Source organism: Nomascus leucogenys, chromosome 10 (assembly GCF_006542625.1).
Source record: "Nomascus leucogenys isolate Asia chromosome 10, Asia_NLE_v1, whole genome shotgun sequence".
Lineage (NCBI taxonomy): Eukaryota > Metazoa > Chordata > Mammalia > Primates > Hylobatidae > Nomascus > Nomascus leucogenys.
In genome coordinates this window covers 58,600,429-58,744,607 of record NC_044390.1, presented here as the reverse complement: position 1 = coordinate 58,744,607, position 144,179 = coordinate 58,600,429, and the positions used below count along the sequence as shown (strand labels likewise).

Below are 144,179 nucleotides of genomic sequence, written 5' to 3'. Positions count from 1 at the left end.
ATCCCAGGTAGGCTGAGGCAGGAGAATCGCTTGAACCCGGGAGGCAGAGGTTACAGTGAGCTGAGATTGCACCACTGCACTCCAGCCTGGGCGACAGAGTGAGGGACGAAGAGCTCGAGGAGATCAAGAAGGAGACCGGCTTTTCCCACAGTCAAATCACTCGCCTCTACAGCCGGTTCACCAGCCTGGACAAAGGAGAGAATGGGACTCTCAGCTGGGAAGATTTCCAGAGGATTCCAGAACTTGCCATCAACCCACTGGGGGACCGGATCAATGCCTTCTTTCCAGAGGGAGAGGACCAGGTAAACTTCCGGGGATTCATGCGAACTTTGGCTCATTTCCGCCCCATTGAGGATAATGAAAAGAGCAAAGATGTGAATGGACCTGAACCACTCAACAGCCGAAGCAACAAACTGCACTTTGCTTTTCGACTATATGATTTGGATACAGATGAAAAGATCTCCCGTGATGAGCTGTTACAGGTGCTACGCATGATGGTCGGAGTAAATATCTCAGATGAGCAGCTGGGCAGCATCACAGACAGGACCATTCAGGAGGCTGATCAGGATGGGGACAGTGCCATATCTTTCACAGAATTTGTTAAGGTTTTGGAGAAGGTGGATGTAGAACAGAAAATGAGCATCCGATTTCTTCACTAAAGGAAACCAAACTGTTCCTTGCGGTCTAGTATTTAAGAACTGGAACTTGAAAGTCCTCCTTCCACCAACTCCACCTCCACCCCCTCATTCCCCTTCTCCCAAAGTACTACTGCTGTTGCATGACAACCCCAAATATGTTCTGTCAACACAAACCTGCCTTTGGTGTATAAACAGGGCATTACAGAATGGCACACCCTATGTATTTCTATTCAGTATCCATTCACTAGTTCTTCATTTATAAATATCATCTTCCCCATTCTGCTGCTGAATGCCACACATCCATCCAGAGAAAGTGAGAGAGGCAATCATGCCAGGAAAAAGCCAGCAAAGCTCTTTCACCAGATGTAGACTGTAGCCCTGCTGCCTTCCCTCCAGCGAGTCTGCCAGCATGCTTCTTCATCCTTTTTATATGTTCTTTGCTTCCTACTTCCCTGTCATCCAACATACTGTTCACTTACTCTGGCAGTCTTTCTGCTTTTCATTAAGCCTCAAAATCTCTTCTGTTCTACTTGGCACCACAAGCTATGCCCTATATATGTATTTCTGACTTGGCAGGATAGTTCAGGGGTCTGGCAGTTTTTATTTACCTTCATTATTAAATGGGCCTCTGGGATGTTGCCTCTCCAGGAGCTTTTTGGTAACCAACACTTCTCTCAGAAGTATGAGACCATCCTCTGCACTCTGCTCTGTCATCAAAGGCTGCTGAGTGGAGATACCCTTTTTGAAAGGTGGCCTTGGTGAGAGGTATAGAGTCAAGTCTTCTAGGTTGCTTGCCCACATCACTCTACCTCTGGCCTCTGATTCTCAACTTTGTACCTATGTGGCTCCTCTTGTTAGAGCAATGTTGACTGTTCAAAAAACAGCAGTATGCTTACAGGTTTGCTTAGTTTGGGGACACCGTTACCACCAGAATGGCTGCTCTGACAATATGCCTAGGGACTTTCTCATGGCTTTTTTTAACAAGGAGGCTTGGCACCCTATAAAGCCTCGTGCATTCACACCTTTGCAGCATGGTTTATGCCTCAGTGTTATGTGCACTGGAATGTTTTCCACTTCACATTTCCAAGTAGAAAGATTAGTGTTACAGAAGTGCCTAATATCCCAGTCCAAATTTTTTTTTTTTTTTAAGACAGAGTCTTGCTCTGTCACCCAGGCTGGAGTCCAATGGTGCAATCGCTCACTGCAACCTCAGCCTCCTGGGTTTAAGCGATTCTCCTGCCTCAGCCTCCCAAGTAGCTGGGATTACAGGTGCGCACCACCATGCCCGGCTAATTTTTTGTATTTTTAGTGGAGACAGGGTTTCACCACGTTGGCCAGGCTGGTCTCGAACTCCTGACCTCGTGATCCGCCCACCTCAGCCTCCCAAAGTGCTGGGATTACAGGTATGAGCCACCACGCCTGGCCCCAGTCCAAAATATTTAAAGATTGTTTGTTTCCTTAGTGTCTTGAAGTTTTGCACAAAATTCCTTTTTTTGAGACAGAGTCTCACTCTGTCGCCCAGGCTGGAGTGCAGTGGTGTGATCTTGGCTCACTGCAACCTCTGCCTCCTGGGTTCAAGCAATTCTCCCACCTCAGCATCCCAAGTAGCTGGGATTACAGACATGTGCCACCATAACCGGGTAATTTTTGCATTTTTAGTAGACAGGGAGTTCCACCATGTTGGCCAGGTTAGTCTTGAACTCCTGACCTCAGGTGATCCTCTTGTCTCGGCCTCCCAAAGTGCTGGGATTACAGGCACAAGCCACCGTGCTCAGCCACAAAATTCTTTATGAATTTTACACTTGGCAAATGTTCATGATGGAAGCCATAGTCTGCTCCTAATACACGTCCAAAGCATTGACTGTTGTATCATTAGCTGCCTGGTTATATTAGCTCCCTGGCTCCTCGTTTAGACCACTGCTAATCCCTTAAAAACAAGAGGTCTGGCACTAGGAGCACAACCTAAGGTGGCATTACAGGTCTTTGAGCGAGCCACAGCAACTTTTCTGCCAAGTCAGCTTAGTTTAGACTTCAGTGAATCAGGCTATTGCTATCCTAATGTATGTCTCTGTGAGTGTATTTATCCACACATCTGCCTTTGGCTGACTTTCTGACTCATTGCTTGCTTGCTTGCTTTGGAAAACTATTAAAGATGTGTGTAGGTAATTCTTTAGGAAGGGGATTGCTAAAAAATACCACCACAAAGTGGTAGAAAGGGGTAGAGAACAGGGGAGTAGCCAGGCCGGATGGCTCAAATATAAATGAATGAGGAATTCTTTTTTTTTTTTTGAGATGGAGTCTCGCTCCTGTCGCCCAGGCTGGAGTGCAGTGGCGCAATCTCAGCTTACTGCAGGCTCTACCTCCCGGGTTCACGCTGTTCTTCTGCCTCAGCCTCCCGAGTAGCTGGGACTACAGGCACCCACCACCATGCCTGGCTAATTTTTTGTATTTTTAGTAGAGACGAGGTTTCACTGTGTTAGCCAGGATGGTCTTGAACTCCTGACCTCCCAAAGTGCTAGGATTACAGGCGTGAGCCACCGTGCCCGGCCATGAATGAGGAATTCTTTCTGAAGTATCAGTCAGACTTTATGATTAAGTGATGTAATACAGGAATTATGTAAAAGGGAAGAATGTCTGATACTGATCTATTAGAGAGATACTTTAGAGGCTTATTGATTGGCATAGAGTTCGTAAGGTTATAGCTTTTCCCCCCTTTTGGCTGTATAGCAAAGTGTTTTAATCCATGGTTGTGCCTTATTGTTCCATTAAAATTGTATCTTCGATCCATCAATAAATACTTGTGGTTGAAACAAAAAAAACACTATTCAACTTATGAACCTTTATGTGAAGCAAACTTGCAAAAATATCTCACATTAATTTTTGTATGAAAGTAAGAAGTAGGAATTCATAGTGTAGATTCATGTTAAGAATGAGGCACTGGTAAAGAGAAAGAGAATAGAGTTATACGTTTTCATTTCTTTCCTATTGCAAATTCTCTGGAGCATTATACATGTCTTAATTTTAATCAGATTTTCCTAAATTACTTATATTTATAGCACTTCTAGACAGCAGGGGTTGGGATGAAGAAACTTCAATCCACCAAAGTTTGTATATGTACATTCGTGGAGGTGACATTTAAGTCATTTCATTAGGAAACTCTTTTTTTTTTTTTTTTTTGAGACAGAGTCTTGCTCTGTCACCCAGGCTAGAGTGCAGTGGCACTATCTCGGCTCACCACAACCTCCACCTCCCGGGTTCAAGCAATTCTCCTGCCTCAGCCTCCCGAGTAACCTCCCGAGTACAGGCACCCACTACTCCGCCCGGCTAATTTTTGTATTTTTAGTAGAGATGGGGTTTCATCATGTTGGCCAGGCTGGCCTCAAACTCCTGACTTCGTGATCTACCCACCTCGGCCTCCCAAAGTGTTGAGATTATAGGCGTTAGCCACTGTGCCTGGCCCATTAGGAAACTCTTAAAGTTGTCTGCAGATAGATACTGCACACGGAATTAGTCCTACTCCTTGGAAAGTTATATGATTTTAATTCAATAGTGTATATTACTGTGAATACAGTATATGTTTCATCTCTAGGCAGGAAATAGAATCCATTAACAGTGTTAATAGTTTTGGAGTTTTGTGTTTTTGTTTCTGTTTTTTTTTTTTTTCAGACAGGGTCTCACTCTGTCACTCAGGCTAGAGTGCAGTGGTGCAATCTTGGCTCACTGCAGCATCAACTTCCCAGGCTCAAGCAATCCTCCCATGTCAGCCTCCTGAGTAGCTGGGACTACAGGAACACACTACCAAGCCTGGGTAATTTTTTGTATTTTTTGTAGAGATGCGGTTTCGCCATGTTGCCCAGGCTGGTCTCGAACTCTTGGGCTCAAGCGATCCATCCACCTCAGCCTCCCAAAGTGCTGGGATGACAGGCATGAGCCACCACATCTGGCCATTTTCATCCATGGTTTAATAGTGTTAATAGTTTTCCAGTTGTTTTGTCTTTAGTTTCCCAGGCAATGAATGCTATCACGGTCAAACACCATATTTGCTTCTTCTATCCCTTTCAACATATTGATCATTGCTTTTTTTTTTGATATTAAGTAATAGAGGCTATTGTAATAAGTGATTGGAGTGAAACAGACATATTTGCTTTTGCTAGGTTCTGTTCCTCCTTTCACTGGGAAGCCCCTCACCCCGTCCCTCATCATGCTCTGCTCCAAAACACACCTTAACCAGAATCCAACAATGTTCATGTTCAAAATGAAAGACAAAACAAATATTTTCCTAGCTTAAAAATATGAACATTGAGAGAATTTTTCCTGGCACACCAGCCCTACAAGACCACAGTTGCCAGGTGCAGTGGCTCACGTCTGTAATCTCAGCACTTTGGGAGGCCAAGGCTGGCGGATCACCAGAGGTCAGGAGTTTGAGAGCAGCCTGGCAAACATGGCAAAAAAAAAAAAATACAAAAATTAGCTGGGTGTGGTGGCACACACCTGTAGTCCCAGATACTTGGGGGACTGAGACAGGACAATCATTTGAACCCGGGAGGTGGAGGTTGCAGTGGGTCAAGATCAAGCCACTGCACTCCAGCCCGGGACAATAGAGGAAGACTCCATCTCAAAAAAAAAAAAAAAATTACTGAGTCTGTCAAAATCCACAGGAAAAAGCAGAGAGCACCATGCAAGACTATATAAGTGGAAAAGACAAACAATATGTGTTTCTTCACCTTTCTCCTTGTTATGGATTTACAAGGCAATTGTGTAAAACAGTAAGTAGTAATGGATTGTTAGGCCTACAACATAGACAAATATAACATACATGTATTATAGTTATAAGTACCACCATAGAAACGGAACTAAATGACTACTGATGGAAAAGTAATAATTATAAGAATATATTGTTGAATGTGGAACACTGAGTTGTTACATATGCAACAAAGTACCCCAGAAAGGCAAAAATAGAGCTATAGAGGATAAATATGTGTGTACATCACTGAAATTTAACCACGTATTACTGGAGAACTGAGCCTGATTTTGATAACTAACATTTGCATGACAAACACTAGAGTAATCACTACAAAATCTTAGAACAAATGTAATGAAAAATAAATCATCCTACTTTGGAAAGATATACTGGGTGAAGGCAGAATTTACTGTGCTTCCTTAATTAAAAATTGACTTGGGCCAGGCGCAGCGGCTCACGCCTGTAATCCCAACACTTTGGGAGGCCAAGGTGGGCGGATCATCTCAGGTCAGGAGTTTGAGACCAGCTTAGTCAACATGGTGAAACCCTGTCTCTACTAAAAAAATACAAAAATTAGCTGGGCATGGTGGCACACGCCTGTAATCCCAGCTACTCAGGAGGCTGAGGCAGGAGAAATGCTTGAACCCAGGAGGCAGAGGTTGCAGTGAGTCGAGATCACGCCACTGCACTCCAGCCTGGGCAACGAGAGTTAAACTCCATTTCAAAAACAAACAAACAAAAAATTGACTCTACATTCATTCCTTCTAAACTCTAACACAGGTAAAACCTCTAACACAGGTACATTCATTCCATAACATACGGGGAGAAGATTTCCCTCATTCATCTAACGTGGAAATTTCCATGTTATATCATATATTTCCACTTCAACCTTGACTCTACTACTAAAATCAGGAAATTCTTGTGCATGTCATGATCTCTTTCTATCCATTTCTTCAACCTCTAACACAGGTACAGAATTACAGGTTAATCATCTCTTTTTCTGCATTGCATTTTCTCAATTTTCCATTATTAGGGAGATCTTTTCCACTTTATTATTTTTAGTTTGTGCTACTTAACTTTCTCATATTTTGGAAGATTTAGTCAGGAACAAAACTTTTTAGTGGCTCAATTATGTGTTGGTTTTGTTTTTGTTTGTTTGTTTGTTTGTTTTTGAAACAGGGTCTCACTCTCTCACCCAGGCTGGAGTGCAGTGAAACAATCTCAGCTCACTGCAGCCTCCGCCTCCTGGGCTCAAACGATTCTCATGCCTTAGCCTCCTGAGCAGCTAGGACCACAGGCATGCGCCACCACACCCCACTTTTTCTTTTTTTTTGTTTGAGACAGAGTCTCACTCTGTCGCCCAGGCTGGAGTGCAGTGGCACGATCTCAGCTCACTGCAAGCTCTGCCTCCCGGGTTCACGCCATTCTCCTGCCTCAGCCTCCTGAGTAGCTGGGACTACAGGCGCCCACCACCATGCCCGGCTAACTTTTTGTATTTGTTTTAGTAGAGACGGGGTTTCACCGTGTTGGCCAGGATGGTCTCGATCTCCTGACCTCGTGATCTGCCCACCTCGGCCTCCCAAAGTGCTGGGATTACAGGCGTGAGACACCACACCTGGCCTTTTTTTTTTTTTTTTTTTTTTTGAGACAGAGTTTCACTCTGTCACCCAGAGTGGAGTGCAGTGGTGCGATCTCAGCTCACCGCAAGCTCTGCCTCCCGGGTTCAAGGGATTCTCCTGCCTCAGCCTCCTGAGTAGCTGGGATTACAGGCACCCGCCACCACACCTGGCTAATTTTTGGATTTTTAGTAGAGACAGGGTTTCGCCATGTTGGCCAGGCTGGTCTCGAACTCCTGACCTCGTGATCTGCCTGCCTCAGCCTCCCAAAGTGCTGGGATTACAGGTGTAAGCCACTGTGCCCAGCCTTTTTTTTTTTTTTTTTTTTTTTTTTTGGTAGAGACAGGTTTTCACCATGTTGCCCAGGCTGGTGTTGAATTCATGAACTCAAGCGATCCACCTGGCTTGGCCTCCCAAAGTGTTGGGATTACAGGTGTGGGCCACCACGCCTGGCCTCAATTATGTTTATGAATGCTGTGAAGTGGAAATTAATATTACCCCTTCAAATAAACAGGAAGGTGTTAGTGTACCACATGGGTCCAAAGTGAGTAAGGTTCAGATTGGGAACAAAGCTGTGTGGCAGTAGCTGACCTAAGCCTGGGATCAAATCTAAAGGTTGCCTGAGAGAAACAGGGACTGCGTAGGAACAGGTCTTCCATGAACACAGGAAAATGAACAAACTTAGTGCTGCAGACAAGGAGGAATGTGACCCAGCGCTGCTTGGTAAGTTCATGGTCCAAGGGAGTCTTTGCACTTCTGTGGCTTTTTTTGAGATGGAGTCTCGCTCCTGTTGCCCAGGCTGGAGTGCAGTGGCAGGATCTCGGCTCACTGCAAGCTCCACCTCCTGGGTTCACACCATTCTCCTGCCTCAGCCTCCCGAGTAGCTGGGATTACAGGCGCCGACCACCACACCCGGCTAATTTTTTGTATTCTTTTAGTAGAGACAGGTTTCACCGTGTTAGCCAGGATGGTCTCGATCTCCTGACCTCGTGATCCGCCCGCCTTGGCCTCCCAAAGTGCTGGAATTACAGGCGTGAGCCACCGTGCCCAGCCCACTTCTGTGGCTTTCCCCCATTTTCTCATGGTGCCAAAATTCACATAAGATAGAATTTACCTTAGCTGGGCACGGTGGCTCACACCTGTAATCCCAGCACTTTGGGAGGCCAAGGCAGGAGGATCACTGGGGTTCGAGACCAACCTGACCAACGTGGAGAAACCCTGTCTCTACTAAAAATACAAAATTAGCCGGGCGTGGTGGCACATGCTTGTAATCCCAGCTACTTGGGAGGCTGAGGAAGGAGAAATCACTTGAACCTGGGAGGCAGAGATTGCGGTGAGTCAAGATAGTGCCATTGCACTCCAGCCTGGGCAACAAGAGTGAAACTCCATCTCAAAAAAAAAAAAAAATCTACGGGAAGGAGTTTCAGGCCAGCAAGGTCTGGCTTAGCTAGCTACACGATGCATTAGAGCTTCAAGAACTTGAAGAACATGGGGGAACTGGCCGTGGCTGATGCAAAGGAAATATCAGCATTCCTAGAAAAGCTCATGAAACTCATAAAAAAAAAGGGGGGCTAACTTCCAGAGCAAATCCTCCACTGTAATGAATCAGGCATGTTCTGGAAGAGGATGCCCAATGGTACCTTCATCATAAGAGTATAAAGAAAGCCTTGGGGTTCATGGCTTGGAAAGATTGCCTTACTGTGGTGCTATGTGGCAATGCAGCAGGTCATAAGATCAAACAAAGCCTTCTCTACTAAGTAAACAATCCCTGGGTCTTTGAAAACAAAAGCGAAACTTGCCTGCCCGTGTCCTGACAAAAACACATGAAGACTTGGTTCTACCACTGCTTCATTCCTGATGTGAATGAATACCTTGAAAAGAAGGGGCTGCCACTCAAGGCCCTCCTCCTAATTGACAACACTCCTGGCATCTCTCATCTCTCTGTTATGCTGACAAAAATGGGGAGGTGATGTTCCTGCCCCCTAAAACTACATCACTGCTACAACTAAGTTAAAGCATCATCAAGTGCCTCAAGGCATCTTACACCCACTGGACTTTTGGAAGGATATACGCTGTCTTGATAATAACCCTCACCATATCACACAGGATTTATGGAAGCTTCCCAACTGCAGACACGATTGTGTTTATTGCGGAGGCTGTAGATGCCCTACAGCTCAAGACAGCCAAAGTGTGTTGGAAGCCATTATGGAGTGAGAAAGTCAATGATTTCAGGCACTTCTCCACTATTGATATGATAGTCAGAAATATCTTAAATGTTGTAAGGGAAGTTGGTGGGGAAGGCTATCTCTGACATGAGTGAAGACAATGTTGAGGAACACACAGAAGAGCAAAGAAGAAACCCTTACTAACAAGGAACTAGAAGATATGCTGAAATCCTCTATTGATGATGATGATGATGATGATGATGATGATGATGATGATGATGATGATGATATAGATTTACAAGAGGCAGTGCCGCCAGGCACGGTGGCTCACTCCTGTAATTCTAACACTTTGGGAGGCCAAAGCGGGTGGATCATCTGAGGTCAGTAGTTCGAGACCAGCCTGGCCAACGTGGCAAAACCCTGTCCCTACTAAAAATACAAAAATTAGCTGGGCGTGGTGGTGCATGCCTGTAATTCCAGCTACTTGGGTGGCTGAGGCAGGAGAATCACTTAAACCCGGGAGGTGGAGGCTGCAGTGAGCTGAGATTGCACCACTGCTCTTCAGCCTCGCCGACAGAAAAAAAAAAAAAAAAAAAAAGAAGCAGCAGTGCTATAGATTTTGATACTTGAAAAATCTGAAGGCTGGGTGTGGTGGCTCATGCCTGTAATCCTAGTAATTTGGGAGGCCAAGGGAAGCAGATCTCTTGATTCCAGGAGTTCAAGACCTGCCTGGGAAACATGGTGAAACCTTGTCTCCACAAAAAACACAAAAAGTAGCCAGGCATGGTGATGTGTGCCTGTAATCCCAGCTACTTGGGAGGCTGAGGTGGGAAGATCACTTGAGCTCAGGAAGTTGAGGCTGCAGTGAGCCATGCACTCGAGGTGACACAGTGAGACCTTGTCTCAAAAAAAAAAAAAAAAAAAGAAAAAGAAAAAGAAAAATTGGAAGCAGTTTTAGGGCACCTACAGCTTCTGCAAGGTCCAAGTGTTAAAGATTATCATCCTCAATTAAGATTCTTCCATGGAACAAAGCCTCCATGTCACCCCAGAGATTACATGCTCACAAACATTGCAAAGTTTTAAAAAAAAAAAAATTAGCTTCCCACAATGTTTCTAATTAAATATCTGCAAATATGAAGACAGACCCTTCAATGCTTAAAGATCTTCAGTCCTCAAGCTGAACAGATTCTGACATTAGTATTATTTAGACTGCTCCAAAAAGTCAGTATCTGCAGTCAGAATCTGGTTCTTCCAATATAGTTGATCATGTTGACATCCTGTCAAGTTAGCCTGAGGTCTCACTGCTTATCTATGGTGTCACACATCTAGCTGACTCAACACATCACAACATTAGGCACCATATTGCAAAAATCATCATTATACTTTTGTTGGGTGAATGTTAACACACTTTCAGGTCATTAAACAAAAGCAATCTATGAGTGTTGAAAGAAAGGATTTATAATGCTCTAGGTGACATGTATTATGTGGGTGGGTCTGTACTGAGTATGTGTAGGGTCTTTCTCATATCATGATTCACTAAACAATATAATAAAACAACTATTTACATAGCTTCTATGATGCATGATGTATTTTAACTAATCTACAGATGATTTAGAGTATACAGGAGGATGTGGGTAGGTTACATGCAAATATCTTTTGTTTTTTTTTTTTTTTTTTTGAGACAGGGTCTCATTCTGTTGCCCATGCTAGAGTGCAGTGATGTGATTTTGACTCACCGCAACCTCAACCTCCCAGGCTCAAGCAATCCTCCCACCTCAGCTTCCCTAGTAGCTGGGACTACAGGTACATGTCACCACACCCGGCTAATTTGTGTATCTTCTGTAGAGACAGACTTTTGCCACATTACCTAGGCTGGCTTCTAACTCCTGGGCTCAAGTGATCCACCTGTCTTGGGCTCCTAAGGTGCTAGGATTACAGACGTGAGCAACTGTGTCTAACCCAAATATGTCTTTTCTTTCTTTCTTTCTTTCTTTTTTTTTTTTGGGTGTGTGACAGAGGTTTTGTTCTTGTTGCCCAGGCTGGAGTGCAGTGGCGCGATCTCTGCTCACCGTAACCTCTGCCTCCCAGATTTAAGTGATTATCCTGCCTCAGCCTCCTGAGTAGCTGGGATTACAGGCATGTGCCATCACGCTGGGGTAATTTTGTACCAAATATGTCATTTTTAAAAAAGGACTTGGCATGTGTCTATTTATGTATGCCCAGGGGGTGGTGGAACCAATCTCCTGCACATATTAGGGGATAACTGTATTTGAAAGAAACTGAGGCTGATTAAGGCTTTACTACGTGTTTACATTCATAGGGTTTATCTCCAATGATAATTATTTCTATCTGAAATAACATTAAAGAATATTTCCCTACACGTCACACATTTATAGAGTATAGTCCTTTTATGTCTATGCAAGGACCTGAGAGAACTCAATGCTTTTCTACATTTCTTACATTCATATTACTTCTCTCCAGAGTGAATCCTTTCATGTACTTTTTTATTTATTTTTTTTTTAGACAGGGTCTGGCTCTGTCACCCAGGCTGGAGTGCAGTGCATCTTGGCTCACTGCAACCCCCACCCCTTGGGCTCAAGAGATCTTCCCACCTCAGCCTCCCAAGTAGCTGGGACTACAGGGGCATACCACCACACCTGCTAATTTTTCTATTTTTTGTAGAGACATGGTTTCACCATTTTGCCCAGGCACGCCTCAAATTCCTGAGGTCAAGCAATCTGCCCACCCTAAGTGCTGGGATTACAGGCGTGAGCCACTGTGCCCAGCCTCATGTACTTTTAAGTTACCAAAATGACTGAAGGCTTCCCTACATATTTTACACTCACAGAGTTTTTCTGCTCTGTGAGTTGTTTTATGTTGACAATGGTATTAAAAAAATATTGATCGCTTTCCCGCATTCCTTACATTCTATAGCATCTCTCCAGTGTGAGTTATTTCATGATTTTGAAAGGAATAAAAATTATGAAAGGCTTTCCCACATTTACATTTATAGGGTTTCTGTCCCATGTAAGTTTATTCATGATATCAAAGGGAACTGGAAATATAGAAGGCTTTATAATTGTTTACAACCATATTGTTTCTCTCCAGTGAGTCTTTTCATGTCTTTGACATACACTGGGATAAACGAAGGCTTTCCCACATACCTTGCATTTATTCGGCCCATCTCCCGTATGCATTACCATATGTCTTCGAAAGCTTGAGCTATGAGATAACGCTTTCCCACACTGCTTGCATTCATAGGGTTTCTCTCCACTGTGAGACTTTTCGTGTCTTTGACATACACTAGGATAAACAAAAGCTTTCCCACATATCTTGCATTTATGAGGTCCACCTCCAGTGTGCATTATCATGTGTCTTCGAAAGCTTGAGCTACGAGACAATGCTTTCCCACACTGCTTGCATTCATAGGGTTTCTCTCCAGTGTGAATTCGTTCATGACATCGAACTAAACTGGGACGATCAAAGCCTTTCCCACATATCTTACATTTATGAGGTCGATCTCCAGTGTGCCTTTTCATGTGTATCTGAAAGCTTCCAAGATGATGAAATGTTTTCCCGCATTGCTTACACTCATAGGGTTTCTCTGCACTGTGAGTGGTTTCATGTCTTCGAAGGGAACTGGAAACACTGAAGGCTTTCCCACACTGTTTACATGTATAGGGTTTCTCTCCAGTATGAGTTCTTTCATGTCTTATATAGGAACTGGAATCAGGCAAGGCTTTAGAACACTGCTTACATTCATACGGTTTCTCCCCAGTGTGCATTCTCTCATGTCTTAGATAGGAACTGTAAAAAGAAAAGGCTTTAGAACAGTGCTTACATTCATATGGTTTCTCTCCAGTGTGAGTTCTTTCATGCATATGTAATAAACTGGGCCAAAAAAAAGCTTTCCCACACAACTTACATTTATAAGGTCTATTTCCACCTTGCACTACCATGTGTCTTCGAAGGTTTCTACGAGAACTGAAGGTTTTTCCACATTCCTTACACTCATAGCGTTTCTTTCCAGTGTGAGGCCTTCCATGCGACTGCAAGGAGTGATGGTAACTGAAGGCTTTCCCACGTTGTTTATGTGTATGTGGCTTCTCTCCATATTCCTGATACTCACATGGTTTGTGTCCAGAATCAACTCTGATATGGCTATTAAGGGATAAATGACCCATTATGACTTCTTCACACTCGGCGCTTTGACATGGATCTTCTCCAGGACAAATGCTGTTGTTCACAATACTATCTCGAATGAGGCTAAATGTTTCTCCATATTGACTACTGTCTTTACTTTCACTGAATCTCTCTACCATATGACATCTATAAAAAGTGAGAAGTATGTTACTAGTTGTTTCTAAATGATTTCTTATGGGTATTAATAAGTATCGGATGTACTTTCTTTTTTTTTTTTCCTGAGATAGAGTCTTGCTCTGTCACCCAGGCTAGAGTGCAGCGGCACAGTCTTGGCTCACTGCAATCTCTCCCTCCGGGGTTCAAGCGATTGTCCTGCCTCAGCCTCCCAAGTAGCCGGGATTAGAGGCACACACCACCATGCCCAGCTAATTTTGTACTTTTAGTAGAGACAGGGTTTTGCCATGTTGGCCAGGCTGTTCTCGAACCCCTGACCTCATGATCCACCCCCTTTGGCCTCCCAAAGTGCTGGGATTACAGATGTGAGTCACTGCACCTAGCCAGATATACCTTTTTAACATTACCATGCAAAGTGTAGGCTTCATGCCCTGTTTGAACATGAATTAACTGAATGCTATGCAAGACAACCCAACACCAGCTGGGTTTTGGGGGTTTTTTTCTTTTATTTTTAATTAATTAATTTTTTGAAACAGGATCTTGATCTGTCACCCAGGCCGGACTGCAGTAGCAGGATGATGGTTCATGCAACCTTGACCTCCTGAACTCAAGTGATCTACCTACTTCAGCCTCATGAGTAGCTGTAACTATAGGTGTGCACCAACACACTTGGTTAATTTTGTTTTTTTTTTTTTTTGAGACGGAGTCTTGCTCTGTTGCCAGGCTGGAGTGCAGTAGTGTGATCTTGGCTCACTGCAACCTTCGCCTCCTGGGTTCATGCAATTCTCCTGCCTTGGCCTCCCAAGCAGTTGGGGTTACAGGTGCACACCCCCATGCCCAGCTAACTTTTGTACTTTTGTAGAGACAGGGTTTCACTCTGTTGGCCAGGCTGTTCTCAAACTCCTGACCTCAAGTAATCCCCCCGCCTTGGCCTCCCAAAGTGCTGGGATTACAGGTGTGGGCCACCACGTCCAGCCTCATATGTAAATTCTTAGAATATGTTTTAGGAGGAAATTTTTTAAGAATAAATAAATTTAGGCTGGTGCAGTGACTCACACCTGTAATCCCAGCATTTGGGAAGGCCAAGGCAGGCAGATTGCTTGAGCCCAGGAATTCAAGACCAGCCTGGGAAACATGTCAAAACCCTGTCTCTACAAAAAATACAAAAATTAACCAGGTGTGGTGGCATGCACGTGTAGTTCTGGCTACTCAGGAGGCTCTGGTGGGAGGGTCGCATGAACCCGGGAGGTCGAGGCTGCAGTAAGCCAAGATCATGCCACTGCACTCTAGCCTGGGCAACAGAGCAAGGCCCTGACTAAAAAAAAAAAATGATAATTTAAAATATGAAAAAATAAATGTAAGCTGGGCTTGTTCATGTTCTTTGTTTTTAAAATTTCCTTTTATTCTGAGAATCACTTCAGAAACATAACTTTCTCCTGTGAGTGCAAATTACCTTAGACTTCTCCTAGGATTTTTGTATTGATCTTCAGTATTCTGGTCTTCCCATATCATTCCTAAAAGGTAGACCCAGAAAATCACTATAAATTATTAGAAAATTATATAAAACAGTAAGATTTTATGTATACTGCAATCATACATGATTCATTCATCAAACTACAGTTAATTCTGTACAGTTGGGGGGTGGAGGCAGAGTCTCACTCTGTTGCCCAGGCTGGAGTGCAGTGGCATGATCTCGGCTCACAGCAACCTCCACTTCCCGGGTTCAAGCAATTCTCCTGCCTCAGCCTCCTGAGTAGCTGGGACTACAGATGCGTGCCACCACAACCAGCTAATTTTTGTATTTTTATTGGAGATGGGGTTTCACCATGTTGGCCAGGCTGGTCTCAAACTCCTGACCTCAAGTGATCTGCCCACCTTGGCCTCCCAAAATGTTGGGATTACAGGCATGAGCCACCATACCCAGCCTTACAGTTGATTCTTGAACAACATGTTTGAACTGCACAGCTCCACCTATATATGAATTTTCTTCAGTCTCTGCTACCCCTAAGATGCCAAGATCAATCCCTCCTCTTAGCCTTCTCAATGTAAAGACGAGGATAAAGACCCTTTAATCATCCACCTCCACTTAATGAATAGTAAATATAGTTTCTCTTCTTTATGATTTTCTTATCAATATTTTCTTTCTCTAGCTCACTTTATTGTGAGAATATAGTATGTAATACATGACTTACAATATATGGATTAATATGGATTAATCAACTTTTTATTATTTTTATTTTATTATTTTATTTTTTTGAGATGGATTCTCGCTCTGTCACCCAGGCTGGACTGCAGTGGCATGATCTCAGCTCACTGCGACCTCTGCCTCCTGGGCTCAAGTGATTCTGCTGCCTCAGCCTCCTGAGTAGCTGGGATTGCAGGCATGTGCCACCACGCCTGGCTAATTTTTGTATTTTTAGTAGAGACAGGCTTTCACCACGTTGGTCAGGCTGGTCTCGAACTCCTGACCTCATGATCCCGCCCACCTTGGCCTCCCAATGTGCTGGGATTACAGGTGTGAGCCACCGTACCCAGCCAATCAACTGTTTATGTTACCAGTAAGGCTGCTGGTCAATGGCTGCTTAAGCTATTGACAAAAAGTTAGATGAGGATGTACAACTTCTTTCAGGGCTGTCACCTCTGAATTCTGTGTTGTTCAAGAGTCCATCATATGCCCTTTCCATATTTCAAATCATTGAACAGCACTGATGACCATGAAACAAATGTCTGTAATTGATTAAGTGAAGACATGATATCATCCTTACTTATACAGTCCAGGTTCCTGATGGTTTCTTGCATCACATATCTATACAAATTCTTCTGTGATGGACCCAGCAAAGCCCATTCCTCCTGGGTGAAGTTCACAGCTACATCCTCAAAGTCCACTGCATCCTGAAACATCCCACATAGATAGAGGAGAAAGGTTGAATGACAGTACTGAAAAAGCTATACTCAATTCATAAACTTTATATGATGCTGTGCTTTCCAAGCATTTATTCAATGACATAGTAAACTCTCTCATATTCTCTCTACACTTACTTTCTCTCACACAGCCATTTTGATGGTAGAATTCAACATGTTTGGTAAAGTTACGGTTGAATAGGAACAGGTCTCTTCTTGGTGAGTTAAATGAATCTTATTGCCTGCATCACCCTAATGTCTACCTCTGCAGTGGGTTGTAGTTCTTGTCAAAGTCCTACTGACAAAGTCCTACTACCTATTGTGCAGAAGAGAGCTACCATTAGCAGCCCTGAGACTACATGTCCTTACAGATTCTTATTCTGAAAGTTGGACCTTTTATGGTGTCTAGGAACTGGATTTAGGGAGTGCCCCACCAACATAACTAATAACAGAGCTTGATTGTATCTAAACTGTTTGTGCAAAAAGTATATTATTTTTCTTAGCTCCTATGTTCTGAGAGTTTAGAATCTTACAAATTCAGCAGAGGGAGTGTATGTGATCAGCCACTGCTGAGTTTGAATGGTTGTCCCCTCCAAAACACATGCTGAAAGTAAATCTGCAAAGTGGGAGTAATAAAAGGTGGGGATTGAAAAGGTGATTGAGTCTTGAAGGTTCAGACCTCATGAATAGATTAATGTATTCATAGATCAATGGCTTAATGAATACGTAAGTTATCTCAGGAAGGGGACTGGTGTCCTTATAAGATGGAAGAGACCCGAGTTAGGCACTCCGGCCCTTGCCATGTAATGCTTTTTGCCATCTAAGAGTCCCCACCAGCAAGAAGGTTCTCATCAGATGCCCAGCCTTAACCTTGGACTTCCCAGCCTCCAGAACAGTAAAAAACAAATATTGTTCCTTATAAATTATCCAGGTTCAGATTATTCTTAAGCAACAAAAAGCAGACCAAGCCAGCCACCAAAAAACACTATAGGCACTGGGTCTTTAATGAGAGAGCCTGGTAGATAAAAATTTCACATGTTTTTTTGCAACTCATTAGTTGGAGGATTCGGCACATCCTCTGGGATTACGCTAACAGAAAATCTGGAAGCTGGTAACTGGTTTCCTCTAGATCAAATGTAGTTAAGCATGACAAATAAATAATAAAAGATATTTCACCATCCCAATGGAAAATTTTTGAACATCTTATTGGGTAATGTCAAAGGAGAAGGAAAGAAGGGCAACGAGATAATGTATTATTAGAAAAGAACTCAATGTTATCTCTTATGAATATTTATAAAATTCCCTAAATAACTAAAATAGACCTAAATAACCAAAAATTACACTGCCAGCTGGGCACCATGGCTCATGCCTGTAATCTCAGTACTTTGAGAGGCCAGGGCAGATGGACCATTTGAGCCCAGGAGTTTGAGACCAGCCTGGGCAAAATGGCGAAACCCTCTCTCTGCAAAAAATACAAAAAAATTAGCTGGGCGTGGTGGTGTGCCTGTAGTCCCAGCTAATGGGGAGGCTGAGGTGGGAGGATCACCTGAGCCCAGGACGTGAAGACTGTAGTGAACCATTATTGAGCCACTGCATTCCAGCATGGGCGATATAGTGAGACTCTGTCTCAAAAAAATAAATAAAATTACATTATCAAATCTAATAGAAGTCACAAATGTCTAAAATTGCTAAAAAACCTTCTCACTGGATGGGCGTGGTGGCTCACACCTGTAATCCCAGCATTTTGGGTGGCCAAGGTGGGCAGATCACCTGAACTCGGGAGTTCAAGACCAGCCTGACCAACATGGAGAAACCCCATCTTTACTAAAAATACAAAATTATCCAGGCGTGATGGCACATGCCTGTAATCCCAGCTACTCGGGAGGCTGAGGCAGGAGAATTGCTTGAACCCAGGAGGCAGAGGTTGCGGTGAGCCAAGATTGCGCTATCGCACTCCAGCTTGGTTGACAAGAGTGAAACTCCATCTCAAAAAAAAAATCAAAAAACCCTCTCACCAACAAAATGACAGCTTTGCAAAAACAGATAAAGGATATTGAAATTATAATATTCAGCACCCCATACCATTAATAAAGAGATAAACAAATAGATAAATAAAAGTGAAAAAATGGTAGAAAACCCTTGTGGAACTTTTATTTGTCGTTGGCCCAATCACACCCCACCTCTGTGCCAGTCTTGAAGACAGCAGCCTGAGATCCCAGTGTGGAACTCTGGTCACTAATTCGAGAGAAAGCAGATCAGATGTTATTCACAAATTATTGCCTTTGTATTTTCCAATCATTCTGGGGATGATCGGAAGGTGTGAAACAAGGCTCTCTTTTCTATTTCATCTACAATGGAATCCAGTTAGGGTCAAACATAAGAAATGCTGAAAAATGGTGCAAAATACACAAATAGCCTGCAACTACTTGGGACAACAGATTGTAGTTAAGACATACATTAAGGCCAGGCGCGGTGGCTCATGCCTGTAATCCCAGCACTTTGGGAGGCCAAGGTGGGCAGATCATGAGGTCAGGAGTTTGAGACCAGTCTGGCCAACATAGTGAAACCCCGTCTCTACTAAAAATATAAAAATTAGCCACACTTGGTGACACATGCCTGTAACCGAGTAGCTGAGGCAGGAGAATCGCTTGAACCTGGGAGGCAGAGGTTGTGGTGAGTCGAGATTGTGCCACTGCACTCCAGCCTGGGCAACAGAGCAAGACTCCGTCTCAAAAAAAAAAAAAAAAGACATATATTAGCCCACCTAAGTCTAAAAGGAAAAAACTGGAGAGAAAATTTCCTTCAGGAATTAGGGTATTCAAAAGCACCCATTATATTGGGGAACTGAGAGAGCCCCATGCACTCACAGGAAAGAACATATTTTCATAGAAGATGTGAGGAGACCCTTATTTTCAGCTCTGGCATGCGTCTAGGTTTAGTAAAACAGAAAGTAAATGCTACAGCAGAGTTTTAAACAGCCTTGCTAAGTGTTCAAGGAATTGTTCCACAAGAGCCATCCACAAAGACTGGAAGAGGTCAGGTTTTTGTATGTTTCATCTTCCTTTTTACTTTTAGCTTGTAGCATTCAGGAAATCTCTATCAGAATACAAATGAACACAAGCTAAAGAACAGAGACTTCAGTGTGTACATCAGATAGGGAATAGAGTCTCTGCAAACACACTTTGAAAATGTTTCTAAACAAATGAATAGTTACAGCCTTCATCAAACAAGAACAGCAAACAATGAAGGGGACAGAATCTGATTTCCAGATGCAAATGTCTACTTTTCAATGCACACAAAATTAGGAAAAATAGAGAGAAACATGAAAATATGGGTCATCAATGGAAAAACCTGAACTGAGATAAACCATCTCTAAGAAACCTCAAACACTGGACTTCTTGAATGAATACAAACTTTAAAGCAACTGTCTTAAATATGTTCAATGAGATGAGGCAATAATGAAGAAAAAACTAAAAGAAAACCAGAAAATAAATTTTAAAAAATCAATAAAAATTAGAAATTGAGCATATAGAACTAATGCAGCTGCAAAGTACAACAACCAAAAGGAAGACTTCACTATAGATGTTCCACAGATGTGAACAACCAAAGAAAAAATCAGACGCCAGGTGCAGCAGCTCACGCCTGTAATCCCAGCACTTTGGGAGGCCGAAGGAAGCAGATCACTTGAGGTTGGGAGTTCGAGACCAGCCTGGCCAACATGGTGAAATCTCGTCTCTACTAAACATACACAAATTAGCCAGGTGTGGTGGTGCATGCCTGTAATCCCAGCTACTCAGGAGGCTGAGGCAGGAGAATCGCTTGAACCTGGGAGGTGGAGGTTGCAGTGAGCCAAGATTGTGCCACTGCACTCCAGAGTGGGCGACTGAGTGAGACTCTGTCTCAAAAAAAAAAAAAAAAATCAGCTAAAATCAAGATAAAACAATTGAATCTACCCATTCAGAGAAGCAGGAAAGGTCAGGGGATGAAATGGAAAAAATGTGTGACTGGTATACCTGCCTTGCCAGTAACGTTAAAAGAAGTTTATTAGAGAAAAGAGAAATGATACAGGTTAGAAATTCACATCACATTAAATGAAGACATAAAAAATGATTTACTTTTCTTATACTTCATCTAATAGATACAGGTTTGCTCAAAATAATAGTATCAACAATGTATTGGGTGTTATAGGTCACAATTGTGCAAATGAATGACAGTGATGATTTATGGAATGAAAGGAAGAAGTTTCAAACAGTTTATTATACCAGCACTACCCCTGAAGCCAGTATAGTGTTTATTGAAACTGAAGGTCCATTAGTTGTGAATGGTATAATATGTACCCTATGGAATTCACTAAAAAAATTAAGAACCAAGTAGACATACTACACTAATAGGATAAGAAAATCATATTCTGCTCAACTAAAATGAAAGACGGAAATAGAGAGGTAGTTGAGCCGGGTGCGGTGGCTCACGCCTGTAATCCCAGTTCTTTGGGAGGCTGAGGCAGGAGGATCACAAGGTCAGGGGTTCAAGACCAGCCTGGCCAACATGGTGAAACCTCGTCTTTACTAAAAATATAAAAATTAGCTAGGCATGGTGGCAGGCATCTGTAGTCCCAGCTACTCAGGAGGCTGAGGCAGGAGAATCACTTGAACCCAGGAGACGGAGATTGCAGTAAGCCAAGATCGTGCCACTGTATTCCAGCCTGGGCGACAGAGTGAGACTCCATCTCAAAAAAAAAAAAAAAAGAAAGAAAGAAAGAAAAAGAAAAAAAGAAAGAAAGAAAAAGAAAAAAAGAGGTAGTTGAAAAAACAGACAAGAGCAACAAACAGAAAACAGTAATATACATATACATATTAATTCAATTATGTCAATTACTACATTAAATGTGTATTATCTATATTTACCAGCAAAAAAGACAAGGAGTGGCAGAGTAGAATAAAAATACAAAGCCTAGCAATGTGTACATAAAAACCATTTTAAACAGAAAGACAGAGATATATTAAGTAGAGAAATACATGCCATTCTAGCCCTAATCAAAAGAAATATGAGACAGCTCTATTACATTCAGACAAATCGGGTTTTAGATTAAGGAAAATTATAAGGCATAGATAGTGATTTCAGAATGATAAGGAAAGTCAATCCTACAAGAAGACATAATAATCCTTAATATTTATGCCCATAAAATAGAGGATCAAAATACATAAAGCAAAAAATTACAAAAACCACAAAGCAAAATACACACATCTACAATTATAGTTGGAGGGAAACAACTCATCTCTATCAATAATTCACAGATCAGTTTGTCAGAAAATCACTAATGATATAGCTGAAATCAATAGCACTATTAATCAGCTGGATTTCATTGACACGTGTTTATAGAATCCTTCATACGTGTTTACAGAATCCTTCATTCAACACCAGCAGGGTATATATTCTTCTCAAGCCCACATGAAATATTCACCAAGATGCACAAAACTCTGAGCCATAACACACACTAGAACAAATGTTTTAAAAGAAATTCTAGGCCAGGCATGGTGGCTCACACCTGTAATCCCACCACTTTGGGAGGCCAAAGTGGAAGGATTGCTTGAGGCCAGACTGAGCAACATAGTGAGACCTTGTCTCTATAAGAGTTTAAACATTAGCCAGGAGTGGTGGCATGCACCCAGATAATCTGAAGCCTGAGGCAAGAAGATTGCTTGAGCCTAGGAGTTGGAGGCTGCATTGAGCTATGATCATGGCACTCCACACTCCAGCCTGTGTGACAGACCACCACCCTGTCTCTTAAAACAGAGAAAAGAGCTGGGTGCGGTGGCTCATGCCTGTAATCCCAGCACTTTGGGAGGCCAAGGAGGGCAGATGACCTGAGGTCGGGAGTTCGAGACCAGCCAGACAAACATGGAGAAACCCCGTGTCTACTAAAAATACAAATAGCCAGGCATGGTGGCACATGCCTGTAATCCCAGCTACTCAGGTGGCTGAGGCAGGAGAATCACTTGAACCCAGGAGGCAGAGGTTGCGGTGAGCCGAGATTGTGCCACTGCACTCCAGCCTGGGCAACAAGAGTGAAACTCCGTCTCAAAATAAATAAATAAATAATAAATAAATAAATAAATAAATTATATAAAATATGTAATCAGATTATAAACCAATAACTTAAATATAGTTGAAAAGTCTCAAAAAAGTGGAGATTTAAGCCACAAACTTCTCAACTACACAGATGTCAAAGAAACTTGTCACATGAAATGCAAATATTGTGGTGTTGATGAAAAAGGATGTATTTTAGCAAAATCTCTGGAATGCAGAAAAGGCAGTGCTTTGAGGGAAACTTAAAGAATTGAATGCATTCTCCAGAAAGTAAAATTCTAAAATCAGTGCTCTAACTTTCCATCTTAGGAAACTAGAGAAAGAATAGCAAGATTAATGTAAATCAAGCAGAGGATAATAACAATGGGAAGAGATATTAATGAAATAGCAATCAAGACATCAATAGAAAACATCAACAGGCTGGGCGTGTTGGCTCACGCCTGTAATCCCAGCACTTTGGAAGGCCAAGGCGGGTGGATCACGAGATCAGGAGTTGGAGACCAGCTTGGCCAACATGGTGAAACCCCTTCTCTACTAAAAATACAAAAACTAGCTGAGTGTGCTGGCACGTGCCTGTAATCCCAGCTACTTGGGAGCCTGAGGCAGGAGAATCACTTGAACCTGGGAAGTGCAGGTTGCAGTGAGCCGAGATCACGCCACTGCACTCCAGCCTGGGTGACAGAGCAAGACTCCATCTCAAAAAAAAAAAAAAAGAAAAGAAAACATCAACAAACCAACAGATGATTCTCTGCAAAGATCTGTAAAACTGATTAAGCCCACAGCATAGTTAACACAGAAAAAAGAGAGGCCATCACTACTAACCCTATGGACATTAAGAGTGCCATGAAAGAATATTAGGAACAACTGAATGCCCATATATTTGATAAATTACATGGGATGGACCAATTTCATAAAAGACACAGTCTACCAAAACTCATAGAAGTAACACCAAGTTATATGAATAGGCCTTATATCTATTGAATAAATTGAATCAATAAATGATAAATATCCCAAGAAAAAGGAACAGACAAGGATGATTTCACTGGTGATTTATGGCAAATACTTATGGAAGAAATGATACCAATTCTCTACAATATCTTCCAGAAAACAGAAGTAGGTAGGTAGGTAATACTTTCTTACTTTTCTTTTCTTTTCTTTTTTTTTTTTTTTTGAGATGGAGTTTTGCTCTTGTTGCCCAGGCTGGAGTGCAATGGCACGATCTTGGCTCACTGCAACCTCTGCCTCCCAGGTTCAAGCAATTCTCCTGCCTCAGCCTCCCGATTAGCTGGGATTACAGGCGCCTGTCACTATGCCCAGCTAATTTTTGTATTCTTGGTAGAGAAAGGCTTCCCCATGTTGGCCAGGCTGGTCTTGAACTCCTGACCTCAGGCGATCCACACACCTCAGCCTCCCAAAGTGCTAGGATAACAGGCGTGAGCCACTGCACCTGGTGCAGAGGTAATACTTTCTAATTGATGTTATAGGCCAACATTGCCCTAGTACCAAAAATAGACAGACATTGCAAACATATCTCCACCATTGAGGACATAAGGGGAAGACTGCCATCTTTAAATCTGGAAGCAGGCCCTTACCAGAGATCTGACCGACTTGAATTTGGATTCCCAGCCTCTACTGAGAAATGAACAAATGTTGTTTAAGGCATGTAGTTTATGGCAATCTGGTATAGCAATCCTACATAATTAAGACAGGGAAGCTCTTTCTCTACCACACATCAAGGCTTTGAAGTCTACAGTAATCAGGAGAGTATGGTGTTAGCAAAGTGATGGGTAAAAAGTCCAATGGAAAACAGTAAATTCTGGAACAAGAGCATCTATTTAAGGTATGAGAAACTATGGCACAGCAAGTATTGCCAGGCAGTGATACAAATGACAGCCACTTCAACCCAAAGAACAGGGACAAATTGTTATCTCCAGGAGAATAATCAATCTTCTGCCTAACACCTCCATATACAATAATCAACTAATTACAGACCTACCTGTTTTCATGAATTTTTATTTACTCTATTACCTCAGCTTCCATTTTGAATGTGGTTCTACCTCTCTCATACCAGAAAAAGTATTTTAAGAGCCTTGAGACAATATTCATTTTTCTGTAGTCATCATGGAAGAAAGTTTTTTCCAATTTATTTTCCCTAATGGCATTTTCTCTGCTAAGCCCTGAAATTCTATTGAGATAATCCAATTAAAAACAAAACAACAGCAACAACAAAAAAACAGACCTGGAAAACTTACTACACAGGCTCTGTGTAGTACGACAGAAAAGAAAAGTAAACAAGAATTTTTTAAAGGCATATAGGACTAGATATATATAATTTGTTTTCTGAAATCCAACTCTTTCTTGTCCCTTTAGAAACATCTTATCTTCTCTATCAATCTCTAATGATAGAATGCATTTTATGGCTAAGAAAAAACTGAACAGAAATGAGTGAACAAATCTTTTCAAGGTTGACAACCCCAGGGAGGGGCAGTGCTGACTGGAACACAGACAAGTCTCATTCAAGGGTCAGGTCAGGTCCTCCTGTCACCTGGGACATCCCCCACCCCCATGCTGCTCACTGAAGTGCTCAGTGACCACTCCCCACCCCCAACCACCAGATACCGCACTGTGTACTTTCAGGCTCTTGCACCACCTCACTGGGGTAAGTTATCTTTGACCTTTCAGATAGTTTTTCTTGCTTCACTAGTCTAACAGAATTCAAAGGATGGGAATCACTTCTATTTTACCCCCTTAATACCAGCACCTGAGTGGCTGACCAGCCATGTCTCCAAGAAATGAAAACTGGGCTTGGGGTGAGAAAACTGAGTATCCCAGGGCTTAACTTTTTACGAGAGGATACCAGGGGAATCCTCCCACCACAGGGTATCCAGCTCTTCCCCTGGGAGGCCCCAGCCCTGCCTCTCAGGCTGTCCTCTGGGAGGAGTGGCCCAGGGGCTGATATTCACTACCCTCCAAGACAAGGCTGCTGTATCCACTTGGTGCCAGTCCCAGGCAGTTATCAAAGCCAGCATCAGGAAAAGATAGTGTGGGCTCAGGATTCATCAGCCGGTGGTTTCCAAAGGGGAACCTCAACCCAAACACTTTCAAATAAGGTGCCTATGCCCAGGGAAGATAAAAGGAGAAGAGGTGCAGACATTTTTCTTGTTGGTTTTTGCAGCAGAGAGGTTAAACCACCTGACAGGTGGTTATTCTCTGCATCCTCACATATTAAATATTCACAAACAAAAATCATATCTTCCAAAAAAATAATCATATATTGCTACCTGGGGAAAAAAATGACAGTTAAAATACTGCATTTGTTTGAAATACAGCCTGGGGGACAAAGAGTTCATTATGTTGCTGCGAACTGAGGACAGTGTGGAGTCTTAATTAGGGAAAAGGCTAAGGGGAACAGGGGAAAAAGCTGTTAAATTAAAGTCTTAATTAGGGAAAGGCTAAAGGGAACAGGGGAAAGCAGAAAGATAAAGCAAAAAAGCAATAAATCTGCCTATCTTCATGTACAGAGAATTTAAACAAAAGAGAATGCAGGTAAGTTACGGGTCTAACTTTGCTTTTTTTCTTTTTTTCTTTTCTTTTTTGAGACAGAGTCTCGCTCTGTCGCCCAGACTGGAGTGCAGTGGCGCGATCTCAGTTCACTGCAACCTCCGCCTCATGGGTTCAAGCGATTCTCCTGCCTCAGCCTCTTGAGTAGCTGAGATTACAGGCATGTGACACTACGTCTGGCTAATTTTTGTATTTTTAGTAGAGAAGGGGTTTCGCCATCTTGGCCAGGCTGGTCTGGAACTCCTGTACGTGTCTAACTTTCTTTATGGCCCAAGACATGGCCTTCTTGCCCAGATAATGCACTTAATTCACAGACTTCCTGCTCACCATCAAACGCCTCAATTTATCAATTTATCAAACACCGGGGCTGACAGAGGAATGCAAGTTAAGCTCCTTGCTGCCTTGGCACTATCAATCAGCCCAAGTTCCATTCTATAAAATCGCCCGCAAGCCTCTGCTTCTCTCCTGCAGGCTTCCCATGGCCTCCCTTGCGACGGATTTTCCTACTTTTGCTAATAACTTTACCTACAACTGTCTTAGTAAAAATTCTTTTACCCCGGTGTTACCGGCCCAGATAGCAGTCGTTCCCCTGTGACAGAGAGGAAGTCAGCTTTATGAAATGCAGGGCAAAATCTGGAAATCTAGGGATTTACTGCCAGCCCCAGGAGTTAGGGTGAGGGGACAAGATAAGGCATTAGACACCTGCCTTCCCAAACCTTTGAAGACTCAGAGGGACACCGGTCCCCTTTGGGAAGAAAACAGAGACTGAGGATCCCACAGATCACAGCTCCCCCCGCACACGAACCCCGCACACGAGTGGGGATTCCCCCCATGACCCTTCCGTGACCCTCCCTCAATCCTGGGGAGACGCGGGGCTGCGGGCGCGGAGCTGCCCAGAGAGGGCTCCGAGGCCGGGACTGCAGTCGCTGCGCAGGGACCGGACAGGACGCCCGGGGTCCCGGCTGCCAGCCCAGCCTCACTCTGCGGCTGAGGGGACCGAGGGCCGAGCTGCGCCAGGGGGACTCGGGTCCCAGACCCCGGAGCTGACGGCGGGGGAGGCCCACGTTCGTCGCGGCCGGTTCTGGACAGTTCCAACCAGCCCTTTCCCACTTTTGGGACGCCTGACCCTGCACACGCACCATTTCCCAGCTTCCGGGATGTTCCAGGGTCCTCCCTCTGCCTCCCGCTGCCAGTGCAGGTCCCACTGTGACAGAGGCTGCCACAGACGTTCCAGGGCGTCTCTCAGCGACTAAGGCTACACAGACGTTCCAAGGCGTCTCTCAGCGACTGAGGCTAGAGCTGAGCGCAGGGGCATGAAGACGCAGCGGGCTCTTTGAACCTCGCACCCTACTCCCAGCCGCGCGCCTGATTGACAGTTCCCACGACCCCGCCCCATAGCTCTGATTGGATAGGGCTCCAGGTCCCGCCCCCTGGGCACTGAGTGACAGAAGAAGCGATCACGCAGTGCTGCGTAGAGCGGGATGAACGAGTTCCAGGCACAGCCCTTGACAGGGCAGGCTTCCTCCCTGGGCTGTCCTGATCCCTCCCAGGGAACATCTGCATTTATGCAGAATTACCTGCCCGTACTCAGCAGGCCCTTACTGCCTTTTCCTCCTGGAGGAGTCACAAGTGTTTTGCAGGGAATCCCAGACCCACAGTCCAGTGGAGCCATTTCCCTGGCCTCAGAGCAGAGGGGAGCCCAAGGCCACATAGGCCACACTGCAGCAGGAGTGTGGCATCAGGATTTGAGGATGAGACTCTTGGCGGCAAGGTCAAGCCTTCCTCTCTCACCTTGCCTCTCAATCTACTCATTTTCAGCCAAGGAAATAAAAACAAGTTAAGAACGGTATTAAAATATCAAATGTGTGGAAGAACTGAAATCAAACGGCAGCAACAAATGAATGCATGAATCAAAACAGAAAAAAAAAAAAAGCAAAAACTTAAACTAGTGCAGATAAGCAGCCTGCTGCCCTCATACTTCACAAGCAAACGTCCCATTCAGGAGGCTAAACATATGCCCAGACTTGGCAGCCAGACTCTTAACTGTTGAAATGGAACCCCAGAGTGAACCAAAACCTGGTGATGAGACTGGGACACTGAAGGATTTGACTCTGGGAGCTCAACATACTTCCCTGTGCCCTCTGCAGAGTGTGGAAATGCCCCCACCGTCAAGACGTGCATTTTCACCAACAGGAAAGTTTCATGTCAAGTTAGTTTAAGGGCCCAGGGCGGTGGCTCACGCCTGTAATCCCAGCACTTTGGGAGGCCGAGGCGGGTGAATCACCTGAGGTCACCAGTTGGAGACCAGCCTGGCCAACATGGTGAAACCCCATCTCTACTAAAAATACAAAAATTAGCTGGGCTTGGTGGCGGGCACCTGTAATCCCAGTTACTCAGGAGGCTGAGGCAGGAGAATCACTTGAACCTGGGAAGCAGAGGTTGCAGTGAGCCGAGATCGCGCCACAGCATTCCAGCCTGGGTGACAGAGTGAGACCTGGTCTCAAAAAAAAAAAAAGTTACTTTAAGGTACTGACCTACATAAACTGTCAAATTCATAAACCCTTTACCCAGATTTTCCTAACACATAAATGGTAAATTCTGATTCTATGTGCAGCTTCGTGCTACATGCAGGTGAGCGCAGGCTGCTGAGGAAGCACCAAAGGGGGCTCCATTTCCCTCCCTTTGCAGCCTTCAGAATGGGCTCGGTGTAGTCACTGGTTCAAACTCTGCTGCCCACTCCAGGTGGCTGGGGCTCAGAAAACAATATCCCAAAAAGAAGACCTTGGAAGAAGCCTCAGAAGCAAACGTTTTTTCTCCACAGAGGGCAGAGGAAAAACTTAGTCCCATTCTTGGGACTCTTCTATCCAAGGCTTACTCTTACTCTATCCAAGTCTTACTCTTCTATCCAAGGCTAGCCTTAGAAACTAGAATCTCTCTTCTCCAAAGTGGGTCATAGAATCCAGAACCCTTTTCCTCTAAATCCAGGCATAAAATCAAAACATATTACTCTAACTTTCCATTGTCCTTTCTGTGTAAAAACTGGCCATAAGCAAATTAACTGTCCAACTTTGTTTGATTGCAGGTCAGGGGTGGCCCTGGGGCTTCCCTGGGCCACATTGGAAGAAGATGAATCATCTTGGGCCACATATAAAATACACTAACAATAGCTGATGAGCTTAAAAAAATACAGGAAAAACAAAAATTCCTAATGTTTTAAGAAAGATCAGGAATTTGTGTTGGGCTGCATCCAAAGCCTTCCTGGGCCATGGGTTGGACAAGCTTGCTGTAGGTCATAAGACCCTCCATTTCACAGTGGGTCCTGCTCATACCCAGAAGGAAGGAATGCATGCTCAGAAAGGCCAAGAACAATCTAGACACAGGCCTTGTTGGGTTTCCCCACTCAGTCTGTTAGCATTGGATTATACTCTTTCAATCTAATCACATTTCTACACAGCTGTCCATACATGAAGCCTAAGCATAAAAATGAACAATTTCCTTTGTATCTCTGGGTCTTCATTCTGAAGCTTCCCGGATATACGCGTTAAATAAAATTTGTATGCTTTTCCTCCAATTAATCTGCATTCTCTCCAATTAATTCAGCAAAACATCAGAGGGCAAAAGGGAACGTTCCCCATGGTCTCTGTAAGAGTCTTCACTTGCTTCTCACCAGCACTGATGAGTTAACTGAGACAAAGACCCTCAATTCCTCTGTTTGAATAAAAAATTGGCAGAGTCTTGGGTTTCTTCCTGTGTTTATATATAAACTAGAGGCAAATATATATATAAGATATTTAATAGGGATTTGGAAACTGGTAAATGGACTGGGCATGTTGCCTTGGGCCTGCAATCCCAGCACTTTGGGAGGCAGGGGCAGGAGGATTGCTTGAGCCCAGGAATTGGAGACCAGTCTGGGCAACACGGGGAGATCCTGTTTCCTCAAAAACAAAACAAGGCTGGGTGCGGTGGCTCACACCTGCAATCCCAACACTTTGGGAGGCCGAGGCGGGCAGATCACAACATCAGGAGTTCAAGACCAGCCTGACCAACACGGTGAAACCCTGTCTCTACTAAAAATACTAAAAATTAGCTGGGCATGGTGGTGCGTGCCTGTAATCCCAGCTACTCAGGAGGCTGAGGCAGGAGAATTGCTTGAACCTGGGAGGTGGAGGTTGCGGTGAGCCAAGATTGCACCATTGCACTCCAGCTTGGGCAACAGAGTGAGGCTCCGTCTCAAAAACAAACAAATAAACAAAACCAAATGGTAAATAATTATTCCTTTGAGAAACAAACATGCTAACAAACATTATTTTTACCTTAGCAAACTGTTGTGTAAAACAACTAATTAAATGTGAGCTCTCCTCTCTCCTTGGCTTCAGTCACTGAAACCCCCTCTCAACCCCAGCCCACACCATTGACCCACACAGTCATATCTGTATCTAAATCCTAAGCATTGTATAAATACTTTTTCCTTTCAAACAAACTGGCCCAGGTTGAATTCACCTGTGGTTCTCATGCCCACAGTTTCATTTATTCATTTGAAACAGTCTTCCCAGATAGTAATGTCTTGGGTGAGGACACATCCATTTTATTTGCTTCTGTTCTTCTTAACCTGTGTCACTATCTGCTCAGTGAGGGCACAGACAGAATATTCTAAGTGACTATTAGAATACTGCTGTAAATACTGGAGGTCTCAGCACAACCCTGAGAAATCCGCACCAGAGAAAGGATGTGTGAATATTAATGCCACCCCTTACCACAACAGTTAGCTTATTTTTCTTTTTCTTTTTTTTTTTTTTTTTTTTTTTTTTTTTTGAGACAGGCTCTCGTTCTATCACCTACACTGGAATGCAGTAGCGCCATCATGGCTCACTGCAGCCTCACCCTCCTGGGCTCAAGCAATCCTCCTACCTCAGCCTCTCAAGAGGCTGGGACTGCAGGCATGTCCCACCACGCCTGGCTAATTTTTGTATTTTTTTGTAAAGATAGAGTTTCACCATGTTGGCCAGGCTGGTCTAAACTCTTAGACTCAGATGACCCACCCACCTTGACCTCCCAGACTACAGGTGTGAGCCACGCTGTCTGGCCATTTTATTTTCCTTTCTGGAAAAAGGCCTTTAAAAATGGTTTTCCGGTTTTCCGGGGTACTTTCATATACAGCAATACAGATTATATAAGTAAACATAACACCATTCAATTTGGTTTCATTTATGTTTTAACTTTTCAACAGTTAAGAAATCAAAACATTCTGTCAACCTTAATTGGATCTCCCTGAATCTAAAAAGTGCAAGGAAAAAAATTCTACAAATAAAAACATGTAAGAGTCACTGAGGTGGTATGAAGAACCCTGAGAAGGTGACATTTAATGTGAGACATGAAATAATATATTAGTGTAAAAACTTAGGGCAAAGCCAGGTGCAGTGGTTCATGCCTGTTGGCTCTGCCCTTTGAGAGGCCAAGGCTAGAAGTTCAAGACCAGCCTGGGGAACAGAGTAAAACCACCATGTCTACCAATAAATAAATAAATAAATAAAAATGAGCTGAGCATGGTGGCATAGACCTGTATTCCTAGCTATTCAGGAGGCTGAGGCAGGAGGATCACTTGAGTCTAGGAGGTCAAGACTGGAGTGAGCTATGATCACACCACTGCACTCCAGCTTCAGCAACAGAGTGAGACACTGTCTGAAAAAGAAAGAAAGGAAAGAAAACAAACCAAAAAAACCCCTCAGGGCAGAGGATTCAGGGTAGATGGCAGGGTACCAAGCATAAAGGAGCTGTCTCCCCACCTAGACAACAGTTTTACTGGCAGAATCTGTCTGATGGAGCTATTTTATTTATTTTTATTTTTTGAGACAGAGTCTTGCTCTGACGCCCAGGCTGGAGAGCAGTGGCATGATCTCAGCTCACTGCAACCTCCACCTCCTGGGCTCAAGTGATTCTTGTGCCTCAGCCTCCTGAGTAGCTGGGATTACAGGTGTGTGCCACCATATCCAGTTAATTTTTTGCATTTTTAGTAGAGATGGGGTTTCGTTATGTTGGCCAGGCTGGTCTTGGACTCCTGAACTCAAGCGATCCACCTGCCTCGGAAGGAGCTGGGATTGCAGGTGTGAGGCACCATGCCCGGCTTGATGGAGCTATATTAAAACACTACAGTCAGCTGAGTGCAGTGGCTCATGCCTGTAATCCCAGCACTTTGGGAGGCCGAGGTGGGAGGATCACCTGAGGTCAGGAGTTTGAGACCAGCCTGACCAACATGGAGAAACCCTGTCTCTATAAAAATACAAAATTAGCCAGGTGTGGTGGCACATGCCTGTAATCCCAGCTACTCGGGAGGCTGAGTCAGGAGAATCGCTTGAACCTGGGAGGTGGAGGTTGCGGTGAGCCGAGATCACGCCATTGCACTCCAGCCTGGGCAACAAGAGTGAGACTCCATCTCAAACAAAACAACACAACACACTACAGTCTATTGAAGCCTTGAAAATTCCAGACAATGATTTGAATGGTAAACTGTGGTTAATTGTGGCCATTTCAACATTCAGCATAGGACCAGCTGGCCTTCTCCCCACTACCTCTGTTGCAGGCAGCCATGCACATGTATTTTCCTCCAATGTGGCACTGGGGTCTCTCAGGAGTGTGGCTATGAACTCTAGTGCTGCCATGATGGGGCTCCAGGACATCTCATTGTGATGTTTACAGTGTGCTTTCCATGGGACACTTCATTCTGGTGAAGGGCCTAATGTTTAAATGTCAATCAGTGACCAGGTGTCCCTCACAGGAAACTTGGTTATACTGGCCGACGTCCTTGTGGCTCTTGCCTGACCTGCATCCAGTTAATTTTTCTTTTTTGAGATGGAGTCTCGCTCTGTCACCCTGGCTGGAGTGCAATGGCGTGATCTCAGCTCACTGCAACCTCTGTCTCCTGGGTTCAAGCGATTCTCCTGCCTCAGCCTCCCAAGTAGCTGGGATTACAGGCACCCGCCACTACGCCCGTCTAATTTTTGTATTTTTAGTAGAGGCAGGGTTTTACCATGTTAGTCAGGCTGGTCTGAAACTCCTGACCTCAGGTGATCCACCCACCTCGGCCTCCCAAATTGCTGGGATTACAGGCATGAGCCACCGTGCCTGGCCAGCATCTAGTTAATTTCTATCAAAATAGCCACTCTATACAGAGCCTTGACCTGGAAATAAGTTGGAATTAGGTGTAGCAGTCAGGTGAGACATGTAGGAGGGCATTAAGCAGGCCAATATATGCACTGTGGGAGTTTCAGAAGGAGGAGAGAGAGAAGGTGAAGGGAGAATATTTTGAGAAATAATGGAAGAACACATTCTAAATTAAGTGAAAGCCATGGATGTAGACAGCCAAGAAGCTCAACGAACTCTAAGTAGGATGAATGCAAAGAGAAACGTGTAAATGCACATTATACTAAAGCTGTCAAAAGCCAAGGACACAAAGAGAATCTTGAAAGCAGCAAAAAAGAAGTGATTCATCACATATAAATGATCCTCCATAAGATCAGTAGATTTCTCATGAGAAATGTTGGAGACCAGAAAATAGTGGGCAGATGTTAATCAAAGTGCTAAAAGAAAAAAAAAAAAAATAGGCCGGGCGCGGTGGCTCACGCCTGTAATCCCAGCACTTTGGAAGGCCGAGGCGGGCAGGTCATGAGGTCAGGAGATCGAGACCGTCCTGGCTAACACGGTGAAACTCCGTCTCTACTAAAAAAATACAAAAAATTAGCCGGGCGCGGTGGCGGGCGCCTGTAGTCCCAGCTACTCGGGAGGCTGAGGCAGGAAAATGGCGTGAACCTGGGAGGCGGAGCTTGCAGTGAGCCGAGATAGCGCCACTGCACTCCAGCCTGAGCAAAAGAGTGAGATTCTGTCTCAAAAAAAAAAAAAAAAAAAATGTGGCCCGGTGCGGTGGCTCACATCTGTAATCCCAGCACTTTGGGAGGCCGACACGGGCAGATACCTTGAGGTAAGGAGTTTCAGGTCAGCCAGGCCAATATGGCAAAACCCGTCTCTACAGAAAATACAAAAATTAGCCAGGAATGGTGGCATATGCCTGTAATCCTAGCTATCCAGGAAGCTGAGGCAGAAGGATCGCTTGAACCCATGAGGCGGAGGTTGCAGTGAGCCGAGATCATGCCACTGCATTCCAGCCTGGGCAACAGAGTGAGACTCTGTCTCGAAAAGAAAAAAAGAAGAAGAAAAGATAAGAAAATGTAACCAGGCATATAGTCACAGTTACTCAGGAGACTGAAGTAGGATCACTTCGGCTTAGGAGTTCAAGATCAGCCTGGGCAATATAGTGAGACCCTATGTCAAACATAAAAACAAAAACAGTCAGCTGGACATGGTGGCTCATGCCTGTAATCCCAGCACTTTGGGAGGACAAGGCAGGCGGATCTTTTGAGGTCAGGAGTTCAAGACCATCCTGGCCAACGTGGTGAAACCCTGTCTCTACTGAAAAAAATACAAAATTAGCCAGGCATGGTGGGCAAGCCTGTAGTCCCAGCTACTCGGGAGGCTGAGACAAGAGAATCACTGGAACCTGAGAGGAGGAGGTTGCAGTGAGCCAAGATTGCACCACTGCACTCCAGTCTGGGCGACAGAGTAAGACTCCATCTCAAAAAAAAAAAAAAAGTCAACTAAGAATCCAATATCTGTCAATACTGTTTTTCAAAAGTTAGAAAATAATTAAGACATGCCCACATGAAAAAACTGAGGTAGTTTTAAAAATTATTATTAGATGTGCTCTGTGAGAAATGCAGAGTATTTTGCAGTTTGAAATAAAAGAACACTGGGCAAAAAAAAAAAAAAAAGAACACTGGACGGTATCTGGAAGGTGTAGGTGGAAATAAAGATCTTAGTAAAAAGAAATACATGGACAATTATAAAAGCTAGTATTTTTATTTATTTATTTAGGATAAGGTCTCACTTCCATGGCCCAAGATGCAGTGCAGTGGCACAATTTTGGCTCACCATAGCCTCGACCTCCTGGGTTCAGGTGATTCTCCCACTTCAGCCTCCTGAGTAGCTGGGATTACAGGTGCATGCCACCAGGCCTAGCTAATTTTTTGTATTTTCAGTAGATCTGCAGTTTTGCCATGTTGCCCAGGCTGGTCTTAAACTCCTGACCTCAAATGATCTGCCTGCCTCAGCCTCCCAAAGTGCTTGGATTACAGGCATGAGACACTATGCCCAGCCTTAAGGGCTTTCTTATCATTGATTACTTTATATGAAAATGAATTAAGCTCACCAATAAAAAGGCAGAGATAGGCAGAATGGGTGAAAAATATGATCCAACTGTATTCTGCCTACTAGAAACTCATTTTAGATCTCAAGACACAAATAGGTTGAAAGGGAGGGCATGCAGAAAAATATTCCATGCAAATGTAATCCAAATAGAACAGGGGTGGCTATACCACTATCACACAAAATAGAATTTAAGCCAAAAACTGTTAAAGGAGACAAAGAAGAACACTATTTATAAAAGAGTCAATACATATAGAATATACAACAATTATTAACATACTTGCACTAAACAACAGAGGCCCAAAATAAATGAAGTAAACATTAACAGAAATGAAGAAGAAATGGAGAGTTCCATAGTAAGAGTTTGAGACTTCACACTACATTTTCAAGAATGGATAGAACAATCAGATAGAAGATCAATAAATAAATGAAATAACTTCAACAACACAATAAACAAAACAGAGAGACATAATGACATATACAAGCATACTCCACCCAATGACAGTAGAATACACATTCTGGTCAAGTGCACATGGAATGCTCTCTAAGACAGATCATAATTAGGACATAAAACACGAAAGCTCTTCAAACAATTCTAAAAACTGAGATAATAAGATGTATCTTTTTCTTTCTGAGACAAGGTCTTGCTCTGTCACCTAAGATGGAGTACAGTGGCATGACCACAGTTCACTGCAGCCTTGATTTCCCAGGCTTAAATAATCCTCCCACCTCAGCCTCCTAAGTATTTGGGACCACAGGCTGGTGTGCATGCCATCACACCTGGCTAATTTTTTCAAATTTTGTAGAGATGAGGTCTCACTATGTTGCCCAGGCTGTTCTTGACCTCCTGGGCTCAAGCAGTCCTCCTACTGTGGCATCCCAAAGTGTTGGGATTACTGGCATGAGCCACCATATCTGGTCTCAAGTGTATATTTTTCAAATACAGTGAAATAAAACTACAGATTATTGGAAAAAAATACACAAATAACTGTAAATTAATTCACTCTTCAACAACCAATGGGTCAAATGAGAAATTGCAATAGAAAATACCTTAAGACCATGAGACTCTGTCTCAAAAGAAAAAAAAAACAAAGGTTGGGGGTGGTATCTCAAACCTGTAATCCCAAAAGTTTGAGAGGCCAAGATGGGAGGACTGCTTGAGACCAGGAGTTTGAGACCAGCCTGGGCAACATAGTATGACTCTATCTCTACAAAAAAAAAAATTAAAAATTAGCCAGACATGCACATGCACCTATAGCCCCAATTACTTGGGAGGCTGTGGCAAGAGGGTCACTTGAGCCCAGGAGTTGGAGGCTGCAGTGAGCCCTGATTAGGCCACTGCACTTCAGCCTGAATGACAGAGTGAGATCATGTCTCAAAAATTAAAAAAAAAAAAAAAGAAAAGAAAAAGAGAAAATACCTTGAGACCACTGAAAACAAAAATCTAACACATCAGAACTTACGAGATGCAGCAATGGCAGTGCTAAGAGAAAATTTTATAGCTTTAAATGCATTCATTGCCTGGGCATGGTGGCTTACACCTGTAATCCCAGCACTTTGGGAGGCTGAGGCGGGTGGATCACGAGGTCAGGAGTTCAAGACCAGCCTGGCCAACATGGTGAAACCCTGTCTCTACTAAAAATACAAAAACTTATCCAGGTGTGGTGGCAGGCACCTGTAATCCCAGCTACTTGAGAGGCTGAGGCAGGAGAATTGCTTGAACCGAGGAGGCAGAGGTTGCAGTGGGCTGAGATCGCGTCACTGCCCTCCAGCCTGGGTGACAGAGCGAGACTCCATCTCAAAAGGAAAAAAAAAAAGCATTCACTGAAAATGAAGAAAGAACTCCAATAAGTATTCTAATTCTTCAGTTTAAGGAACTAGGAAAGGAAGAGCAAACTTCTTTAAAAAGGTAGTAGACAACTGGGTGTGGTGGTACATTCCTATAGTCCCAGCTGCTCAGGAGGCTGAGGGAGGAGCATTGCTCGAACCCAGGAATTCTAGGCTATAGTGCACCATAATCATGCCTGTGAATAGCCACTACTCTCTAGCCCAAGCAACATAGCAGGACCCTGTCTTTAATATTTTTTAAAAGGCACTACAAAGAAGTAAATAATAAAGATTAGAGCAGAAATAAATCAAATAGAGAATATAAAAACAACAGACAATATTACTGACACCAAAAGTTGGTTTGTGGAAACAAAATGGAAGAAGAAACAAGTTCTAATTCATTTTGTGAGGCCAGCCTCACTTTGAGATGAAAGCCAAGACATTACAAGAACAGAAAAAGACTACAGAATATCTTTTATGAATATTGAAGCATAAATTCTTTTTTTTTTTTGAGATGCAGTCTTGCTCTGTCACCCAGGCTGGAGTACAGTGGCGCAATCTCGGCTCACTGCAAGCTCCGCCTCCCGGGTTCATGCCATTCTCCTGCCTCAGCCTCCCGAGTATCTAGGACTACAGGCACCCACCACCAAGCCTGGCTAATTTTTTGTATTTTTAGTAGAGATGGGGTTTCACCGTGTTAGCCAGGATGGTCTCAATCTCCTGATCTCATGATCTGCCCACCTCGGCCTCCCAAAGTGCTAGAATGACAGGTGTGAGCCACCGCACCCGGCCTATTGAAGCATAAATTCTTAACAAAATACTGGCAAATGAACTTCAGCAGCATATTTAAAGGATTACAAATATGGAATCTGTTGGCCAGCAACAATGGCTCATGCCTGTAATCCCAGCACTTTCAGAGGCTGAGGTGGGCGGAGTGCTTGAGCCCAGGAATTTGAGACCAGCCTGGGCAACATGGCAAAACCCTGTCTCTACAAAAAATACAAAAATTAGTTGGGTGTGCCAGCATGTGCCTGTGGTCCCAGCTACCCGGGAGGCTGAGGCGGGAGTATCACCTGAGCCCGCACCACTCCATTCCAGCCTGGGCAACAGAGTGAGACATTGTCTCAAAAAAAAAAAAAAAAAAAAAAAGTGAGATTTATTCCCAGAATGCAAAAGTGGCTCAATATACAGCAATCAATGTAATGTACCACATTATGAAGAAAAGGCAAAAAAAAAAATTTATCATCTCAAATGATACAGAAAAATAATTTGACAAAATTAAATACCTTATGTTCCTTTTAAAAAATACATTTGATAAACCAGGAATGGAAAGAAACTTCCTTAATAGGAAAAAAGTCATATATGAAAAACCGATAGGTAACATGGTCAATTTGAAAGACTGAAAGCCTTCCTTCTAATATCAAGAAGACAGGATGCCCACTTTCAACAGCTCTATCCAATATACTAATGGAAGTTATAGCTAGAAAAATAAGGTAAGAAAAAGAAATAAAAAGAATCCAAATTGGAGAGAAAGAAGTAAAATTATCTGTGTTTACAGATTACATGATTCTATATGGAGAAAACACTGAAGAGTCCAGAAGGGAAAAATAAAATTTTAGAGCTTATAAAACAAATGCAGCAATGTTGCAGAATATAAAATCAATACACAAAAATCAGCTGCCTTTCTGTAGACTAACAATGAATAAACAATCCAAAAAGAAAATTAAGAAAATAAGGCTGGGCGCAGTGGCTCACACCTGTAATCCCAGCACTTTGGGAGGCCGAGGCGGGCAGATCACGAGGTCAGGAGATCAAGACCATCTTGGCTAACACGGTGAAACCCCATCTCTACTAAAAATACAAAAAATTAGCCAGGCGAGGTGGCGGGCACCTGTAGTTCCAGCTACTCGGGAGGCTGAGGCAGGAGAATGGCGTGAACCCGGGGGGTGGAGCCTGCAGTGAGCTGAGATCACGCCACTGCACTCCAGCCTGGGCGACAGCAAGACTCCGTCTCAAAAAAAAAAAAGAAAATTAAGAAAATAATTTTAGTTAAAAAAGCATCAAAAAAAGTAAAACACTTAAAAATAAATGAAACTAAGAAGTCAGTGATGTATACATTGAAAACTACAAAACATTCCTGAAGCAAATTAAGGAAGATAAATAAATAGAAAGATATCCCATGTTCATGGATTCCAAGACTTAACTATGGTTAAGATTAAAATACTACCAAAATCAATCTACAAAGTCAATGTGATCCCTATCAAAATCCTAACAGCCTCTTATACAGAAATAGAAAAGCCTATTCTAAAATTCATTTCAAATCTCTAGGGATCTCTAATAGCAAAATAATCTTGAAAAAAAAAATGTTGAGTAATTCACACTGCCTTATTTCAAAACTTACTACAAAGCTACAGTGATCAAAACAGTATGGTACCGGCATAAGGACAAACAAATAGGCCAACGGAATAGAATACACAGCCTAGAAATAAATGCTCATATATATGGTGAAACGATTTTTGACAACAGTGCCAAGATCATTCTTTGGTAGAAGGACAATCTTTCAAAAAATGGTGTTGGGAAAACTGGATATCTACATGCAAATAATAAAAGTGAACCATCACATTACATCATGCATAAACACTAACTTATATTTAATCAAAGACCTACACTTAAAAGCTTAAACTATAAAATACTTAGAAGAGGCTGGGTGCAGTGGTTCATGGCTGTAATCCTAGCACTCTGGGAGGCCGAGCAGATCACTTGAGGTCAGGAGTTGGAGACCAGCCTGGCCAACATGGTGAAACCTTGTCTCTACTAAAAATACAAAATTTAGACAGGCATGGTGGTGGGTGCCTGTAATCCCAGCTGCTTGGCTACTTGGGAGGCTGAGGCACGAGAATCGCTTGAACCTGGGAAGTGGCAGTTGCAGTGAGCCAAGATTATGCCCGTGCACTCCAGCCTGGGTGACAGAGGGAAATTACTTAGCAGAAAACATAAGGGGAAATTTCGTTAAATTTGGCAATGATTTATTGGATATGACATCTAAGGCACAGGCAACCAATAAAAGATAAACTGGACTACATTGAAATTAAAAACTTTTGCGCACCAAAGGACAATCTCAAGATGAAAAGAAAACCTACAGAAAGGGAGAACACATCTGCATATCACATATCAAATAAGGGCTTAATATCTACAGTGCATAAAGAATTCCTACAACTCTCTTCCAAGCACTTGGGAGCTGAAAAAAAAAGAAATTTTCTAAATATTATAAATTTAAAATTTTAAATAAGAATTTCGATAACTCAACAACAAAACACAAATGACTCAATTTTAATATGAGCAAAGGATTTTAAAACAAACTGGTTCAAAAAATATACAAACAACCAACAAAAACAAAAACCAATGCTCATTATTATTGGTCATTAGGGAAATGCATATCAAAACCACAATGAAAAACCGGTACAGAACCATTAATTGGCTATTATGAAAAAAATACGACATAACCAGTATATGTGACAATGTGGAAAACAGAAACCCTTATGCATTGCTGGAGAGAATGTAAAACATTGTAGCCACTTTGTAAAGCAATATACCTGTTCCTGAAAAAGGTTTACATCAATTATTCTGTGAACCAGCAATTCCACTCCTAGGGATATATCCAAAAGAACTGAAAGCAGGGACTCACACAGACATGTACATACCATATCCACAGTGGCCTTATTGTTAGCAGCCAAATTATTACTGTGGAAACAACCCACATTTATCAACATAAAAATGGATAAACAAGGTATGCTTTAACCATACAGTGGAAATTTATTCAGACACAAAGCCAATGAGTTCCTGACACATGCTACCACATGGATAAACCTTGAAAATGTTCTGCTAAGTGAAATAAGCCAGACATGGAAGGACACACGCATACTTCCACATATATCTCTCTCTATGAATAGTCAAATTCACAGACACAGAAAGTAGAATGGAGATTATCAGTACTTTGGGGTAGGATGGGATAGGTAATTACATATATGGAACACTAAGTAGATATAGCAAGTAGCACAGTAACATGTATAAAATGATCCCTTCCTGTGTGTATTCTAGTTTGTACCAGCACTGTAAAAGAGAATTCCAGATGGGCAGTTCCAGTGGTTAATGTTGGTAGTTCAAAGGGTAACACTGCCCTCTAGGCAACATCGTGGAGGTCTATTTGAGATGTATTTCACTACAAGTTATTCCCATGAATACTCCAACGAAACAGCTCTTAATCAAGGCCCCCAGTGACCAAATACTTGCCAAAATCTACAGTCAACCCTTTTTCCTTGCCTTATTCAAATTCTCAGTGACCTGTGACACAGCTGACCACTGTCCCCATATTGAAATACCTTCTTCTGGAGGCTTCCAGGAGAGGACACCCGTGTTTTCCTCCTACTACTTCATTGGGTGTTGGAAACCATTACGGAGTGAGGAAGTCAATGATTTCAGGAGCTTCTCCACTATTGATGCAGTATCAGGAATATCTCAAATGCTGCAAGGGAGCCTTGGTGGGGAAGACAATCTATGACATGCTTGAAGACTTTATTGAGGAACACATTGACAGGACAAGAGCACCGCCACCTTTATAACACCCCGCCATCCTAAGCTTTAAATTTCTATTTGGCGGCTGGGCGCGGTGGCTCACGCTTGTAATCCCAGCACTTTGGGAGGCCGAGGCGGGCGGATCACGAGGTCAGGAGATCGAGACCACAGTGAAACCCCGTCTCTACTAAAAATACAAAAAATTAGCCGGGCGTGGTGGCGGGCGCCTGTAGTCCCAGCTACTCGGAGAGGCTGAGGCAGGAGAATGGCGTGAACCCGGGAGGCGGAGCTTGCAGTGAGCCGAGATTGCGCCACTGCACTCCAGCCTGGGCGACAGAGCGAGACTCCGTCTCAAAAAAAAAAAAAAAAAAAAAAAATTTCTATTTGGCCACCTGGCCAAAACTGAAAATGTCAGCCCCGCCCATAACTTCAACAGAGCATAACGACCCTAACTGTAACAGAACAGCCAGGACTTCCCCAACCCCTCCCTAATAGAATTTTGTTTCAAAGCACACTTCTCCACTGGGCTCTTTAAAAAAGCCTCAGGCTGTAAGAAAAGTTTGCACCTGGCCCTGCCGCTGGAAGCCCTTCTCAGGTTTACTCTCAATAAACCTGTCTCAACTGTTGAGCCACCTTCTCATCTCTCCTTTCCTTAATCTTTCTATCCCAACACATATAAGAGAGCATAAATACTTACTAACAAGGAACTCGAAGATATACTGAAATTCTCTACAGATAATGATGATGCAGAAGACTTAGAAGAGGTAATATCAAAGATGTGACACTTGAAAAATTTGCAGCAGTTTTTGGGGCATCTACAGCCTTTGCAAGGTGAAAGTATTAAAGATTACAATCCTCGCAGGGCGCTGTGGCTCATGCCTATAATCTCAGCACTTTGGGAGGCCGAGGTGGGTGGATCACCTGAGGTCAGGAGTTCGAGACCAACCTGACCAACATGGTGAAACCCTGTCTCTACTAAAAATAAAAATTAGCCAGGCATGGTGGTGGGTGCCTGTAATCCCAGCTACTCTGGAGGCTGAGGCAGGAGAATCGCTTGAACCTGGGAGGTGGAGGTTGCAGTAAGTCGAGATCGCGCCACTGCATTCCAGACTGGGCGGTAAGAACGAAACTCAGTCTCAAATAATAAATAAATAAATAAATAAATAAATAAATAAATAAATAAATAAATATAAAAATAAAATAAAGATTGCCATCCTCAAGTAAGATCCTTCAATGGAACAAAACCTGTGTGTCACCCGAGGGATAACATGCCAACAAACACTGCAAGGATATTTAAAGAAAAAGAACCAGCTTCCTACAACAATGTTTCTAACTAAATATCTGCAAATATGAAGACAAGATCCTTCAGTGTGTACACATCTTCAGTCCTCATGCTGAACAGATCCTGACATTAGTATTATTTAGCCTCTTCCAAACTCAGCATCTGCAATCAGAACCTGGTTCATCCAACACAGATGATCATCCTGACATCCTGTCAAGATTCATGTGAGCCTGACGTCTCACTGCTTATCTACAGTGCCACCCATCTAGTCACCTCAGTGAATCATATTAGGCACCATACTGTAATCATCATCATCCTTGGGTTATCAAGCAAGAAGGACCAGGATTTTCGTTAAGTGTTAACACACGATTCCAGGTCATTAAATAAAAGCAATCTACGATTGTTGGAAAAAAAAGAAACTGTAGATTACAGGCTCATGCCCGTAATCCCAGCACTTTGGGAGACCGAGGCAGGCAAATCATCTAAGGTCAGGAGTTCAAGACCAGCCTGACCAATATGATGAAACCCCGTCTCTACTAAAAATACAAAAAAAAAAAAAATTAGCTGGGTGTGGTGGCATGCACCTGTAATCCCAGCTACTCGGGAGGCTGAGACAGGAGAATTGCTTGAACCCGGGAGGCAGAGGATGCAGTGAGCTGAGATTGTGCCATTGCCCTCCAGCCTGGGCAACAAGAGTGAAACTCTGTCTTAAGAAAAAAAAAAAAAGGAAAAAGAAACTGTAACATTCTAGGTGACATGTACTATGTAAGCAGGCCTGTGATGGTTGGGTCTGTTCTCAACATTATAGGATTATTTTCATATCATGATTCTCTAAAAAAAATACAATAAAATGACTATTTACATAGCTTTTACAACACATGAGGTATTTTAGTAACCTACTTTTTAGTTTTACTTTTACAAAAGCTTTGGGTTGGTGAAAAATTAAGTAATCTAGACATGATTTACGGGATGCAGGAGGATGTGGATAGGTTACATGCAAATGTCATTTTATAAAAGGGACACAGCATCTGTGGATGTAGGTATGCTTAGGGGGTCTGGAACCAATCCCCTGCATATGGTTAGGGGATAACCATATTCAAAAGAAACATCTTAAGGCTTTACCATGTGTTTGCATTCATGAGGCTTATCTCCTATGTGATTTCTTTCACGTTTTTGAAATGAAATAAAATTAATGAATGCTTTCCCACATTTATAGAGTATCTCTCCAGTGAGTCCTTTTATGTCTACGCAAGGAACTGAGAGAACTCAGTGCCTTCCCACATTCCTTACATTCATGCATCTTCTCTCCAGTGTGAATCCTTTCATGTCCTCGAAGGAAACGAGAACGAGTGAAGGCTTTACCACACTGTTGACATTCATAAGATTTCTTTCCAGTGTGAATTCTTTCATGTCGTAGAAGGCAAGTGAGCCAAGAGAATGCTTTCCTGCATTCCTTACATTCATACGGCTTCTCTCCAGTGTGAATCCTTTCATGGACTTTTAAGTTACCAAAATGACTGAAGGCTTTCTTACATGTTTTACACTCGTAAGGTTTTTCAGCTGTGTGAGTCCTTTTATGTTGAGAAAGGTATGTGAAACAACTGAATGCTTTCCCACATTCCTTACACTCATATGGCTTCTCTCCGGTGTGAGTTGTTTCGTGATTTTGAAAGGAATAGAAATCAATAAAGGCTTTCCCACATTTACATTTATAGGGTTTCTCTCCAGTATGAGTTGTTTCATGTCTTCGAAGGGAACTAGAAATACGGAAGGCTTTACCACATTCTTTACATTCATAGGGTTTCTCACCAGTATGAGTCCTTTCATGTCTTTGAAATACACTGGGATAAATGAAGGCTTTCCCACATACTTTGCATTTATGAGGTCCATCTCCAGTGTGCATTATCATATGACTTCGAAAGCTTGAGCGATGAGATAACGCCTTCCCACACTGCTTGCATTCATAGGGTTTCTCTCCAGTGTGAGTTCTTTCATGACTTTGCAGTGAACTAGGACAATCGAAGCCTTTCCCACATATCTTACATTTATGAGGTCCATCTCCAGTGTGCACTATCATGTGTCTTTGAAAGCTTCCCAGATGATGAAATGCTTTCCCACATTGCTTACATTCATAGGGCTTCTCTCCAGTGTGAGTTCTTTCATGTATTCGAAGGGAACTGGAAACACTGAAGGCTCTTCCACATTGTTTACATTTATAGGGTTTTTCTCCAGTGTGAGTTCTTTCATGTCTTACATAGGAACTATAATCAGGGAAGGCTTTAGAACACTGCTTGCATTCATATGGTTTCTCCCCAGTGTGTGTTCTTTCATGTCTTAGATAGGAACTGTAAATAGGGAAGGCTTTAGAACACTGCTTACATTCATACGGTTTCTCTCCAGTGTGAGTTCTTTCATGCATACGAAATAAACTAGGCCAAAAAAAGGATTTCCCACACAACTTACATATATAAGGTCCACCTCCACGTTGTACTATTATGTGTCTTCGAAGGTTTCCCGAAGAACTGAAGGTTTTCCCACATTCCTTACAATCATAGCGTTTCTTTCCAGTGTGAGGTCCTTCCTGTGTTTGAAAGGAGTGGTGATAATTGAAGGCTGTCCCACATTGTTTATGTGTATGTGGCTTCTCTCCATATTCCTGATGCTCATCTGGTTTGTGTCCAGCATCAAATGTGATATAGCAATTAAGGAATGAACAACCCATGATGACTTCTCCATGCATACTACTTTTACATGGATCTACTCCAGGAGTTTTTTCATTCACAGTATTATCTGGAATCTGGCTACTTTCACTGAATCTCTCTATGATATGACATCTGTAAAACATGAGAAGTATATTAATAAAGGTTTATTTATAAATGACTTTATATTTATTAGTAGGTACTGGATTTACATTTTTACATCATCATGCAACGTGTAGGCTTCATGCACTGCTCAAACGTGAAAGGACTGAATGTTGTACAAGATAACTTGACCCCAGCTGTTTTCTTGACAATGATAAACACATGGAATTCTTTTTTTTGAGACAGAGTCTCGCTCTGTTGCCAGGCTGGAGTGCAGTGGCATGATCTCAGCTCACTGCAACCTCTGCCTCCCAGGTTCAAGTGTTTCTCCTGCCTCAGCCTCCCGAGTAACTGGGACTACAGGCATGTGCCACCACGCCCAGCTAATTTTTGTGTTTTTAGTAGAAATGGGGTTTCACCATGTTGGCCAGGATGGTCTTGATCTCTTGACCTTGTGATCGCTCACCTTGGCCTTCCAAAGTGCTGGGATTACAGTCATGAGCCATCGCGCCTGGCTGAATTCTTAATATTGTTTCTAAGGGAACTATTTTTGCAAACACTGAATAGTTATGTCACATTTAAGTATATGTTTCTGGAGAAAATTTTATAGGAATAAATAAGTTTATACTGGGCTTGTTCATTTTCTTTGCCTAGTTGTATAATTTCCTGTCATCCTAAGAACTACTCCACAGATATGCCTTTCTCTTGTAAGTGCAAATTACCTTAGGTTCCTCCTGGGATTTTTGTGCTGATCTTCAATGTTTGTGTCTTCCCATTTCATTCCTAAAAGGTGGACACAGAAAAAACACTGTAGATTATTATAAAATTCTAAAATCTACAAGATTTTATGTACAATGGAATCATGCATGATTCATTCACTGAATTATAGTTGACTCTTGAACAACATAGGTTTGTACCTCACAAGTCCACTTATTTTATTTTTTTTAAGATGGAGTCTCACTCTGTCACCCAGGCTGGAGTGCAATGGTGCAATCTTGGCTCACTACAACCTCCGCCTCCCAGGTTCAAGCCATTCTCCTGCCTCAGCCTCCCAAGTAGCTGGGACTACAGGTGTGCACCACCACACCCAGCTAATTTCTGAATTTTTAGTAGAGATGGGGTGTCAGGCAGGTTTCGAACTCCAGACCTCAGGTGATCTGCCCGCCTCGGCCTCCCAAAGTGCTGGGATTACAGGCGTGAGCCACCCACCTGGCTCACAAGTCCACTTATATATGAATTTTCTTCAGTCTCTGCTACCCCTGGGACACCAAGACCAATTCCTCCTCTTACTCAGCCTACTCAATGAGAAGACAATGAGGATGAAAACCTTTATGATGATCCATTTCAACTTAATGCACAGTAAATAAAGTTTACCTCCTTTAAGATTTTCTTAACATTTATTTTCTCTAGCTTACATTATTGTGAGAATATAGTATGCAATATATATGACAGACAATATATGTGTTAATCAATTGTTTTTGTGACCAATAAGGCTGCCAGTCAACTGAAGGTTAAGTTGTAGTGAACAAAAAGTTGTATGAATATGTACAAGTGGTTGGGGACCCGGCAACCCTTAACCCTGTGTTGTTGAAGGGTCAACTATATCCCCTTTCCGTATTTCAAATCATTCCACAGCATTGATGACCAAGAAAAAAATGTCTCTAATTGACTAAGTGAAGACATAATGTCATTTTTACCTATACAGTCCAGGTTCCTAATGGTTTCCCACATCACATCTCTGTACAGACTCTTCTGTGATGGACCCAGCAAAGCCCACTCTTCCCGGGTGAAGTTCACGGCCACATCCTCAAAGGCTACTGAATCCTGAAACATCCCATATGTACAAAGGGGGAAAGTTGAGACTGATAGTACCAAAAATTTACACCCACTTTATAAACTCTGCATGATACTATTGTTTCTAAGCAATGATTCAATGACATGGTAAATCCACCCTTATTCTCTGTCTACACTCACTTTCTCCAGCACAGCAATTCTGATGCTAGAATTGAATGCTGTTGTACAAATAATAGTCAAATAGGAACAAGTCTCTTTTTGATTACTTAAGTGAGTGAATTTTATTGCCGGGATCATTCCTAATGTCTACTTTATAGTGGGTCTGTAATTCCTGTCGTGACAAAGTCCTACTACTTACTGTGCAAGAATAGGAGTCCTGAGATTGTATATATTTACAAACGCTGGTTAACAAAATTGGATCCTTCGTGTACTCTAGGCGCTGGGTTTATAGAGGGTCTCCACCAACATAACTAATAACAGGCGCTGAGTGTGCATAAACTGTTTATGGAGAAAGTATAGTATTTGCTTAACTCTTATCTTCTCTTGGGGAGCTTGGAATTTTGTTACATGCTCAGCAGTGGCAGCATAGCTGATCAGCCAATGCTAGGTTTGAATGTTTGTCCCCACCAAAATGCATGCTGAAACTTAATCCCCAATGCGACAGTAATGAAAGGTGGGGCTTGAAGAGGTTATTGGGTCTGGAGGATTTGGATCTCAAGAAAATCAAGATTAATCCATTCTTGCATTAATGGCTTAAAGAATAAATGGGTAGTGACGGAGTTGGACTTATGTCCCTATGAGAAGAGAGAGAGACCTGAGCTAGACACTCAGCTCCCTCATCACGTGATGCCCTGTGTCACATAGGGACTCAACAGAGTCTCCACCAGCAAGGAGGTTCTCACCAGATGTCCAGCCTTGACCTTGGACTTCCCAGCCTCCAGAACTACAAAATACATATATTGTTTCATTTAAATCATCTAGCTTCAGGTGTTCTGTTATAAGCAACAAAAAACACACTAAGGTAGACACAAGGAAACACTCTGGGCACTGAGTCTCTAATGAATGACATCCATAAATAACTGTTCAAAATGTTTATTGCAACATGTTACTTGGGGATGCAGCCCATCCTATGTGATTACGCTAAGACAGAACATTTAGAAGCTGGCAATAGGTTTCCTCTAGATCAAATGTAGCAAAGCAAGACAAAAGACTAATAAAATATACTTCACCATCCCAATGCAAGAATTTTAAACTTTTTATTAGGTAATGTCAAAGGAGAACAATGGGGACAGATTACACATGTTCTTAGAAAGAACTCAACATTACCTCTCATGAATATCGATAATATTCCCTAAATAGCTAAATCAGACCTTTAGTAGTCAACAAAAAAAGACATCCCCAAAACTAATAGAAGTCACAAATGTATAAAAATGCTAAAAACTTTCTCACCAACAAAGTGACAGCTTTACAAGAACAGATAAAGAATTTTTTTTTTTTTTTTGGGGAGACAGAGTCTTGCTCTGTTGCCCAGGCTGGAGTGCAGTGGCATGATCTCAGCTCACTGCAGTCTCTGTCTCCCAGGCTCAAGCAATTCTCCTGCCTCAGCCTCCTGAGTAGCTGGGATTACAGGGGTGTGCCAGCACACCCAGCTAAAACATTTATGATGATTCATTTCAACTTAATGCACAGTAAATATAGTTTCTCTTCTTTATGATTTTATTAACATTTATTTTGTCTACCTTACTTTACTGTGAGAATATAGTATGCAATACATGTGACAGACAATATATGTATTAACCAATTGTTTTTGTGACCTATAAGGCTGCCAGTCAACTGAAGGTTAGTTGTGGTGAACAAAAAGTTATATGAATATGTACAGACCTCAAGATTAAATGAGAAAAAAAATTGTATGAAAGACAAAATTAGTCTTTTAAACAGTAACAAGGTCTTTTTCAGATTTAATGAGATGAGAATTTTCTTAAGTAAGAAAATAACGGCTGAGCACAGTGGCTCACACCTATATTTCCAGCATTTTGAGAGGCCAAGGCAAGTGGATCTCTTGAGCCCAGCAGTTCAAGACCAGCCTGGGCAACATGGTGAAACGTGATCACTACAAAAAATACAAAAATTAGTCCAGGTGTGGGGGTGCATGCCTGTAGTCCCAGCTACCTGGGAGGCTGAGGTGGGAGGATCACCTGAACCCAGGGAAGTAGAGGCTGCAGAGAGTCTGGATGACATCACTGTACTCTAGCCTGGGCAACAGAATGAAACCCTGTCTCCCCTCAACCTCCCAAAACGAAAAGAAAGTTGGTCCCAAATGAGGAGTCTTCCAAATTCAACTCTATTAAAATTAGGCATAGTGGCTCACACCTTAAATTCCAGCATTTTGAGAGGCTGAGGTGGGAGGATCCCTTGAGCCCAGGAGTTTGGGGCTGCAGTGAGCTGTGATGGCGCCACTGCACTCTAGCCTGGGGTCACGGAGCAAGATTCTATCTCAAAAAAAAAGAAAAAGTCCATCAAACTGTAGAATGAAATAAAAAGATAAACTGCCATCTGGAAAGAAATACTAGCAATCCCTCCATGTGAAAACTGGTTAGTATGTACAGTATGCTTAAAAGCAAAAAGAAAGGCCAGGCAAGTGGCTCACGCCTGTAATTCTAGCACTTTGAGAGGCTGAGGAGGGCAGATCACTTGAGGTTGGGAGTTCAAAAACAGCCTGAGCAACATGGCAAAACCCTGTCTCTACTAAAAATACAAAATTAGCTGGGCATGGTGGCGGGTGCCTGTAATCCCAGCTACTCAGGAGGCTGAGGCAGGAGAATCGCTTGAGCCCAGGAGGCAGAGGTTGTAGTGAGCTGAGATCGCTCCATTGCACTCCAGCCTGGGCAACAAGAGTGAAACTCCGTCTCAAAAAAAAAAAAAAAAAAGAAAGAGAAACAAGGCAATAATATCCAAATAAATTAAACATGAAAAAAGACTGAAAATTATTTCACAGACGATGAAAGACCACAAAGAAAAAAATGCTCAATACCAATGCTAATCAGCAAAAACCAATGGAGATACATAAAACATAAATCTTTACAAGGCATAAACACCCACACATACATGGTCTGAGAGTTGATCTACACCTGCTATTAGGATTTCCTCATAAATTTAAACTATCCATAATCTACAAAACAACAATTTTTTTCCCAATGAATAGTATCCCAATGAGTTAAAAATTCACGAAGTGTTAGCACTTAGGGACAAAAAAAAGAATATTTTCAACAACATCATAAGGTTAACCTGAAAGAACTCAAGTCCCACGAACAGTGAAATGTGTGAGGACTTGGTGACCCACAGCCTCAGACAACAGCATATGTCAAACAGATTGAAGCAAATAAACAAATCAAAAATCTTTTCATCGTATTTTCTCCCCTCTCCTTTCATCTCTTCATGTCTTTGGAGTCAATTAAATATTTTTCATTATTCCAATTTGTTTATTTTCTTTGCATTTTAGTTCTATTTTTTTGCATTACATTTTAACAAGCTGCTCCCGGGAAGTGGTTCTCATACTTTATTTGCATTACAAGCATCTGGAGGACTTAACACAGATTATTGGATCCTACCCCCAGAATTTCTTTTTTGTCTTTTTTTTTTTTGACAGAGTCTCGCTCTGTCACCCAGGCTGGAGTGCAATGGTGCGATCTCGGCTCACTGCAACCTCCACCTCCCGGATTCAAGCAATTCTCCTGCCTCAGCCTCCCACGTAGCTGGGATTACAGGTGCCCATCACCATGCCCAGCTAATTTTGTGTATTTTTAGTAAAGATGGGGTTTCGCCATGTTGGCCAGGCTGGTCTCGAACTCCTGACTTCAGGTGATCTACCCGGCTTGGCCTCCCAAAGTGCTGGCATTACAGGTGTGAGCCACCACACCTGGCCCTACCCCCAGAATTTCTAATTCAGTAGGACTAGAGTACAATCCTGAAATGTGCATTCTGTTTTAAATTTTGATGTTGTTTGTACATATTCACGGGGTACAGATGTAATGTTGCCACAATGATATAGTGCATTGTGGTGAATGAAGTCAGAGCCTTCAGTGCATCCATCACTGCAGCAAGGCACATGTACCCACGAAGCAACCGCCTATCATCCACCATCCTCCACCCTCCTAGAGTCTCCACTGACCATCATTCCACAATCTGCTTCCATGTGTACACATTATTTACACGTGGGAGGTATATGTGCCCACTTTTTTTTTGTTTTTGTTTTTGTTTTTGAGAAGGAGTTTCGCTCTGTCGCCCAGGCTGGAGTGCAGTGGTGCAATCTAGGCTCACTGCATCTTCTGCCTCCTGGGTTTAAGCAATTCTCTGCTTCAGCCTACCAAGTAGCTGGAATTACAGGCACCCACCACCATGCCCGGCTAAATATTTTTCTATTTTTAGTAGAGATGGGGTTTCACCATCTTGGTCAGGTTGGTCTTGAACTCCTGACCTCATGATCCACCCGCCTCGGCCTCTCAAAGTGCTGGGATTACAGGTGTGAGCCACCCACCCAGCCTATTCGCCCACTTTTAAGTGAATACATGTGGTATTTGTCTTTCTGTGTCTGAATTGTTTTGCTTGAGATAACTGCCTCCCAATCCATCCTTGTTGTCACAAAGGACGTGATTTCATTCTTTTTCATGGCTGAATAGTATCCTAATGAGTATACACACCACATTTTATTTATCCAATCCTCCACTTAGGTCGATTCCGTATCTTTGCTTTGTAAATAGTGCTGCAATATGCAGACGAGTGCAGGTATCTTTTTGATGTACTGATTTTTTTTCCTTTGGATAGATACCCAGTAGCAGGATTGCCTTTTCAGCATAATACTGAGGGTATATTAATGGTAATATTAACTAACTGAAAAGAGGCAAAACTATGCTTCTAGATAAACACACACTGAATTTATAATGAAAAACAAAATACAAACTCTAGGTCAGTTATGCTTCTGACCTGTAGTGTCTTACCTCACACAATTTCTGACAACAAACGTATGGCATTTGCTGAACACCAATTCTCCAACAAAAACTGGTATCCACTCAACATTAGTACAGACCCCACAAGTTGAGGGTTGAGTATCACAACCCATCAGCTGCCAGGCAGATGCCAGTGGCAAGCCCCAGAGACCATCCTTTTAATCAAATGTGTATAAAACCAATGACTCCCTCCTCAGGGTCAATAATGTGCAAAGCCAACCCACAGAACTCAGCAAGTCACTCTGCTTAAGGTTATCAGTTTCTTACAAAGGATATCTCAAGAATAGCCAAAAAGAGAGAGGCACAGCAAAGGAAGGGGAGGGATTGGCAAACCTTCCCCTCTGGGCTGACATTATCCACCCAGCACATCCAAATACATTTTTTATTATATCACAGACCCAGATAAATTCTCAGATTCATAAACCCTTTTTCCATCAGGCAGAATCAAATGGTGTCTTTCTCTAAATCAGCTGTGACAGACTTTTTAATTTGTACTCTGATTATACCAACTGAGTGAATGCAAAACCAGGCTGCTGATAATGTTGAATTTTACCCAAGCCCTGTAATTCTAGTAAATAAGTAAGATGACAGAAAATCACCTCAACTCCCCAAGCCCAGTTCTTTGTGTTCTGGACAAGCAGCCGTAAAACAAAATAAAATAAAAGCACCCTTTGCTTACATAGATTATGCCCCTCCCCCGTTTTCTAAACTATAACTCGGCCAGATAAAGAACCTCCAAATTCCCATTTTTTATCTCATGATTAGCTGAGCAGTTTTGTCTTCACTGATCATACTGAACAAAATACATCTAAAGAAAACTTTAAGTTTCTCTCCTTGATCCAGGACCGTGAACTTTCACCCATCCTCAGCCTGAGTCAGCACAAAACCCCTCTTTCATAACCCATCTTAAGAACAGACTTAGGTCAGAGTAAAACACCCTCTGATCTAGAATCTGATTCTCAGCCGGGCATGGTGGCTCACGCCTGTAATCCCAGCACTTTGGGAGGCCGAGGCAGGCGGATCATGAGGTCAGGAGATCAAGACCATCCTGGCTAACATGGTGAAACCTCATCTCTACAAAAATACAAAAACTTAGCCGGGCGTAGTGGCACACACCTGTAGTCTCAGCTACTCGGGAGGCTGAGGCAGGAGAATCACTTAAACCCAGGAGGCAGAGGTTGCAGTGAGCTGACATCACGCCACCGCACTCCAGCATGGGGGCAACAGAGCTCTCGAGACTTCATCTCAAAAAAAAAAAAAAAAAAAAAAAAAAAAGAATCTGATTCTCACCCTCTATCCTTGCCCTCCCCTTCGCATCTTCCTTCTAATCTTGGTTGCTCTACCCTTAGCAAGAAAAAAACTTTTCTGCCCAACCTTAGAGATGCCTCAGATTTTTTTTTTTTTTTTTTTTTTTTTTTTTTGAGACCGCGTTTCACTCTTGTAAGCCACCGCGCCCGGCTGGGATGGGATGCCTCAGATCTTATACTTGATGCTTTCCCCTTTTGCAGTACTCCTTTAGAATGAAGTCACTTAGCTAAATCCAGATTTATTTTACTTGAGAATGTCTAGCAACAGCCCCACAACAGTAACAAATACAATCTCAAACAGGGAATCACCCCAACAGCCTCTGCTTTCTAATGCTCTGCAGCTTCTCTAAATATAAAAGGCTTCTCCCATGGCTGGAGTGATCAGGAGGCTCCCAGGAAGAACCAGTTGAAGGGGGCCTTCAATAACCTCCCTTTGCAGGCTCAAGATTGGCCTCAACTGGGAGTCACCAGCCTCAGGCCTCTCCACCCCACTCACTTCCCTCCCATGCCTTACATGGATAGTTACTTGGTTTAGTTAGTATTTATTTATTAGTTAGTTTAGTTAGTATTTATTTATTTAGAGACGGAAGTCTCACTCTGTCACCCAGACTGGAGTGCAGTGGTGCGATCTCGGCTCACTGCAACCCACACTTTCCAGGTTCAAGTGATTCTCCTGCCTCAGCCTCCCAAGTAGCTGGGACTACAGGTGTGGGCCACCATGCCCATGGTGGTAGTGGGCACCTGTAATCTCAGTTAATCAGGAGACTGAGGCATGAGAATCACTTAAACCTGAGAGGTGATGCTTGCAGTAAGCCAAGATTGTGCCATTGCACTCCAGTCTAGGCAACAGAGAGAGGTTCCATCTCAAAAAATAAATAAATAAAAAATAAAGGTAGGCTGGGAGCGGTGGTTCAAGCCTGTAATCCCAGCACTTTGGGAGGCCGAGGTGGGAGGATCATTTGAGGTTGGGAGTTCAAGACCAGCCTGATCAACATGGAGAAACCCCATCTCTACTAAAAATACAAAATTACCCGGGCATGGTGGTGCATGCCTATAATCCCACCTACTCGGGAGGCTGAGGCAGGAGAATCATTTGAAACTGGGAGGCAGAGGTTGCAGTGAGCCGAGATTGCGCCATTGCACTCCAGCCTGGGCAACAAGAGTGAAACTCTGTCTCAAAAAAATAAAAAATAAAGCTAAATAGGAAAAGCACAAGTATCTATCCATTTCAGACAACAAATACCATTTAATTACTACTTTCATAATAATAAAGCATTTAGTAAATTAATAATATTTGAGTTCTTTAGCTGTTGGAAAGTCCTGTGCCACAGAATTTAGCATTAATCTGTCAAGTATACATAACAGGAATAGAACAGTTATCCCCTGTCCTAAATTCCCCACCCTAAAAAGGAAAGAAACTAAAGTTTTGGTAAATCTTTATAATTCAATCAAAAAACTACCACATTTTCTGTTATTATGTGTTCACTTTTTCTGCAGCCATAAAGAAAGTACAACCAAACATTTTTCTTTAGTCATACTGTCACTGCTAAGCCCTGAAATTCCATTTGAACAATCAGAGAAACTTACCTGACAGGCTCTGGGGGAAAAAAAAGTAAATGAAGGGATTTTTTTTGTTTTTTTTTTTTTTTTTACAAAAATTGGAGGCGGAGGCGGCAGATCACTTGAGGTCAGGAGTTCAAGACCAGTGTGGCCAACATAGTGAAACCCCGTCTCTACTAAAAATACAAAAAAAAAAAAATTAGCCAGGCGTGGTGGTGCAGGCCTGTAATCCCAGCTACTCAGGAGGCTGAGGTGGGAGGATCGTTTGAACCCAGAAGGCAGAGGTTGCAGTGAGCCGAGATCGCGACACTGCATTCCAGCCTGGGCGACAATGCGAGGCTCCATCTCAAAAAAAAAAGGAATAGATAGCTACATATATGACCTGTTTTCTGAAATCTAACTATTTCTGGCCTCTGGAAATACTTTCTCTATCAATCTCCCATGATAGGATGCATCTTATAGTTAATAAAACGTTGAAGCTGAAAAGAGTGAATACTTCTTTTCAATGTGACAGCCTCAGGGATGGGCAGTGCTGACTGGAACACAAACAAGTCTAACTCAGGTGTCAGGTCATCCTATCTCCTGGGACATTAGTCCCCCCATCTGCTCAGTAAAGTGCTCAGTGACCACCCCCAACCGCCCCAGGAGATACTGCACTGTGTGCTCTTCAGGCTCATGCACACCTGACCTGAATGGGAGGTTCTTGCACAACTGGAATGAGTGGGTTCTCCAGTGCTTACATATTGTTTTCTCTCTTCACTAGTCTGAGAGTCAGGAAGGAAGAAATCATTTCTGTCTTCTCCCCCAAATAGGATCATTCAATTGGCTGACCAGCCTTGTGTCCCCAAGGAATGGAAACTGGGGTTGGGGAGGAAAAAGGTGACTGTCCCAAGGGTTAGCTTTTTACAGAAATGATATACCAGAAGATTCCTCCCATCCTACCCAGGGCATCCAGCTGTTCTCTGCGAGGCCCCACCCCAACACCTCAGGCTGCTCACTGGGAGAAATGACTCGGGCTGATATTCACTAGACCCTCCCAGAGACAGAGAAGCTGTGTGTATCTTGGGTCAACCCCAGGCAGTTCTGAAACAGAACCAGGAAAAGACAGAGAGTGGGCTGAGAACACATCACCCCGTAAAGTTTCCAAAGGGGACTCTCAATGTTGAGAAGGTATCCGTATCCAGGGGAAAGAAAAGAAGGAGAGGCACAAAGGTTTTTTGTTTGTTTGTTTGTATTTTACAGTGGAATGTCAGGTTATTCTCTGCTTCCTCACATGTGAAATGTTCAGGAACACAAATCTTTTAAGAAGCCGGCTGGGCGCGGTGGTCACACCTGTATTCCCAGCACTTTGGGAGGCCGAGTCGGGCGGATCACCCGAGGTCAAGAGTTCGAGACAAGCCTGGCCAACATGGTGAAACTTCGTCTCTACTAAAAATACAAAAAATTAGCCGGGTGTGGTGGTGGGTGCCTGTAATTCCAGCTACTCGGGAGAGTGAGACAGGAGAATCTCTTGAACCCGGGAGGCGGAGGTTGTGGTGAGCTGACATCGCACCATTGCACTCCAGCCTGGGCAACAAGAGCAAAACTCCATCTCAAAAAAAAAAAAAAAAAAAAAAAAGAAAGAAAGAAAAAAAGAAGCCATCCATTGCTCTCTGAAAACAAAATGAAAATTAAAATACTGGGACTGAAATTTAGCACCGGTGGGGCGGTGGAGGGAGGAGTTCATGATGTTGCTGTGAATTGAGGAGGGAAAGTTAGCCTGCGTAAGGCTCTGGAAACCAAGGGAGTTACTACAACCCCTAGGAGGAGTTAGAATGAGGGAATAGGGTAGTGGATTTGAGACCCTGCTACCCTCATCTCTGAAAAACTCGAAGAGGAATCAGTCACCCTGGGAAGAAGGGACTGGGGACCCCGCAGACCACAGCTCCTCCCGTGCACAAACCCCACGCAAGAATCTGGATTCTGATTGCAGTTAGATATTAACCAGGTACCCTGAGCCCCACTGCCTCTCGGGGGCCGCCTCCCTGAGAGTCAGGTCACAGAAGACGCTGGCCGCCGGCTTCCCCATTGTGCCTAGGGATAAGATCTCGGAGAGCTGCTCCAGTTGCCCAAGTTCTTTCTCAGATCTTGAATTTCAACGGAAAGGCTGGCGCCAAGCAGGCTGAAAACCCTACGAGGGAACCCACTCAGCAGGAGAATGTGGTTTCTTCACCTCCCGTCCCAGGATTCGCCCGTCACTTCCCCGCCAACCAGCGACCCCACACCTCAGCCGCCCCTGTCCAGACCCCTAAACACTCTCATCCCCAAACCTCTCATGGAGGCGGAACTGGGGTCTTCTCCCCCCTCCCCCTATTAAACTGTTTCTGCTGCAGGCCTTGGAGTCTCGGTGCAGTGACTCGGGCCGCGAACCTGTGCCGGTTACAGCCGCACAATCTGGGGAGACGCGGAGCTGCGGGCGTGGAGCTGCCCCAGAGAGGGCGCCGGAGCCGGGGCCGCAGTTGCTGCGCAGAAACGGGACAGGACGCCCGGGGTCCCGGCTGCTGGCCTAGCCCCCACCTCCCACCCTGCGGCTGAGGGGACTGAGGGCTGGCTGGACCAGGGGAACTTAGGTCCGCAGACCCCGCAGTCGCCGCAGGGACGCCCGGGTTCCGCCACAGCCGGTTCTGGCCGGTTCCAACCAGTCCTTCGCCCTGCCTCAGGACGCCAGGCCCCGCACACTCACCATTTCCCGGCTTCCGCGGTGTCCCGGGTTCTCCCCAAGGTTCCCTGCTGCCAGCATAGGACTCAGTGTGACAGTGCCTCCCACTGACCTCCCAGGGCTTCTCTCAGCTACAGAGCCAGGAGCGGGAGCTCAGAGGGGTGTAGAAAGCTCCACCCTCCTCCCGGCAGCGCGCCTGATTGGCAGTTCCAGAGATCTCGCCCCCAACACTGATTGGGTAGAGCTCCAAGTTCCGCCCCCCCAGGGAACTGATTGACAAAAGAAGGATCTTACACAGCAGAGTGGAGCGAGATGAAGCGGTTCCAGACACAGCCCTTGATAGGGTGGGCTTCCTCCCTTCGCTGTGACCTGACCCCTCCCAGGGGACATTTGCATTTAAGCGGAATTTCCTGCCTGTACTCAATGGGCTCTTCCTGCTCCTTCTTCCTGGACGGGGACCCACAAGTGTGTGCTGGGAATTCGAGACTCACTGCCCAGTGGAGCCATCCCCTGGCCTCAGAGCGGCAGGGGAGCCCCAGGCCACACAAACCACACTGAAGCAGGAGGGAAGGCCTGGTGTCCTCCAGGGATCAGGAATTTAGGATGAGGCTGCTGGCTCCATGGTCAAGCCTTTCTCCCACCTTATCTCTCAATCTACTCATTCTCAGACCAGAAAATAAAAACACATCAACAATGAAATAAAATTGTTAAATGCATGGAAAATCTGGAATTATATGGCAGTAATCTTCTATAAAGGAATCAAAAGAAGGGAAAAGAAAAAACCTCAATTAGTTCAGAGAAATTTCAGCCACAGTTCAGCAGGAAACCCCCTTTCAGGAGGTTAAACATACTTTCAAACTTAGAAGGCAGATTCTGACTCCTGAAATTGAGTCCCAGAGTGTGTAACCAGCAGCTTAAAAGCTGAGTCTCAAACCACGTTTTAAACCTTTTTTCTTCTTCTTTCCCTTTTCCTCTTTCCCCTCCTGATCTCAAGATAATAACTTCGAGATAAACTGCATAGATGTTACCTCTCATCTTAAAATACAGCCTCAGAATGTGCTGTGAACCTCCACTCCCTTTCCTTTCCCATACTACGCTGCTATGCCTTATGCACATTTATTTTTATTTTATTTTTTTGGAGACGGAGTCTCGCTCTGTCACCCAGGACAGACTGTAGTGGCACAATCTCGGCTCACTGCAACCTCCGCCTCCCAAGTTGAAGCAATTCTCCTGCCTCAGCCTCCCGAGTAGCACGCTGGACTACAGGTGCATGCTGCCATGCCCAGGTAATTTTTTTGTATTTTAGTAGAGACAGGGTTTCACCATGTTGCCCAGGCTGGTCGTGAACTCCTGAGCTCAGGCAATCCACCTGCCTTGGCCTCCCAAAGTGTTAGGATTACAGGCGTGAGCCACCACGCCTGGCCTATGCACATTTATTGACCTAAATATGTATTAAGCACACACCATGCCCTCTTATTTGGTCATATATTTCCTTAGAAGCTTCAGGGGTTGGATCTTGATAGGTACCAGGCACCTCTGGAATTCTCTCTCCAACAAAAGATTACTTCAAAGACGGAAACCACACCCAGCTGAAGAGTGACTACTATCGGGGGAACCAGCCCCCAATACTTCAACGTAGGTTCTATTTTCCCAAAGTGTCAGCCCATCTGAGAAATAAAGAGAAAGAGTACAAAGAGAAGAATTTTACAGCTGGGCCTCCGGGGGTGACATCACATATCAGCAGGTTCCATGATGCCCACCTGGGCCGCAAAACCAGCAAGTTTTTATTAGGGATTCTAAAAGGGGAGGGGGTGTACGAACAGGGAGTAAGTCACAAAGATCACATGCCTCAAAGGGCAATAAAAGATCACAAGGCAAAGGCAAAATTAGAATTACTGATGAGGGTCTGTGTCCTGCTGTGCATGCATTGTCTTGATAAACATCTTAACAGGAAACAGGGTTCGAGAGCAGACAACCAGTCTGACTAGAATTTACCAGGCTGGAACTTCCCAATCCTAGTAAGCCTGAGGGCACTGCAGGAGACCAGGGTGTATTTCAGTCCTTATCTCAACTGCATTAAGACAGATACTCCCAGAGTGGCTGTCTATAGACCTACCCCCAGGAATGCATTCCTTCCCCAGGGTCTCAATTATTATTATTATTTTTTTTTTTTTTTGAGACAGCGTCTCACGCTGTGTCCCCCAGGCTAGAGTGCAGTGGCACGATCTCGGCTCACTGCAACCTCTGCCTCCTGGGTTCACGCTATTCTCCTGCCTCAGCCTCCCAAGTAGCCGGGACTATAGGCACGTGCCACCACATCCGGCTAATTTTTTGTATTTTTAGTAGAGACGGGGCTTCACCGTGTTAGCCAGGATGGTCTTGATCTCCTGACATTGTGATCCACCTGCCTCGGCCTCCCAAAGTGCTGGGATTACAGGCGTGAGCCACCGCGCCCGGCAGGGTCTCAATTAATATTCCTTGCTGGGAAAAGAATTCAGCGATATCTCTCCTACTCACACGTCCATCTACAGGCTCTCTGAAGAAGAAAAATATGGCTTTATTCTGCCTGACCCCACAGGCAGTCAGACCTTATGGTTATCTTTCCTTGTTCCCAGAAAATAGCTGTTATTCTGTTCTTTTTCAGGGTGCACTGATTTCATATCATTCAAATACACATGTTTTACAAAAAATTTGTACAGTTAATGCAATCATCACGGGATCCTGAGGTGACATACATCCTTAGCTTACGAAGATGACAGGATTAAGAGATTAAAGTAAGACAGGCATAAGAAATTATAAAAGTATTAATTTTGGGAACTGATAAATGTCCATGAAATCTTCACATTTTATGTTCTTCTGCCGTGGCTTCAGCCGGTCCCTCCGTTCAGGGTCCCTTACTTCCCACAACAGACTACAAGATTGACTGCGACTAATTTATAACTTGGCAGGATCCATGATGGAGTAGTCCCTTCACCAAATGGGACAATAATTCAAGAGGGGCAACCAGAGCAAGTCATGCCACCTGGTACCTCCAGCCCCGCTTGCCTCTTCTGCATTCCAAAACCTTTCTTTAAAAATCCCTGGGTTCTCTCCACAAGTTGAACAGTGGAATTGCTTTCTGCTCTTCCTCTGCTAGGACAGATAATAAAGAAATCTCATTGCCTCTTATCACAACTCGTTATTATTTTGACTTCTTTCCACAAGCGGCGAGCAGCCAGACCCTTTTGCCGGTTACAAGTGGGATCAGCACCTGGTGATGGGGCAGGGGCACTGAAGGATTTAGGGATGAGGGAGCTCAACTTGCCCTCCTGTGTCCTCTGCACAGTGTTTCTGCTCTCTCCTTCAAGACTTTAAATATTAATGAATGAAATGCTCCAATCAAAAGCCAAGGCATTAGAATTTGAAAATATAAAGATTTCCCATATTTGTATGAAATACAAGTGTCACTGATAAACTGAGTTATTTCTCTAGTTTGTATGAGTCACAAAGAAAGAATACCTAATGGAACAAAAAAAAGGCAAGCAGGATTTATTTTCTGGCCAGAGAAGGAGAAGGGGTCAGAGTCAGCTCTTGCTCCGAAGACACTTCCTCCTCCTAGAGCTGTGGGAAGCTGGGGAATTTTAAGCAGCTAGATATGGGATGGGGACATCTGCAATATGGGCAGAAAGGAACTTCAGATGTGTAGGCACAAATCATAAACATGTCTCTTTATACCACACATGTTCAAAAGGCCAGCCGGGTGCAGTGGCTCACGCCTGTAATCCTAGGACTTTGGGAGGCCGAGGCAGGTGGATCACCTGAGGTTGGGAGTTTGAAACCAGCCTGACCAACATGGAGAAACCCCATCTCTACTAAAAATATGAAATTAGCCAGGCGTGGTGGCGCATGCCTATAATCTCAGCTACTCGGGAGGCTGAGGCAAGAGAATCACTTGAACCCGGGAGGCAGGGGTTGCAGTGAGCACTCCAGCCTGGGCAACAAGAGCGAAACTCCATCTCAAAACCAAACAACGGGCCAGGCACGGTGGCTTACACCTGTAGTCCCAGCGCGTTGGGAGGCTGAGGTGGGCAGATCATGAGGTCAGGAGATCGAGACCATTCTAGGTAACATAGTGAAACCCCGTCTCTACTAAAAAAATAAAATAAAATACAAATTAGCTGGGCGTGGTGGCACATGCCTGTAATCCCAGCTACTCGGGAGGCTGAGGCAGAAGAATCGCTTGAACCCAGGAGGCAGAGGTTGCAGTGAGCTGAGATCGTGTCACTGCACTCCAGCCTAGCGACAAAGCTAGACTCCATCTAAAAAAAAAAAAAAAAAAACGCAGTGAGAAAGCTGCCGTGACTTTCTTCTATGGGTGGGGATTTTCATCTTACAATAAGGTATCAATGATCTAAACCAGCAGTTCCTAACCTTTTTGGCACAGGGACTAGTTTCTTAGAAGATAATTTTTCCATGTACTGGAGTGGGGATGGTTTTGGGGTGATTCAAGTACATTACATTTATTGTGCACTTAAATATTATTACATTGTAATATATAATGACGTAATTGTACAGCTTGCCATAATATAGAATCAGTGGGAGCCCTGAGCTTGTTTTCCTGCAACTAGGTGGTCCCATCTGGGGGTGATGGGAGACAGTGACAGATCTTCCAGAATCTCACAAGGTGCATGCAACCTGGATCCCTCGTGTGCGCAGCTCACAATAGGGTTCGTGCTCCTATGAGAATCTAATGTTGCCTCTGATCTGACAGAAGGCAGAGCTCAGGTAGTAATGTGAAGAGGCTGTAAATACAGGTAAAGTTTTGCTCACTTGCCCGCTGCTCACCTTCTGCTATGTGGCCTAGCTCCTAACAGGCCACAGTCTGGTAACGATCCACGGCCCAGGGATTGGGGATCCCTGATCTAAAGGCAACAAGGGGTCACTGGTTCTGGTTTACTCTGGTTTTGAGCAGAGTTAATATCTTATTTATCTTATTATTAAGATTATCTTATTATAATAATTATCTTATTCTGATAATTGGCAAAGGGTCCTGAAGCTCCCAGGCTATCTAGAGTCCTAGTAAGCTAGCATACTTAAAGATAAACAGACTAGGAAAAAAAAATGTTATCCACTTTTTCAGAAAATAATTAGCGGCTGGGCATGGTGGCTCACGCCTGTAATCCCAGCACCTTGGGAGGCCGAGGCGGGTGAATCACAAGGTCAGGAGTTCGAGATCAGCCTGGCCAACACGGTGAGACCCCGTCTCTACTAAAAATACAAAAATTATCTGGGTGTGCTGGTGGGCGCCTGTAATCCCAGCTACTCGGGAGGCTGAGGCAGGAGAATCACTTGAACCCGGAAGGCGGAGGTTGCAGTGAGCTAAGACCGCACCATTGCACTCCAGCCTGGGCAACAGAGTGAGACTCCGTCTCAAAAAAAAAAAAAAAAAGAAGGAAAGAAAAGAAAAAGAAAATAATTAGCCATTTCAGCTGTTTTGCTTTCTCAGCTATTTTTCCAGGACTGGCCCAGTAACAAAAGTACCAGATATAAAAGCATCATGAACTGGAAGCTGGAACCCACGGCTAAAAAGAAAGAAGCCAAACATCAAGTGTAATTCAATGAAACAAAATCTTGAATCAACTTTGAAAATTGTAGTGTTTCCTGACAAGACAAATGGGCAAGTTTGAAAAACAAGAAAAAAAATGATGTCTGATTATAACTAATGAATAAATGATATTCATGCCTTTAAAAATTACACACACATGCACACACACACTCACAATCTATTATCACAAGACTCTGTTCTCTCTCTGAAGGATCAACTATCTTTCTGTAAGATGCTTCATCAACCTTTCACATTAACTGCCTTTGGAGTAATATTATATACTTACTTTTTCCTAGACAGTTGTGAAAACAGGGTGCAGTGGGTCAAAGGTGGTGTCAGGGGTTTATGTACAGATTTTGCATATTTTTACAAATTGCGGCAATTAACTAGTTCATTACTGTGTTGATTTAAATTCTTACAAAAGCTTCCAGACAAAAATAAACACTCATATAACCATGAGGAAAAAATTCAGAATAGAATAGAGTCCAGAAATAAGGCCACACACCTATGACCATCTGATCTTGGACAAAGCTGACAAAAACAAGCAATGGGGAAAAGACTCCCTATTCAATAAATGGTTCTGGGTTAACTGGCTAGCCATAGGCAGAAGACTGAAGCTGGATCCCTTCCTTACACCATATACAAAAATCAACTTAGGATGGATAAAGACTTCAATGTAAAACCTCAAACTATAAACACCCTGGAAGAAAACCTAGGCAATACCATCCTGTACACAGGATCAGGCAAAGATTTCATGGCAAAGACAACAAAAGCAATTGCAACAAAAAAACTTGACAAGTGGGATCTAATTAAATTTAAGAGCTTCTGTACAGCAACAGGAACTATCAACAGAGTAAACAGACAACCTACAAAATGGGAGAAAACATCTTCAAACTATGCATCTGACAAAGGTCTAATATCTACCACCTATAAGAAACAAATTTACAAGAGAAAAACAAACACCACCATTAAAAAATAGTCAAAGGACATGAATAGACATTTTTCCAAAGAAGACATACATGCAGAGGCCGGGGGTGGAGGCTCACACCTGTAATCCCAGCACTTTGGGAGGCCAAGGTGGGCGGATCACCTGAGGTCAGGAGTTTGAGACCAGCCTGGCCAACATGGTGAAACCCCATCTCTACTAAAAATACAAAAAAATTAGCCAGGCATGATGGCGGGCACCTGTAATCCCAGCTACTTGGGAGGCTGAGGCAGGAGAATCACTTGAACCTAGGAAGTGGAGGTTGCAGTGAGCCCAGATAGTGCCACTGCACTCCAGCCTAGGTGACAAGAGCGAGACTCTATCTAAAAAAAAAAAAAATAAAAAAGAGAAAAAAGAAATACACTTCAATCAATGCAATCATCTAGAGGAATATAAAATAAAAGACAAATTTTTATTAACTGATTTCATCAAAAAACACTACCTATTCAACTCATGAATTTATGTGTCAAGAGAACTTAGTTACAGAATTCTCTCATCTCGATGTGCTTTTTTCTGAAAGTAAGATGTAGGAATCCATAGTCCAGACCCACTTTAAGCAGGAGGCACTGATAAAGACAATAGAGTTATACCTTTTACGACAATTCTTTGATGTTCCAAATTTTCTGGCACATTTTGCATGAGTGAATTTGGATCTGAGTTTTCTTTTCTTTTTTTTGTTTTTGGAGATGGAGTCTCGCTCTGTCGCCTAGGATAGAGTGCAGTGGCACTATCTCAACTCACTGCAACCTCTGCCTCCGGGGTTCAAGCAATTCTTCTGCCTCAGCCTCCTGAGTAGCTGGGACTATAGGCACATGCCACCATGCCCAGCTAATTTTTGTATTTTTAGTAGAGACAGGGTTTCACCATGTTGGCCAGGATGGTCTTGATCTCCTGACCTCGTGATCTGCCCACCTTGGCCTCCCAAAGTGCTAGGATTACAGGCGTCAGCCACCGCACCCGGATGGATCTGAGTTTTCTAAATTACATTTATAGCATATCTAGCCAGTGTGAGTTATGATAAGGAATCGTCAATCTACCAAAGTTGTATTAATATATATATCCATGGAGGTGACACTTACGTCAATCGACACTTACATCATTTCATGAGGAAACATAGACAGATGCTGCACATGAAATTAGCCCTAGGCTGGACGCAGTGAGTGGCTCACGCCTGTAATCCCAGCACTTTGGGAAGCCACAGTGGGTGGATTGCTTGAGTTAAGGAGTTGGAGACCAGCCTGGGCAACATGGCAAAACCCTGCCTTTACCAAAAACAAAAAAAATTAGCCAGGCATGGTGGTGCACACCTATAGTCCCAGCTACTTGGGAGGCTGAGGTGGGAGGATCGCTTGAGCCCGGGAGGCGGAGGTTGCAGTGAGCTGTGATCCCCCAATTACACTCCAGCCTGGGTGACAGAGTAAGACTCTGTCTTTAAAAATAAAAGAAAGAAAGACTTTTACCTGAGCGCAAGATGGGTCACCAGCTGTACTGAACAAGGGTTCTCTTGTCGCGTCTGTTCAAACCAGCATGGTCTGATCCGGAAATATGGTCTCAATATGTGCCGCCAGTGTTTCTGTAAGTATGCGAAGGATATAGGCTTCATTAAGTTGGACTAAATGACCTTCCTTCAAAGGATTATCCAAGGCATCTACCCAACGAAAAACCAGGATATTTCTTTGTATATAAAATAAACATTTTTTAAAAACCTTTAAAAAACACATTAGCCCTATTCCTCAGAAATTTATATATTTTTGCAAGAAATGTGATTTTAATTCAACAGCATACAGTACATGTTATTGTAAATGCAGTATAAGTTTACTCCATAAGTAGGAAATTCACTCCTTCCCAAGTTTTAATAGTTTTCTAATACTTTTAAATGTTTTGTTCTTAGTTTCCTAACCAAATATGGCTATCACATCTCTAAACACAATAATTTTTTTCCATCCTAGTTTTTATATTGTTTATTGATTTTTGACAATAAGTTTTATAGACTACTGTAATGGTGAGAGGAATGAAATAGAACCATTTTATTTATTTATTTATTTTTTTGAGACATGGTCTCACTCTGTTGCCCAGGTTGTAGTAAAGTGTTGCAATCATGACTTACTATAGCCTTGACCTCCTGGGCTCAAGTAATCCTCCCGCCTCAGCCACCTGGGTAGTTGGGATTACAGGTTAAAAACACCATGTCTAGTTAATTTTAAATTTTTTTCTAGAGACGGGGTGTCACTATGTTGCCTAGGCTGGTCTTGAATACCTGGGCTCAAGTCATCATCCTGCTTTGGCCTTCCAAGGTGCTGGGATTACAGGCAAGAGCCACTGTGCCTGGCTATGTTTGCTTTTGTTAGCTTATGATCCTCCTTTCAGTGGGAAGCCTGTCACACAACAGTTTCTCATCATGCTGTGCTCTGAAACATTCCTTAACCAAGAATCTTACATCAAGCAAAGCTCAGGTTTAAAATGAAAGACAAAACAAAGACTTTTTCAAGAATAAAAACATACATATTGAGACAATTTGTTCCTACCACAGCAGACCTACAAGAAAGATGAAAGAAAGTCCTTATGTCTGAAACCAAAGGATGGCAAAATCCGCAAGAAAAGAGAGAGCACCATTAAAGATCATTATATGAATATAAAATCCAGACTAAATGTATATTTCCTCACCTTTCTTCTCCTCATGGATTTACAAAGCAACTGTGTAAAATAATAACTAGTTGGTGAATTCTTGGGCCTAAAACACATAAAAATGTAATGTATGTTTTATATTTACAAATAACACTGTAAAAACCTGAGCTAACTAAATGACTACCAAGGGGAAAGCAATAATTATAAGAAAGTACTGTTGGATGTGCAACCCTAAGGGTTGTTACACATGAAACGAAACACCCCAGAAAGGCAAAAATATAATAGAGCTATACAGGATAAATATGTTTTTGTTTTTCTTTTCTTTGAGATAGAGTTTCGCTCGTTTCTCAGGCTGGAGTGCAATGGTGCGATCTCAGCTCACTGCAACCTCTGCCTCCTGGGTTCAAGCAATTCTCCTGCCTCAGCCTCCCAAGTAGCTGGGATTACAGGCATGCACCACCACACCCAGCTAATTTTTGTATTTTTAGTAGAGATGAGGTTTTACCACGTTGGTCAGGCTGGTCTCGAACTTCTGACCTCAGATGATCCACCCACCTCAGCCTCCCAAAGTGCTGGGATTACAGGCGTGAGCCACCGTGTCCAGTGGATAAATATGTTTTTTACATCAATGGAATTTATCCATAAATCACTGGCAAATTGCCCGATTGTGATATTATCATTTACATGATAAACACTCGAATAATCACTACAAAATCTCAAAACAAGTATAACAAAAAATAGATCATCCCCTACACTGCAAAGACATATTATGTGAAACCAGAATTTACTGTCCTTCCTTAATTAAACATTGACTCTACATCCATTCCATAACATTATAGCCTCAAGTTTTCCTGCATTCATCCAACTTGGAAATTTCCATGTTGTATCACTTATTTCTTTTCTTTTCTTTTCTTTTTTTTTTTTTTGAAACGAAGTCTTGCTCTTGTCGCCCAGGCTGGAGCGCAATGGTGTGATCTCGGCTCACTGCAACCTCTGCCTCCCAGGTTCAAGCGATTCTCCTGCCTCAGCTTCCCAAGTAGCTGAGATTACAGACATCTGCCACCACGCCCGGTTAATTTCTGAATTTTTAGTAGAGATGAGGTTTCACCATGTTGGCCAGGCTGGTCTTGAACTCCTGACTTCAGGCGATCTGCCCACCTCGGCCTCCCAAAGTGCTGGGATTACAGGCATGAGCTACCGCGCCCAGCCACATATCTCTTTTTTGACACTGACTCTGCTATTAAAATCAGAAAATTATTTCTTGTACAGGTCATAATCTCTTTCCATCCATTTCTTGAACTTGCAGCCCAGGAACAGAACTAGAAGTCAATCATCTCTAATTTTGCATTGTATTTTCTCAATTTTCTATATTTCAAAGAGTCCATATCTGGAAGAAAGTGGGAGGAATTAGGTGAGCTGACTTTATATTTTTCTTTATATGAATGGCCTATTTCACTTAGCACAATATCTGCAAGCTTCACCCACACTGTAGCATACGTCACATTTTCCTTCCTTGAAGACTGACCAATGTTCCATTGTTCGCATATAGTACTATCTGTCAATAAACATGACGGTTGCTTTCACAGTTTACCTGTTAGTAAATTATGCTACTATAAATATGGGCTTACCTTCGAGACCCTTCTTGTAAAAGTATTTCTTTACATGGCTCAGTCCGTTTGTCCCCCTTGGAAAAACATTTGAGATCTTCTGCCTGCCACCAACCCTCTCCGATTAGGGCCCACCAGGCTTCAGGGAAGGCCAGAAAGAAAGAGCCCTACGCACACCTGGCACATAAAACCCTTCCTACCTCTTTGAGACCCTTCTTTTAATAATTTTGGGTAGGTTCCAGAAAGCAGAAATGCCGGATCATATGCTGTTTCAATTTTGGATTTCTTGATGTTCTATCATAGTTTTCAACAGGGGTTGTACTATTTTGCATTCCCACAGTGTACAATCTAATGTGTGTCATTGTGGGTTTTTTTGTTTGTTTTGAGACCGAGTCTCACTCTGTCGCCAGGCTGGAGTGCAGTGGCGTAATCTCAGCTCACCGCAACCTCTGCCTCCCAAGTTCAAGTGATTCTTCTGCCTCAGCCTCCCGAGTAGCTGGGACTACAGGCGTGCGCCACCACACCCAGTTAACTTTTGTATTTTTAGTAGAGATGGTGTTTCACCATGTTGGCCAGGATGGTCTCGATCTCTTGACCTCATGATCCACCTGCCTCGGCCTCCCAAAGTGCTGGGATTACAGGCGTGAGCCACTGCGCCTGGCTGTCATTGTGGTTTTGATTTGCATGTCCCTCATGATGAGTGATGCTAAAGATCTTTATGTAACTATTGTCTATTTGTATATGCTCATTAGAGTAAGTCCTTGACCTATCTTTTAATGGGGTTGTGTTTTACACAGCTTGGGCTACTAAAACAAAATACTAATATAAATATTAATCTAGACCCCCATTGAATGGCCCTAGCACACTTGTCAAAAATTACTGGACTTGAATTGCAAAGACACACTCCTGTGCTGTTTATTTTGCTGCACTGTTCTACTTCTGTGTCATTATGTTAGTACCAAATTTTTTTTTTTTTTTTTTGAGACGGAGTCTCGCTTTGTCACCTGGAGTACAGTGGCACAATCTCGGCTCACTGCAACCTCCACCTCCCGGGTTCAAGTGATTCTCTTGCCTCGGCCTCCTGAGTAGCTGGGATTGTAGGCATGTGCCACCATGTCCAGCTAATTTTTGTATTTTTAGTAGAGACAGGGTTTCACCATGTTGGCCAGGATGGTCTCGATCTCCTGACCTCATGATTTACCCGCCTCGGCTTCCCAAAGTGCTGGGATTACAGGCATGAGCCACCGTGCCTGGCCCAAACTTTTTATTAGCATAGATTTGCAGTTACGTTTTGAAATCCAGAAGTTAGAGCCTACTAACCTAGTTCTTGTTTTTCAAGACCGTTTTGTCTATTCAGAGGCCCTTGAGATGCCAAATGTAAAAAATGAAAAAATGGGGAAAAATGGTTCCTAGAAATAAATCAAGAGGTCAAAACTATAACTAAAAGGATAGCAGAGCATAAAAAGTGCTATTATTCAATGAGAAATAAAAATCTTAGATTCTTAGAAAAGGGGCATTTAACTTTGGAAAGTAGGCTCAGTAAGAACAAACTAAGCATTCGCACACAAAAACAGAAAAACAGAAAGAAAATGAACTTCCCGGAAGTGTTAGAGCTGCCCCTATAATGGTGAAAATGATCCTTCTGGATCATGATAAACTGAGTATAAGGAATGAGAAAGCATTAAGAGTGTGGCTAGAGGACATGTCACAGAACCACATCTCTATTGATAGTAAAATGATACATGAAAAAAATTAGCTTCTATAAGCACCACTGTGAGACAGTTGAGAAGGGCGAGAGGAAGGAGTTTCAGGCCCGTGAAGTCTAGCTGGGTCAGCTAGGTAAAGCACTACAGACACAAGAACTTAAGGACCACAGGAGAATCGATGCTGGGTGGTGACAAGGTGGGAGGATCTCTTGAGCCCAAGAGTTCAAGACCAGCCTGGGTAACAGCAAGACTCCATCTCTACAAAAAATTTAAAAATTGGCTGGGTGTGGTGATATGCACCTGTAGTCCTAGCTACTCAGGAGATTGAGGTAGGAGGACTGCTTGACCTGAAGAGTTGAGGCTGCAGTGAGCTATGATCATGCCACTACACTCCAGCCTGGGCAACAGAGCGAGATCATGTCTCTTTAAAAAAAAAAAAAAAATCCCAAGGCGGGGTACGGTGGCTCACACCTGTAATCCCAGCACTTTGGGAGACCAAGGCGGGTGGATCATGAGGTCAGGAGATCGAGACCATCCTGCCTAACACGGTGAAACCCCGTCTCTACTAAAAATACAAAAAAAAATTAGCCGGGCATGGTGGCGGGAGCCTGTAGTCCCAGCTACTCGGGAGGCTGAGGCAGGAGAATGGTGCGAACCCAGGAGGCGGAGGTTACAGTAAGCCAAGATTGCACCACTGCACTGCAGCCTGGGCGACAGAGCGAGACTCTATCTCAAAAAAAAAAAAAAAATTCCACAAGAGTTCATGAAACTCATAAAAAACAGATTATCTTCCAGAGCAAGTCCTCCATCATGATGAATCGGGCATGTTCTGAAAGATGATGCCCAATAGTCCCTTCATCCAAAAGAGTGTCAACCAGGGTGCGGTGGCTCACGCCTGTAATCTCAGCACTTTGGGAGGCTGAGGTGGGCAGATCACCTGAGGTCAGGAGTTCAAGACCAGCCTGGCCAACATGGTGAAACTCCATCTCTACAAAAATACAAAAATTAGCCAGGCATGGTGGCAGGCGCCTGTAATCCCAGCTACTCGGGAGGCTGAGGCAGAAGAATCCCTTGAACCTGGGTGGCGGAAGTTGCAGTGAGCCGAGATTGTGCCATTGCACTCCAGCCTGGGTGACAGAGCAAGACTCCGTCTCAAAAAACAAACAAACAGTGTCAAGCAATCCCCTGGGTTCAAGACCAAGAAAGATCACCTTACTCTGGTGCTATGTGGCAATGGATGGGGTCACAAGAATAAGCCAGCCTTATCTACTGAGCAAACAATCACTAGATTCTCTAAAACAAAAGCAAAACTTTGTTGCCTGTGTGCCAGCAAGAACACAAGAAGGCTTGAATCTACCAATGCTTCATTCCTGAAGTGGAAAACTACCTTGAAGAAAAGGGGATGCCACTCAAGAGCCTCCTCATAATTGACAATGCTCCTGGCCATCTATTTATGCTGATAAAAAATGTGGAAGTGATGTTCCTGCCTCCTAAAACTACATCACTGCTACAACCACTTAATCAAGGCATCAGGAAGATTAAGGTGACTTTCACCTTTCTCACCTGTAGGAGGATTCATGTTGTTTTTTTATTTTTTTAGAGATGGAATCTATGTTGCTCAGGCTGGTCTCAAACTCCTGGGCTCAAGAGATTCTCCTGCCTTGGCCTCCCAAAGCACTGGGATTACAGGGGTAAGCCACTGTGCCTGGCCCAAACTCATGTTGTCCTGATGCTACCCATGACTGTATCACAGTGGATTTATGGAAGAGCTTCACAACTGCAGATGCCATTGTGTATATGACAGAGGGTGTAGATGCCCTAAAGGTCAAGACAGCCAAAGCATGCTGGAAGCCATTATGGAGTGTGGGAGTCAACGATTTCAGGGTCTTCTCGAGTATTGATACGATAGTCAGAAATATCCCAAATGTTACAAGGCAAGCTGGTGGGGAAGATTATCTCTGACTGGACTGAAGACAATGTTCAGGAAAGCATAGAAGAGCATACAGAAATCCTTACTAACAAGGAACTCAAAGATATGCTGAAATCCTCTACAGATACAGATGATGATGATGCAGAAGATTTAGAAGAGGCTTTCCAGAGATGTGGACACTTGAAAAGTTTGCAGCAGTTTTTGGGGCATCTACAGCCTCTGCAAGGTGCAAATATTAAAGATTACCATCCTCAAGTCAGATCCTTCCACGGAAGAAAGCCTCCATTTCACCTGAGGGATAACATGCCAACAAACACTGCAAGGATTTTTTGATGATTTAAAGGAAAAGAAGAACCGGCTTTCTACAACACTGTTTCTAACTAAATATCTGCAAATATGAACACAGACCCTTCAATGCTTACAGATCTTTGGCCCTCCAATTGAACAGATTCTGACATTAGTATTATTTAGCCTCCTCCAAGTGTCAACATCTGCAATCAGAACCTGGTTCTTCCAACACAAATGATTGTCCAGACAACCTGTCAAGATTCAAGTTAAACTGATGACTCACTGCTTATCTATTATGCCACACATCTAGTCACCTCTCCACGTAATATTAGTCACCATACAGCAATCAGCATTATCATAATCATTATACTTGGGTAATCAAGAAGGATTAGAATTTTGGTGAGTATTAACATGCTCTAGAAGAAAATTAAACAAAAGCAATCTGCCAGTGCTAAACAACAACAACAACAACAAACTGTAATGTTATAGGTGACATATACTATGCAGGTAGGCCTACAATGGTTGGGTCTATCCAGAACATGTATAGACTTCTATCATGATTCCCTAAATAATACAATAAAACAACTATTTACATAGTTTTTACAATGCATAAGGTATTTAATCCAGAGATGACTTAGAGTATACAGGGAGATGTGGGTAGATAACATGCAAATATGTAGTTTTATAAAAGAAACTTGGCATGTATGGATTTAGGTATGCTCAGGGAGTGCTGGAATTAATCCCCTGCATACGTCAGGGGAAAACTGTATTTGAAATAAACTGAAATCACTTAAGGCTTCACCACATGGTTTACATTCATAGAGTTTACTTCTTTTTCTTTTTTTTTTTTTTTTGAAATGGAGTCTCACTCTTTTGCCAGGCCGGAGTGCAGTGGCGCAATCTCAGCTCACGCAATCTCTGTCTCCTGTGTTCGAGCCATTCCCCTGCCTCAGCCTCCAGAGTAGCTGGGACTACAGGTGCGCACCACCATGCCTGGCTAAGTTTTTGTATTTTAGTAGAGACAGGGTTTCGCCATGTTGGCCAGGATTGTCTCGATCTCCTGACCTCGTGATCTGCCCACCTCGGCCTCCCAAAGTGTTAGGGATTACAGGCATGAGCCACCGCGCCCAAGCCATAGAGTTTATTTCTAATGTGCTTTGTTTAATTTTCTCAGGTAAAATAAAATTAATGAATGCTTTCCCACATTCCATACATTTATAGAGTATCTTTCCAATGAGTCCTTTTGTGTCTGTGCAAGGAGCTGAGAGAACTCAATGCTTTTCCACATTCCTTACATTCACATAGCTTCTTTGCGGTATGAGTTCTTTCATGTCCTTGAAGGAAAAGGGAATGAGTGAAGGCTTTACCACATTGTTTACCTTCATAAGGTTTCTCTCAAGTGTGAATTCTTTCATGTCATAGAAGGCAAGTGAGCCAAGAGAACGCTTTCCTGCATTCCTTTCATTCATATGGCTTCTCTCCAGAGTGAATCCTTTCATGTTGCTTTAAGTGACCAAAATGACTGAAGGCTTTTCTACATGTTTGACACTTATAAGTTTTTTCTGCTCTGTGATTTTTTTATGAAGAGAAAGGTACTGGAAACAACCAAATGCTTTCCCACATTTTTTACATTCATATGGCTTCTCTCCCATGTGAGTTGTCTCATGATTTTGAAGGGAATAAAGATCACTAAAGGCTTTCCCACATTTACATTTATAGATTTTCTCCCCAGTGTGAGTCCTTCCATGTCTTTCAAATCCACTGAAATAAAGGCTTTCCCACATACCTTGCATTTGTGAGGTCCATCTCCAGTGTGCGTTATCATGTGTCTTCGAAAGTTTGAGCTATGAGATAACGCTTTCCCACACTGCTTGCATTCATAGAGTTTCTCTCCAGTGTGAGTTCTTTCATGACTTTGCAGTGTACTGGGACAATCAAAGCCTTTCCCACATATCTTACATTTATGAGGTCCATCTCTAGTGTGCCTTATCATGTGTCTTTGAAAGCTTCCCAGATGATCAAATGCTTTCCCACATTGCTTACATTCATGGGGTTTCTCTGCACTGTGAGTGGTTTCATGTCTTTGAAGGGAAGTGGAAGCACTGAAGGTTTTCCCACATTGTTTACATGTATAGGGTTTCTCTCCAGTGTGAGTTCTTTCGTGTCTTAGACAAGAACTCTAATCAGGGAAGGCTTTAGAACACTGCTTACATTCATACGGTTTCTCCCCAGTATGTGTTCTTTCATGTCTTAGATAGGAACTGTAAAAATGAAAGGCTTTAGAACACTGCTTACATTCATACGGTTTCTCTCCAGAGTGAGTTATTTCATGCATACGAAATAAACTGGGCCAGAAAAAGGCTTTCCCACACAACTTACATTTATAAGGTCCATCTCCACGCTGCACTGCCGTGTGTCTTTGAAGGTTTCCCGAAGAACTGAAGGACTTCCCACATTCCTTACAATCATATGGTTTGTGTCCTGTGTGAGAAATTTTATGTGTTTGAAACGAGTGGTGATAACTGAAGGCTTTCCCAAATTGTTTACGTGTATTACGCTTCTCTCCATATTCCTGATACTCATGTGGTTTGTGCCCAGCGTCAACTCTGATGTGGCAATGAAGGGATGAAAGACTCCTGATGACTTCTCCACTCATTCTGTTTTCACATGGACCTACTCCAGGAGGAGTGTGCTTGTTCACAGCAGTATCTCCAATCTGGTTAGATGTTTCTCCACAATGACTACTGTCTTTACTTTCACCGAAGCACTCTACCATATCACATCTGTAAAAAACGGGAAGTATATTACTAAAGGTTTGTTTATAAACGATTTTATATGTATTAATAGGTATTAGATGTACTTTTTTTTTTTTTTGAGACGGAGTTTCACTCTTGTTGCCCTGACTGGAGTGCAATGGTGCGATCTTGGCTCACTGCAACCTCCACCTCCCAGGTTCAAGCAATTGTCCTGCCTCAGACTTCCAAGTAGCTGGGATTACAGTTATGCGCCATCATGCCAGGCTAATTTTGTATTTTTAGTAAAGATGGGGTTTCTCCATGTTGGTCAGGCTGGTCTCGAACTCCTGACGTCAGGTGATCTGCCCACCTCAGCCTCCCAGAGTGCTGGGATTATAGGCGTGAGCCGCCATGCCCAGCCTAGATGTACATTTTTAACATTATCATGCAAAGCACAGGCTTCATGTGATGCCTGCTTAAATGTGAATGCACTGAATGTTGTGCAAGATAACTTGACTCCAGGTGCTTTCTCAATGACCATATTCATATGGGGATTCTTTTTTTTTGAGATGGAGTCTCGCAGTATCGCCCAGGCTGGAGTGCAGTGGCGCCATCTCTGCTCATGGCTACCTCTGCCTCCCAGGTTAAAACGATTCTCCTGCCTCAGCCTCCCAAGTAGCTGTGACTACAGGTGCATGCCACCACACCCAGCTATTTTTTGTGTTTTTAGCAGAAACAGGGTTTCACCATGTTGGCCAGGCTGGTCTCAATCTCTTGACCTCGTGATCTGCCCACCTCAGCCTCCCAAAGTGCTGGGATTACAGGCATGAGCCACCGTGCCTGGCCTAAAGGTTTATTTACAAATGATTTTACATGTATTAATAGGTATTAGATGTACATTTTTAACATTATCATGCAAAGCATAGGCTTCATATGAAGCCTGCTTGAACGTGAATGGACTGAATATTGTGCAAGATAACAACGCCAGGTGCTTCCCCAATGATGATATTCACATGGGGATTCTTAACATTGCTTCCATGGAAATTATTATACAAACACTTGAATAACTATGAAACAGTTAAGTATACGCTTTTGGAGAAAATTTTCTAAGAATAAATAAATTTAAGCTGGGTTTGTTCGTTTTCTTTGCTTCTTTGTAAAATTTCCTATCATTTGAAGAATGACTCTAGAGGCATATCTTTCTCTTGTGATTGCAAATTACCTTACATTTATCCTGGGACTTTCATGTTGATCTTCAGTGATCTGGTCTTCTCATTTCATTCCTAAAAGGTAGACCCAGACAAAATTTTTACATAATTATAGAAAAACTGTAAGATATTATACATAGTGCAATCATGCAGGATTCATTCACCAAACTACAGTGGACTCTTGAAAACTGTTTTGAATTGCTCAAGTCCATTTAGATACAAAATTTCTTCAGTTTCTGCTATCCCTGAGATAGCAAGACCAATCTCTCCTCTTACTTAGCCTACTCAATGTGAAGACAATAAGGATGAGAACCTTTATGAGCATCTACTTCCACTTAATGAATAGTAACTATAGTTTCTCTTCCTTATGATTTTAATATCACCATTTTATTTTTTTATTATTTATTCTTTTTTTTTTTTTTTGAGATAGAGTCTCGCTCTGTCACCCAGGCTGGAGTGCAGTGGTGCGATCTTGGCTCACTGCAAACTCCACCTACCAGGTTAAACAAATTATTGTGCCTCAGCCTCCCAAGTAGCTGAGATTACAGGCATGTGCCACCACGCCCAGCTTATTTTTTTGTATTTTTAGTAGAGACAGGGTTTTGCCATGCTGGCTGGGCTGGTCTTGAACTCCTGGCCTCAAGTGATCCGCCCGCCTCAGCCTCCCAAAGTGCTGGGATTACAGGCATGAGCCACCACGCCTGGCCCATATTGCCATTTTCTTTCTTTAGCTTATGTCATTGTGAGAAATATATAACATGTATGACATACAATATATGTATTAATCAACTGCTTATGTGACCGATAAGGGTGCCAGTGAACATTAGGTTAAGCTGTGGCGGAAAAAAGTTATATCAGGATGTACAATTGCTTGGGGGGCTGGCACCCCTAAACTTTGTTATTCCATGGTCAACCATACCCCCTTTCCATATTCCAAATCTTTGAACAGCACTGCAGATCAAGAAACAAATGTCTCTAATTGACTAAGTGGAGATACGACATCATCCTTACCTACACAGTCCAGGTTCCTGATGGTTTCCTGCATCACATCTTTGTAGAGATTCTTCTGGCAAGGACCCAGCAAAGCCCACTCTTCCTGGATGAAGTTCACAGCCACATCCTCAAAGGCAACTGAGTCCTGAAACATCCCACATATGTAGATGAGGAAAGCAGAGACTGACAGTACTGAGAATCTATACTTACCTCTTAAATTTCCAGAATGCGTGGTTTCTTTTTTTTTTTTAGGCGGAGTCTCGCTCTGTCGCCCAGGCTGGAGTGCAGTGGTACTATCTCGGCTCACTGCAAGCTCTGCCTCCCGGGTTCATGCCATTCTCCTGCCTCAGCCTCTCAAGTAGCTGGGACTACAGGGCCTGCCACCACGCCCGGCTAATTTTTTGTATTTTTAGTAGAAACGGTTTCACCATGTTAGCCAGGATGGTCTCGATCTCCTGACTTCGTGATCCACCTACCTTGGCCTCCCAAAGTGCTGGGATTACAGGTGTGAGCCACCGTGCCCGGCCAGGGTGTGTGGTTTCTAAGCATGACATGGTAAATCCACTTTCATTTTCTGTCTGCACTCACTTGTCTCCCACATGGCAATTCTGATGCTAGAATTGAATGTGTTTGCTAAGGTAACAGTTGAATTGGAACAGGTCTCCTGTTGATAAGTGAAGTCAGTATTATTGCATGGACCTTAATGGCTATTTCTACAGTGGATCTGCAGTTCTTATCACGACAAAGTCCTACTCTTTATTGTGCAAAAGAGTTAACATTAGCAGTCCTGAGACTACATATCCTTACAAATGCTTGTTTACAATGTTGGACCTTTTTTTTTTTTTTTTTTTTTTTCTCTTGAGACGGAGTCTCGCTCTGTCGCCCAGGCTGGAGTGCAGTGGCGCAATCTCGGCTCACTGCAAGCTCTGCCTCCTGGGTTCACGCCATTCTCCTGCCTCAGCCTCTCCGAGTAGCTGGGACTACAGGCGCCCGCCACCACGCCCGGCTAATTTTTTTGTATTTTTTAGTAGAGACGAGGTTTCACCGCGGTCTCGATCTCCTGACCTCATGATCCGCCCACCTCGGCCTCCCAAACTGCTGGGATTACAAGCATGAGCCACCACGCCCGGCCACAATGTTGGACCTTTTATGGTGTCTAGGCACTGGATTTAGGGAGGGTCCCCACCAACGTGGCTAGTAAAAGGGACTGAGTGTACCTAAACTATTTATGCAAAATAATAAGGCATTTGCTTAGTTCCTATATTCCTCTGAGAATTGGAATTCTGTTTCATGCTCAGCAGAGGAAGTGCACCTGATCAGCCACTGCTAGGTTTGAATGTCTGTCCCCTCCCTCCAAAACACATGTTGAAAGTTAATCTCCAATGTGAAAGTAATAAAAGGTGGGGCTTTAAGAGGTGATTGGGTCCTGAGGGTTTGGACTTCATAAATTGATTAATCCATAATGGCTGAGTGAATAAATGGGTTATCTCAGGAGTGACACTGTGGTCATGTCATGAGAGGAAGAAAAGATCTGAGCTAGACGCTCAATCCCCTAACTGTGTGATACTCTGTGCTACCTAGGGACTCTGTAGAGTCCCCACCAGCAGGAAGGTTCTCACCAGATTCCCAGCCTTGACCTGAGACTTCACAGTCTCCAGAACTGTAAAAACTAAGTATGATTTCCTATCAATTGCCCAGGTTCACTTATTCTGTTACAAGCAACAAAAACAAGAGAAAGACAGCCATGAGGAAACACTCTGGGCACTGAGTCTAATGAACAACCCTGGTGGATTACATTTCATGTTCTTTGTTGCAACTTGTGATTAGGGGGATCTGGCCCAGCCTATGTGCGATTACAGTAAGAGAATATTTGGAAGCTGGCAACTGGCTTCCACTAGATCAAATGCAGTGAAGTATGACAAAAGACTAATAAAATGTACTTCACAATCCCAAGGAAAAAATCTTAAACTTATTATTAGGTAATGTCAAAAGAGAAGGAAAAAAAGGGTGGATTGCACAGGTTCTTAGAAATAACCCAAAGTCATCTCTTATGAATATGTATAATATTCCATAAATCCCTAAAGTAGACCTTTAGTAGTCAACAAAAATGACATTACCAAATCTAAAAGCCAAAAATATCTAAAAATGCTTTAAACTTCCTCATTAAGAAAGTGACAGCATTATAAAAACAGATAAAGGATTCTTAAGTTATCATATGCAGCACCCCATATGATTAACAGAAAGATAAATAAAAATAAAAGTGAAAATGGAAGGAAAGCCTTGTGGGGTTTCTGTTTGTCCTAGGCCCAATCCCTCCCCACCTCAGTGCCAGCCTATATATATATATATACACATATATATATATGTGTATATATATACACATATATATATATATGTATATATATATATACACATATATATATATGTATATATATATATACACATATATATATATGTATATATATATATACATATATATATATATATGTATATATATATATATACATATATTTTTTTTTTGGAGACAGAGTCTTGCTCTGTTGCCCAGACTGGAGTGCAGTAGCACGATCTCAGCTCACTGCAAGCTCTGTCTCCCAGGTTCACGCAATTCTCCTGCCTCAGCCTCCCCAGTAGCTGGGACTACAGGCGCCCGCCACCACCCCTGGCTAATATTTTGTATTTTTAGTAGAGATGGGGTTTCACTGTATTAGCCAGGATGGTCTCGATCTCCTGACCTCGTGATCCGACTGCCTCGGCCTCCCAAAGTGCTGGGATTACAGGCATGACCCACTGCACCCAGCCATTAACCTCAATTCTTTTTTTACATATATTTTAGTTTGTTTCAGAGACAGGGTCTCGCTCTGTCTCCAGCCCAGGCTGGAGTGCAGTGGCATGATCTAGCTCACTACAGCCTCGAACTCCTGGGCTCAAGTAATCTGGTGATCTCAGCCTCCCTAGTAGCTATGACTACAGGCATATACCACCAAGCCTAGCTAAATTTTCCTTTTTTCTTTTTTTTTTTGCATAGATGAGGTCTCACCATGTTGCCAGACTGGTCTTGAAATCCAGGCCTTGGTTGGGCATGGTGGCACACACCTGAAGTGCCAGCTACTTGGGAGGCTGAGGCAGGAGGATCTGTTGAGCTTAGGAGTCGGAGGTGGCAATGAGCGATAATCACGCCACTGCACTCCAGCCTGGGCAACAAATTGAGACCCCCATTTCCAGGAAGGAAGGGAAAGGAGAGGAAGGGAGGGGAGGAAGAAGAGAAGAGAAGGGAAGGGAAAAGGAAAGGGGAAGGGGAAGGGGAAGGGGAAGGGGAAGGGGAAGGGGAAGGAGAAGGGGAAGGGGAAGGGGAAGAAGGAAAATCCAAGCCTCAAGCGATCCTCCCACCTTGGCCATTCAAAGTGCTGCCATAACAGGCATGGGTGACCATGCACAGTCCACTCTCATTTTTGAGGCTCCACTCTCATAATCTAACCTAATCCTTATCATATCTCAAAGAAACCATTGCCTAATACTGCCACATCAGGGAAGTGGAAAAATAAAATTTTATAAGGACACAAACATTTATTCCATAATGTGATTTATTAGTAGCTTTTTATCATTTTCTGAATAATGTTAATCCCTTATCAGATATATAATTTGGAAATGGTTTCTCCCATTCTATGGGTTACCCATTTACTCTGTTAATATTGCCTTTTGATGCCAAAGGTCCACAAACTCCAATTATTTTTTCCCTTGTGGGTCATGCTTTTGGTGCCAAACCTAGGAAATCGTTGCCAAATTCACTGTAATACAGCTTTTGCCATGTATTTTCATCTCATAGTTATAGATCTAAGATAGACACTCAGGCATTTCGTTTATTTTAACTTCTGTACATGTTAGGTGTGGGTACAACGTCATCCTGTTGCATGTGGATGTGCATTGCCCAACAGCATCATTCTACAGAAACACTAAGCTATCCCCCATTGAATAGTCAGAGCAGACTTTTCAGAAATTGTTAGACTTTATGTAAATTATTAGACTTTATTAGACTTTCTGTGCTGTCTATCTTGTTGCATTGTCTATTTCTGCGTTATTACGCTAGTACCAGTTTTTATTAGTATGGATTTGTAATAAGTTTTGAAATCAGGAAGTGTGAGTTCACCAACTTTGTTCTGGCTTTTTTTTTTTTTTTTTTTTTTTTGAGACAGTCTCGCTCTGTTGCCCAGGCTGGAGTGCAGTGGCATGATCTCAGCTCACTGCAACCTCCGCCTCTCAGGCTCAAGTGATTCCCCTGCCTCAGCCTCCTGAGTAGCTGGGATTACAGGTATGCACCACCACGCCCAGCTAATTTTTGTATTTTTAGTACAGATGCAATTTCACCATGTTAGTTAAGCTAGTCTCCAACTCCTGACGTTGTGATCCGCCTGCCTCGGCCTCCCAAAGTGCTGGGATTAGACATGAACCACCGCATCTGGCCACTGTTCTGGCTTTTGAAGACTGTTTTGTTCATTCAGAGACCCTTGAGATGTCATATATAAAAAAATTAAAAATGTTAAAAAATGGCTCCTGAGAAGGAATCAAGTGGTCAAACCTATCCCTAAAAGGCTAGCAGGGGTTAAAAAGTGGTATCTCTCAATAAGAAAATACAAACCTAAGATGTTTTGAAAAGTGGTATATCACCTTAGTTCATCATGCGGTAAGAACAAACCAAGAAATCACACAGTAAAGCAGAGAGAAGCTGAAGTTCCTGAAAGTGTTACAGCTGCCCCTACAATAGCAAAAATGATCCCTCTGGTTCATACTAAACTAAGGATAAAGACTAAGAAAGCATTAAGTGTGTGGCTAGAGGACATGTCACAGAACCACATCCCTGCTGACGGTAACATCATACTTGAAAAACACTTAGCCAGGCCAAGCGCAGTGGCTCACTCCTGTAATCCCAGCACTTTGGGAGGCCAAGGCAGGTGGATCATGAGGTCAGGAGTTCGACATCAGCCTGACCAACATGGTGAAACCCAGTCTCTACTCAAAATACAGCTGGGCATGGTGGCACGCACATGTAATCCCAGCTACTCAGAAGGCTGAGGCAAAAGAATCACTTGAACCCGGGAGGTGGGGGTTGCAGTGAGCCAAGATCACACCACTATACTCCAGCCTAGGCGACACGGCAACACTCTGTCTCAAAAAAAAAAAGAAAGAAAGAAAAAAAAAAAAGCTTAGCCTCTATGAGCATCACTGTGAGGGGGCTGAGGAGAGCAAGAGGAAGGAGTTTGAAGCCAGTAAGTTCTGGCTAGGCTAACTATACAACACTGTGCAGCCCAAGAACCTGAAGACCACAGGAGAACTGGCATTGGCTGACGCCAGGGATACAACAGCATTCCTAGAAGAGCTCATAAAACAGAAAAAAGACACTACCTTCCAGAGTAAATCTTCTATTGTCATGAATCAGGCATGTTCTAGAAGATAACCCAATGGTACCTTCCGTCATGAGTGCAGGTACTGGGTCCGAGGCCTGGAAAGACCACCTTATTCTGGTGCTGTCAGGTCATGCATCAGTTCATGAGAACAAGCGAGGCTTTGTCTACTGAGCAATCACCAGGTTCTTTAGGACAAAAGCAAAACTTGCTGGCCTGTGTCCTGGCAAGAACATAAGAAGGCTTTCTTCTACCAATGCTTCACTCCTGATGTGATGGAATACCTCAAAGAGAAGGGACTGCCACTCAAGGGCTTCCTCAGAATTGGCAACACTCCGGGCCATCTCTCCAATCTCTTTGTTTTGCCTAAAAGAACATGCAAGTGATATTTCTGCCTCCTAAAACTACATCACTGCTGTGTCACTAGATCAAGGCATCATCAAGTCCATTCAAGTGACTTACATCCACCTGACCTTGGGTGAATTCTTGGAGTCCTGATGCTAACCTTGAATGTACCACAGTGGTTTTATTGAAGAGCTTCACAATTACAGATAAACTGTGCTTACTGGGATGCCCTAAAGCCCAGGACAGCCAATGCATGTTACAAGCCATCATGGAGTAAGGGAGTCAATGATTTCAAGGGCTTCCCCACTATTAATGCAGTTATTAAGAATAGTGAAATGTTGCAAAAAAAAGTTGGTGGGGAATGCTGTCTGAAATGACTGAGGATGATGTTAAGGAACACACCGAAGAGCAAAGAGAAATCCTTACCAACTAGGAACTTCCGAGTCTGCTGAAATCCACTACAGATGATGATGAGCTAGAAAATTTTGAAGACACACAGCCATTGATTTGGACACTTGAAAAGTTTGCCACAGTTTTTCAGTAAGCAAAGGTGAAAAAGAGGTATGATCCTCAAAGATCCTATGATGGAACAAAGCTTTCACTCCACCCAAGAAATAACAACATGCCTATAAGCACTGCAAGATTTTTTTTTTAATGAAGCAAAGAAAAAGAAGAACTAGCTTCCTATAGCTAAGCATCTGCAAAGAAAAAGGAACATTCAATGGTTACAAATCTTCAGCCCTCAAGCTAAACAGATCCTAACATTAGTATCACACAGCCTCCTCAAATGAGTCCACATCTATAATCACAAGTTGGTTCTTCCAACATAGATGATAGCCCTAATGACCTGTCAAGATTCAAGTTAATCTGATATCTCACTACTTACCCAGAATGCCATACATCTAGTCATCTCAACAATCAAAACATTGGGTGCCACAAAATTATCATCATTGTTATAATCACTATACTTGGGTTATCACAAGAGAAGACCCAGGGTTTTGGTAAGTGTTAACACATTAAACAAAAGCAATATGTGACAGCTGAAACAAAGAAACTTTAATGTTCTGGCTGACATATACTATGTTGATAGGCTCACAATTACTGCATCTATACTGAAAATACATAGACTCTTTTCCTTATCATGATTCCCTAAACAATACAATAGAACAACTATTTGCATAGCTTTTACAATGCATGAGGTATTTTAAGTAATCTAGACATAATTGAGAATATACAAGAGGATATGGGTAGGTTACATACAAATATGTCATTTTATAAAAGGGACTTGACATGGCTCACAGAGTGCTGGAACCAATACCCAGCATGTATCAAGAGATGACTGTACTGGAAAGAAACTGAAATTACTTAAGGCTTTACCAAGCGCTTACATTCACAGGGTTTATCTCCAATGTGTTTCTTACAAGTTTCTGAAATGAAATAAAATTAATAAATGCTTTCCCACATTCCATACATTGAGAGAGAATGCTAGTGAGTCTTTTTATGTCTATGCAAGGAATTGAGAGAAGCAAATGCTTTCCCACATTCCTTACATTCATACGGGTTCTCTCCAGTATGAGTTTTTTCATGTCCTTGAAGGAAACGGGAATGGGTGAAGGCTTTACCACATTGTTGACATTCATAGGATTTCCCTCTCATGTGAATTCTTTCATGTCGTAGAAAGCAAGTGAGCCAAGAGAACGCTTTCCCACATTCCTTACATTCATAGGGCTTCTCTCCAGAGTGAATTCTTTCATGTACTTTTAAGTTACCAAAATGACTGAAGGCTTTCCTACATGTTTTACACTCATAAGGTTTCTCTCCTGTGTGAGTCCTTCTATGTTGAGAAAGGTATTGGAAACAACTGAATGCTTTCCCACATTCCTTACACTCATATGGCTTCTCTCCAGCATGAGTTGTTTTGTGATTTTGAAAGGAATAGAAATCAATAAAGGCTTTACCACATTTGCATTTATAGGGTTTCTCTCCAGTATGAGTTGTTTCATGCCTTCGAAGGGAACTGGAAATACGGTAGGCTTTGCCACATTGTTTACATTTATAGGGTTTCTCTGCAGTGTGAGTCCTTTCATGTCTTTGAAATACACTGGGATAAACAAAGGCTTTCCCACATATCTTGCATTTGTGAGGTCCATCTCCAGTGTGCATTGTCATGTGTCTTCGAAAGCTTGAGCTATGAGATAACGCTTTCCCACACTGCTTGCATTCATAGAGTTTCTCTCCAGTGTGAGTTCTTTCATGACTTTGCAGTGAACTAGGACAATCAAAGCCTTTTCCACATATCTTACATTTATGAGGTCCATCTCTCGTGTGCGTTACCATGTGTCTTTGAAAGCTTCCCAGATGATGAAATGCTTTCCCACATTGCTGACATGCATAGGGTTTCTCTTCAGTGTGAGTTGTTTCGTGTCTTCGAAGGGAAGTGGAAGCACTGAAGGCTTTCCCACATTGTTTACATGTATAGGGTTTCTCTCCAGTGTGAGTTCTTTCATGTCTTAGACAAGAACTGTAATCAGGGAAGGCTTTAGAACACTGCTTACATTCATACGGTTTCTCCCCAGTATGTGTTCTTTCATGTCTTAGATAGGAACTGTAAAAACGAAAGGCTTTAGAACACTGCTTACATTCATATGGTTTCTCTCCAGTGTGCATTCTTTCATGCATATGTAATAAACTGGGCCAAAAAAACGCTTTCCCACACAACTTACATTTATAAGGTCCATCTCCACGCTGTACCGCCATGTGTCTTTGAAGGTTTCCCAAAGAACTGAAGGACTTCCCACATTCTTTACAATCATATGGTTGCTTTCCAGTGTGAAGCCTTTCATGTGTTTGAAATGAGTTGTGGTAACTGAAGGCTTTCCCACACTGTTTATGCGTATCTGGCTTCTCTCCACATTCATGATACTCATGTGGTTTGTGCCCAGCACCAACTCTGATGTAACAATTAAGGGATGAATGACCCATGATGATTTCTCCACTCATACTGCTTTCACATGGGCCTACTCCAGGAAGAGTGTTCTTGGTCACAATACTATCTTGAATCTGGCTAGATGTTTCTCCACATTGACTTCCATCTTTACTTTCAACAAATCTCTCTAACATATGACATCTGTAAAAAATGGGAAATATATCACTAAAGGTCAGTCTATAAATCATTTTATAGGTATTAATAAGTATTGGATGTACATTTTTAACACTATCATGCAAAGTGTAGGCTTCGTGTCCTGCTTGAACGTGAATGGATGGAATGCTGTGCAAGGTAACTCAACCCCAGGTATTCTCAAGACAATCACGTTCATATGTGGATTCATAATATTGTTGCCATGGGAACTATTTTACAAACACTGAACAGCTATGAAACATTTAAGTATATGTTTTAGAGAAAATTTTCTAAGAATAAATAAATTTAAGCTAGGCTTGTTCATTTTCTTTGCTTGTTTTTAAATTTTCATGTCATTCTCAGGACGGCTCCAGGGACATATCTTTCTCTTGTGAGTGCAAATTACCTTAGATTTTTCCTGGGATATCTGTATTGATCTTCAATGTTCTGGTCTTTCCATTTCATTCCTAAAAGGTATACCCAGAAAAATCATTATAAACTTTTACAAAATTATAGACAAACAGTAAGATTTTGATGTACACTGCAATCGTGAAAAATGCATTCACTGAAGTACAGCTGACTCTTGGAAAACAGGTTTGAACTGCACAAGTCCATTTGTATATACATATATATATGAATGTTCTTCAGTCTCTGCTACCCAAGACACTAGGACCAGCCCCTCCTCTTACTCAGCCTACTCAATGTGAAGACAACGAGGATGAAAACCTTTCTAAGGATGCACTTCCACTTAATGAACAGTAAATATAGTTTCTCTTCCTTATGATTTTTTTTAACATTTTCTGTTTCTAGCTTACTTTACTGTGAGAATAAAGGATGTAATAATATGATATAAAATATATGTATTAATCACTGCTTATGTGACTGATAATGCTGCCCATCAATAGTAGGCTAAGATGTGGACAAAAACTTATATGAAGATGTACAACTGCTACAGGAGCTGGCACCCCTAAACCCTGTTTTTTTTTTCCAGGGCCAACCATATCCCCTTTCCATATTCCAAATCTTTGAACAGCATGAATGACCAAGAAACAAAGGTCTCCAATTAAATAAGTGGAAATGCCACGTCATCCTTACCTACACAGTCCAGGTTCCTGATGGTTTCCTGCATCACATCTTTGTAGAGATTCTTCTGACAAGGACCCAGCAAAGCCCACTCTTCTCGGGTGAAGTTCACAGCCACGTCCTCTAAAGCCACTGAGGACTGATCCATCCCACATGTACAGAGGAGGAAGGGTGAAAATCACAGTACTGAGAATCTATACTCACTTCATAAATTTCACATGATGCTGTGGTTTCCAACCATTTTATTCAATGACATGGTAAACCCGCTCTTATTCTCTGTCTACACTCACTTTCTCCTACACAGTAACTCTGAAGCTACAGTTAAACATGTTTGGTAAATTAACAGTGGAATAGAAACATGCCACTTGCTGGCGAACTAAGTGAGTGAATCACATAGCCTGGATCACCCCTAACGTCTATTTCCACAGTGGGTCTGCAGTCCTTGGCACGATAAAGTCCTACTACTTATTGTGCAAAAGGGAGTTACCATTAGCAGTGCTGAGACTGCGTGTCCTTACAAATGCTTGTTCACCAAGTTGGGCCTTTCATGGTGTCTAGACAATGTATTTAGGGGAGGGCCCCATGAGCGTAATAACAGGGGTGGAGTGTGCCTAAATTGTTCATGCAAAAAAATATAGTATTTCATTAACTCCCATCTTCCTTCTGAGAGTTCGGAATTTTGTTACATACTCAGCAGAGGGAGTGCACTGATCAGCCACTGCTAGATTTGAATGGTTGTCCCCTCCAAAATGCACACTGAATGTTAATCTCCAAAGTGGCAGTAAAAAAAAAAAAAAAAAAAAAAAGTGGGGTTTAAGAGTTGATTTAGTCCTAAGGGTTTAGACCTCATGGATAGATTAATCCGTAATGGGTGAATGAATAAATGAGCTATCTCATGTCCTTCTGAGAAGAGAAAGAGATCTGAGCTAGACACTCAGCTCCCTCACCATGTGATACTCTATGCCACCTAGGGCCTCTGCAGAGTCCCGACCAGCAAGAAGGTTTCTCACCAGATGCCCAGCCTTAACCTTGGACTTCCCGGCCTCCAGATATGTAAAAATTAAATACTGTTTCTTATAAATTACCAAGGTTCAGTAATTCTGTTATGAATAACAAGAAACAGGCTAAGACAGCTACAAAGAAACACTCTGGGCATTGGGTCTATAATGAGCTTTCTGGGTAGATAACATTTCACATGTTTTGTTGCAACTTGGTATTTAGGGGATTTAGCCCATCCTATGTGATTATACTTATGGAGAATATTTGGAAGCTGGCAACTAGTTTCCTTTAGATCAAATGTACTGAAGTATGACAACAGACATAAAAGATATTTCACCATCTCAAAGGAAAAATTTTAAACATTTTGAGTAATGCCAAAGGGGAAAGAAAGAAGGGGAAAGACTACATATATTCTTAGAAAGAACTCAATGTCATCTCTCATGAATATTTATAATACTTCCTAAGTAACTAAAACAAACCTTTTAGTAGTCAACAAAAATTACATTACCAAATCTAATAGAACTCACAGTATCTAAAAAATGCTGAAAGACTTCTCACGAAGAAAGTGCAGCTTTCCAAAAACAAATAAAGGATTTTATTTGGCACCCCATACTATTAACAGATATATATATATATATACACACACATATATATATATACACACACACACACACAGATATATATATACACACAGATATATATATATTTATATATATATAAATGAAAACTAGTAGAAAAGTCTTGTGGAGTTTTTATTTATCCTTGGCCCAATCCCTCCCCCTATCAATGCCACTCTAGAACACAGCAGCCCGAGTTCCTGGTATAGAACCCTGGACACTAATTCTAGAGATAGCAGATCAGATCTTATTTGCAAATTATTGCCTTGCATTTTCCAAAATGTATAAGGACTATCCCGAGGTCTGAAGCAAAGCTTTTTTTTTTGAGACTGAGTCTTGCTCTGTCACCCAGACTGGAGTGCAGCCACACAACCTAGGCACACTACAACCTCTGACTCCCGGGTTCAAGCAATTCTCCTGCCTCAGCCTCCCGGGTAGCTGGGAGTACAGGCGTGCTCCACCACATCTGGCCAATTTTTGTATTTTTACTAGAGACAGGGTTTCACCCTGTTGGCCAGGCTGGTCTCAAACTCCTGACCTCAAATGATCCGCCTGCCTTAGCCTCCCAAAGTGCCAGGATTACAGGTGTGAGCCACCGCGCCCAGCCAAGGCTCTCTCTTTACAATATAACACGATCAGGGTCAAATTTGGCAGGAACTGCATGAAAATGTTGCAAAATACACAAAAAGCCTGTAACCAACTGGAAGAACATACTATGATTAAGACATACAGTAGACCACCTGAGTCATGGAGAAAAAGAGCTAAAGAGAAAATGTCCTCCAGATATCAGGGTACTCAAAAGCACCCAGGTATCCCGGGAAATTGAGAAAGCCTCATGCATGCACAGGAAAGAACACACTTTCACAAAAGACACCTGAGAAGAAACCCTCATTTTCGCTTCTGGCTGATCTGTAGGTTTAGTTAAGCAGAACATAAAGGCTAAAGTAGAGTATTAAACAGCCTGGCTAAGAGTTCAAGGGATGCCCCAGGCACAGAGCCATCCACAAAGACTGGAAGAGGTCAGGCTTTTGTATGCTTTACCTTTTTTACTAGCTTCTAGCATTCAGGAAATCTCTGCCAGAACACTGGATGAACACACACTAAAGAACAGAGATGTCAGTTTCTACAACAAATAAGGAATACAGTCTGTGCAAACATACTTTGAAAATGTTATTAAACAAATGAACAATTACAGTCTTCAACAAACATAAATAGAAAACAGTGAGGAAAGAAGAATCCAATTTTCAGAATTACCCCATTATAACATTCAGATGTCTACTTTTCAACACAAAATTATGAATACAGAAAAACATGAAAATATGCTTCATCAATTGGAAAAAATATAATTGAGATAAGCCATCTCTGAGAAACCTCAGACACCACTCACTGAATAAAAACGTTAAAGCAACTATCTTAAATATGTTCAATGAAGTAAAGGCAATGATGAACAAATAACTAAAAGAAAACCAGAATATAGATGTAGAGATAAAATAATATCTATTAAAAAGTAGAAGTAAACTGGGCGTGGTGGCTCACGCCTGTAATCCCAGCACTTTGGGAGGCTGAGGTGTGTGGATCACCTGAGGTCAGGAGTTTGAGACCAGCCTGGCCAACGTAGTGAAACCCTATCTCTACTAAAAATACAAACTTAGCTGGGCATGGTGGTGCACACCTGTAATCCCAGCTACTTGGGAGGCTGAGGCAGAAGAATCACTTGAACCCAGGAGGTGGAGGTTGCAGTGAGCCGAGATCGTGCCACTGCACTTCAGCCTGGGCAACAAGAGCAAACCTCTGTCTCAAAAAAAAAAGGGGGTAGAAATTTAGCCATATAGAATTTATGCAGCTGCAAGGTACAACTAAAATGAAGACATCATCACAAGTGTTCAACAGATGAGAGCAGCCAAAAAAAAAAAAAATCAGTTAAAATGATGATAAACCAATTGAAATTAATCTAATGGGGAAAAAAAAAGGAATGAAATTGAGAGAACGTGTCACCGGTGTACTTGTCTTGCCAATAATGTTAAAAGAAGTTCATCAGAGAGAAGAAAAATGATACAGGTTAGAAACTCAGATCATACACACACACACACACACACACACACACACACACACAAATATATACATATGCATATATATGAAGAGCATTAGAAAATAATTCAATGAAGGCACAAAAATTATTTCCTTTTCTTATTCCTATTGGATATCATAAAGGTTTGTTCAAAAAATAATATCAACAATGTATTGGGTGGTTATAGTTTACAATAGGGCAAATGGATGACAGTGATGTTAAATTGGGCAGGAGGCGTCTGGGAAGTGAGGAGCGCCTCTGCCCGGCCACCCATCGTCTGGGAAGTGAGGAGCGCCTCTGCCCGGCCACCTATCGTCTGGGAGGTGAGGAGCGCCTCTGCCCGGCCACCCATCGTCTGGGAGGTGAGGAGCGCCTCTGCCCGGCCACCCATCGTCTGGGAGGTGAGGAGCGCCTCTGCCCGGCCACCTATCGTCTGGGAGGTGAGGAGCGCCTCTGCCCGGCCGCCCCGTCCGGGAAGAAGTGAGGAGTGCCTCTGCCCGGCCGCCCCGTCTGGGAAGTGAGGAGAGCCTCTGCCCAGCCACCCATCGTCTGGGAAGTGAGGAGCGCCTCTGCCCGGCCGCCCCGTCTGGGAAGTGAGGAGCGCCTCTGCCCGGCCGCCCCGTCCAGGAAGAAGTGAGGAGTGCCTCTGCCCGGCCGCCCCGTCTGGGAAGTGAGGAGAGCCTCTGCCCGGCCACCCATCGTCTGGGAAGTGAGGAGCGCCGCTGCCCGGCCACCCATTGTCTGGGAAGTGAGGGGCGCCTCTGCCCGGCCCCCTATCGTCTGGGAAGAAGTGAGGAGCGTCTCTGCCTGGCCGCCCCGTCTGGGAAGTGAGGAGCGCCTCTGCCCGGCCGCCCCGTGTCTGGGAAGAAGTGAGGAGCGCCTCTGCCCGGCCGCTCCGTCTGGGAGGTCTACAATGGAGGCCAGAAGCAATGTGGGGCCTGGTAGTGGTGGCTCACGCCTGTGGTCCCGGCACTCTGGGGGGCGAGGCGGGTTGATCACTTCGGGCTAGGAGTTCGAGACCAGTCTGGCCAACTTGGCGAAACATGAAAAATACAACAGACAAACCAACCAACCAACTCAGTGACAACAAAACAGGTCTACCCTGGAGTCATACTCTAATTTTTTCTATTTTCCTCCCTTTCTGATCCTTTATCCCACTTTCTTTTTCTTCCTCTTCCTTCTCCCTCTTCTTTGTCAAATAGAGGATTGAGTTATTATCACTGATCCATAAAAAAATAAATAAATAAATAAATAAATAAATAAATTGGGCGGGAGGGAGGAATGTTGAACACTGGGTTATATGAGCATTACTCCATAAGCCAGTACAGTGTTACTTTAAACTGAAAGTCCATTTGTTGTGAATGGTTTACTCCAAATGCTAGGGAATTCAATAATAAAATTTTAAGAAACAACAGCCTGTCACAGTGGCTAACCCCTCTAATGCCAACACTTTGAGATGCAAGACAAGAGGTTTGCTTAAGATCAAGACTTTGAGTCCACACTCGGCAACACAATGAGACTTTCTCTATGAAACGTGTAAAAAAAAAAAACAAAAAAACAAAATTAGCCAGGCGTGGTGGCCTGCACCTGTAGTCCCAGCTACTCAGGAAAGCAAGTAGGGAGGATCTCCTGAGCCCAGGAGTTGGAGTTTATAGTTAACTATGATTGCTCCACTGCACTCTAGCCTAGGTGATACAGAAAGACCCTGTCTCAAAAAAAAAAAAAAGAAATAAAGAAACAAAGAAACAAGTAGACTTACTATACTATTAAAAGAAAACATAATCATATAGACTCCTCAGTTAAAATAAAAGGAGGCAGAAAAAGAAAGGAAGTTGAAAAAAACTGACAAGTATAACAAATATAAAACAATTATATATGTACATATGAATCCAGGTATATCAATAACCACTTTAAATGTGTATTATATAAATATACCAATAAAAGAAGACAAGGACTGACAGAGTAGAATTAAAAAAACAAGACCCACCAATGTGTACAAGAAAACTTTTTTTTATTCTCTCAAGAAAACTATTTTAAGTAGAAAGACACAGGTACATTAAATATAAAGGTTTGAAAAAATATATGCCATTCTAGCCCTAATCAAAAGCCATATGGGGCTGGGCATGGTGGCTCATGCCTGTAATCCCAGCACTTTAGGAGGCCAAAGCTGGTGGATTGCCTGAAGTCAGGAGTTCAAGACCAGCCTGGCCAATATGGTGAAAACTCGTCTCTACTAAAAATACAAAAAAAAAAAAAAAAAAATTAGACAGGCATGGTGGCACGTGCCTGTAGTCCCAGCTACTCGGCAGGCTGAGGCAGGAGAATCGCTTGAACGCAGGAAGTGGAGGTTGCAGTGAGCTGAGATCGTGCCACTGCACTCCAGCCTGGACAACAGAGTGAGACGCTGTCTCAAAAAAAAGCAAAAAAACTGGTCTTAGCTGGAGGTGGGGGCAATGGCCTCAGGCCTCTCTGCCACAGTCAAAGCTACCCTTACCCTTCTATGCTTTACAGGGATATTTAAAAACAAAATACTCATGTTTGATGAATCCAGGAAAATCACTCAAATTCAGTGTTTATGTCTATGAGTGGGAAGGAAATTGTAAGGCACTTACATTTTATAGCTCAACAGGAAAAGCCCAAATACCTATCCCTCCCAGACAATGAATGTCATTTAATTGCTATTTCCATGATAGTAAGTGATACAGTAAAAAATAATTATATTTTACTTCTTTAGCTGTTGGAAAGTCCTGTCCCACAGAATTTAGCATTCATCTGTCAAATCCATATAACAGGAATAGATTTCTCCATTGTCCCAAAATCTCCACCCTATAAAAAGGAGAAGAAGTGAACTTTTGTTAAATCTGTTTAATTCAATGTACCTACTACACTTTCTTGTAAAAATGTATTCCTTTTTTGCAGCCATAATGGAAGAGGGTTTTTTCCTTGGTAGTAGTTATACTACTAAGTCCTGAAATTCCATCTGAAATCATCCAAAAAACAAACACACCTGAGAAACATACTACACAAGCTCTGGGGCAAAAAAAATAAATAAAGCTTTTAAAAAATGGAATAGAAGATTACATATACCATTTATATTCTGAAATCCAACTCTTTCTAGAATTACATATACAATTTATTTTCTGCAGTCCAACTCTTTCCAACTTTGGGTATACTTTGTCTTCAAAGTATACAATAACAATCTCTAATCATAGGATGTATCTTACGGTTAATCAAAAATTTAGGCTGAAAAGAGTAAACATATCTTTTCAAGCTAACAAACTCAGGAATGAGGAGTGCTGACTGGAACACAGAAAAATCTAATGCAAGAATCAGGGAGGGTCATCCTATCACCTGGGACATCCCTTAACCCTATTCTGGTCACCACCCTCCCAGGAGACACTGCCTTGTGTGCTTTTCAGGATCTTGCACTACCTCAACGGGCAGGTTCTCCAGTCCTTAGATATAACTTTCTCTCTTTTAAGTCTGAGTGAGTCCAGAAGGCAGAAATCATTTCTGGTTTTTTTCCTGTGGAATATGACCATGAAATTGGCTGTTCAGTCATGTGTCTCCAAGGAATGGAAACTAGGGTTGGGAAGAAAAGGTGAGTGTCCCAGAGGTTAGCTTTTTACAGGAATTATATTCCAGAAGATTCCTCCCATCCCAGTGGACCCAGTTGCTCCCCAGGGGGCCCCACCCTCCATCTCAGGCTGTCCCCTGGGAGGAATGACCCAGGGGATGATATTCACTGGACCCTCCAAGACACTTGGCAGCTGTGGATATCCATTTTTTTTGAGACAGGGTCGGCCTCTGCTGCCCAGACTGGGATGCAGAGGCACGATCATAGCTCACAGCAACTTCAAACTCCTGGGCTCAAGCCATCATCCCACCTCAGCCTCAGTAGCTGCGACTACAGGTGCCAGCTACCAAGCACAGCTAACTTTATCATTTATACTAGAGACAAGGTCTTGCCATGTTGCCCAGGCTGGTCTGGAACTACTGGGATCAAGCAATACCTCTGCCTTAGCCTCCCAAGGTGCTGGAATTACAGGAATGACCCACCGTGTTCAGGAACCCAAAACAATTCTTTCGAGAAAAAGCCATACATTGCTAGCTGAAAACAAGATGACAAACTAGTGAAATATCGCCTGGGGGCCAAAGAGTTCATACTGTTGCTGTGAATTAAGGACAGAAAGTTAGCCTGCGGAAGTCTCTGGAAACCAAGAGATTTGCTGCCACCCCTAGGAGGAGTTAGGATGAGACAACACAGTGGTGGATTTGAGACCCTGCTGCCCACATCTTTGGAAGACTCAGAGGGGAAACAGTCGCCTTTGGAAAGAAAGAAGGGAATGAGGACCACAGAGACCACAGCTCCTCCCACACACAAACCCCACACAAGAGTCTGGATTCTGCCTGGTGACTCCTCGTCACCGTGCAGCCTCCTCACCGGGTTCACAGGAACTGCGAGCCAGGCTGGAGGCGAAATTGCAGTTAGATATTAACCAGGTGCCCTCAGCCCCGCTGCCTCACGGGGCCGCCTCCCTGAGAGTCAGGTCACAGCAGACGCTGACCGCCGGCTTCCCCATTGTGCCTGGGGATAAGATCTCTGAGAGCTGCTCAAGAGTCGCCGGAGTTCTGTCTCAGATCCTGAATCCCAGCGGAAAGGCTGGCGCCAACCAGGCTGAAGTCCCCAGGAGGGAGCCCACTCAGCAGAATGCGGTTTCTTCACCTCCTGTCCCAGGATTCACCCCTCACTTCCCCACCAACCAACGACCCCACACCCAGCCGCCCCTGTCCAGACCCCAAATCCCTCAGGGAGGCGGAGCTGGGGTGTCCTCCCCTCTCCTCCTATTAAACTGTTTCTGCTGCAGCCCTCAGCGTCTCGGTACAGTGACTCGGGCCCCGAACCTGTGTTGGTTACAGCCTCACAATCTGGGGAGACGCGGGGCTGCGGGCGCGGAGCTGCCCAGAGAGGGCGCCGGGGCCGCAGTCGCCGCGCAGCAACGGGTCAGGACGCCCGGGGTCCCGGCTGCAGGCCCAGCCCCACCCTGCGGCCGAGGGCCGACCTACGCCAGGGCGACCCGGGTCCGTAGATCCCGGAGTCGCCCGCGGGGAGGCCCGGGTCCAGCCACAGCCGATCACGGCCGGTTCCTCCCAGCCCCTCCCCCGCCTCGGGACGCCGGCCCCGCACACGCACCATTTCCCGACTTCCGCGGTGTCCCAGGTCCTCCCGACGGCTCCCGCTGCCAATGCGGGTTCCAGCGGGACAAAGGCTGCCACAGAACTTCCAGGTCGTCTCTCAGCTACAGAGGCGAGCGCCGAGCGCAGGTGGGTGGAGAAGACGCCGCGGGCTTTTTCAACCACACACTCCTCTGGGCAGCGCGTCTGATTGACAGTTCCCACGAACCCGCCCCACGGCCCTGATTCGATAGGGCGTCAGGCCGCGCCCCCTGGGGACTGATTGACAGAAGAAGAGATCTTGCACAGCTGAGTGCAAGTTCCTGACACAGCCCTTGGCAGGGCGGGCTTCCTCCCTGCACTTTGATCTGAATCCTCCCGGGGGATATTTGCGCTTAAGCGGAATTTCCTGCCTGTACTCAATAGGACCTCCTGCTTCTTCCTCCTGCACACGGACTGACAAACCAACTAGACTTTTTTTGTTGTTTTTTTCGAGAGAGAGGGAGTCTTGCTCTGTCGCTCAGGCTAGAGTGCAATGGTGGGAGGCTCACTGCAACCTCCGCCTCCTGGGTGGGTTCAAGCAATTCTCCTGCCTCAGCCTCCCTAGTAGCTGGGATTACAGGCGTGCACCACCACACCTGGCTAATTTTTGTATTTTTAGTAGAGGCTGGGTTTCACCATGTTGGCCAGCCTGGGCTCAAACTCCTGACCTCGTGATCCGCCCGCCTTGGCCTCCCAAAGTTCTGGGATTAGAGGCGTGAGCCACCGCGCCCGGCTCCAATTATACTCTTTTTCAATGAAAATTTTCACAATTTTTAAATGTACAATTAAATTATTTTTTACTATAGGCACTCTGTCGTGCTAGCAAATACTAGATCTTATTCATTCTTTGTAACTACTTTTTATACCTATTAACCATCCCCACTTCCCCCATACCTTCTCCTCACTACTACTTCTCCCAGCCTCTGGTAACCATCCTTCTACACGTTTTTGGTTGTTTGAGACGGGTCTTGCTCTGTTGCCTAGGGTGGAGTGCAGTGGGGCCATCATGGCTCACTGCAACCTCTACCTCCCAAGCTCAAGCAATCCTCCCGCCTCAGCCTCTCAAGTAGCTTCAGATTGTTCACTGTTGGCATAGAAAAATGTTATTGATTTTTGTATGTTGATATTGTATCCTGCAACTTTACTGAATTTATTTCTCAGTTCTAATACTTTTTTGGTGGAGTCTTTATGTATTTCCACATATAAGATCATATTATATGCAAACAAGGATAATTTGACTTCTTCCTTCCCAATATGGATGCCCTTTATTTCTTCTTCTTTTTTTTTTTTTTTTTTTTTTGTCTTATTGCTGTAGCTGGGACTTCAAGTACTGTGTTGAACAACAGTGGTGAAAGTGGGCATTCTTATTGTGTTCCAGATCTTACAGGAAAGGCTTTCAGTTTTTCCTCATTCATTGTCATACTAGCTGTGGGTCTGCCATATATGGCTTTTATTATGTTAAGGTATGCTCCTTCTATACCCAGTTTTTTTTTAGGGTTTTTACCATGAAGTGATGTTAAATATCATCACAAGCTTTTTCAGTACATATTGAAATGATTATATGGTGTTTGCCCTTTATTCTGTTGAAATGATACATCACATTGATTGATTTGCATATATTGAACCATCCTTGCATCCCAGGGAGAAATCCTACTTGGTCATGATGAATGATCTTTTTGGTGTATTTTTGTTTGTTTGTTTGTTTGTTTTTTGAGACGGAGTCTCGCTCTGTCACCCAGGCTGGAATGCAGTGGCGCAATCTCAGCTCACTGCAAGCTCCGCCTCCCAGGTTCACGCCATTCTCCTGCCTCAGCCTCTCCAAGTAGCTGAGACTACAGGCGCCTGCCACCACACCCGGCTAATTTTTTGTATTTTTAGTAGAGACGGGGTTTCACCGTGGTCTCAATCTCCTGACCTCGTGATCCACCCGCTTCTGCCTCCCAAAGTGCTGGGATTACAAGCGTGAGCCACCGCACCCAGCCTGGTGTATTGTTAAATTCAGTTTGCTAGTATTGAGTTGAGGATTTTTGCATCAATATTCATCAGTGACACTGGCCTATAGTTTTCTTTTGCTCACATGTCTTTGTCTGGTTTTGGTGTCAAAGTAATACTGGCTTTGTAAAATAAGTTTGGACGTATTGCCTTCTCCTCTGTGTTTTGGAATAGTTTGAGTAGGATTGGTATTAGTTCTTTTTTAAATGTTGGTAGAATTCAGCACTGAAGCCACTGGGTTCTGGGGTTTTCTTTGCTAGGAGACTTTATTATGGCTTTGATCTCGTTATTTGTTATTGGTCTGTTCAGGTTTTTTATTTCTTCATGGTTCAGTGTTGCTATGTTCTATCTGCCTAGGAATTTATCAACTTCTTCTAGGTTTTCCAATTTATTGGCATATAGTTGTTCTTAGTTGCATTAATGATCCTTTGAGTTTCTGCAGTATCAACTGTAATGTCTCCTTTTTCATCTCTAATTTTATTTGTTTGGGCCTTTCTGGTTTTTTTCTTAGTCTCCCTCAAGGTTTGTCAATTTTGTTTGTCTTTTCAAAAAACCAACTTTTTGTTTCATTGTTCTTTTGTATTGTTTCTTCATTTCAAATTCATTTATTTCTACTCTGATTTTTATTATTTCTTTTCTACTGATTTTGAGTTTGGTTTCCTCTGACTTTTCTAATTCTTTAAGATGCATTCTTAGGTTGTTTATTTGAAAGTTTTCTCTTTTTTTTTCTTTTTTTTTGATGTGAGTTTCACTTCACTCTTGCAGCCTAGGCTGGAGTGCAATGGTGCAATCTCAGCTCACTGCCACCTCTGCCTCCTGGGTTCAAGCAATTCTCCTGCCTCAGCCTCCCAAGTAGCTGGGATTACAGGCACCCACCACCATGTCTGGCTAATTTTTTGTATTTTTTAGTAGACAGGGTTCCACCATGTTGGCCAGGGTGGTCTTGAACTCCTAACCTCAGGTGATCCACTCACCTCAGCCTCCCAAAGTGCTAGGATTACAGGTGTGAACCACCACACCCAGCCTGAAGGTCTTCTTCTTTTTTGATGTAGGTGCTTATATCTATAAACTTCCCTCTTAGTACTGCTTTTGCTGTATTCCATAGGTTTTGGTATGTTGCATTTTCATTATCATTTGTTTCAAACAACTTTACAATTTCCTTCTTAATTTCTTCACTGACCCACTGGTCATTCAGAAGCATATTGTTTAATTTCCATATGTTTGTATGGTTTCCAGAATTCCTCTTGTCATTGATTTCTAGTTTATTCCATGTATTCTCTGACACAATTTAAATTATTTCAATTTTTTTGGAGTGTTTTAAGACATGCTTTTTGACCTAACATATGGTCTATCCTTGAGAATGATGCATGTGCTCGGGAAAAATATGTGTATTCTGTAGCTGTTGGATAAAATGTTCTGTAAATATCTATTAGATCCATTTGATCTATAGTATAGATTAAATCCCATTTAATCTTTCTTTTGTCTGATTTTTCAATATATATTGAGATAATCTTTGTCGATTTACTGTCTGGAAGATCTGTCCTGTGCTGAAAATGGGGTGTTAAAATCTCCAGCTATTATTGTATTGGTCTCTCTATTTTTTATTTTTATTTTTATTTTTATTTATTTATTTTTTTTGAGGCAGAGTTTCGCTCTTGCTGCCCATGCTGGAGCGCAATGTTGCAATCTTGGCTTACTGCAGCCTCCTCCACCTCCCAGGTTCAAGCAGTTCTCCTGCCTGCTGGGATTACAGGCGTGAGCCACCATGCCCGGCCCTCAGTGCCAGTCTTAAAGACAGCAGCCTGAGATCCCAGTATAAAATCCTACTCACTCAGTTATCACCTTTGTATTTTCCAATTGGTATGGGGAGTTTCCAAAGGTCTGAAACAAGGCTCTCTATTCTATATCATCTACAATAACTCAGTCCCGGTCAAATTTGGCAGGAATTGCCTAAAAATGTTGCAAAATACACCAAAAGCCTGCAACCACCTGGTAAAACAGATTATGATTATGACATACCAGCTCTGATGGTTAATACTGAGTGTCAACTTGATTGGATTGAAGGATACAAAGTACTGATCCTGGGTGCCTCTGTGAGGGTGCTGCCCAAAGAGATTAACATTTGAGTCCCTGGGCTGGGGAAGGCAGATCTACCCTTAATCTGGTGGGCACAATCTAATCAGCTGCCAGCGAATATAAAGCAGGCAGAAAAGCATGAAAAGGAGAGACTGGCCTAGCCTCTCAGCCTACATCTTTCTCCCGTGCTGGATGCTTCCTGCCCTCGAACATCAGACTCCAAGTTCTTCAGTTTTGGGACTTGGACTGGCTCTCCTTGCTCCTCAGCTTGCAGACGGCCTATTGTGGGACCTTGTGATCGTCTAAGTTAATACTTAATAAACTCCCCTTTATATATATACATATATATATGTATATATATGTATATACGTATATATACATATATATACGTATATACATATATATACATATATATATATTTATCCTGTTAGTTCTGTCCCTCCAGAGAACCCTGACTAATACCCCATCTAAATCCTGGGGGAAAAAAGTTGGAGAGAAAATTTCCTCTAGAACCTAGGGTATTCAAAAGCACTCAGGTATACTGGGGAATTGAGAAAGCCCCATGCATGCACAGGAAATAACACATTTTCACAAAACACATGATAAAACCCTCATTTTCAGCTCTGGCTGATCCCTAGGTTTAATTAAACAGAAAATAAATGCTAAAGTAGGGTTTTAAACAGCCTGACTGGGTTTTCAAGGAATGCCCCAACACAGAGCCATCCACAAAGACTGAAAGAGGTAAGGTTTTTGTTTGTTTCATCTTCTTTTTTACTTTTAGCTTCCAACATTCCAGAAATCTCTCAGAACACTGAATGAACACAGAGGAAGAGACATCAGTGTCTACAATGAATAGGGACTACAGTCTCTGCAAACACAGTTTGAAAATGTTACTAAACAAATTACAGCCTTCAACAAACATAAATAGTAAACAGTAAGCATAATTTTGTTTCGATACAAACAAAATTGTGAAGAATACAGAGAAACATGAAAATGTGGCTCACTGATGGAAAAAGTTTAATTGAGATAGGTCATCTCTGAGAAACCTGACACTGGACTTACTGAATTAAAACTTTAGGGCCGGGTGCGATGGCTCATGCCTGTAATCCCAGCACTTTGGGAGGCCGAGGGGGGCAGATCACAAGGTCAAGCGATTGAGATCATCCTGGCCAACATGGTGAAACCCCTTCTCTACTAAAAATACAAAAATTAGCTGGGTGTAGTGGCATGCGCCTGTAGACCCAGCTACTTGGGAGGCTGAGGCAGGAGAATCACTTGAACCCGGGAAGCAGAGATTGCAGTGAGCCAAGATTACGCCACTGCACTAATGTCTGGTGACAGAGTTGGACTCTGTCTCAAAAAAAAAATAAATAAAAAGTAGAAATTGAGCCATATAGCATTTATGCAGGTGCAAGGTACGACAACTGAAATGAAAACATCACTACAGGTGTTCAACAGTTGTGACTGACCAAAGAAAAACATCATCTAAAATGAAGACAAAACAACTGAAATTACCCAGTCTGAGAGGGGAAAAAAGGAACAAGGATGACAGAATGTGTGACTGGTATACCTGCCTTGCCAGTAATGTCAAAAGAAGTTCATCAGAGTGAAGAAAAAGGATACAAGTTAGAAATTTGGGCTGGCGCAGTGGCTCATGCCTATAATTCCAGCACTTTGGAAGACCCAAATGGTAGGATCGCTGGAGCCCAGGAGTTCAAGGCCAGCCTGGGCAACATGGTGACACTCCAACTCCATAAAAAATAAAAAATTAGCCAGGCATGGTGGCACACATCTGTGATACAGGCTACTTGGAAGGCTAAGACAGGAGGTTAACTTCAGCCCAGGAGATGGAGGCTGCAGTTAGCTGTATTCTTGTCACTGTACTCCAGCCTGAGTAACAAAGCAAGACCCTATCTAAAAAAAAAAAAAGAGAAAGAAAAAACAGAACTAGAACAAATTCTGGTCACACACATACAAACATATATACACAATACATACAAACATACATATGCGAACTACATAAAATATATGAAAAGAATTAAATGAAGGCACAAGAAAACTCTTTCCTTTTCTAGTTCCTATCTGATGTAATAGATGTTTGTTCAAACTAATAATATCAACAATGTATTGGGCCAATGAATGACAGTGATGTTATCTGGGATACGAGGGAAGAATCTGGAACACTCTGTTATACAGGCACTATACCAGAAGCCAGTATGGTGTTATGTAAAACTAAAGGTCCATTCATTGTGAATGGAATACTCAAACTCTAGGGAATTTACTGATAAAATTTAAGAAACAATAGCTAGTTGGGTAGCTCATGTCTGTAATCCCAGGACTTTTAGGAGGCCAAGGTGGGAGTTGAGCCCAGGAGTTCAAGACCAGCATCAGCAACATAGTGAAACCCTGTCTCTATAAAAAATTTAAAAATATCTTGGGCATGGTGGCACATACTGTAGTCACAGCTACTCGGGAGGCTGAGGCAGTGGGATCTTGAGCCCAGGAGTTTGAGATCACAGTCAGCTATGATTGTGCCACTGCACTCCAGCATGTATGATAGACCCTGTCTCAAAAACAAAAAGACTCTGTCTCAAAAAAAAAAGAAAAGAAAATGAAACAAGTAGTATAGTATAGTAAGTCTACTTACTCTACTTCCATTTTCATAAAATTTCATTTGACATAGTAATAGACTTACTATACTAATAGAAGAAAGAAAGAAAATGGAATCATTAAATGCTCAGTTGGAAGGAAAGGAGGCAGAAAAAAAGAAGTTGAAAAAAACAGACAAACATAACACAATTACATATGTATGTAGTAATCCAACTATATCAGTTGCCATTTAAACATGTATTATCTATAGATATCAATCTAAAACAAAGATTGATAGAGTAATAGGAAAAAACAAGACCCATGAATATATAAAGAAAACTATTTTAAATAGAAAGACACAGATACATTAAATACAATGGTATAAAGAAATATATGCCATTTTAGCCCTAATCAAAAGGAATATGGAACAGGCTACATTAGATTCAGATAAATCAGGTTGTAGATCAAGGAAAATTACAAGAGATAGAGATATTTCATAATGATAAAGTGCTCAATACTAAAGACATAATAATCCTTGATATGTATGTCCAGAAAATAGAGCATCAAAATGCAAAGGTGGCTGGGTGCAGTGGCTCATGCCTGTCATCCCAGCACTATGGGAGGCCGAGGTGGGTGGATCACCTGAGGTCAGGAGTTCGAGACCAGCATGGCCAACATAGTGAAACCCCATCTCTACTAAAAATACAAAAAAGTAGCCAGGCGTGGTGGCAGGTACCTGTAATCCCAGCTACTCGGGAGGCTGAGGCAGGAGAATCACTTGCACTCAGGAGGCAGAGGTTGCAGTGAGCCGAGATCACGCCATTGCACTCCAGCCTGGGCAATAATTGCAAAACTCCACCTCAAAAAAAAAAAAAATGCATAAGGCAGCGGTCCCCAACCTTTTTGGCGCCAGGGACTGGTTTTGTGGAAGACAATTTTCCCATGGAATTGTGCTGTAGGGGAATGGTTTCTGATGAAACTGTTTCACCTCACATCATCAGGCATTAGATTCTCATAAGGAGCGCGCAACCTAGATTCCTTGCATGTGCAGTTCACAATAGGGTTTGTGCTCCTATGAGAATCTGATACCACCACTGGTTTGACAGGATGCACAGGCGGTAATGCTTACTGCCTGCCGCTCATCTCCTGCTGTGCCACCCGGTTCCCAACCAGCTACAGACCAGTACTGGTCCACAGCCTGGAGGTTGGCAATTCCTGGCATAAGGCATAAATTTATAAAACGGCAAGGCAAATACACAAATCCGTAATTATAGTTGAAGGAGAACAATTCCCCTCTATCAATAATTGATCAATTCAGTAGAAAAATCACTAAGGACATAGCTGAACTCAACAGCATCTTTAATCAACTGGATTTAATTCATATGTATTTATAGAATACTTCACTCAACACCAGAGTACACATTCTTCTCCAAACTACATAATATATTCACCAGGATGGACTATATTCTGAGCCATAAAACCTACCTTAACAAATTTAACATAGATATTCTATAAAGTATGCAATCTAACCGTATTAGAATTAATCTAGAAACCAGTAATAGAAACACAGTTGAAAATCTTCCAGAAAGTCAACATCTGAACAACAAACATCCAAAATACATGAAGGTCAAACCAAACTGTCAAGAGAAATTTAAATATTCTGAAGTTGATGAGAAAACTGTATCTTAGGGCCAGGCACAGTGGCTCACGCCTGTAATCCCAGCACTTTAGAAGGCCAAGGTGGGTGAATCACTTGAGGTCAGGAGTTGGAGACCAGCCTGGCCAACATAGCAAAACCCCATCTCTACTAAAAATACAAAAAATTAGCTGGGCATGGTGGTGCACACCTGTAGTCCTAGATACTCGGGAAGCTGAGGCAGAAGAATTGCTTAAACCCGGGAGGTGGAAGTTGCAGTGAGCTGAAATCATGCCACTGCACTCCACCCTGGGCAACAGAGTGAGACTGTGTCTCAAAAAACAAACAAACAAATATATATACACATACATACATACATATATATACACGTACATATATATACATATGTGTCTGTGTAGATATCAGTGTGTGTGTGTATATATATGTATTTTAGCAAAAAACACTTTTCATAGAGATGAGATCTATATTCCCCAGGTTGGTCTCAAATTCCTGGGCTCAAGTGATCCTACCACCTTGGCCTCCCAAAGTGTTGGGATTACAAGCATGAACCATAATGCCCAGCCTTAGCAAAATGTTTGAAATGTAGCAAAGGCAGTGTTTAGAGGGAAATTCAAAGAACTGAATGCAAACTCTGGAAAATAAAGATCTAAAATCAGTGCTCTAAGTTCCATTTTGAGAAACTAAAGAAAGAACTCCAAGATAAATCACTTAGAGGAAAATTACAATGACAATATATTAATGAAATTGCAAACAAGATATCAATTAAAAACATCAATAAAATCAAGAGCTAGTTCTTTAAAAAGACCAAGAACATTGCTAAACCCACAGCCAAGCCAACTCAGAAAAAAAAGGGGGCCATCACTACTATTCCTATGCACATTAAAGTGACCATAAGGGAGTATTCAGAGCAATTGCATGTCTACAGATTTGTTTAATTACATGAATGGGCCAATTCCCTGAAAGACAAAATCTACCAAAACTCACAAAACTAGACCCACGTAATACAAACAGGCATAATCTATTTAAAAATTTGAATCACTACATAACAAATGTCCCAAGAAAAAGGAACCAGACCAGGATGGTTTCACTGGTGAACTCTGGCAAACACTTATGGAAGAAATGACATCAATTTTCTACAATCTTTTCTGAAAAACAGAAGCAGAGGAAAATCATGTTATAAAGCAAACATTGCCCTTACACTGCAACTAGATAGATGTTACAGACATATCTCCGCCATGTAAGAATATAAAAGGAAGACTGCTATCTGCAAACCAAGAAGCAGGCCCTTACTAGAGACTTCATCTGCTTGAACTTGGAAACCCAGCCTCTACATCTTTGAGAAATGTTTGTTGTTTATGGTATGCAGCCCATGGTAATCTGTTATAACAGCTTGAAGTGACCACACATCAAGGCTTTGAAGTCTATAGTAATGAGGAGTGTATGGTATTAACCAGAATGACTAAAAGAGAAACCAATGGAAAATAGCCAATTCTAAAACAAGATCACCAATTTAAGACACAAGAACCTATGACACGCAGGTATTAGCAGGCAATGATCTAAATGGGAGACACTTCAACACAAAAGACAGGGACAAATGGTTATCTTCAAGAGAAAAATCCATTTTCTGCTCATCATCTTCACATACAATAATCAACTAACTGTACACCTGCCTGTTTTGTGAATTCTTATTCACTTGATATTGCCCCAGTTTCCATTTTGGTTTTTCGTTTTTGTTTTTTTTTCTTGAGACAGAGTCTCACTCACTCTGTTGTCCAGGCTGGAGTGCAGTGGCTGGATCTCAGATCACTGCAACCTCCACCTCCCAGGTTCAAGCAATTTTCCTGCCTCAGCCTCCTGAGTAGCTGGGACTACAGAATTGCACCGTCACACCCAGCTAATTTTTGTATTTTTAGTAGAGACAGGGTTTTACCATGTTGGTCAGGCTGGTATCGAACTCCTGGCCTCAAGTGATCTGCCAGCCTCGGCCTCCCAAAGTGCTAAGATTACAGGTGTGAGCCACTGTGCCCGGCCCAGCTTCCATTTTGAATTTGCTTTGAACACTCTCCAAGCAGAAAATGGGTTTGTAATCCCAGATACACGTTCTTGTCCTCTACCTCCTCCTCCTTCCTCAATGTGGTTGATCCAGATATCTCCCTTACATAACCATCTTTCTGTCACCATGTCCCCATGGGACAGCTAAATACAACTTGCCCAACTCATCCCCCACAGCCCACATGGACTGCAGACATGTGTAGCAGTGACCACCTCTCAGTCAAAGCCTGACTCTGGGGAACTTGTGCATACTTCCTTTTAAACACACCAATTAGAACTCCCCAAGAGAAACCTGGTTGGGTAACCCCTGGGCCCCAATAAAGGCTTCAGCTCATGAGTCCCCCTCCCTCTCTTGTTCTGCACATACTGGTCGTGTCCATGTAACTCAAGACCGGTAACTCTTGGTCTTCGAGGCATGCTAATCTCTTCTCTCTAGGATGTCTACGTAAATGCACTGTTTCTATTATTTCCTGTATTTTGTTGAGTTGCCTCTTCTATGTCGCACCTGACCAACACATCTGAACCTAAGTTCTATCCAGGTCAAAGCTCTCTTGGTAGGATTGTCTTGGCTGTGGCTGTCTTGGTAGAAATAAAATAAAAATTGGTCAGAAAAAAAAACACCTACAAAATGTCAGCAAAAACAAGTGTTCTTGAAGAGGAACACTTGGTCACTAGTCTGACATTTAGGCATTATTAGGCCCCAACCAGGAAAAAGAAAAACCTAAAGGGTCACATTTGGCTGGCTTCCAAATTAATCCACCTGGGGGAGGTCTTCTGATCCACGGCCCACATCCTGTCCCTGAGTAAACAATCTTATCCTGGGCTGGGGGCGGTGGTTCACGCCTGTAATCCCAGCACTTTGGGAGGCCGAGGCAGGCGGATCACCTGAGGCCGGGAGTTTGAGACCAGCCTGACCAACATGGAGAAACCCTATCTCTACTAAAAATACAAAATTAGCCAGGCGTGGTGGTGCGTGCCTGCCTACTCGGGAGGCTGAGGCAGGAGAATCACTTGAACCCGGGAGGCAGAGGTGACGGTGAGCGGAGGTTATGGTGAGCTGAGATTACACCATTGCACTCCAGCGTGGGCCACAGAGCGAGACTCCGTCTCAAAAAAAAAAAAAAAAATCTTATCCTGAGTCCCTCAAATCATATCGCGAGTTCTTCAAACTGCTGATATTCTCATTAATATGTAAGCTACTGACATCAAAAAGGATCCTGACTTGTTTCCAAATCATGAAGTTTTGCTGATTGTCTTCCATGTAGAACCTTTTAGCCTGTATGTTGTCATGTGTAACCAATGTTTATAACCTCTGAATTGTACCCTCCAATGAAAAGGACAATTCACCAATAAGGAGTCCCCCTCCCTTCTCCTAAAGGTTCTTAGGAAAGTGTCCGATTTGTAATGGAGGTTGGAACACATCCAAATTTGTTGGTGTGTCTTCCTGGGTCAGTCCTCAAATTTGGCCAGTAAACCTACATAAAATGATTTCTACCTCAATAGCCTTAATTTAGATCAACACAAGGCTCTCAGAGAGGCACAATTTCAGAAAATGAAAGCCCACAAGGGAAAAATGTTCCGCACCAATGCTAATCAGTAAAAACCAATATATACTCATATGGAGATAAATAAAAGATAAATCTTTGTAAGGAATAAACACACATGCGTACACGGTCAGACAGGTAATGTACACATGCCATTAGAATTTCCTAGAAAACTTAAATTCATCCATAATCTACGACCAGTAGTGGGAATATTGAGGAGAGAAAGTTACCCCCTGGGGAAGGCTCTGGAAACCAAGGGACTTACTGTGACCCCTATAAAGAGTTAGGCTGAGGAGACAGGACGGTGGATTACAGGATGGTGGACTTCAGACTCTGCTGTCCAGGGGAAGCGTCCGCAGACCCAGTAGTCGCCCGCAGGGAAGTCTGGGTCCCGCCCCAGCTGGTAACGGCTGGTTCCAACCAACTCCTCCTCCCGTCTCCGGACCCCCAGGCCCCGCACACGCACCATTTCCTGGCTTCCACGGTGTTCTGGGGTCCTCTCTACGGCTCCTGCGGCCTGTGCGGGTCCCAGTGTGCCAGAGGCTGCCACAGAACTTTCAGGGCGTCTCTTAGCAACAGAGCCGGGAACCAAGCGCAAGGAGTGGAGAAGATGCCCTGGGCTCTTGGAACCTCGCACCCTCCTCGCGGCAGCTCCCTTATTCATGGTTCTCACGACCCCATCCCACGTCCCTGATTGAGTATTGTACCATGTCCTGCCCCCTGGGGAACTCAGTGACAGAAGAAGATATCTCTTGGTGCTGAATGAAGGCGGAAAAACAGGTTCCAGACCCAGACTCTCACAGAGCGATCTTCTTGCCCAGTGTTTCCCAGTGCTGTGACCTTATCCTGCCCCAGGGGACATTTGCATGTAGGCAGAATTTCCTGCCTGTACTCAATGAGCTGTTATTACCTCTTCCCCTGGACAGATCACAAGTCTGTGCTGGGAATCCCAGACCACTGTCCAGTGGAGCCATCCCCTAGCCTCAGAGCAGGAGGGGAGCCCAGGCCACACAGGCCACACTGCAGCAGGAGGGAGGGCCTGATATTCTCCAAGGATCAGGAATTTGGGATGAGGCTGCTGGCGACACGGCCAAGCCTTTCTCCCACCTTATCTCTCAATCTACTCATTTTCAGCTCAAAAAATAAAAGCACATCAACAATGAAATAAAACGGTTACATGCATGGAAAAACTGGAATTATAAGGCAACAGTCTTCTATAAAGGAATGAAAAGAGAAGAAAGGAAAAAACATGAACTAGCTCAAAGAAGCAGCCTGCTGAACCCACAGTTCACAAGCAAACTCCCTTTCAGGAGGTCAAACAGATTCCCAAGCTTAGGAGCCAAACTCTGACTCCTGAAACAATCCAGTGATGAGGCAGGGACATGGAAGGATTTAACTTTTGGCACTCAACTCGCCCTCCTATCCTGCTTGCACACTGTGGAAACACTCCTTTCTTCAACATTTTAAATGTTAACGAATTAAATGCTCCAATCAAAACCTGAGACATTAGACTTCGAATCTGAAAACATGAGTTTTGCCATGTTTTTAAGTACCAGACATAAAAGCATTGTGAGGCCGGGCGCAGTGGCTCATGCCTGTAATCCTACCTAGCACTATGGGAGGCTGAGGCTGGTGGATCAGCTGAAGTCAGGAGTTCGAGACCAGCCTAGCCAACATGGTGAAACCCTGTCTCTACTAAAAATATAAAAATTAGCCAGGTGTGGTGGCACGTGCCTGTAATCCCAGCTTCCGGGGAGGCTGAGGCAGGAGAATTGCTGGAATCTGGGAGGTGGAGGCTAAAGTGAGCCGAGACTGTGCCATTGCACTCCAGCCTGGTGACAAAGCGAGACTCCACCTCAAAAAAAAAAAAAAAAAAGCATCATCAACTGGAAGCTGGAACCCATTGCTAAAAGAAGGGAACCAAACATGAGGTGTCATCAGATTAAATGAAATCTTCTATTTTTAAAAACTGTAGCTTTTCCTACAGGGAAAATGGGCATGTTTGGCAAATAAGAAATAAATGATGTCTGATTATAACTCATCAATAATCTTCATGTCTTAAAAAATGACAGACATACACACATACAGTCTATTATCACAGGATTCTGTTCCCTCCTTGAAGGATAAACTACTGCTCTGCAAGATGCTCCACCCTTCATTCCTCACATTAACTGCTGCTAGCATATTATATTTATTTGTTCCAAAACAGGTATAAAAAGAGGGTTCAGTGTGTCAAACTACATGATTGTTAGGGGTTTATATACAGATTTTGTATATTTTTACAAACTGCACCAATTAAGCAGTTGATTTATGTTGTTTTTGTTTTTTGTTTGTTTTTAGACAGAGTCTCACTCTGTTGCCCAGGCTAGAGTGCAGTGGTGCAATTTCGGTTCACTGCAACCTCCGCCTCCCAGGTTCAAGCGATTCCCCTGCTTCAGTCTCCCAAGTAGCTGGGATTACAGGCGTGCATCACCACTCCCGGCTAATTGTTTTTTGTTTTTAGTAAAGACGGGGTTTCGCCACGTTGGCCAGGCTGGTCTCGAACTCCTGACCTCAAGTGATCCACCTGCCTTGGCCTCCCAAAGTACTGAGATTACAGGCATGAGCCACCGTGCCCAGCCTACTGTGTTGATTCTTACAAAAGCTCTAGGACAAAAATAAATGTTCACATTACCATGATGAAAAACTCAGGAATGGTTACTCCTCGATTCCTCTGAAAAACAATTTTTTTTAATCCTAAGAGAAGCTAGGAAGTCTATAGTAAATGGCTGGAGGTGATCCCTGAGAGAACACATTTTGGTAGAAAAGGTCACTCATGGAAAATACCAAAATTTATATGTAGCAGTTTAAATATACTACAGGAAACACTGCAGTTACATTCTTCAGTTACCTCTGTGGCAGCATGATGGTTTTTTTTAGGTAGGGTGTTTCTTTTTGGTTTTCTTTTAAAAAAGAAAACTGTAGGCTGGGCGCAGTGGCTCACACCTGTAATCCCAGCACTTTGGGAGGCCGAGGTGGGCGGATCACGAGGTCAGGAGATAGAGACCATCCTGGCTAACATGGTGAAACCCCATCTCTACTAAAAATACAAAAAATTAGCTGGTTGTAGTGGCGGGCACCTGTAGTCCCATACTTGGGAGGCTGAGGCAGGAGAATGGCATGAACCCAGGAGGCAGAGCTTGCAGTGAGCCGAGATTGCGCCACTGCACTCCAGCCTGGGCAATAGAGCGAGACTCCACCTCAAAAAAAAAAAGAAAAGAAAACTATAAATCTTTCCCCACAACTGTAAATCTTTCTCATTCATAGAGATATCTTCCTAAATGTGCTACTAAACATATTTACATTTTCACCATTTCAGTGTGACTTCATTTTAATGCATGCTGTTATAAGGGTCTCAGTTGCTCCTCTCTGCAGGTCAATATCTGTTGCGGGAAGTCAGGGACACCGAATGGAGGGACCGGCTGGAACCGTGACAGAAGAACATAAATTATGAAGATTTCATGGATATTCATCAGTTCCCAAAATTAATACTTTTATAATTTCTTACACCTGTCTTCACTGCAATGTCTGAACATAAATTGTGAAGATTTCATGGACATTTATCACTTCCCAAATGATATTCTTATAATTTCTATGCCTGTCTTTACTTGAATCTCTTAATCCCATTATCTTCGTAAGCTGAGAATGTATGTCACCTCAGGATCACTATTATACAAATTGATTATAAAACATGAAATCAGTGCACCTTAAAAAAGAACAGAATAACAGCAATTTTCAGGGAACAAGGGAAGATAACCATATGGTCTGACTGCCTGCAGGGTTGGGCAGAATAGAGCCATATTTTTCTTCTTGCAGGGAACCTATAAACGGATGTGTGGGTAGGAGAGATATCGCTGAATTATTTTCCCAGCAAGGAATACCCTGGGGACGGAATGCTTTCCTGGGGGGAGGTCTATAAACAGCCACCTGGGAGTGTCTGTCTTACGCGGTTGAGATAAAGACTGAAATACACCCTGGTCTCCTGCAGTACCCTTAGGCTTACTAGGATTGAGAAATTCCAGCCTGGTAAATTTTGATCAGACCGGTTCTCTGCTCTCAAACCCTGTTTCCTGTTAAGATGTTTATCAAGACAATATGTGCACAGTGGGACAGAGACCCTCATCAGCACAGCGGGACATAGACCCTCATCAGTAATTCTAATTTTGCCTTTGCCTCGTGATCTTTATTGCCCTTTGGAGCATGTGATCTTTGTGACTTACTCCCTGTTCATACACCCCCTCCCCTTTTAAAATCCCTAACAAAAACTTGCTGGTTTTGTGGCTCAGGGTCATCATCACAGTCCTACCAATATGTGATGTCACCCTTGGAGGCCCAGCTGTAAAATTCCTCTCTTTGTACTCTTTCTCTTTATTTCTCAGACCGGCTGACGTTTAGGGAAAATAGAAAAGAACCTACATTGAAATATTGGGGCTGGTTCCCCCGATAAATATCCAATTTTCCTAGCACCTTGTTGAAAAGACTTTCCCCATTCATGTATCTTGGCCTATTTGCTGCAAATCTGTTAACTGTCAATAAAGGGTATCTTTGTCTGTTTCTGCTGATATAATGAAATACTATAGATGGGGTAACTTATAAGGAACAGAAATTGGCCAGGTGCAGTGACTCATGCCTGTAATCCCAGCACTTTGGGAGGCTGAGGTAGGTGGATCACCTGAGGTCAGGAGTTTGAGACCAGCCTGACCAACATTGAGAAACCCTGTCTCTACTAAAAATACAAAATTAGCCGGGCGTCATGGCGCATGCCTGTAATCCCAGCTACTCAGAAGGCTGAGGCAGGAGAATCACTTGAACCCAGGAGGCAGAGTATGCGGTGAGCCAACATTGCGCCATTACAGTCCAGCCTGGACAAGAGCAAAACTCCGTCTCAAAAAAAAAAAAGAAAGGAACAGAAATTTATTTTTCACAGTCCTGGATACTGGGAATTCCAAGATAAAGGTACTAGCATCTGGTGAGGGCCTTCCTCTTGGATCTTCTGGAGGGAAGAAATGCCTGCATCCTCACAGGGCAGAAGACAGAAGGGCAAGAGAGGGCAAGCCCTTGTAGTGGCATTAGTTTATTCATGAGGGCTTTGCCAAAAGGCCAAAGGCCTGCCTCCCAAAACTGTTTCACTGGGGATTAAATTCTAACTTACGAATTTTGGAGGGGAAATAAGCATTCAAACCATGGCAAAGGGGATGATTTCTGGACTCTCAGTTCTGTCCTATTGATGTGTATCAGAATTTTTCCAGTAGGTCTGGCTGCTATAGTCCTTGACCTGATGATGGAGAGCCCCACTCCATTCCACATGATTGTCATGAAAGGATAGAAATGGTCCTAAAGCCGCCAGAAGATCTCCTTGACATGCCCTTAGACAACATAGACTTCCTTCTATTTTGGGATAGCTCCTGTAAATGAATTGTTAAGGAAAACATAACAATGGGTTACGCAATATTTTCTTTCTTTGTTTTTTGAGACAGTGTCTCACTCTGTCGCCCAGGCTGGGGTACAGTGGTGTGATATTGGCTCACTACAGCCTCTGTCCCCCTACTCAAGCAATCCTCCCACTTCAGGCTTCCGAGTAATTGGGACGACAGGCATGCACCACCACACTCAGCTAATTTTTTAACTTTTGATAGCAACAAGGTCTCACGCTATTGCCCAGGCTGGTCTCAAATTCCTGGCCTCAAGTGATTCTCCTACCTCGATATCCCAAAGTGTTGGGATTACAGGCATGAGCCATCACGCCTGCCCTAGGCAATATTTTCTCTACATGAAACACTTGAGGCATACTCTTCACTCACTGTAAAATCAGTATGAGCCTAGAGCTCATAGCTCTTACTACATCTTGCACGCTGACAAACGGGAAAACTGCCTCTACTGACACAGACTCCAGATATGCTTTTGGAATTCCTTATGCAACTGGCACAATTTGAAAAATCTGTGGATTCACAACTTGTTCTGGTATACCCACTGCCAATAGACACATAACTGGGCTATTTTTTTTTTTTTTTTTTTTTTTTTTTGAAATGGAGTCTTACTCTGTCGCTGGGGCTGGAGTGCAGTGGTGCGATCTTGGCTCACTGCAACCTCTGTCTTCCAGGTTCAAGTGATTCTCCTGCCTCAGCCTCCCGAGTAGCTGGGATTACAGGTGCCCACCACTAAGATCAGCTAGTTTATTTTTGTATTTTTAGTAGAGACGGGGTTTCACCATGTGGGCCAGGCTGGTCTCGAACTCCTGACCTCGTGATTCGCCCACCTCAGCCTCCCAAAGTGCTGGGATTACAGAGGTGAGCCACCGTGCCCGGCCCATAACTGGCGTACTATTACAGATGATTTCCCTCCCTATTAAAATGGCCACTGTTCACTATCTAGTCCATACTACAGAGATTTATACTATATCTCTAGGGAATGATAGGGCTCAAAAGATTGCTAAATAGGAAGCCAGAAATGGTACCTTGTTCTTTCCCAATCCAGTTTGCAAAACTGCCTTTACTGATATTATCAAGTAAATGTCCCATAATCTGAGAAGATCTATAGATACAAAAGGGAAAAATAGTATTGTAGAGATTATACATTAGGCCAGTCACACTTCCTGTGCTATTAATACTTTCCTTCAATCTTTTCCCTTACACAAATCTCTCACCAAGTTGGACATAGAGGCAGATGGGAAAGAGTTAAGAAAACAAAACACAACTGACTCTGGCCTGGCATCTACAAAATTACTGATCCAATTATTTCTCAGTGCATTACTTGTAACTCACCCAATTTCTGAATGAAGCTCACAAATTTCACAGAATCCTCCAACACCCACACTGACCCTCCCAGCACTCCAAATGGATGGTTTATCTACAACTTTAGTCAATTCTCATTGTTTAGTGATTGTCTCCATGTTTAGTGGATGGGCGCAATGCTGTACAGCTAGACATGATGATGCCATGAGTGGTAAAGTAATTAATCATTGAAATTATTCCTGGTTTTAGTATTCTTTTGTGGACAGAACAAAACCGAGGAGTTAATTTTATATGTGCTGCTGAAGCGAGCACAACCAAGGAGGTAATTTTATAGCTGATATAAACCACATTCTTGCAAAAACTGCAGAAGACGTATTAAAATACATAACATCCTTAACCATCAGAGCAAAGGGAATACAAAAATCTAAACATAAAAAGGACTTTACAGAAATAGCTGTCAAAACACTGGACTTCAATGGCCAGAAGCATTAGCCCTGGCCCTTATAAAAATCTGAAATACTACCGACAGTAGACATGGATTACCTCCTTTTCTGTAGTTTTTGGGTTTTGGTTGCACTGTAGCTATTGGTATATCTAAACTTTATATTCCTGGATTGAGTAAATATTCTTGGGAATGAAGTGAACAATATGATGCTATGACTAGCTACATATAAGAACTAACTAGTGGCCGGGCGTGGTGGCTCATGCCTGTAATCCTAGCACTTTGGGAGGCCGAGGCAGGCGGATCGCTTGAGGTTAGGAGTTCAAAACCAGTCTGGCCAACATGGTGAAACCCTGTCTCTACTAAAAATACGAAAAAGTTAGCCAGGCATGGTGGTGGGCGCCTGTAATCCCAAATACTCGGGAGGCTGAGGCAGGAGAATCGCTTGAACCCGGGAGGCAGGAGGATGCAGTGAGCTGAGATCATGCCACTGCACTCCAGCCTGGGCGACACAGTAAGACTCTATCAAAAAAAAAAAAAGAAAAAAACAACTAACTAGTATATTTGGAGCATGTCATCAACAGGTTAAAAAAAAAATGCCCACTGCTGACTGACAAGCCTTGTCATCACTTTTGACCAAAAGATGAGGTATTTCCAGGTGTGGTGGCTCAGGCCTGTACTCCCAGCCATTTGGGAGGCCAAGGTGGGAGGATAACTTCAGTCCAGGGGTTCGAGACCAGTATGGGCAACATAGCAAGGCCCTGTCTCTGTTAAAAAAAAAAAAAGAAAGAAAGAAAAATTAGCTGAATGTGGAGGTATGTCTCAGTAGACCTAGCTACTCAGGAGACAGAGGCAGGAGTATCACATGATCCCAGAGTTTCAAGGCTGTGGGGGGCTGATCATGCCAGTGCAATGCAGCCTGGGCAACAGACTGAGACCTTGTCTATAAAAAAATAAAAATAGGCCAGGCACAGTGGCTCGCGCCTGTAATCTCAACACATTGGGAGGCTGAGGCAGGTGGATCATTCAAGGTTGGGAGTTTGAGACCAGCCTGGCCAACATTAAACCCCATCTCTACTTAAAAATACAAATATTAGCTGGGCGTGGTGGCGGATGCCTATAATCCCAGCTACTCGGGAGTCTGAGACATGAGAACCACTTGAACCTGGGAAGCAGAGGTTGAGTGAGCCGAGATTGCACCACTCCTCTCCAGCCTGAGCGACAGAGTGAAACTGTGTCTTCAGAAAACAACAACAACAACAACAACAACAAAAGAATATTATTCAGGCACAAAAAAAGCAATGAATTACTGACATATGCTACCACATGGAGGAAACTTGAAAACAAGCTAAGTGAAATAAGCCAGACACAGAAGGACAAATATTATATGCTCCACTTATTTATGTATTTTTTTGGTTCGTTTTTTTGAGACAGTCTCACTCTGTCACCCAGGCTGGAATGCAGTGGTGCGATCTCAGCTCACTGCAACCTCTGCTTCCCTGGTTCAAGCGATTCTTCTGCCTCAGCCTCCTGAGTAGCTGGGACTACAGGCGTGCACCACCACACCAGGTTAATTTTTGTATTTTCAGTAGAGATGGGGTTTCACCATATTGGCCATGCTGGTCTCAAACTCCTGACCTTGTGATCCACCTGCCTCAGCCTCCCAAAGTGCTGGGATTACAGGCATAAGCCACCACGCCCAGCCCTAGATGCTCCACTTAGTCAAATTCACAGAGCAAGAGAGTAGACTAGACATGATCAGGGATTGAGTGTAGAGAAGGGAAGTTGTTTTTTAATGGGTACTGAGTTTCTGTGTGGAGTGATGAAAATCTAGAGATAACTAGCTGTAATGGCTATAACACACTGTAAATGTATTTAATGCTACTGGATGAAACACTTAAAAATGATTAAAGTGGAAATTTTATGTTAGTACATGTTACTTCAAGACAATTTATGAACAAAAGAAAAGACACAATTCAAGCTACTACATATAAACACAACAATATCTAGAAGTGCTGGATGGAGGTTGGTGTGGTGGCACATGCCTCTAGTCCCAGCTACTCAGAGCCTGAGGTGGAAGGATCGCTTGAACTCAGGAATTCAAGCCCAACCGGGGCAACTAGTGAGACCCTGTCTCTTAAAAAATAATAATAATGATAATAATAATAATGCACTAAATGGAAAAAACAGCAGAGGAGATATTGCTGAAATCAAGATAAGTGAACCTCAAAAACTAGGAGTATAACCAATTTAAACTATAGCACTCAGGAAAAAAAATGACAAAAAAATGAACAGAACCTCAGTGAGCTGTGTAATGGGACAATTGTACAAGGACTCCTTGAAAGCCAGGAGTAAAAACAGAACAAACAAAAAATATTTCCATAAATATTTCAGGCCGAGCACAATGGCTCAGGGGTTTGTTGAGCTTTTTGGATGTCTAGGTTTATAGTTTTTACCTAATTTGGAAAATATTTGCTGTAATCCCAGCACTTTAAAAGGCTGAGACAGGCAGATCATGAGGTCAAGAGATTGAGACCATCCTGGCCAACATGGTGAAACCCTGTCTCTACTAAAAATACAAAAATTAGCTGGGCGTGGTGGCACGCGCCTGTAGTCCCAGCTACTCAGGAGGCTGAGGCAAAAGAATCATTTGAACCTGGGAGGCGGAGGTTTCAGTGAGACAAGATTGCGCCACTGCACTCCAGCCTGGCAACAGAGCAAGACTCCATCTCAAACAAAAAAACAACAAAACAACAACAACAACAAAACTAGCAGTAACAATATGTTTTACACAGGAGTTTGAGACCCGCCTGGGCAACATGGTGAGACCCCATCTCTACAAAAAAAAATTAAAAATTAGCCAGGTTGCCGGACGCAGTGGCTCACGCCTGTAATCCCAGCACTTTGGGAGGCTGAGGCGGGCAGATCACAAGGTCAGGAGATCGAGACCATCCTGGCTAACACGGTGAAACCCCATCTCTATTAAAAATACAAAAAAATGGGCCGGGCTTGGTGGCGGGCCCCTGTAGTCCCAGCTACTCAGGAGGCTGAGGCAGGAGAATGGCGAGAACCCGGGAGGCGGAGCTTGCTTTGAGCCGAGATCACGCCACTGCACTCCAGCCTGGGTGACAGAGTGAGACTGCGTTGCAAAAAAAAAAAAAAAAAAAATTAGCCAGGCATGGTGGCTCACACCAGTAGTCCCATCTACTCAGGAGGCTGAGGTGGAAGGATCACTTGAGCCTTGGAGGACGAGGCTGCACTGAGCCATGTTCATGCCACTGTACTCCAGCCTGGGTAACAGAGTGAGACCCTGTCTCAAAACAAATATTTGTCACATATTTTCCAAAACAGATAAAAATTATGAACCTAGAGATGCAAAATGCTCAACAAACCACAGGCACAATATATATCAACAAATCTACACCAAGACACAGCATCAAATTGCTGAAAACCAGGTATAATAAAAAATTCTTTAAAGAAACCAGAGAAAATAGACACCTTAACAGACAACCAAATGTGTAACATTGATTACATTCTTATTATCAGAAACAATGCAAACCGGAAGACAATGGAGTAACATCCTTAAAGAACTAAAAGAACAAGGATATCAACAAAGAATCTTATACTGAGCAAATAATATCTTTCCAAATGAATGGAAAATACTTTAGTCATAATAAATGTGTTTGCAATCAGCATATTGGCTCATTAAGAAAGGTACAGCCGAGTGTGGTGGCTCACGCCTGTAACCTGAGCATTTTGATAGGCTGAGGTGGGTGGATCACCTGAGGTCAGGATTTCAAGACCAGCCTGGCCAACACCGTGAAACCCCATCTCTACTATAATCACAAAAATTATCTAGGTGTGGTGGTGCATACCTGTAGTCCCAGCTACTCAGGAGGCTGAGGCAGAAGAATCACTTGAATTCAGGAGGCGGAGGAGGCAGTGAGCCAAGATCACGCCACTGCACTCCAGCCTTGGCGACAGAGTGAGACTCCGTCTCAAAAAAATGAAGGTCCAGCTGGGTGCAGTGGCTCACGCCTGTAATCACAACACTTTGGGAGGCCGAGGCGGGAGAATTGCTTGAGTCCAGGAGTTCAAGACCAGCCTGAGCAACACAGCAAGACTCCATCTCTACAAAAAAATTAAAATGGCATGGTAGCATGTGCCTGTCCAGATCACTGAATCCGTAAAAAAAGAAAAACATGCTGGGTGCAGTGGCTCACGCCTGTAATCCCAGCACTTTGGGAGGTCGAAGCAGGCAGATCACCTGAAGTCGGGAGCCTGGGTGAGAGAATGAGATTCCATCTCAAAAACAAAGCAAAACAAAACAAAAACCAAACAAACAAAAACCAAACTGGCTGTCTTACTACTGGGGTGGCTAAGTCCTCTAAACTACTATTCCTATCAAATGGTCCTTGGACACACCCTTAGAGTTTTCTCTTCCCAAGATGATTTTTCATCTTTGTAATATGGATAGACTGAGAATTTTCCAAATCTTTTTGTTTCATTTCCGTCTCAATAATTCCATCTCCAGTCAAGTCTTTCCTCACATTAGTATATGCAGTCAAGAGGAACCAAGCTGCCTTTTTCAACACTTCCTAGAAATGTTGTCAACTCAATATCCAATTTCATCACTTCCTAGTTCTACTTTCCACAAAACTAGCACAGGATCACGATACACCAAGTTCTCTGCCACTTTATAAGAAGAATCAACTTTTCTCCATTCTGTAATAACATTAACCTCAATTCTCTTTTTACATATATTTTAGTTTGTTTCAGAGACAGGGTCTCACTCTGTCTCCAGCCCAGGCTGGAGTGCAGTGGCATGACCTAGATCACTGCAGCCTCTAACTCCTAGGCTCAAGTGATCTGGTGACCTCAGCCTCCCTAGTAGCTATGACTACAGGCATATACCACGAAGCCTAGCTAAATTTTTCTTTTTTCTTTTTTGGTAAGGATGAGGTCTCACCATGTTGCCCAGACTGGTCTTGAAATCCAGGCCTTGGTTGGGCATGGTGGCACACACCTGAAGTCCCAGCTACTTGGAAGGCTGAGGCAGGAGGATCTGTTGAGCTTAGGAGTCGGAGGTGGCAATGAGCGATAATCACGCCACTACACTCCAGCCTGGGCAACAAATTGAGACCCCCATTTCCAGGAAGGAAGGGAAAGGAGGGGAGGGGAGGAAGAAGAGAAGAGAAGGGAAGGGAAAGGGAAAGGGGAAGGGGAAGGGGAAAAGGAAGAGGAAGGGGAAGGGGGAAAATCCAAGCCTCAAGCGATCCTCCCACCTTGGCCATTCAAAGTGCTGCCATAACAGGCATGAGTGACCATGCACAGCTCACTTTCATTTTTGAGGCTCCACTCTCATAATCTAACCTAATCCTTATCATATCTCAAAGAAACCATTGCCTAATACTGCCACATCAGGGAAGTGGAAAAATAAATAAAATTTTATACAAACATTCATTCCATAACAAGTGATTTATTAGTAGCTTTTTATCATTTTCTAAATACTCTTCATGTTAATCCCTTATCAGATATATAATTTGGAAATGGTTTCTCCCATTCTATGGGTTACCCATTTACTCTGTTAATATTGCCTTTTGATGCCAAAGGTCCACAAACTCCAATTATTTTTTCCCTTGTGGGTCATGCTTTTGGTGCCAAACCTAGGAAATCGTTGCCAAATTCACTGTAATACAGCTTTTGCCATGTATTTCCATCTCATAGTTATAGATCTAAGATGGACACTCAGGCATTTCGTTTATTTTAACTTCTGTACATGTTAGGTGTGGGTACAACGTCATCCTGTTGCATGTGGATGTGCATTGCCCAACAGCATCATTCTACAGAAACACTAAGCTATCCCCCATTGAATAGTCAGAGCAGACTTTTCAGAAATTGTTAGACTTTATGTAAATTATTAGACTTTATTAGACTTTCTGTGCTGTCTATCTTGTTGCATTGTCTATTTCTGTGTTATTACGCTAGTACCAAACAGTTTTTATTAGTATGGATTTGTAATAAGTTTTGAAATCAGGAAGTGTGAGTTCACCAACTTTGTTCTGGCTTTTTTTTTTTTTTTTTTGAGACAGAGTCTCGCTCTGTTGCCCAGGCTGGAGTGCACTGGCAGGATCTCGGCTCACTGCAACCTCCACCTCTCAAGCTCAAGTGATTCCCCTGCCTCAGCCTCCTGAGTAGCTGGGATTACAGGTAGGCGCCACCACGCCCGACTAATTTTTGTATTTTTAGTAGAAATGCGATTTCACCATGTTGGTCAGGCTAGTCTCCAACTCCTGACCTCGTGATCCACCTGCCTCAGCCTCCCAAAGTGCTGGGATTACAGATGTGAGCCACCACATCTGGCCACTGTTCTGGCTTTTGAAGACTGTTTTGTTCATTCAGAGACCCTTGAGATGTCATATATAAAAAACTAAAACATGTTAAGAAATGGCTCCTAAGAAGGAATCGAGTGGTCAAACCTATCCCTAAAAGGCTAGCAGGGGACAAAAAGTGGTGTCTCTCAATAAGAAAACACAAACCTAAGATGTTTTGAGAAGTGGCATTATCACCTTGGAAAGTTCGTCATAAGGTAAGAACAAACCTGGCCAGGCGCGGTGGCTCACGCCTGTAATCCCAGCACTTTGGGAGGCTGAGGTGGGCAGATCATGAGGTCAGGAGATCGATGTCATCCTGGCTAACACGGTGAAACCCCATCTCTACTAAAAATACAAAAAATTAGCCGGGCGTGGTGGCGGGCGCCTGTAGTCCCAGCTACTCGGAGAGGCTGAGGCAGGAGAATGGCGGGAACCCGGGAGGCAGAGCTTGCAGTGAGCCAAGATCGCGCCACCGCACTCCAGCCTGGGCGACAGAGCGAGACTCCGTCTCAAAAAAAAAAAAAAAAGAACAAACCAAGAAATCACACACTAAAGCAGAGAGAAGCTGAAGTTCCTCAAAGTGTTAGAGCGGCCCCTACAGTGGCAAAAATGATCCCTCTGCTTCATGATAAACTAAGGATAAGCATTAAGTGTGTGGCTAGAGGACACATTACAGAACCACAGCCCTGTTGACGGTAACATCATACTTGAAAAAACACTTAGCCAGGCCAAGCGCAGTGGCTCACTCCTGTAATCCCAGCACTTTGGGAGGCCAAAGCGGGTGAATCACGAGGTCAGGAATTTGAGATCAGCCTGACCAACATGATAAAACCCAGTCCCTACTCAAAATATAGCTGGGCGTGGAGGCGCGCACATGTAATCCCAGCTACTCAGAAGGCTGAGGCAGGAGAATCACTTGAACCCGGGAGGTGGGGGTTGCAGTGAGCCAAGATCATGCCACTGTACTCCAGCCTGGGCGATAGAGCAACACTCCGTCTCAAAAAAAAAAAAAGAAAGAAGGAAAAGAAAAGAAAAAACACTTAGCCTCTATGAGCATCACTGTGAGGGGGCTGAGGAGAGCAAGAGGAAGGAGTTTGAAGCCAGTAAGTTCTGGCTAGGCTAACTATGCAACACTGTGCAGCCCAAGAAATTAAAGACCACAGGAGAATTGGCATCGGCTGATGCCAGGGATACAACAGCATTCCTAGAAGAGCTCATAAAACAGAAAAAAGACACTACCTTCCAGAGTAAATCTTCTATTGTCATGAATTAGGCATGTTCTAGAAGATAACCCAATGGTACCTTCCGTCAAGAGTGCAGGTACTGGGTCCGAGGCCTGGAAAGACCACCTTATTCTGGTGCTGTCAGGCCATGCATCCGTTCATGAGAACAAGCAGGGCTTCGTCTACTGAGCAATCACCAGGTTCTTTAGGACAAAAGCAAAACTTGCTGGCCTGTGTCCTGGCAAGAACATAAGAAGGCTTTCTTCTACCAATGCTTCACACCTGATGTGATGGAATACCTCAAAGAGAAGGGACTGCCACTCAAGGGCTTCCTCAGAATTGACAACACTCCGGGCCATCTCTCCAATCCCTTTGTTTTGCCTAAAAGAACATGCAAGTGATATTTCTGCCTCCTAAAACTACATCACTGCTGCGTCACTAGATCAAGGCATCATCAAGTCCATTCAAGTGACTTACATCCAACTGACCTTGGGTGAATTCACGGAGTCTTGATGCTAACCTTGAATGTACCACAGTGGTTTTATTGAAGAGCTTCACAATTACAAATATAATTGTGCTTATTGGGAAGGCTACAGATGCCCTAAAGCCTAGGACAGCCAATGCATGTTACAAGCCATCATGGAGTAAGGGAGTCAATGATTTCAAGGGCTTCCCCACTATTAATGCAGTTATTAAGAATATGTGAAATGTTGCAAAAAAAAGTTGGTGGGGAATGCAGTCTGAAATGACTGAGGATGACGTTAAGGAACACACCAAAGAGCAAAGAGAAATCCTTACCAACTAGGAACTTCCAAGTCTGCTGAAATCCACTACAGATGATGATGAGCTAGAAAATTTTGAAGACACACAGCCATTGATTTGGACACTTGAAAAGTTTGCCACAGTTTTTCAGTAGGCAAAGGTGAAAAAGAAGTATCGTCTTCAAAGATCCTACGATGGAACAAAGCTTTCACTCCACCTGAGAAATAACAACATGCCTATAAGCACCGCAAGATTTTTTTTTTAATGAAGCAAAGGAAAAGAAGAACTAGCTTCCTATAGCTAAGCATCTGCAAAGAAGATGGAACATTCAACGGTTACATATCTTCAGCCCTCAAGCCAAACAGATCCTAACATTAGTATCACATAGCCTCCTCAAATGAGTCCACATCTATAATCACAAGTTGGTTCTTCCAACATAGATGATAGTCCTGATGGCCTGTCAAGATTCAAGTTAACCTGACGTCTCAATACTTACCCACAATGCCATACATCTAGTCATCTCAACACATCAAAACATTGGGTGCCACAGAATCATCATCGTTATAATCACTATACTTGGGTTATCAAGAGAGAAGACGACCCAGGGTTTTGGTAAGTGTTAACACATTAAACAAAAGCAATATGTGACAGCTGAAACAAAGAAACTTTAATGTTCTGGCTGACATATACTATGTTGATAGGCTCACAATTACTGCATCTATACTGAAAATACATAGACTCTTTTCCTTATCATGATTCCCTAAACGATACAATAGAACAACTATTTGCATAGCTTTTACAATGTACGAGGTATTTTAAGTAATCTAGACATAACTGAGACTACACAAGAGCATGTGGGTAAGTTACATACAAATATGTCATTTTATAAAAGGGACTTGACATGGCTCACAGAGTGCTGGAACCAATACCCAGCATGTATCAAGAGATGACTGTACTGGAAAGAAACTGAAATTACTTAAGGCTTTACCAAGTGCTTACATTCACAGGGTTTATCTCCAATGTGTTTCTTACAAGTTTCTGAAATGAAATAAAATTAATAAATGCTTTCCCACATTCCATACATTTAGAGAGAATGCTAGTGAGTCTTTTTATGTCTATGCAAGGAACTGAGAGAAGCAAATGCTTTCCCACATTCCTTACATTCATACGGGTTCTCTCCAGTATGAGTTTTTTCATGTCCTTGAAGGAAACGGGAATGGGTGAAGGCTTTACCACATTGTTGACATTCATAGGATTTCTCTCTCCTGTGAATTCTTTCATGTCGTAGAAAACAAGTGAGCCAAGAGAACGCTTTCCCACATTCCTTACATTCATAGGGCTTTTCTCCAGAGTGAATTCTTTCATGTACCTTTAAGTTATCATAATGACCGAAGGCTTTCCTACATGTTTTACACTCATAAGGTTTCTCTCCTGTGTGGGTCCTTTTATGTCGAGAAAGGTATTTGAAACGATTGAATGCTTTCCCACATTCCTGACACTCATATGGCTTCTCTCCAGTGTGAGTTGTTTTGTGATTTTGAAAGGAATAGAAATCAATAAAGGCTTTTCCACGTTTGCATTTATAGGGTTTCTCTCCAGTATGAGTTGTTTCATGCCTTCGAAGGGAACTGGAAATACGGTAGGCTTTGCCACATTGTTTACATTTATAGGGTTTCTCTGCAGTGTGAGTCCTTTCATGTCTTTGAAATACACTGGGATAAACGAAGGCTTTCCCACATATCTTGCATTTGTGAGGTCCATCTCCAGTGTGCATTATCATATGACTTTGAAAGCTTGAGCGATGAGATAACGCTTTCCCACACTGCTTGCATTCATAGGGTTTCTCTCCAGTGTGAGTTCTTTCATGACTTTGCAGTGAACTAGGACAATCAAAGCCTTTTCCACATATCTTACATTTATGAGGTCCATTTCCAGTGTGCCTTATCATGTGTCTTTGAAAGCTTCCCAGATGATGAAACGCTTTCCCACATTGCTGACATGCATAGGGTTTCTCTTCAGTGTGAGTTGTTTCATGTCTTCGAACGGAAGCGGAATCACTGAAGGCTTTCCCACATTGTTTACATGTATAGGGTTTCTCTCCAGTGTGAGTTCTTTCATGTCTTAGACAAGAACTGTAATCAGGGAAGGCTTTAGAACACTGCTTACATTCATACGGTTTCTCCCCAGTATGTGTTCTTTCATGTCTTAGATAGGAACTGTAAAAACGAAAGGCTTTAGAACACTGCTTACATTCATACGGTTTCTCCCCAGTATGTGTTCTTTCATGTCTTAGATAGGAACTGTAAAAAGAAAAGGCTTTAGAACACTGCTTACATTCATATGGTTTCTCTCCAGTGTGCGTTCTTTCATGCATATGTAATAAACTGGGCCAAAAAAATGCTTTCCCACACAACTTACATTTATAAGGTCCATCTCCACGCTGCACTGCCATGTGTCTTCGAAGGTTTCCCAAAGAACTGAAGGACTTCCCACATTCTTTACAATCATATGGTTTCTTTCCAGTGTGAAGCCTTTCATGTGTTTGAAATGAGTTGTGGTAACTGAAGGCTTTCCCACATCGTTTATGCGTATCTGGCTTCTCTCCACATTCACGATACTCATGTGGTTTGTGCCCAGCACCAACTCTGATGTAACAATTAAGGGATGAATGACCCATGATGATTTCTCCACTCATACTGCTTTCACATGGGCCTACTCCAGGAAGAGTGTTCTTGGTCACAATACTATCCTGAATCTGGCTAGATGTTTCTCCACATTGACTTCCACCTTTACTTACAACAAACCTCTCTAACATACGACACCTGTAAAAAATGGGAAATGTATCACTAAAGGTCAGTCTATAAATCATTTTATAGGTATTAATAAGTATTGGATGTACACTTTTAACACTATCATGCAAAGTGTAGGCTTCGTGTCCTGCTTGAACGTGAATGGATGGAATGCTGTGCAAGGTAACTCAACCCCAGGTGTTCTCAAGACAATGATTTCATATGTGGATTCATAATATTGTTGCCATGGGAACTATTTTACAAACACTGAACAGCTATGAAACATTTAAGTATATGTTTTAGAGAAAATTTTCTAAGAATAAATAAATTTAAGCTAGGCTTGTTCATTTTCTTTGCTTGTTTTTAAATTTTCATGTCATTCTCAGGACGGCTCCAGGGACATATCTTTCTCTTGTGAGTGTAAATTACCTTAGATTTTTCCTGGGATATCTGTATTGATCTTCAATGTTCTGGTCTTTCCATTTCATTCCTAAAAGGTATACCCAGAAAAATCATTATAAATTTTTACAAAATTATAGACAAACAGTAAGATTTTGACGTACACTGCAATCGTGAAAAATGCATTCACTGAAGTACAGCTGACTCTTGGAAAACAGGTTTGAACTGCACAAGTCCATTTGTATATACATATATATATGAATGTTCTTCAGTCTCTGCTACCCAAGACACTAAGACCAGCCCCTCCTCTTACTCAGCCTACTCAATGTGAAGACAACGAGGATGAAAACCTTTCTAAGGATGCACTTCCACTTAATGAACAGTAAATATAGTTTCTCTTCCTCATGATTTTTTTTTAACATTTTCTGTTTCTAGCTTACTTTACTGTGAGAATATAGGATGTAATAATACGACATAAATATATGTATTAATCACTGCTTATGTGACTGATAATGCTGCCCATCAATAGTAGGCTAAGATGTGGACAAAAACTTATATGAAGATGTACAACTGCTACAGGAGCTGGCACCCCTAAACCCTGTTTTTTTTTTCCAGGGCCAACCATATCCCCTTTCCATATTCCAAATCTTTGAACAGCATGAATGACCAAGAAACAAATGTCTCCAATTAAATAAGTGGAAATGCGACGTCATCCTTACCTACACAATCCAAGTTCCTGATGGTTTCCTGCATCACATCTTTGTAGAGATTCTTCTGACAAGGACCCAGCAAAGCCCACTCTTCTCGGGTGAAGTTCACAGCCACGTCCTCTAAAGCCACTGAGGACTGATCCATCCCACATGTACAGAGGAGGAAGGGTGAAAATCACAGTACTGAGAATCTATACTCACTTCATAAATTTCACATGATGCTGTGGTTTCCAACCATTTTATTCAATGACATGGTAAACCCGCTCTTATTCTCTGTCTACACTCACTTTCTCCTACACAGTAACTCTGAAGCTACAGTTAAACATGTTTGGTAAATTAATAGTGGAATAGAAACATGCCACTTGCTGGCGAACTAAGTGAGTGAATCACATAGCCTGGATCACCCCTAACGTCTATTTCCACAGTGGGTCTGCAGTCCTTGGCACGATAAAGTCCTACTACTTATTGTGCAAAAGGGAGTTACCATTAGCAGTGCTGAGACTGCGTGTCCTTACAAATGCTTGTTCACCAAGTTGGGCCTTTCATGGTGTCTAGACAATGTATTTAGGGGAGGGCCCCATGAGCGTAATAACAGGGGTGGAGTGTGCCTAAATTGTTCATGCAAAAAAATATAGTATTTCGTTAACTCCCATCTTCCTTCTGAGAGTTTGGAATTTTGTTACATACTCAGCAGAGGGAGTGCACTGATCAGCCACTGCTAGGTTTGAATGGTTGTCCCCTCCAAAATGCACACTGAATGTTAATCTCCAAAGTGGCAGACAAAAAAAAAAAGAAAAAAAAAGGTGGGGCTTTAGGAGGTGATTTAGTCCTGAGGGTTTGGACCTCATGAATAGATTAATCCACAATGGGTGAATGAATAAATGAGCTATCTCATGTCCTTCTGAAAAGAGAAAGAGATCTGAGCTAGACACTCAGCTACCTCACCATGTGACACTCTATGCCACCTAGGGCCTCTGCAGAGTCCCGACCAGCAAGAAGGTCATCTCTCATGAATATTTATAATACTTCCTAAATAACTAAAACAGATCTTTTAGTAGTCAACAAAAATTACATTACCAAGTCTAATAGAACTCACAGTATCTAAAAAATGCTGAAAACTTTCTCACCAAGAAAGTGCAGCTTTCCAAAAACAGACAAAGAATTTTGAAACTATATTTGGCTCCCCATACTATTAACAGAGAGATAAATATATACATATACATATATATATATATATATATATATATATATATATATATATGAAGAAAAATGAAAACTGGTAGAAAAGTCTCGTAGAGTTTTTATTTGTCCTTGGCCCAATCTCTCCCCTTATCAATGCCACTCTTGAACACAGCGGCCCGAGTTCCCAGTATAGAACCCTGGACACTAATTCTAGAGACAGCAGATCAGATCTTATTTGTAAACTATTGCCTTGTATTTTCCAATCTGTATTAAGCACTATACAAAGGTCTGAAACAAGGCTGTCTTTTTTTTTTTTGAGACAGAGTCTTGCTCTGTCACCCAGACTGGAGTACAGCCACACAACTTCAGCTCACTACAACCTCTGACTCCCGGGTTCAAGCAATTCTCCTGCCTCAGTCTCCCAAGTAGCTGGGAGTACAGGCGTGCTCCAACACATTCGGACAATTTGTATTTTTACTAGAGACGGGGTTTCACCCTGTTGGCCAGACTGGTCTCAAACTCCTGACCTCAAATGATCCACCTGCCTTAGCCTCCTAAAGTCCTAGGATTACAGGTGTGAGCCACCGCGCCCAGCCAAGGCTCTCTCTTCTACTTTATCTACAATACAACACAATCAGGGTCAAATCTGGCAGGAACTGCATGAAAATGTTGCAAAATACACAAAAAGCCTGTAACCAACTGGAAGAACAGACTATGATTAAGACATACAGCAAACCGACTAAGTCATGGAGAAAAAGCTGAAGAGAAAATGTCCTCCAGATATCAGGGTACTCAAAAGCACCCAGGTATCCTGGGGAATTGAGAAAGCCCCATGCATGCACAGGAAAGAACACATTTTCACAAAAGACACCTGAGAAGAAACCTTCATTTTCGCTTCTGGCTGATCTGTAGGTTTAGGTAAGCACAACATAAAGCATAAGTAGAGTATTAAACAGCCTGGCTAAGAGTTCAAGGGATGCCCCAGGCACAGAGCCATCCACAAAGACTGGAAGAGGTCAGGCTTTTATATGCTTTACCTTTTTTACTAGCTTCTAGCATTCAGGAAATCTCTGCCAGAACACTGGATGAACACACACTAAAGAACAGAGATGTCAGTTTCTACAACAAATAAGGAATACAGTCTGTGCAAACATATTTTGAAAATGTTATTAAACAAATGAACAATTACAGTCTTCAACAAACAAATAGAAAACAGTGAGGAAAGAAGAATCCAATTTTCAGAATTATCCCATTATAACATTCAGATGTCTACTTTTCGACACAAAATTATGAATACAGAAAAACATGAAAATATGCTTCATCAATTGGAAAAAATATAATTGAGATAAGCCATCTCTGAGAAACCTCAGACACCACTCACTGAATAAAAACGTTAAAGCAACTATCTTAAATATGTTCAATGAAGTAAAGGCAATGATGAACAAATAACTAAAAGAAAACCAGAATATAGATGCAGAGATAAAATAATATCTATTAAAAAGTAAAAATAGTCCGGGAAGTGAGGAGCCCCGCTGCCCGGCCGCCACCCCATCTGGGAAGTGAGGAGCGTCTCTGCCTGGCCGCCCCGTCTGGGAAGTGAGGAGCGCCTCTGCCCGGCCACCCATTGTCTGGGATGTGAGGAGCGCCTCTGCCCGGCCACCACCCCATCTAGGAAGTGAGGAGCGTCTCTGCCCGGCCGCCCCGTCTGGGAAGTGAGGAGCATCTCTGCCTGGCCGCCCCGTCTAGGATGTGGGGAGCGCCTCTGCCCGGCCGCCCCATCTGGGAGGTCTACCACAGAGGCCAGAAGCAATGTGGGGGCTGGACGTGGTTGCTCACGCCTGTAGTCCCAGTACTCTGGGAGGCCGAGGCGGGTTGATCACTTGAGGCTAGGAGTTCGAGACCAGCCTGGCCAACATGGCGAAACATATGAAAAATACAACTGAAAAACCAACCAACCAACCAAGCGACAACAAAACAGGTCTACCCTGGAGTCATACTCTAATTTTTTCTATTTTCCTCCCTTTCTGATCCTTTATCCCACTTTCTTTTTCTTCCTCTTCTTTCTCCTTCTTCTTTGTCAAATAGAGGATTGAGTTATTATCATTGATCCATACAAAGTCCCTCTCTCATTTATTTTCTTTAATTCCCATCCCCCATTTCTACTCCCCGTCTTCCCATGTGCAACCTTCCTAATATGTTTGATATGCATCTTTTTGTTTGTATATACTTTTAGAAAATGTTTATTGTTTTGTGTGCAAAAATAAAAATAAAAAAATAAAAAATAAAAAACAAAAAAAAGTAAAAATAAACTGGGCATGGTGGCTCACGCCTGTAATCCCAGCACTTTGGGAGGCCGAGGTGTGTGGATCACTTGAGGTCAGGAGTTTGAGACCAGCCTGGCCAACGTGGTGAAACCCTATCTCTACTAAAAATACAAATTTAGCTGGGCATGGTGGTGCACACCTGTAATCCCAGCTACTTGGGAGGCTGAGGCAGAAGAATCGCTTGAACCCAGGAGGTGGAGGTTGCAGTGAGCTGAGATCGTGCCACTGCACCCCAGCCTGGACAACAGAGTGAGATACTGTCTCAAAAAAAAAAAAAAACAAAAAAAATTGGTCTTAGCTGCAGGTGGGGGCATTGGCCTTGGGGCCTCTCTGCCATGGTCAAAGCTATTCTCTTACCCTTCTATGGTTTACATGGGTATTTAAAAACAAAATACTCATGTTTGATGAATCCAGGAAAATCACTCAAATTCAGTGTTTATGTCTATGGATGGGAAGGAAATTGTAAGGCACTTACATTTTATAGCGCAACAGGAAAAGCCCAAATACCTATCCCTTCCAGACAATGAATGTCATTTAATTACTATTTCCCATGATAGTGAAATGCCTAACCGTGTTTTTACTTTAACCTGTTACTTTAAATTTTATCCTGCTTGTCTCTTTAAATCACCTAGCCCTGCTTCTCAAGTAAATAAGACTCTCTCTAGCTAGGAAAGCCGGACAAACTCCAACTGACCCCTTAATTTACAAGACACTAGGGCTCCTCACCCAACCCCCTTTCGTGAGGAGTTGGCCTGGGTAAACAGATCCTCAGCATTTCAAAGGAGCCCAATTAACTGATAAGGTACCAACACCAACAATGTATGAAGTTCCCAGGAATTTTCTCCAAGAGATAACAACATAAAACCTTGAGTTCGTGTCTGGCATAAACCCTGTATCTAATTATAATGAAAGATTTAAAACCTTGCACCTGGTACCATTGCTCTTCTTGTAACCATTTGTCTTTTAAGTTATTTATCATTCTGTAACCATTTTGATTCTTTTGATTCTTGCATGTTTTTACTTCTGTAGAATTATTACTTTTGAGTCCCCCTCCCCTTCCTAAACCTAGGTATAAAAGTTAATCGAGCCCCTTCCTCGTGGCCGAGAGAATTTTGAGTATTAGCTGTCTCTTTGGCCGCCGGCTTAATAAAAGACTCTTAATTAGTCTCCAAGTGTGGCGTCTTATTAACTCGCTGGTTACAACAATTGTAAGTGATATAGTAAAAAAAATTATATTTTACTTCTTTAGCTGTTGGAAAGTCCTGTCCCACAGAATTTAGCATTCATCTGTCAAACCCATATAGAACAGATTTCTCCATTGTCCCAAAATCACCACCCTTTTAAAAAGGAAAAGTGCGCTTTTGTTAAATATGTTTAATTCAATGAACCTACTACACTTTCTTGAAAAATGTATTCCTTTTTTGCAGCCATAATGGAAGAGGGTTTTTTCCTTGGTAGTAGTTATACTACTAAGTCCTGAAATTCCATCTGAAATCATCCAAAAAACAAACACACCTGAGAAACATACTACACAAGCTCTGGGGCAAAAAAAAAATAAATAAAGGCTTTTAAAAAATGGAATAGAAGATTACATATACCATTTATATTCTGAAATCCAACTCTTTCTAGAACTACATATACAATTTATTTTCTGAAGTCCAACTCTTTCCAACTTTGGGTATACTTTGTCTTCAAAGTATACAATAACAATCTCTAATCATAGGATGTATTTTACAGTTAATCAGAAATTTAGGCTGAAAAGAGTAAACATATCCTTTCAAGCTAACAAACTCAGGAATGAGGAGTGCTGACTGGAACACAGAAAAGTTTAATCCAAGAATCAGGGCGGGTCATCCTATCACCTGGGACATCCCTTAACCCTATTCTGGTCACCACCCTCCCAGGAGACACTGCCTTGTGTGCTTTTCAGGATCTTGCACTACCTCAACGGGCAGGTTCTCCAGTCCTTAGATATAACTTTCTCTCTTTTAAGTCTGAGTGAGTCCAGAAGGCAGAAATCATTTCTGGTTTTTTTCCTGTGGAATATGACCATGAAATTGGCTGTTCAGTCATATGTCTCCAAGGAATGGAAACTAGGGTTGGGAAGAAAAGGTGAGTGTCCCAGGGGTTAGCTTTTTACAGGAATTATATACCAGAAGATTCCTCCCATCCCAGTGGATCCAGTTGCTCCCCAGGGGGCCCCACCCTCCATCCCAGGCTGTCCCCTGGGAGGAATGACCCAGGGGATGACATTCACTAGACCCTCCAAGACACTTGGCAGCTGTGGACGTGCATTTTTTTTGAGACAGGGTCGGCCTCTGTTGCCCAGGCTGGGATGCAGAGGCACGATCACAGCTCACTGCAACTTCAAACTCCTGGGCTCAAGCCATCATCCCACCTCAGTCTCAGTAGCTGCGACTACAGGTGCCAGCTACCAAGCCCAGCTAATTTTATTATTATAATTTATACTAGAGACAAGGTCTTGCCATGTTGCCCAGGCTGGTCTGGAACTACTGGGATCAAGTAACACCTCTGCCTTAGCCTCCCAAGGTGCTGGAATTACAGGAATGACCCACCGTGTTCAGGAACCCAAAACAATTCTTTCGAGAAAAAGCCATACATTGCTAGCTGAAAACAAGATGACAAACCAGTGAAATATCGCCTGGGGGCCAAAGAGTTCATACTGTTGCTGTGAATTAAGGACAGAAAGTTAGCCTGCGGAAGTCTCTGGAAACCAAGAGATTTGCTGCCAGCCCTAGGAGGAGTTAGGATGAGACAACACAGTGGTGGATTTGAGACCCTGCTGCCCACATCTTTGGAAGACTCAGAGGGGAAACAGTCGCCTTTGGAAAGAAAGAAGGGACTGAGGACCACAGAGACCACAGCTCCTCCCACGCACAAACCCCACACAAGAGTCTGGATTCCGCCTGGTGACTCGTCGTCACCGTGCAGCCTCCTCACCAGGTTCACAGGAACTGCGAGCCAGGCTGGAGGCGAAATTGCAGTTAGATATTAACCAGGTGCCCTCAGCCCCGCTGCCTCACGGGGCCGCCTCCCTGAGAGTCAGGTCACAGCAGACGCTGACCGCCGGCTTCCCCATTGTGCCTGGGGATAAGATCTCTGAGAGCTGCTCAAGAGTCGCTGGAGTTCTGTCTCAGATCCTGAATCCCAGCGGAAAGGCTGGCGCCAACCAGGTTGAAGTCGCCACGAGGGAGCCCACTCAGTAGAATGCGGTTTCTTCACCTCCTGTCCCAGGATTCACCCCTCACTTCCCCACCAACCAATGACCCCACACCCAGCCGCCCCTGTCCAGACCCCAAATCCCTCAGGGAGGCGGATCTGGGGTGTCCTCCCCTCTCCTCCTATTAAACTGTTTCTGCTGCAGCCCTCAGCGTCTTGGTACAGTGACTCGGGCCCCGAACCTGTGTTGGTTACAGCCTCACAATCTGGGGAGACGCGGGGCTGCGGGCGCGGAGCTGCCCAGAGAGGGCGCCGGGGCCGCAGTCGCCGCGCAGCAACGGGTCAGGACGCCCGGGGTCCCGGCTGCAGGCCCAGGCCCACCCTGCGGCCGAGGGCCAACCTACGACAGAGGGACCCGGGTCCGTAGATCCCGGAGTCGCCCGCGGGGAGGCCCGGGTCCAGCCACAGCCGATCACGGCCGGTTCCTCCCAGCCCCTCCCCCGCCTCGGGACGCCGGCCCCGCACACGCACCATTTCCGGACTTCCGCGGTGTCCCAGGTCCTCCCGACGGCTCCCGCTGCCAATGCGGGTTCCAGCCGGACAAAAGCTGCCACAGAACTTCCAGGTCGTCTCTCAGCTACAGAGCCGAGCGCCGAGCGCAGGTGGGTGGAGAAGACGCCGCGGGCTTTTTCCAACCACACACACTTCTCTGGGCAGCGCTCCTGATTGACAGTTCCCACGAACCCGCCCCACGGCCCTGATTCGATAGGGCGTCAGGTCCCGCCCCCTGCCGGCTGACTGACAGAAGAAGCGATCTTGCACAGCTGAGTGGAGCCGGATGAGCAAGTTCCTGACACAGCCCTTGGCAGGGCGGGCTTCCTCCCTGCACTTTTATCTGAATCCTCCCGGGGGATATTTGCACTTAAGCGGAATTTCCTGCCTGTACTCAATAGGACCTCCTGCTTCTTCCTCCTGGACACGGACTGACAAACCAATTATACTTTTTTTTTTTCTCGAGAGGGAGTCTTGCTCTGTCGCCCCGGCTGGAGTGCAATGGTGCGAGGCTGACTGCAACCTCCGCCTTCTGGGTGGATTCAAGCAATTCTCCTGCCTCAGCCTCCTGAGTAGCTAGGATTACAGGCACGCGCCACCACACCGGGCTAATTTTTGTATATTTTAGTAGAGGCTGGGTTTCACCATGTTGGCCAGCCTGGTCTCAAACTCCTGACCTCGTGATCCGCCCGCCTTGGCCTCCCAAAGTTCTGGGATTAGAGGCGTGAGCCACCGCGCCCGGCTCCAATTATACTCTTTTTCAATGAAAATTTTCACAATTTTTAAATGTACAATTAAATTATTTTTTACTATAGTCACTCTGTTGTGCTACCAAATACTAGGTCTTATTCATTCTTTGTAACTACTTTTTATACCTATTAACCATCCCCACTTCCCCCATACCTTCTCCTCACTACTACTTCTCCCAGCCTCTGGTAACCATCCTTCTACACGTTTTTGGTTGTTTGAGACGGGTCTTGCTCTGTTGCCTAGGCTGGAGTGCAGTGGGGCCATCATGGCTCACTGCAACCTCTACCTCCCAAGCTCAAGCAATCCTCCCGCCTCAGCCTCTCAAGTAGCTTCAGATTGTTCACTGTTGGCATAGAAAAATGTTATTGATTTTTGTAAGTTGATATTATATCCTGCAACTGCACTGAATTTCTCAGTTTTAATACTTTTTTGGTGGAGTCTTTAGGTATTTCCAGATATAAGATCATATTATATGCAAACAAGGATAATTTGACTTCTTCCTTCCCAATATGGATGCCCTTTATTTATTTATTTATTTATTTTGTCTTATTGCTGTAGCTGAGACTTCAAGTACTGTGTTGAACGATAGTGGTGAAAGTGGGCATTCTTATTGTGTTCCAGATCTTACAGGAAAGGCTTTCAGTTTTTCCCCATTCATTATCGTACCAGCTTTGGTCTGCCATATATGGCTTTTATTATGTTAAGGTATGCTCCTTCTATACCCAGTTTTTTTTTAGGGTTTTTATCATGAAGGGACGTTAAATATTATCACAAGATTTTTCAGTACATATTGAAATGATTATATGGTGTTTGCTCTTTATTCTGTTGAAATGATACATCACATTGATTGATTTGCATATATTGAACCATCCTTGCATCCCAGGGATAAATCCCACTTGGTCATGATGAATGATCTTTTTGGTGTATTGTTAAATTCAGTTTGCTAGTATTTAGTTGAGGATTTTTGCATCAATATTCATCAGTGACACTGGCCTATAGTTTTCTTTTGCTCACATGTCTTTGTCTGGTTTTGGTGTCAAAGTAATATTGGCTTTGTAAAATAAGTTTGGACGTATTGCCTTCTCCTCTGTGTTTTGGAATAGTTTGAGTAGGATTGGTATTAGTTCTTTTTTAAATGTTGGTAGAATTCAGCACTGAAGCCACTGGGTTCTGGGGTTTTCTTTGCTAGGAGACTTTTTATTATGGCTTTGATCTCCTTATTTGTTATTGGTCTGTTCAGGTTTTTTATTTCTTCATGGTTCAATGTTGCTATGTTCTATCTGCCTAGGAATTTATCAATTTCTTCTAGGTTTTCCAATTTATTGGCATATAGTTGTTCTTAGTTGCATTAATGATCCTTTGAATTTCTGCAGTATCAACTGTAATGTCTCCTTTTTCATCTCTAATTTTATTTGTTTGGGCCTTTCTGTTTTTTTCTTAGTCTCCCTCAAGGTTTGTCAATTATGTTTGTCTTTTCAAAAAACCAACTTTTTGTTTCATTGTTCTTTTGTATTGTTTCTTCATTTCAAATTCATTTATTTCCACTCTGATTTTTATTATTTCTTTTCTTCTACTGATTTTGGGTTTGGTTTGCTCTTGGTTTTCTAACTCTTTAAGATGCATTCTTAGGTTATTTGAAGGTTTTCTTTTTTTTTTTTTTGAGATGAGTTTCACTTCACTCTTGTTGCCAAGGCTGGGATGCAATGGTGCAATCTCAGCTCACTGCCACCTCTGCCTTCTGGGTTCAAGCAATTTTCCTGCCTCAGCCTCCCAAGCAGCTGAGATTACAGGCACCCACCACCATGTCTGGCTAATTTTTTGTATTTTTAGTAGAGACAGGGTTTCACCATGTCGGCCAGGCTGGTCTCGAACTCCTAACCTCAGGTGATCCACTCACCTTGGCCTCCCAAAGTGCTGGGATTACAGGTGGGAGCCACTGCACCCAGCCTGAAGGTCTTCTTCTTTTTTGATGTAGGTGCTTATCTCTATAAACATTCCTCTTAGTACTGCTTTTGCTGTATTCCATAGGTTTAGGTATGTTGCATTTTCATTATCATTTGTTTGAAGAAACTTTTCAATTTTCTTCTTAATTTCTTCATTGACCCACTGGTCATTCAGTAGCATAATTGTTTAATTTACATATGTTTGTATGGTTTCCAGAATTCCTCTTGTCATTGGTTTCTAGTTTATTCCACTTATTCTCTGACACAATTGATATTATTTCAATTTTTCGGAGTGTTTTAAGACAAGTTTTCTGACCTAACATATGATCTATCCTTGAGAATGATTCCTGTGCTCAGGAAAAGTATGTGTATTCTGTAGCTGTTGGATAAAATATTCTGTAAATATCTATTAGGTCCATTTGATCTATAGTGTAGATTAAATCCCATTTAATCTTTCTTTTGTCTGATTTTTCAGTGTATATTGAAATAATCTTTGTTGATTTACTGTCTGGAAGATCTGTCCAGTGCTGAATATGGGGTGTTAAAATCTCTAGCTATTATTGTATTGGTGTCTCTCTCTCTCTGTTTTTTTTTTTTTTTTTGAGACAGAATTTCACTCTTGTTGCCTAGGCTGGAGTGCAATGGTGCAATCTTGGCTTACTGCAGCCTCCACCTCCCAGGTTCAAGCAATTCTCCTGCCTCAATCTCCAAAGTAGCTAGGATTACAGGTGCCCACCACCACACCTGGCTAATTTTTTGTATTTTTAGTAGAGACGGCGTTTTGCCATGTTGGCCAGGCTGGTCTTGAACTCCTGGCCTCAGGTGATCCACCTGCCTTAGCCTCGTAAAGTGCTGGGATTACAGGCATAAGCCACCATGCCCGGCCCTCTCTCTTTTTAACTAATAATATATGTTTTCTATATCTGAGTGCTCCAATGTTGGGTGCATATATGTTCACAATTGTTACATCATCTTGCTGAATTGACCCCTTTATAATTGCATAGTAACCTTCTTTGACTTTTCTTACAGTTTTTGTTTTGAAATATATTTTGTCTAAGTATTGCTACTCCTGCTGTTTATTGGTTTCCACTAGCATGGAATATATTTTTCCATTCCTTTATTTCCAGTCTATGGGTTTCTTTATAGGTGAAGTGTGTTTCTTGTAGGCAACAGATCATTAGGTCTTGTTTTTTAATCCATTTAGCCATTCTATGATTTTTGATTGGATAGTTTAGTTCATTTACATTCAGTGTTATTATTCGTAAGTGAGAACTTACTCCTGCCATTTTGTTATTTGTTTTCTGGTTGTTTTTGCCATTTTGTTATTTGTTTTCTGGTTGTTTTGTCATCTTCTCTCCCTTCTTTCCTTCCATCCTGTCTTCTTTTTAGTGAAGGTGACTTTCTCTGGTGGTATGATTTAACTTCTTACTTTTTATTTTTTGTGTATCTGTTGTATATTTTTTGACTTGAGGTTGCCATGAGGTTTGCAAATACTATCTTATATCCCATAATTTTAAGCTGATAACAACTTAATGCTGTTTGTATAAACAAAGAAACAAACAAAAAGAAATCTAATGAAAACTCTATGCCTTAACATCATACCCCTGCTTTTTAACTTTTCTTTGTTTCTATTTATATATTGCTTGTACTGTCTGTGTTTTGAAAAGTTGTGTAGTTATTATTTTGGATTTATTCATCATTTAATCTTTCTACTTAAGAATAATTTACGGCCAGGCGTGGTGGCTCAAGCCTTTAATCCCAGCACTTTGGGAGGCCGAGGCGGGCGGATCACAAGGTCAGGAGATCGAGACCATCCTGGCTAACACAGTGAAATCCCGTCTCTACTAAAAATACAAAAAATTAGCCAGGTGTGGTGGTGGGCGCCTGTAGTCAGGAGAATGGCGTGAACCTGGGAGGCGGAGCTTGCAGTGAGCCGAGATCGCACCACTGCACTCCAGCCTGGGTGACAGAGCGAGACTCTGTCTCAGAAAAAAAAAATAATAATAATAATTTACACACCACAGTTACAGTGTTACAATATTCTTTTTTTTTTTTTTTTTTTTTTTTGAGATGGAGTCTCTGTCACCCAAACTGGAGTGCAGTGGCGCGATCTCCACTCACTGCAAGCTCTGCCTCCCAGGTTCATGCCATTCTCCTAACTCAGCCTCCTGAGTAGCTGGGACCACAGGTGCCCGCCACTACGCCCGGCTAATTTTTTGTATTTTTACTAGAGACAGGGTTTCACCGTGTTAGCCAGGATGGTCTCGATCTCCTGACCTCGTGATCTGCCTGCCTTGGCCTCCCAAAGTGCTGGGATTACAGGCGTGAGCCACCGCGCCCAGCCTTTTGTTTTTTTTTTTTTTTTTTTTTTGAGATGGGAGTCTCGCTCTGTTGCCTGGGCTGGAGTGCAGTGGTATGATCTCAGCTCACTGCAACCTCCACCTCTCAGGTTCATGCGATCCTCCTGCCTCAGCCCCCCTAGTAGCTAGGATTACAGGCACATACCACCATGCTCGGCTAATTTTTGTATTTTTAGTAGAGACCGGGTTTCACCATGTTGGCCAGGCTGGTCTCAAACTCCTGACCTCAGGTGATCCACCTGCCTCAGCCTCCGAAAGTGCTAGGATTTCAGGCGTCAGCCACCGAGCCCAGCATACAATATTATTTTTGTGTGTGTGTACTTACTAATACCAGTGAGTTTTGTATCTTCAGATGATTTCTTATTGTACATCTTTCTTTGTGATTGATGTAGTTCCTTTAGTATTTCTTGTAGAACAGGACTGGTGTTGATGAAATCCCTCAACTTTTGTTTGTCTGGGAAAGTCTTTATTTCTCCTTCATGTTTGAAGGATATTTTCACTGAATATGGTATTGAAGAGTAAAAGTTTTTTTTTCCTTCAGCACTTTATGTCATGCTGCTCCCTCCTGGTTTGTAAGGTTTCTACTGAAAAGTCTTCTGCCAGTTGTATTGGAGCTCCATTGTTTGTTATTTGTTTCTTTTCTCTTGTTGCTTTTAGAATCCCTTCTTTATCCTTGACCTTTGGGGATTTGATTACTAAATGCTTTGAGGTAGTCTTCTTTGGGTTAAATCTGCCTGGTGTTCTATAACCTTCTTGTGGTTGGATATTGATATCTTTCTTAGGGTTTGGGAAGTTCTCTGTTATTATCCCTTTGAATGAATTTTATACTCCTATCTCTTTCTCTACCACCTATTTAAAGCCAGTGACTCTTAGATTTGCCCTTTTGAGGCTATGTTCTAGATCCTGTAGGCATGCTTCAGTGTTTTTTATTCTGTTTTCTTTTGCCTCCTCTGACTATTTTCAAGTAGTCTGTCTTCAAGCTAATTATTTCTTTCTTTCTTTCTTTTTTTTTTTTTTTTGAGGCAGAGTCTCGCTCTGTCGCCCAGGCTGGAGTGCAATGGCGCTATCTCAGCTCACTGCAAGCTCCGCCCCTCAGGTTCACGCCATTCTCCTGCCTCAGCGTCCCGAGTAGCTGGGACTACAGCCGCCCGCCACCACGCCCAGCTAATTTTTTATATTTTTAGTAGAGACGGGGTTTCGCCATGTTAGCCAGGATGGTCTCAATCTCCTGACCTCGTGATCTGCCCGCCTCGGCCTCCCAAAGTGCTGGGATTACAGGCGTGAGCCACTGAGCCTGGCCCAAGCTAATTATTTCTTCTGCTTGATCAGTTCTGCTATTAAGAGACTATGATGCATTCTTCGGTATGTCAACTGCATTTTGAACTCCACGATTTCTGTTTGATTCTTCTTCTTTTTTTTTTTGTGAGATGAAGTCTCACTCTGTCACCTAGGCTGGAGTGCAGTGGCGTGATCTCAGCTCACCACAACCTCTGCCTCCCAGGTTCAAGCAATTCTCATGCCTCAGCCTCCCGAGTAGCTGGGATTACAGGCATGTGCCACCATGCCCGACTAATTTTTATATTTTAGTAGAGATGGGGTTTCACCATGTTGTCCAGGCTGGTCTGGAACTCCTGACCTCAGGTGATCCACCCACCTTGGCCTCCCAAAGTGCTGGGATTAAAGGCATGAGTGACTGTGCCCAGCCTTGATTCATTTAAATTATTTCAATCTCTTTATTATATTTATCTGATGGAATTTGAATTCCTTCTCTCTGTTATCTTAAATTTCTTTGAGTTTCCTCAAACAGCTATTTTGCATTCTCTGCCTGAAAGGTCACAAATCTCCATTTCTCCAGGATTGGTCTCTGGTGCCTTATTTAGTTCATTTGGTGAGGTCACATTTTCCTGGATGGTTCTGATGCTTGTGGACATTTATCCCTGTCTGAGCATTAAAGAGTTAGGTATTTATTGTAGTCTTCTCAATCTGGGCTTGTTTGTACTCATCCTTCTTGGGAAAGTTTTTTAGATATTTGAAAGGACTTAGGTCTTGTGATCTAAGGCATCTCTACATTAAGGGGTATCCCAAGCACAGTAACACTGTGGTTCTTGCAGACTCTTAGAGGTACCACCTTGATTATCTTGGATAAGATCCAGAAGAATTCTCTGGATTACCAGGGAGAGATGCTTGTTCTGTTCTCTCTTTTCTTTTCTTTCTTTTTTTTTTTTTTAGATGGAGTTTCACTCTTGTTGCCCAGGCTGGAGTGCAATGGCACGATCTCAGCTCACCGTAACCTCCATCTCCCAAGTTCAAGTGATTCTCCTGCCTCAGCCTCCTGAGTAGCCGGGATTACAAGCATGCACCACCACACCTGGCTAATTTTGTATTTTTAGTAGAGATGGGGTTTCTCCATGTTGGTCAGGTTGGTCTCAAACTCCTGATCTCAGGTGATCCATCTGCCTTAGCCTCCCAAAGTGCTGGGATTACAGGCATGAGTCACTGCACCTGGCCTGTCCTCTTCTCTTTACTCCAAACAGCATGTCCCTCTCTTGCCCTGTTCTGAGCCACCTGGAGCTGGAGCTGGGGTGACACAAGCACCCCGGTGGCCACCATCACTGAGACTGTGCCGGGTCAGACCTGAAGTCAGCACAGCTGTGGGTCTTACCCAAGGCCTGCTGTAACCACTACCTGGCTACCACCTGTGTTTGCTCAAGGCCCTGAGGCTCTACAACCAGTGGGTGGCAATACCAGCCAGGCTTGTTTCCTTCCCTTCAGGGTGGCAGGTTCCCCCCGGCCCTGTGTGGGTCAAGAGGTGCTATCCAGGAGCCAGTGACTGGAGTAAAAAAACTCAGAAGTCTACCTGGTGTTCTAATTGTACCGTGGCTGAGCTGGCACTCAAATCATGAGACACAGTCCTTTCCACTCTTCCCTCCCCTTTCCACAGGCAGAGAAGCCTCACCCCATGGCCACCACCACCAAAGGCCCATGGGGAGTACTGCCAGGCTACTGTCAATGTTCTCTTAGAGACCAAAGGCTCTTGAGTCAGCTTGTGGTGAAGCTGCCTGGCCTCGGATTCACCCTTCAGTGCAGTGGGCTCCCCTCTGGCTCAGGGAGGGTCCAGAAATGCCATCCAAGATCCAAGGCCTGGAATCAGGGATCCCAACAGCCTGCTTGGTGCCTACCCCACTGTGGACAAGCTGGTACCGAACATGCAAAAGTCTCTTTTGCTTTTCCCTCCACTTTTTTCAAGCAGGAGTCTCTCCCTGTAGCCACCACAGCTAAGAATGTTCTGAGTTTCACTCAAGGCCTATGGTGTACTACCAGGGTATTGCTGCTGGTTATTCAGGGCCCAAGGACTCTTCAGTCAGCAGGTGATGGGTCCTTCCAGGACTGAGTCCTTTCCTTCAAGGCAGTGGGTTTCCTTCTGGCCCAGGATGTGTTTAGAAATGTCATCCAGGAGCTAGGGCCTGCAAAGGGGACCTAATGACTATGACTGGTGGCCTATCCTACTGTGGCTGAGCTGGTATACAAAGTGCAAGATAAAGTTCTCTTTACTCTTCCCTCTCCTCACCTCAAGCAGAAGGAAGGGGTCTCTTTTGGACCTGTGAGCTGTGCTGCCTGGGATTGGGAGAGGGGTGGCACAAGCACTCCATTAGCTTCCCTAACTGTTGTCTTACTAGGTTACATGCCCCTCAAGTCCACTGGCTCTGAGCCCAGCTCAGTACTAGGAATTGCCTCAGAGGTGCAGTCCTTGTGGCCTAGACTGCCTTTCAAGTTTATTTAGGATTCCAGAGCATTTTAGCCCACAGTGGTGAGGCTCGCTGGAACTCAAGTTCCAGCCACTGGGATGGGTAATTCCCCCCTGAGTAGAGCTGATTATTTA

General features: G+C 43.1%; 3 protein-coding genes and 2 pseudogenes across 7 annotated transcripts; 1 reads left to right on the top strand and 4 right to left on the bottom strand.

The window, feature by feature from the left end:
- The first annotated feature begins 67 nt into the window (after positions 1 to 67).
- On the top strand, positions 68 to 1,772 carry LOC100597597 (annotated as a pseudogene). Its single transcript, XR_004032013.1, has one exon. The product of XR_004032013.1 is annotated as a calcineurin B homologous protein 1 pseudogene (transcript).
- Positions 1,773 to 11,165: 9,393 nt separating this feature from the next.
- On the bottom strand, positions 11,166 to 27,402 carry ZNF563 (zinc finger protein 563). 3 transcript variants are annotated; one of them, XM_003275779.4, is made up of 4 exons: positions 27,166 to 27,402; positions 16,243 to 16,369; positions 14,931 to 14,991; positions 11,166 to 13,489 (listed from the first exon to the last, which is right to left on the bottom strand). In XM_003275779.4, exons 1-4 carry the CDS (start codon positions 27,166 to 27,168, stop codon positions 12,244 to 12,246), a joined length of 1,437 nt encoding a protein of 478 aa, XP_003275827.2. In that variant the 5' UTR covers positions 27,169 to 27,402; the 3' UTR covers positions 11,166 to 12,243. The 3 variants fall into 3 exon arrangements, with proteins under 3 accessions (XP_003275827.2, XP_030676620.1, XP_030676619.1); XM_030820760.1 differs by having other exon boundaries at positions 12,157 to 13,321; positions 27,166 to 27,359; XM_030820759.1 differs by lacking the exon at positions 27,166 to 27,402 and having other exon boundaries at positions 12,157 to 13,489; positions 16,247 to 16,327.
- A 16,441-nt stretch (positions 27,403 to 43,843) lies between these two features.
- LOC100585250 (zinc finger protein 442) lies at positions 43,844 to 58,297 on the bottom strand. Of its 2 annotated transcripts, XM_030820750.1 has the most exons (4): positions 58,147 to 58,222; positions 47,458 to 47,584; positions 46,483 to 46,543; positions 43,844 to 45,793 (listed from the first exon to the last, which is right to left on the bottom strand). In XM_030820750.1, the coding sequence occupies exons 1-4, from the start codon at positions 58,201 to 58,203 to the stop codon at positions 44,170 to 44,172; spliced, it is 1,869 nt and encodes a 622-aa protein (XP_030676610.1). In that variant the 5' UTR covers positions 58,204 to 58,222; the 3' UTR covers positions 43,844 to 44,169. The 2 variants fall into 2 exon arrangements, with proteins under 2 accessions (XP_030676610.1, XP_030676612.1); XM_030820752.1 differs by lacking the exon at positions 47,458 to 47,584 and having other exon boundaries at positions 58,147 to 58,297.
- Positions 58,298 to 73,954: 15,657 nt separating this feature from the next.
- LOC100583881 lies at positions 73,955 to 76,848 on the bottom strand (annotated as a pseudogene).
- Positions 76,849 to 84,561: 7,713 nt separating this feature from the next.
- LOC100584208 (zinc finger protein 799) lies at positions 84,562 to 126,699 on the bottom strand. Its single transcript, XM_012509592.2, has 4 exons — positions 126,529 to 126,699; positions 87,741 to 87,867; positions 87,052 to 87,112; positions 84,562 to 86,654 (listed from the first exon to the last, which is right to left on the bottom strand). The coding sequence occupies exons 1-4, from the start codon at positions 126,646 to 126,648 to the stop codon at positions 85,013 to 85,015; spliced, it is 1,950 nt and encodes a 649-aa protein (XP_012365046.2). The 5' UTR covers positions 126,649 to 126,699; the 3' UTR covers positions 84,562 to 85,012.
- Positions 126,700 to 144,179: the final 17,480 nt, after the last annotated feature.

Bases quoted from the DNA above. Each gene is read 5' to 3' on its own strand.
- ZNF563 (XM_003275779.4), bottom strand. The intron at 14,992-16,242 runs GTAAGGATGATA...TCTACCTTTTAG, and splicing joins CAGGAACCTGGACTGTATAA to GAATGATATGGGAAGACCAG. The intron at 13,490-14,930 runs GTAATTTGCACT...CACTTTTTATAG, and splicing joins AATCCTAGGAGAAGTCTAAG to ATGTCATATGGTAGAGAGAT.
- LOC100585250 (XM_030820750.1), bottom strand. From the start codon at position 58,203: ATGCTGGCAGCAGGGAACCTTGGGGAGAACCCGGGACACCGCGGAAGC. The intron at 47,585-58,146 runs GTGAGTGTGCGG...GGGATGTTTCAG, and splicing joins ACCGCGGAAGCCGGGAAATG to GATTCAGTAGCCTTTGAGGA. The intron at 46,544-47,457 runs GTAAAAATGACA...TCCACCTTTTAG, and splicing joins TAGGAACCTGGACTGTATAG to GAATGAAATGGGAAGACACA.
- LOC100584208 (XM_012509592.2), bottom strand. From the start codon at position 126,648: ATGAAAGGCTTCACACTGGAAAGAAACCATATGATTGTAAAGAATGTG. The intron at 87,868-126,528 runs GTAAGTTGTGTG...GGGATGGATCAG, and splicing joins TGGAGATGGACCTTATAAAT to TCCTCAGTGGCTTTAGAGGA. The intron at 87,113-87,740 runs GTAAGGATGACG...TATACCTTTTAG, and splicing joins CAGGAACCTGGACTGTGTAG to GAATGAAATGGAAAGACCAG.